Genomic DNA, 143434 nt, shown 5'->3' with positions numbered 1-143434 from the left:
GTGATCGCTTTCCTGATTTGCCACTTTAGTACTCTTGTTAATGAATTTTTAATCTTCTTAATGACATTAAACACGGAAAGTAATTAAGGAAAACAAGTTTGAAACTGCTGACTTCAACCCTTTATTCACAACTATTTAATGTAGAATTAATTTGATTTTGCCCATTATTCAAATGAACTCAGCTACCTTCTTCTGGGCCCCAGGCCTGTCCCCTTGGGCCCCCCCCTCACCTGCCGTGATCACCCAGGTATCACTGACCTGGGTGGGTGACGGCACCTGTGTGCCATGTCTGTGCTGGGGGCCTGGGTGTGATGGCCTGACCAAGCCAAACTCCTGGCAGATAAGGGGTGCAGAGTGGCCTCTCTGGGTGGGAGGAATGGAAGGGATTTGGAGGAAGGGAGGAAGGGAGGGAGGAAGATGGAGGGGCCTGATGAACTGACTGAAAAGGTGCAGGCTTGCCCCTCCATCTCAGCCTTCCGACTGTAGGCACTCACTAGCCCCAGGTGTTTCGTGACGAATGCAGTCAAATGTGTGGCTATCAGGGGACTTTCCGTTTCACAGGTATTTGGTAGTAGGATATTTAAATCTCTAGACCTCACTTAGTTTGGTGCTTGGAGGCTCAGATGCTCCGATACTCGGGCCATTTTTCAGAATTTCATTTTCAGGATTTCAGAGAAAGAACCCTGGGCCTCAGGCCACTGTTTGGATCAGGCTAAACTGGGTAAGTCTTAGCTGTTTGAAACTGGTCTTACAAAGGACCCAGGTCCCTGGAGAGGACACCAGGCCCCAGGGCAGAGCCAGGCCGTTCTAAGTCTGAGCACAGCTGGCCTTCACCTTCCAGCCCGGGTCTTTCCCGGCCTCTGAGTCCTGGGTGAGTGGGAAGACAGGGTGCCAGGGAGCCCCAGGAGCATAGGTCTGGGCCTCAAATAGCTGTGGAAACAGCCGCAAGAGGCCACCCCCACCCACTCCGCCTCTTGACTGCTGTCCCCAACGGCCTCTCCACTTTGGCCTTGGGTCCTGGATCTTGTTTTTGTGCATGTACTGTACCTGTGTGGTAGAAGGAGGGAGCGGCAGGGCATGGCTCCGAGAGCAGCAGAGGGGCGCCGGGACCTCTCAGCACATGGCCTCCGGACGATGGGCCGGAGGCCTGGCTCTGCTCTTTCCCATGACTGTGGGCGAGCCCGGCCGCTCCTTTCCTCCCTCTGAAGTGGGAGACCAGTTTGTGCTCTGGGGAGTCATTGCGAAGACAAAGTGGAATCTCAAGTGCGATCCCAGCACAGGGCCTGAGAGGAAAAGCTGAGGGCTGCTGGGACTGGGGACCAGAAGACGGGCTCAGGAAGGCATGGGTTTGCCCAGATGCGCTGAGATCCGGGAGCGGCTGCCCTGGAGAGCTTCCTTCCTCTTTCCCCTTGAACTTCCCCAGAAATGTTCCTGGAATCATCCCCCTGCAATATGTCCCCAGAGGGCCTTTCTCTCTTCCTCTCTCCCCCTCACCCCTTCCTCTTGCCCCTTCTCTCCACAAGCCTCCCCCAAGTCACTTCACTCATCTCAGCTCCTGGAGGAAAACCAGCCCTAACCCTGTGTACCCTCCCCCCTCCCCCCCATCCTCTGCACTGAGCCATGACTGGGCCCGAGCTGATGCCAGAGACTCTCTCGCCCCTTCCTCCCATTCCAGAGGCTTTATGGGCTGAGACGCCGTGGCTTGCTCACGGCTTCCTCACGTCTCTCTCCTGCTCCTCTTCGCCGTCATTCTCTGTGTCTCTTCCCTGCCCCCCCTTTCTTTCTTCCCCTGTCATGGCCTGCCTTGCCTCCTCTGTCTGTCTGTCAGTACCTCTGTGTCTTTCTCCACTTCTCTCGCCTCTCTCTTTCTTGAGAGACCATGGATTCTAGAATATTTTCTTTCTTTAATATATATATATATATATATATATATATATATATATATATATATTGATTTTTTACAGAGAGGAAGGGAGAGGGATATAAAGTTAGAAATATTGATGAGAGAGAAACATTGACCAGCTGCCTCCTGCACACCCTCTACTGGGGGTGTGCCTGCAACCAAGGTACATGCCCTTGACCGGAATCAAACTTGGGACCTTTCAGTCCGCAGACCAACGCTCTATCCACTGAGCCAAACCGGTTTCAGCTCTAGAATATTTTCAACTACAACTGTCCAGGGCATTCTCTCAGGAAAAAAACTGGCAGGGACAATGGAAGGACCCTCCTTGAGAGTATCAGGGGGAGTCCTTGAACCCAGCTGTCTAGTTGGAGGAAACCCAGAGCTGCTGTGACCCAGGCCTCCCATCTCCCAAACACCCCCCACCCCCACTTTGCCTCCTGTTGACATTCAGGGAAGAAGACCAGATCAGTCTACACTCACACACCCTCCCACTCCTCCTCACCACCCCCAACTCTTTCACACTCAGAAAGCCCTCTCACAAACACACACACCCTCACACACACCCTCACACACCAAGCGTGCCCCTCGCACACGGGCACCGGCACGCTTGGGCACAGACACGCGCGGACGCAGATGCACACTCAGAGATCCACACAGCGCCCCCTCCCCACAGACGCGTACCACACACACGCGCGCGCGCACACACACACACACACACACACATACACATGCCGAGATCCCACAGGCGCCCAAAAGCACAGGGCAATGATTAATGTCCCCTCAGAAAAAGAAATTATATCGAATAAATTAAACTACTGTGGCAGCAAATTGAAAAATAAGGATGTAAATGAGGTTTGAATACTTAATATCGAAGACAAGGGGGGAACAAAAAGGGATCGCTGGGTCCCCCGAGAAGGGAAAGTGCGGCCCCTCTGCTCCCACGATGTGAGTCTGGCTCCTGTCCGGAGACCTCGGAGCTGGGGCCGGGTAGCACAAGGGCCTCAGCCAGCAGCGGGGACCGGCTCCCAAGGGGACGCTGCAGAGAAGGCCTCAGAGCCTCTAGAAAGACGCAGGGAGGGGGTGGAGGGGAGGAGGCTGGACCAGCTGGTAGCACCTCAAAACCCACCCCTGATGGGACCCAACACACAAACGGGCACTTGCTTTCAGATCCAACCCATACTCCGTGGAAGGCCCATTCAGCTTACCTGAGCCCACTCCTCACCTCCCCCCAGGCCCCTCCCACCCCCAAGACACGCACATGCATCGCACATGGTCGCACATGGCTTGCTCAGTCCTCCCCAGTTCAATCCCTAACCTCTGCACACACCCTGACCACGCACAGACCTTCTGCCCGCATGCCCACCCCATACTCACCTGGCACAGTCCTACCCACACCAACCCCCCTCACACACACACACCTGCACCTGCATCTGTGTGCACACCCACACACATAAACTCTTCCCTTGGAGCATGTGGTGACACACTAGTCACACCCCACACACACATACAAATAGTCACATGTGCATCTGCACACACTATCTTCTCAAGGCTTAAGCCAGCTCTCCCAGCATACACACACACACACACACACACACACACACACACACACACCTGCACCCACATCTGTGTGCACACCCACACACATACTCTTCCCTTGTGTTGACACACCAGTCACATCCCACTCACATATGCAAATAGTCACGTGGGCATCTGCACACACTATCTCCTCAAGGTTTAAGCCAGCTCTCCCTGCGTGTTCTCTCTCTCTCTCTCTCTCTCTCTCTCTCTCTCTCTCTCTCTCTCTCTCACACACACACACACACACACACACACACACACACACACACGCACACCAGGTTCTGTGTGCAGCCAGCCCTTCCACCCAGCCTCCATCTTGCTGTTTCCGGCCTCCATCTCTGTGTGATCTCAGTTTCCCTCGCTCTTTCTGTCACGGCTGCTTCCCTGTGGCCTTTGTCTCGGACACCCCCACGTGTCCCTGCCCCTCCTCCTCCGCCTCGGTGGCCGGCGCTGGGCTGCCACCCCCACCCCCCCGCCCCGCGGCACCCCCCTCCCCGTCTCTCGCTGTCGTCTCTGTTCATATATATTTAGTATTTATTTACAAGGCTGGGTTTTTTCCCTGGGCGGGAAGCCAGCCGTGCACAGAAATCCTTAAGATGCTATAAAGCTGGTGAGGTATAAAATGGAAAGTGGTTAGTGCGCTGTTTGGAGATATCTCACCGGCGGCCGGCCCGCGCGCCCAGCCGCCCGCTGTAAATCTCCCGGAGTTTAGCGTTCTTGTTTGTATCTGGCCAGGCCCCGGGGACTCGCCTGAGGGGGCAGGGGCGGGAGGGGTGAGGAGCAGCCCCCAGCATGGGCACCTGCAGAGGCTGCTACGCCCTCCTCAGATGGAAGAGGGGTGAAGGGAAGCTGGGAAGGCCCCCTTTTGGGAAGCAGAGGATCCCTGGCTGTGCCTTTTCTGAACCCTGCCTTGTCCCCAAGGAGAACAGAAAGAAAAAGCGTCACAGCCAGAGCCCAAAGGTCCCCCTCAGTGCAGGGGAAGGGGCAGGGACCTTACCATCCTCCTCACCCCCTTTGTGAACCTCCTCCCCAGAACCCCACTTAATCTATCTCCATTACCCCCCCCAAAGTGCTGGTGGTGTGTGTGTGTGGGGGGGGGAGATGACCCTGGCCAGGAGGTCACCAAGGATGGTGATGAGTTCGGGGCAGGGAACCAAGGTTCTGGCGCTGATGACCTGGGTGCTCTCGCTGTTTCACTCCCTGAGTGAAGCTTCCTCTTCCTCAGTGGGGTCAGAGTAGTTCCCACGGCCGTTCAGGTGAAGGATTTAGCGTAGTTCCTGGCGCTTAGTAGATGCTCAGTAAATGCTGACTAGTGTGATTTGTGCCCATCTGCCAGACTTTGTTCATCATGTGTTCATTTAGTTGCTCATTTACTCTTTATTTTGCCAACTATTCACGACACCCATCTACCCAGCCAATCAGCAGCTTTGAGCCAGGTGGTCCTGGTTTCTGGTGGAGAATTCTGCAGAAGTCCACAGTCCTCCCAGGGGGGCTCCAGTCCGGATGGTGTGGTGAGGTCTACACCAAAAGTTGCACTACTTCCGCACTTCGTAACATTCAGGGCAGCTTGGAGGAAGGGGCTGGCCCCACCCAGTAGGGCCATCACTGACTACAGTCCCTGGTGAGTTGCTGTGGTCTGAGAGTCACAGGAGGAGTGAAGGGGCAACTAGACTGTGAACCCCCAGAGGGCAACTCTCCTCCCCCAGCTGTAGCCCCAACCCCAGCAGAGCCCAGAGCCAGCACTCAGGACCTGTCAGCAAGTGCCCTTTGATTGATGAGTTGGGAAGGCTGGACTCTGTGCCACACTCCCCTCTTGCTCTAGAGGGATGACACACCTGTCATACAGCCTGCACACGTGTGTCCCAGCTCACCTGGACACATGTCAGGAGGGCCAGGAGTAATGACAGGGAACTGCTAGGTGGTCACTACTCAGACAGGAGGCTCAGAAGAGCCAAATCTGTGTGACAAAGCCATGTCCTAGCCAGTTTTACTGCACTGGTTCATTTGTTCACGCATTTATTCATTCATTTATTCAACAAGTGTTTATTGAGTCTCCTGGGCTAGGGGCTGAGGGGGACACAAATGCACATTACTTAGTTCTGGCTCTCAAGAAGTCCAGGACAGTGTTAGAGCAAATATTCAGTAATATCAGCATCAGGAAAGCTATGACAGAAGCCAGGAAAGCTAAAGAAAAGACTAGAAGGTTCACAGGAGAGAGAAATCACGTCTGGTGGTGGTGATTTCTCTTCTAACAGCCAGCAGGCACTTTGCTACACATTTTCACAGGGAAGAGTCAGAATCTGGCTTTGCTTGAATCAGGCCTTGCAGAGGATTGGGATGGTGACGGGTAGAGATGAAGTGGGATGTGGGAGGGTGGTGCCATTCCAGAAAGAAGAAGAGCATGAACCAGCGCACAGAGGTAGGAAATCGCTAGGTGGGGAGTGTGCAGGGGAGACACTCAGAGTCCAATGTGGCTGGCAAGTTTGAGTGAAGGAGAGAAGCGGGAAGACTTGAGAGAGGGGTAGGTAAGGGCCAGACCACAAAGGGCCGTGCACATCAGAGTAAGGCATTTGTACTTTATTTAGTAGGCAGTGGGGAGCCATTGAGGGTGTTTGAGCAGCAGAGTGGCGTGATTAGAGCTGTGCTTTAGGAACATCAATCTGGCAGCAGTGCACAGACCCAGTGGAGATGTGGAAATTAAAGGCAGAGAGCCCCGCGTGGAGGAAGACGCTTCACCTGGAGAGCCGTGTGTGGTGGTCACTCAATCATGGTTTGTTGAGTGAGTCGACGAGATCCAGGAAAGCTGAGATTAGGGCATTCCTGGGGTGAGTGGAGATGCTGAGGGAAAAGTGGGTGCCAAAGACATAGGAAGTATCTCTGAATTTGTCGGCTGATGGAAGACAGAGATGAGCTGGGTGAAGAGCTAGAGGGCCCAACGTGTTTGTGAGGGTACGTGGGTGGGCGACGGGCTGTTTGCCAAATCGGGACTCACACATTGTTTCTGGCGTTGAGAGAGACATATGACTTTGCTTTTCAACGCATTAGTCTTGTGAGGTGTGGGTTGTGGGCTTGGATCTGAACAGAGGCTCGGAATCCGAGGCCAGCGTTCCCATCCCCTGCAGGATGGCGTTAGCCGAAGATGCCGAGCGGGTGAGTCTCCTGAGAAGAGGCAGGGGAGAAGGGGCCAGCTGAAGTCTGAGTTTTGCGATGTAGCCACGTCTCAGGGAGCCGCAGGAAAGTGAGAGAGACAAAGGAGCATTAGAGATGTGGGCAACGCAGGAGAGTGTAATGGGCAAGAGAGACAAGCGACCAGGGGGATGTCCAGAGTGACCGTTATTCCAAGGGATGGAGCCTGGCACCAGCCGTGGAGTCTGCTGGCCAGGAGGTTGGGCAGGAGGTCATGGGCAAACTTGTCTGGATAAGTGCTGGTGGAGTGGAGGCTGGGAGCAGGGGACACCCCAGGGCACATGTTCAGGAACACTGTCACCTACTCACTGCTCGGGCCAAGCCCCCAGACTCAAGGTTTCCCAGAGGCTCTCTCTGTCCCTCTCCTGGGTGGGGTGACTGCCAGTTTGGCCAGGGAGGAAAGTGGGGAACAATGAGACTGACTGCTCCCTGACTTGGCACCCTGAGGTCCCAGAGTACTTGGAGGCTCATGGGGTTCACACTATTCGTTTGGCTTTGAGCCACACCACGGAGTTCTTCTCTCCGATGTCGCTGACACCTTGTCCGGTCCTCCCGTGGACAGGCTAGTCATCCTCCTCCATGGCGTTGGTGCTCACGCTGGCTCACAGCCTGCTGCCTCTGCCTTGGGCCATCCCCTAAGCATCTGAGCTGGTGGTGCCCAGTCCCCCGGGACCCCGGGACCGTGGGCTACAGGAAGTGGCTGGGTCTTGGGAGACTAGAGGGAGCAGGACCCAGAACTATGCTTCCCGTTTAGGAGGAACAAGGAACGGGAGGTGGTGTGGGCCCGCACCCTCCCGGAGGGGACCCGCAGTCCTAAATGCCCCCGCGCCTTCTCCATATTGTGGGAAAAGCTGCCGCATCCATCACTGTCAGGCGCCGAGTTTGAATAAATTTGAATGCACTGAGCCGTGGGCTGCAGTTTCTATAATATCACTTTCCAGTTTGAATATTTCACTTACTTTTTTTTTTTTTTTTAAATTTCTTTTTATCCAACAGTTTCTCCTCCTTTTCATCTACCCCGCTGCAGCCAAGCTCAGGATGTAGAGAGGACAGTGCCTCCAGGGTGTCTGAGATGAGAAGAGGCCAGGCCTTTACCAGCTTTGGCATCTCTGTCCTCCCCTCTCCGCCCCCACCCCCGCCCCCACCCAGCACATGTGCTCCCTGGGCTGGGAGCCCGAGCCTCCTCCAGCCCCCACTCCTCTGTAGACGGGAGAACAGCAGCTGGAGAAGGAGCCACCCTCGCTCACTCGCAATCCCACCCTTCAGCATGGGCAGATCAAGTGTGCCAGGGTCCTGCTTCCTCTGGACGGGGACCTGAGACTCTCACCTACTGAACCCCATCATACACACACACACACACACACACACACACACACACACACACACACACAGTTAAAGAAAAAGAGGGGTGGCCATTGGAAGCTATTCAAAGGCAGGAGGAAGATAAATGGGCCAGGAATCTGTTTGGAGTGAGTGCCTACAGCTGGCATGGCCGCCACAGGAGAGGACTGTATTGTACCTGTCCAGCACTCAGGGGGCTCACTCACTGTGGGCTCAGGCAATCAGGGAAGGCTTTCTGGAGGAGGTGGAACCAGTTTGGGGACTTGACAGATGGCAGGAGTCCTAAACAGGAAGAACAAATAGGAACAGCATTCCAGCGGCCAGACTGGAGTGAAGCAAATCAGAGAAATCGAGCTGAGTGGGTGGCAAATGAGGGCCGGGGAAGGGCTGGCAATGGGAGCGAAGAGTTTGAGGTACAGTTAGCAGGTAGGAGAGACCATTGGTCTGGGGGATATAAAAAAAAAAAAAGAGAGAGAGTCCCTGTGGCTATTGACAGAGAGGCGGTGGGGTGGTCCAAGTGCTGGGAGCACTCAGGAGATGCCCCAGACTAGCTTGGCATCACCCCAAAATCCCCCAATTCTACTATAGTCCCCTCAGCACCCTTTTCCTGCAGCTCCCGTCCTCCTAGGAGTTCACCTCAGCATCCCAGCAAAGGGGGGCCTTTCCAGGGAGGGTGGGCCATACAGGACAGCACCCCCAGGAGGAGGCACCCCCTCACCCCCGCAGTGTGCCCAGGCCGGGTCTGCGGCGGGAGGGAGGGTGGTGTGGAGGGAGCGGCTCTCCTGCCGCACATGACAGATGATTGACTCGAAACAATATCTAAGGCGATCAGGATAAAGTGCTGGCCATTTCAAGGCTCAGCAGAATTCAGATTCTAATTAGACTTCTCACCACATTCCAAATAAAAATGGTTCCCCTGGTATCCTCTTTGCCTATCAGGTGTCTCTCCCTGATCGCTGGAACAAAACGCATAAAGAAAGTGATTAAAGCCATAACAAAGGCATAAAATTGGAATTATCGCTGCCACCACATCTGGGAGTGTGGAGTGTCACCACACCGCCCCCTCCCTCCAAACCCGCACCCGCCGAGTGCCGTCCCACCGTGGCTCCTGCCTGGGCACCCACAATGGAGGGTGAGGAGGCGGGGTGTGGGGGTTTGAGGGGGAGGGGAGGAGAGGGTGGAATTGGGGGGTCCAAGGAGCCAGAGATTGGGGATCAAGAGGTGAATAAAATGAGTGGATGAGCGGTTCCAGACCTGGGGAACAAGGGGATGAGTGGATGAGGAGTGAGGGCTGGCCAGAGAATGGTCACTGTCTTTAGTGTCTAGATATTTACCGGCAGGAAGGGGCCTTGGGGCTCTTGCCTTGATGGCCTCACCATTCCCAGGACATACATGTGTGTGCATGAACACATGCTATCCATCCTCTCAAGCTCTCCGTGTGTGTCCACCCTTGTTAGGGGCTGGCCACCCCGCCCAATAGACCCATTGACCAGGCCACTGGACTGATCCTGAGCTGGTTTTCAGACATCTTTCCCAGCCTACCTTCAATAGGGGCACCTACCTATAGAGACAAAGTCCCCATTGGTCCCCGACATGTGTATGTACAGCCAGCACACACCTCAGCCCCCTGCCCTGCATATCTGCATGCACGCACACTCACATGTACACCGTGCCTATGCCACCACCCTCACACAGCCTACCCTCTCTGGGAATACAGCGAGGGCCCCCATCTCCGCGGGTGTCTCTGGCCTCTCCAGCTCTTCCGCCTCCCCCCCTGCAGCCCCGCCTGCCCCCGCGCAGCCAGCCTGGCCCCTGGTACCAGGGCGGCCGTGCTCTGAGTGCGGGTGGGCTGGTGGGAGGGAGGTCCAGAGGAGGGTGAAGGAGTGGGAGCAGGGCTCTGAGCGGGGACGATATAAAATTAAAAGGTAAAAAGCAGGAACGCAAATGGAGGGTGCTTTCAGCTTTCACATTATTAATGACTCTTCAAAAAATCGGCGAGTTTTCCAATCTTCTCTGAGAAGCGCTTGAAGGAGCTCACAGATGAAACTGACCTTCAAAATGTTCTTTGGTCTTTAGTTAAGAAATTCGCTCGCCATTATGGCATCATTAGGGAAACAAGGATAAAATTACTCCATGGTTAATGACCTATAGTATCTCCCCACCAAAATTTGTTTCAGATCTAATAAAACTGTGCTTAACACACTCGGATGAGTTATGAGGACTGTTCTGCAGGGTATTAAAATGTGGAAAATAGATTTTCCGAAGCTGGGGGGACTGGACTTTTTGAATCAGATAGCAGAATGGAATTTTCTGGGCAATAAATTCTTCCATGTCTCAATTTCATCTCGCGCTCTCTCTCTCCTGCCTGCCTCTGCCCCTCTCTCTCTCTCCCTCGCTCTCTCTCTCCAGCCCTCCCCCCCCCCGTCACTCTCTCTCTGTCTCCATCTCTCTGTCTCTCATCTTTTCCTAAAATACTGAAGCAACACAGAAACCTATAGAATTTGAAGCCTACATAAACTTTGAGAAAAGCAGTGACAAAGGCCATGTGTGTGTGACAATGGGAGGCTGCGCGTGTGTGCACATGTATGTGTGTGGGTCATGTCTGACTTATAAGAGTGGAGGCAACTCCCTCTGTCCCCTCATCTGAGGGCTTCTATACACATCAAGGTGGGAGGGACACCCTGCATCGGTCCATCGCTGGCCATTTAGCGGCCTTCACCCTCTATGCCAAAATCACAGGGCACACCCACACTAACCACCCTTCCCAGCACCCTCCCCGCCCAGGATCTGGACATCCAACAGTAAAAGACGTAAACCTGAAAGAGAACACACCTGTCCCTGTTCGCCCCAAACTTCACGGTGATGGGAGGGGGCTGCCCTGGCCTTGGGAAGGGTCACAGGCGCCTTATTTTGCACACGTGTGTGCACATCAGCACATGTTAGTACTTTCCACGGGGCACACCCGGATGCCCCAGCCAGCCAGGCTGGAGGCTGAGCCCCGAGCCCCGGCCCAAGCCCTGGCCGAAGGTTTTCGGGGGCTGGATGCTGCCGCGGAGAGAGGTGGCTGGCGAGGTAATGGCATTTTGCTCTCTTTAAACTTTAATCTTTCCTATTAATTCCCTGCAACTGGAGAATGTGTGAGAGTTAATGTTCCGTGAACGTGTTTCGCACTCGGCAGTCTCTTCGAGCTAATTACCTTCAGGTGCTAAATGGAGGGAAATTGCAATCCATTTGGATGTGAAAAAATTTCGCCTTCCCGTCCCCTGTGAGACATCCTTTTTCCTGAGTGCTGCAGAAAGAATGCTCTCTGGGTGGGAGTTTTTCTCCTAATGTTTTTTTTCTTCGGCCCTCTTCCCCCCCCCCTCACCCCCCACCCCTTCTCTCCAAGAGTCTGGGTTTCACAGGACCAGGACTAGGACTACCACGGTGGTTGGAGACTGGAGGAGGCCTGGGCCTCTACGCAAGGCCCAAGTCTGGGGAGGAGGCCAGGTGGGCAGGGGAGACCACAGGGCTGAGAATCCGGCCCCCGCCCCTTGGAGGCCCTGGAGTGGATGTGTATTTACACGCTTAATAACACGCCTATTACCAATGTTTCTCAGCTGCTAGGTTTTGAATACAGATATAATAGAATTTTACAGGCCACATAAAAGCTGTCCTTCTCTTGGACCCTGAACCGGGGTGTCTGATAGGGTGGGGACAGGGAATGGAGGGAAGGAGAGAGCTCCAGGAGGAAGGGTACATGCGGACCAGAGGGAAAGAAGGATCTGGAGATGGGCTGCACGAGTTCCAGAGTGGGGAGGGATGGGTCAGGACCTCCGTCTCCACCCAGGGGAACTGAAGCACCAGGATGAAGGCCGGGAGAGGCTGCTCTAGAAGCTCACCAGGTCTCCACAGAACACCCCTTCGTGATGCGCTCATCCCTCCAGCCCCCCCTTGCCCTCTGATCTCCGACCTCAACCCTAACACAGCCTCACGAAAAAGAGACATCTAATTTCACCTCCTCCCTCCACCTTGGGGCCAGCCCACTCGTCTTTGCAAAACCCATTCCTTAGCCTAGATCGAGGTAGCGAGCTGCCCAGGAATAATATTTTGTTTTTCCTACTCAACAGAGTGGTTTAAAAACAAAACAAAAGACAGAGCCTCCCAGAGGGAGCAGTACTCCACTGGAGACAGAATTAGCACCACGTTGCCCTGGAGTCCACCTCCCCAGGAGTCCTCTCCCTGACCTCACCTGTGTGACTTGTGAGGGGACAGCCATTCCTTCCAGCCCCGAGGAGCCTCCAGGAGAACATGTCGGGGAAATATTGGAGTGGCTTGCGTTTACTTATTTGTTACAACTTTGTTCTGGTTCAAACATATACATATTTTCCATCCATGTCCATATCACCCATTTTCAATCACTATCAACAAAGAGCTGATCTTTATTTCATCTGTACCCCCTGCTCCCTCCCCTAGGATTACCTGGAAGCAAATCATAGACATCGAGTCAGTTCACCCATAAATATTTCAATATGCATTTCTAAGAGTTAAAGACCCTTTCGACATAACCACAATCCCATTATCTCACCTAAATAAAAATTAACGGTAATTTCTTATCTCATCAAATAGCCATTCGGTATTCAAATTTCCCTGAATCAGTTTCCGATCCAGGTCCACGCACTGTCTTGTGGCCATTGTGGCGCTTAAGTTTCTTTTATTTCACAGGCTACACTTTCTCTTCTTTTTTTCTTGAAATTTAATTATTTGAGAAACTGTGGGTGGCTTGCCCTACAGAAGTTCCTTCCATTCTGGATCTTGCTGATAGCATTCCTGTGCTATCAGTAAACATGTCTTTCTGTCCCTTTAAGTTGGTAGATTCTAGAGTTCTTGGCTTTTTTTTTTTTTTGGCTTGGTGTTTGGGGGTAATCATATTTTATAGATGCTGTGAACTTCCTCCTGCATCATATCAGGACCACACAATTTCTTGTCACTTTTCCTTTTTATAATATATTTTTTTTATTGATTTTTTACAGAGCGGAAGGGAGAGAGATAGAGAGCTAGAAACGTCGATGAGAGAGAAACATCGACCAGCTGCCTCTTGCACACCCCCTACAGGGGATGTGCCCGCAACCAATGTACATGCCCTTGACCGGAATCGAACCCGGGACCTTTCAGTCTGCAGGCCGAAGCTCTACCACTGAGCCAAACCGGTTTCGGCTCCTTTTTATAATATTAAGATTAATCAGCGGGTTCAGTAGCTGCCAGCCAGATATATCCATTATAAAGTTCCCTTTCGGTTTTTTTCCCTTCATCAGCTTTTCACTTAATGGTTTTAACAGCCATTACTACCATTGACTAGATCCATTACGTACTTCATTAGGAGTATTTAAAATGGTTTCTTTTCTCCAAATGTTTTTTTTTGAGAAAAATGTGAAACTTCCAGAAAAGTTCATTGTTGTAACAAACTCTCATGTACCTTAACACAGATTAGCAATTTGTAATTTGATTTCTCTCTCCTTCTCTTTCTGAAGTGTTAGTTGCTGGCACAAATGACACTTAACCCCTAAATACGTCAGTATTTATCTCTTAAGAACAAGGACATTCATCTGGATTTCAGGAAAGTAAATATTTACCTAGTCTCAGAGTTCATGTTAAAAAACCCTCAATTGTCCCAATAGTGTCCTTTTTATCCCCCCATCCAAGACCTTCCATTTGCATTTTACTTTTTTGATCTCCTTTATTCTAGGATTAGAGGCCTGGTGCACAAATCCATGCATGGGAGGGGATCCTCTCAGCTTAGCATGCACCCTCTCCAATTCAGGACCCCTCGGGATGTTCCTCTCACAATCTAGGACCGCTGGCTCCTAACCACTCACCTGCCTGCCTGCCTGATTGCCCCTAATGGCCTCTGCCTGCCTGTCTGATTGCTCCTAACTGTCTCTCCATCCCCCCCACCCCGCCGCCCCCACCACCAGTCTGATCACACCTAACTGCCTCTGCCTGCTGGTCTGATCACCTGCAACTGCCCCCCCCCTCCCGCCAGCCTGGTTGCCCCTCACAGCCTCCCCTTCTGGCCTGGTTGCCCATAACTGCCCCCCCTCCTAGCCTAGTTGGCCCCAACTGCTCCCCCTTCCAGCCTGATCACCCCTAACTGACCCCTTGTCAGCCTGGTCACCCCCAACTGCCCCTTACTGCTGGCCTGGTCACCCTTAACTGCCCTCCCCACCAGCCTGGTTCCCCATTCCTGTCCCCCATGCCAGCCAGGTTGCCCCCAACTCTACCCCCCCCCCCGCCTGCCTGTTTACCCCCAACTGCCCTCCCCCCCCATCCCCCCCGCCTGCCTGGTTGCCCCATGCAGCCTACTGTTTGGTCATTGGGTAAGGGTGTCCCAATCAATTTGGATATTACCCTTTTATTATTATAGATAGTGCTCCAACATTTTGTTTTCTCTTTTTCATGATTTTGGTAGTTTTGGAAAGTCCAGGCAGCAGAATGTCCCTCAATTGAGATTTGTCTGATTGTTTCCTCACGATCACGTTGAGGCCAAACATTTTGGGCAGGGATACCCCATAGGTGACATTTCCTTCTTAGTGCATCATATTAGGAGTCATCATATTCGGTCTCTCCAGTTACTGGTGATGATAATTTTAAGGTGACATCATCCAAATTTCTCGATTGTAAAGATACCTTTTGCCCTTGATGATTAACACATTGTCTGGAGTGGGGGCAGGATCTGAGATGGTGAGAATATCCTATTTTCTAAGGCTTAGAGTCTAAGCAGCTTGTATCTAGTGGTTTTAGCACTCATTGTCAGAATCAATTATGACTACGGTGGTTATAAAGTGGGGACTTTTATAATTCTACAATCCCTTTTACCTTTAGTTAGCACTCTTCCTTAGTGCATTTATTTTTAATAAGGGAGGCTGTTCCCATATATCCTTGATCAGAATGGGGAAGCTGTATTTGTCAGGACGAGGTATGACTATGGTCTCCAGTAACACCATGCGCACAGAAGCAGTGCCACTAACCAGCAGCCTCGGTATACCTGTGGTCCCGGGCACACCTTGCTACACAACCAGGTATCGTTGTGGTCTTTAAGGGACCCCACTTCATATAACAAGATTCATCCCTGGGTTCCTAGGAAAATATCTGCAAGATCAGATATATCCATGGTCTCTGAGAATACAACTCGCAGGAAGAGGTAAGCCATGTACGTGGAGAATACAGATAGAAGGCAGGATCATGTACACCCGCAGTCTACAAGGAATACCGCTCCACAGAATCAAGAAGAGCCAGTGTCTTCAGAGAAACCTGACTTCCGAGGCAGCTCCAGGATGCACAATGTAAGACATTATTTCTTCTTGCCCTGATTCCCTGCTTAGTTCTTTCAACACATTTTAGGTCTTAGAGTAGTTTACTGATTGTCTGGCGCTGTTAATGGAACACTTTGGCGCACCTGATGCCTCCGGTGTAAGTGGAAGGATGAGCTGCCTGCTGGGCAGGGAAAAGCCCTCTCAGAGCCTTCCAGCTACTGCTCCTGGGATGAGACAAGACCATCCTCCTCAATGGATGCCAGGCAGACACAGCACCTGTTCTGGAATGGACTGACCTGCACCACAATGAACTAGAGCTTCTAAGCTGGAACTTGTATGAATAGCTAGGAGAAGACTCTTCCTACTGAAAAGGAGATCCCTTCTTTCACCAAGCCATGCTAATAATGCTGCAAATGGCAGAAAGTAACCTGAGCTAGCTGATGCGCAGAGATGTTCTCCGAGAACACCCAGAAGTTTCTCACATCCAGGACTGGAAAGGGCAAAGGCCGAGGCAGCTCTGTGTCCCTAGAAGCTGAAGCCCTTTGGCCTTCTCTTTCGTTCTGCCATCAGTGTGTCTCTACTTGCATCCCAGTCTCTGGCTCTCTCCGTTCAAATTCCCAACTCCCGAGAGCAGGCATCTGAATGGATCACTCTATGAGCCCCCACTGGTCACTTTGGCTTTTTTTTAAAAAAAAAAATTAATAGAATTTATTGGGGTGACATTGGTTAATAAAATTATATAGGTTCCAAGTGTACAATTCTATACTACATCATGTGTATATTGTATTGTGTGTTCATCGCCCAGAGTCCCGTCTCCTTCCATCACCATTTATAAAAATATGGAATGCTTCACGAATTTGCCTGACGTTCTAGTGCAGGGGCCATGCTAATGTTCTCTGTATCATTCCAATTTTAGTATGTGTGCCACCAAAGTGAGCACGCACTGGGCATTTTGAATCCGAGTTTTATTTTCATTCCCGGCAGTTAGGGACTTCCATTGATTGCTTTAGAATATAGTTATATACTTTTCAATAGTTAAATTTATATAATTTAAGTGTATCATATATAATTATAAAGTTCATATTTCTAGAAGGGGACATCTTCCTACACCTCCTCAGTCTGCCACATTGACCTGAAATACCCTCATAGTCTGCGTTTATGATCCCACTCACCTCTCCCATTAGGTTGTGAACTCTTTTAAGGACAAGGAGTATTGACTATTTGTATTTTTAATCCCACTCAAGTACCTAGCCCAGTTCTCAGCACTCAGTAGGTCCTCAGTAAATGCTGTTGTTGTTTTTCTTATTTTTATTGTTTTTACTACCCCCAGCCTCTATATTTAGGGGTGACACGAAACTAGATTCTAGATTTGCTCTGAGCATTTGAAGTAGACAGTCTGTGCAGCCTTTTGCATTGCTCATCTGAATTTCATTATTCATGAACAACATCTACCTCAATCACCTTCAAAAACAAGTCATCATCTATTAGACCAATGTTCCTAAAGGTGCAGGTGGCAATCCATTAGCAGGTCATGAAATCAATTTATGAAATAGAGTAAAATAGAAAATAAAGTACCAAGATGCATCACATATGTAAGTGTAGGTATTGTACTTATAAGAACTCTGTGTGTGTGTGTGTGTGTGTGTGTGTGTGTGTGTACACGCGTGCTGCGTGCTGCATGCTGGGTCACTATGCAAAATTATTTCAGGCTGTAAATCAGGGTAAAAACAGTTGAGAGTCACTGATTAAACCTTTCGCTGAGACCACACTTAACCGACCAGCTCTTTTTAGAAGACCCATCTTCAAGAGCAAAGCTAGAAAAACTCAAGGCCAGTCCTTTCCATATTAAGTTCTTAGAATAGGACATCATGCCCCAGGGAGGAGGGCAGGTCCCCCAAAGATCCACCGTGCCCTGGATTTAAAGCCCCAAAGTGGTCGGGGATACCCAGTGAGTCCCATGCATCACAGATATTCCCTGTGCTCCAAGCCCCTGTCTTTTACCCAAAAGCCCCCACTAACTCTCTGGGAAAGTCTTTCAACTGGTGTTTCTCAGGCCTCTGAAACTACGAAATGCTGCTTCTCCAGGGTCTTTACCCCAACAGCTCCTTGAATGTGTTTCTCAAGGCCACCGCATACTATCCACCTGGGAGAACACCTGGACAATCACTCCCCTGCGTGCAGCTCCCAGGGAATTATCATCTGCAGAACTCGGATTTGAGCTTCATTTAACTTTCACCTTCAGTATATTCCAAAATTCCAAAATAAAAGAAAGAGCTAGTTATCTCTCTAAAAAAAAAAAAATCAAACTGATATTTGTTAGGTTCCTACTACTGTGTGTCAGATACTTCCATCTGAATTGCCTCATTTGATCTTTATAGCAATCCTATGAGGTTAATACAACTATCCCTATTTTACAAATTAGAATTGTGACAGTTAGAGAGGTTAAATAACTAGCTAGAGATCATCTAGCTAGTAAGCGGTTGCTGAGCTGGGACCTGAACTAAGTCTGAGCACTTCACTACTATTCCACACTGTCCTTCAGTGAAGGGTCTCTCTGACAGTAAGGACACAGACTCTAGGATCGACTCATGCAGAGCCAGTGCTTTCTCTGCAGGACTGGCCCAAGAAGTGAGATGACCAGGATGCGGATGCCTGCTCTCCAGGTAGGTCCCTGTGTATCCTTGGGCAAATCACTTACCTCTCTGAGCCTCAGATTCTCCCTATGTTCTAATACTTGAACTAGTTCCCTCAGAGAGTTGCTACAAGGAAGACATAGGATAATGACATGAAAGCATTTTGCAGAGCATAGAGTGCCATTCCAATTAAATATCTTATTATAAAAAGCCATATAATTAATTAGCTGACTGTGTCTGCTTTTTCCATGCTGGATTGGAAGCTCTCCACCCATTGGTTCTCACTGCTCTTCCAATAAAACTCAAAATGACAACTTGACCCCTGAGGCCTGCATAATATGGTCCTTTGTTCACTGCCCCCTTTTCAATGTATTCCAACTTTACTGACCCCTCTGTTCCTGCCTCAGGGCCTTAGCACATGCTGTTTTCTCTGCTTGGTACACTTTCTGTCTCTACCTACAACCATTACTCTCCATCCCCACTTTGCCTGACGAACTGTTCATCTTGCAAATAGCAGATTGACTTCTTCAGGACAGTCTGACATGACTAGGTAAGGTCACCCTCTTATGCACTCTCATAGCCTTTCTTCCTAGCACTTTAGAATATATTTACTTTGTGTGCACAGTGCTGTTTTTGGTTTAGTCTGTCTTCTCCATTGGAAGGGAAGCTTGATGACAGCAAAGAACATACACTGAGTGGCCAGATTATTATGATCTCTGAATGCATAATAATCTGGCCACTCAGTGTATATCCTGTATAATCCTATGTAATAAAGGCTATTACGCAAATTGTCCCCTCGACCAGGAGTTTGACCAACCGCCCATGTCCCCTCCACCTGGCCAGGCTGTCCGGACCCCACCCATGCACAAATGTATGCACTGGGCTTCTAATATATATATATATACTGAGTGGCCAGATTATTATGCATTCAGAGAGCATAATAATCTGGCCACTCAGTGTGTATATTTCAGCAAGTCCTGTACCTGGGTGAGCACTTGGCACAAAGTAAGAACTCCACAGATACTTGTTGAACTCATTTTAAAAAATGACAAATGTGAGCAGAGACTGCTTTACTCATATTTTATTGACTATAATATGTGCCACAAAGGTTTGTTATGCTATCACCACTTTAGATTGGTATTTTTTTAAAAATATATTTTATTGATTTTGTACAGAGAGGAAGGGAGAGAGATAGAGAGTTAGAAACATCGATGAGAGAGAGTCATCGATCAGTTGCCTCTTGCACACCCCCCACTGGGGATATGCCCGCAACCAAGGTACATGCCCTTGACCGGAATCGAACCCGGGTCTCCTCAGTCCCCAAGCCGACGCTCTATCCATTGAGCTAAACCAGTCCCGGCTAGATTGGTATTTTTTTGAACATGAGGCCCATAAAGATAGAAATAGGTGTTATATAAGAAAAAGGGTTGTGTGGGTAAATAATTTGGGAAATGGAAGGTTAAACAAATGTCAACAGATTTTAACTTTTTTTTTTTTTACAACAGGACTTAGAACCATGTTTGGGTCCCTGAGAGATGGCAATGCAAAGCAGAATCCTCAGCTCAACCATATGTATGCATGGTGTGAGAAATACATCTTCCTTGCCTTAAACCACCGAGACTGGGGGTTGCTACACCCAAATAAGCCAGTCTGTTGTGATTAAAGCATTGTCCATCTACAGTATTTTTTAATATTGAAAAATCTTATAGGAATAGAAAGCCAGAAGATTTTTGGGAATTCATGAAGAATGAGTCCATTGAAGGGTAGGTGGCTGGTTGACCTTTACTTACTCATTCACTAGGGTCAGGGGATAAGAGTCATTCTGCCCCACACATGACCAGGGAGACAGAACCATCCTTCTACAGCAGTTGAAATTTGATGGGTAGTAGGTAAGACTTTCAAACCATAAGAGATTTAATCATAGACTGATTAATACATTCAATAAACACTCACTGAGCACCTACTACATGACAAACACTGTTAGGCGCTTAGACAAACCAGTGAATAAGACATAGGTTCTTAGAGCTCAGAACCCAGAGGGGGAAACACATAAGTAAAGAGTCAATTTCAGCACAGTGCTTTAAGAGCTAAAAAGTCGCCCAACACAGATATGGGATTGGAGGAGCTTCTTGGAGAAGGTGACATCTGAGCTGGGATTCAGAGGACAATTAAAAAAGAAGCTCAGTAAGAGAAGGAAGGGATGCATTCCAGGAAGAAGAAACAACTGGACGGAGATGGGGAATCCACTTCAGGCTATAGGAGGACCAAGCAGGAGACAGAGAGGTGCCAGGGAGCACAGCACCTTCTCTAAGGGAATCCGAGTGAGGAAGAAACCTGAGCTTAAACCTCAGCCAATAGGTGTGCTTCAGGTAAGGAATTTAAGAGGGCAAGGAGAAAGGGGCTAAGGATTAGAGCAGGAATCTCTTCTTCTAAGGTCCCAGAAAGCAAGAGAAATTGCCTGTGGTTCAGCTAGTAGGATGTTGGAGTCATGAGTCAAGGCACTGAGAGTGTAGCTTTGTTGTTTTCTCCTTAGCCTAATATGCTAAGTGTCCAGTCATCCAGTCATCCATCCAACCAATCAAAGCATGATATGCTAATGATTTGCTAAGGCCACTCAACCACTCGCTATGTCGGGCACTGACCACCAGGGGGCAGACGCTCTGATAGATAGGTTTGCTTGCTGCTGGGGTCTGGCCAATCAGGACTGAGTGAGACATGCCGAACAAGCCCTGGAGCCCTCCCGTGGTCCCTCCCTGACTGACCAACCTCCTGTGTCCCTTCCAGCCCCAGTCGTGTACTGGTGAGGTCCCTCAGCCTGGCCTGAGCCCTCTCGCAATCCAGGCTGAGGGACCCCCCCTCCTCCCCAAGTGCATGAAGTTTGTGTACCGGGCCTCTAGTTTTGTTATAAAGATTTAAAAATTTCAGCCAGATTCAGTTGGACTAAAAGAAGACAGAACTGAACTAAAGTGGTGGTGGCTGCCAGAAATCTGGAGTAGATACAGGAGACAGGGCTGACATGTTCCAGCACCAGGTGTAGGCTTCCTCCATGATTCTCAGTGGAACTCCCCCCACTCCCAACCCCTCTAAGAACATCTGGCCCTCTCCTTGGGAGCTCTTCTTACCTCAGGAAACTGCCAAGAACGAGTCAGCTAGTCTTTAAAGGGGCACTTTCCTGACTTCCAGCCTTTCCCTGTCCTCTACACAATTACCTGCATCCATTTATTCATCCAGAAGACAAATACATGAGATAATATTATATACCATAGTGATAAAGCATGGATTTTAGAACTGGACAGAAACTCAGTCCTACCACCTGGTAGCTATGAGGATTTGAGTTACTGAACTTCACTGAACTTCAGTTTTCTTATCTATAAAATGGGAATGATAATGCTTTCTTTGGATCATAATTAATTGAGATATAAATAGAAGCACATAGGGTGAGGCCTGGCAAAAAGTAGGCACTCGATAAGCATTCATTATTATTATTGGTATTATTAAAATAAAACTTTGAAAAACCCACACTTACCTGGCTCACTGGTTTAAGTGACACCATCAGTGCTTTTGTAAGACATACTGAATGCCACTCATGGCTCATCAAGCCTTCATGGCTAGGACGCCATCACTTGTGCTCCCCCATTTGGTTGAATTGCACGCTTACCAGGAGTCATTTGTTTTTAACTCAGCCTGTTTATGCCAGCTGTGCATATTATTCTTATTATAGAATTTAACTAAATGTTACATAAACCAATAAACTATGAGTGCAAAACTAATGTTGCTGTTTGGAAAGATTCCATAACAGCAAGTAGCTAAAAAGTTTCGTTCTCGAATTATATATCGGTGAGACGGCTAAAAAGGAAGGGGGAAAATCATTTAAAAAAAATCTAGGACCCTACCTTCAGATTGTTTCTCAGATACCTTTCCGTTCCCAATCTCTGTTAAAGAAAAGAAAACGGAAAGTGGCAGTCAGTGCATTCTGAGTGTAGCTCATGCAAGAAAGATGGTAGTGAAATGCCAATCAAATATGTAATTTCAGGTCAATACTTAGACCTGAAATTAAAGGAACTATAGGGAAAAGCTGGAGGGCAAATTGGGTTTTTATATTGGAGGAAGATTTGAAAGGAGTTGAGAGACAGAGGTAAGGGAGAACAGAGGGAGGAAGTCAGTATGTTTTACAACATGTCTCCAGCATGTTAGAGGGGCCATAGCTGCCCTCCTGGCATTAAGGAGGAGCCCCAAAGAACACAAACTGCCCTGGGGACCTATCATAGATGCCTTTATTTAGACTTTCTGTGATTCTTTACATATTTTAAGTTGGGCCCTATCACCTAGGGTGAAGTCTATGAAGGGCTGTGCAAAGCAATACTAACTTCATTTGTTTTGTTTTTTAAAAAGTAATCATTTTATTTTGAGGTAATTCACATACAGTTGTAAGAAGTAATATGGTATTCTTTACCCACTTTCACCCAATGGTGTATCTCACAAAACTATTGCACAATATCAAAACCAGGATCTGCCACTGACATAAGCAACGTAAGAACATTCCCGTGTCCACAGGATCTCTCATGCTGCCCTTGTGTAGCCACACCCACTTCCCTGCAGCCCTCACTCTTCCTTAAACCCTGGCAACCGTTCGTCTGTTCTCCAATTTTATAATTTTGTCATTTCAAGAATATTTTATAAATTGATTCAAACAGTATATAATCTTTGGGGATTTAAAATAAAACTCAGCATAATTCTCTAGAAAGGCACCCACGTTGTGGTGTGTATCAATAGCTGATTCCTTCTTTACTACTGAGTGATACCCTGGGATGGGGATGTGCCAGTTTATTTCCCCTTTAAGAACATTTGCCCACGCTGATGGTCTAATTGTTCTATCAGTTATTTAAAGGGGGTGTTCAAGTCTTCTACTCTAATTGTGTATTTGTCTAGTTCTTTCAGTGCTATCAGGTTTGGGTTCACATATTTTGCCTCTCTGTTGCTTTTTTTTTTTTTTTTTAAACACACTTAAGATTGTATATCTTATTTATGGATTGACTCTTTTATTATATAGTATTCCTCTCTGTCTCTTGTAATTTTATTTGCTCTGAAGTGTACTTTACCTGATATTGATGTGGCATATAAACTAATATGTATGGATTCCTATTTTTTTTAATTAGTGTTTTCATGATATCTTTTCCCATCCTTTTGCTTTCAACCTGCATAGATACCACATTGGAAGTGAGTTTCTTGTGGACAGCCTACAGTTAGGTCATAATTTTAAATCATTCTGCCTACCTGTCTTTTAATTCACACACTTATACTTTTTACATTTAATGTGATTATTGATATATTAGAGCCCAAGTTTGCCCTTTCATTTTTTTTCCCAGTTGTTCTGTTTTCCATTTTTGTTGTCTTTTCCCTACCTTTCTATGGGTTACTTGAACATTTTTTAGAATGCTGACATTATTTTTATGGTGTTTTGAGTATATGGGTTTTTTTAGTGGTTTCTTTAGGTATCGCATTATAAATGCATAACTTACACAGCCCACTGACATCATCGTTTTACCAGTTCAAGTGAGGTGCAGAAACCTCACCTCCTTTTACATCCCCTTATTCTCACCATTTATATCATTGTCTTAAATATTTCTTTACATATCATCAGACAGTGTTGTAATTAGTTGCTTCAATACTCAAACATAATTTAGAAAACCCAAGAGGAGAAAGAAATTCTGCTGTATTAACCCGTGTTTTTGTTTACCATGTTTTTTCTTCTTTCCTGATGTTCCAAGGTTCCTTCTTGGATAAATTTCTTTCTATTTTGAGGATTTCCTTTAGCCATCCTTTCAGGCTAGTGACACATTCTCTTAGTTTCCCTTCATGAGACCGTCTTGATTTCCCCTTCATTTCTGAAGGATATTTTCACTTCATATTCTGAGTTCACAGTTCTTTTCTTCCAGCATTTGAAAAATGTTATGCCACTTTTTTTCTCTCACCTGTGTAGTTTCTGATGAGAAATCCACTGCATTTGAATTGATTTCCCCCTCTCATTCTCTCTCACTACTTCAAGAATTTTCTGTCTTCAGTGTTTAGAAGTTTGACTGTGATGTGTTTTGGTGTGGATTCCTTTGGGCTTATTAGTTTGGAATTCACTCAACTTCTTGAGTCTGTAGGCTTATATCTTTTGCCAAGTTTGTGGGAATTTCTGCCATTTTAAAATACTTCTTCAGCCCTGCTCTCTGTATTTCCTCTTTCTGGGACTCTAATGACAAAAGTTTTAGTTATTTTGTTATAGTTTTGCAGTATATTTTCAGTGTGTTTTCCCCCCCCTCTGTTGTTCAGCTTGAGTCATTTTACTGTTTTATCGTCTAGCTCACTGATTCTTTTCTCTGTTTTCTCCTTTCTGCTGTTGAGCCCATCATTTGAGATCCTTAGTTCTATTGTTATATTTTTGAATTCTAAGGCTTTTATATTTGTGCTGGGACTTTCTCTTTTTGTATTTGTTTCAAGTGTGTTCGTAATTGTTTGTTGAAGCATTTTTGTGATGGTTACTTTAATTCTTTTTCAAATAATTCTAAAACTTTTGTCATCTCAGTATTGTCTTTTTTTCATTTAGTTTGAGATCTTCCTGGTTCTCACTGTGATGAGTGAATTTTTAAAATTGAAACGTGGATATTTTGGGGATTGTTGTAAGAGACTTGATTATATTTAAACCTTTTTTAAAACTGGCTTCTGCTGACACTGCTCTAGCAGAGGAAGGGGGAGAGCACTGCTTTGCAACTGCAAGAAGGTGTGGCAGAAGTCCAAGCTCTCCACTTGGCTCTTCTCATTACTGCTGGATGGAGGTGACAATAACAGCTCTCCACAGGCCTCTGATACCTCCCTGGCTATAAAGGGGTAGGTGTGCTTTGTTACTGCTACCCACATAGCTCCATTGACACTATGGGGTATGAAAGCCCTCAATCTCTACTAGGCCTCATACAACACCACCCCAATGTGCAGAGGGAGGGTCACCTCATTACTGCTGGGTGGGGGTGGGAGGCTTGTTACCCCTGGCAAGTACTAACTTCAGGCTTCCTACTTGGTGGGGGTGGGAGGCAAGTACCAACTTCAGGCTTCCTACTTGCCCTTCTCTGACACCATCCTGGAGGGGGTTGGAATGACCCAGTACAGCCTGGTGAGGGTAGAAGTCTAGCTTAGCACTCAACTTTGCTGACATGGGTGGAAGTGTGGCCACAGATTTTCTGTGGTATTTGGTTGGAGTAGAGTGGGTGGGTATTGTCTAAAAGCTATTTTGGTAGGCTGTCCTTTTTCAGTCCTTTGACTAGAGAGAGCAGACCTTTATTGGCACTCTTTTGGAGTCTATGCTTATTGGTATTTCTGGTTGCTGGCTTTTTCATCTCCAGGTCTGATATATATGAGGTAAGACAAAAGAAAAACAGGGAACTCACCACAATGTTGTTCCTTGGATTCCAAGGTCACTAGCTGGTCTGCTGCCTTCTCTTCACCTTTCAGAGTCTTCTTAAATTTGCTTTATTTTTGATGTTCAGGGTTTTTATTTGTTCTTAATGAAAGCAATAGGAAAAGTATGTCTACTCTACCTTCCTACCCTGTTTCCCCAAAAATAAGACAGTGTCTTATATTATTTTTTTCCTCCCAAAGTTGCGCTAGGTCTTATTTTCAGGGGATGTCTTATCTTTCCATGCGCTAGGTCTTATTTTCAGAGGATGTCTTATTTTCAGGGAAACACGGTAGTATAGAAACTGATTTTTTATACCAATCAACTGTGGGAACCTTTTCTGGTTTGGCCAGAACATAGTATATTTGTAGTAGGGGGGTGAGGCAGGGCAGGGGGGGCGGAGAATCAGAGGTTACTAAAAAGTGTTTTGGGGCTAATATTTGGATAGCTTTGAGTTTCATGTGTATCAGTCAGGAATAGGTCTGACTGCAAGTAGTCAAATTATGGTAGCTTAAACAATAGGATTTCTTTTTCTCTAATAACTTCTAAGAATGGCAGTTCTACTGTCACCAGGTGTTTTTTATCCTTAGCAAGTGCTTCCATCTTTAAAGTTGCCTCATGGCCCAAGATGGCTGCTAATGCTCCAGCATTCCAGACACGGAGGAAAAAGGAAGGGAAGACAGGCAATCTGTTCATCTACCTGCCTTCTTTATGTAACCTTTATGGAGCTTTCCAGAAATAACTTATATTTACATCTTATTGGCCAGAACTTAGTCACATGGCTATTTATCTGCAAGGGATACTGAGAAATTCAATTCTTAAAATTCGGGCATATTGCTTTCCTGAAAAAGATATGAGTTCTATTTCTAGAGATGAAAGGAGGATGGATACCAATAAGCAACTGGAAGTCTCTGCAATATCAGAGTGAGGGGTTTAGACTTAATTCATCCGGCAGGGCGAGCCCAGTGGAGATTGGTTAGCAGGAGACTGGCATAAGCCAAGAGGCTGACCAGAGTAATTAGTCTGGGAGCATGGAGAACAGATTGTAATAAAAAAGAGACTGGAGGCAGAGAGATCAGTTAGGAGGTGATTTCATTGGTCCAGGGGGTAGTGATGAAGATAGGAGATGGAAAGTGAAGGGAACAGAGGGGAGACATATTTCAGCAGTATCTTATTAGAGTGGCAGCTCCTTGGATGTGACTGTGTTAAAATAAACCACAGATTGATTTTGCAATGGGAAATTCCGACAGCTAACCACTGCACATGGAATTCAATTGTGGGGCCGTTTCTGGAACAGGAAAAATCAGAGGAGCTTAATAGGGGCCAGGTGATGAGCTTGGTTTGGAACCAGAGGTTCAGGCAGAACACTTACATCAACGGCTTTCAAAGTGTGGTTCTTAGATAAACAGCATCAGCATCGATTGGGAACTTATTAGAAATGCAAATTCTGGGACCACCTGTCAGACCTGCTGAATCAGAAATGGTGGAGTTGGGGCCCAATAATCTGTTATAACAAATACATATTGTATATCTATATACTCAACAATAAACAATAGGAATAGAAAGTTTAAAATTTGCCATTGACAATAGCTTTTAAAATATTAAATACTTAGGGATTAATTTGACTGAAGATATGCAAGACCTGTACTCTGAAAACTATAAAACATTGCTCAGATAAATTAAAGAAAGCCCAAGTTAATGGAGAAACATTATGTCCATGCATTGGAAGACTCAATATTGTTAAGATGATCTATAACCCAAATTGATCTATAGATTCAATACAACCTCAAAATCCCATCAGGCTTTTTATTTGTAGACATTGACAAATGGATTCTAAAATGCACATGGAAATTCAGAGATCCTAGAATAGCCAAAGCAACTGTGAAAAAGAACAGTTACAGAAGGCTTACACTACCTGATTTCAAGACTTATAAAGGAACAGCAACACAGTGTGGTCCTGGTATAAAGATAGACAAATGGATCAATGGAGCAGAATACCAGTCCAGATATAAACCCACACATAAATAGTAAATTGATTTTTTTTTACAAAAGTATAGCCATATTTTAAAAAAACCTACCTCAAACTATATATAAAAATTAACTTAAAAAGGATTATAGACCTGATATAAGAGCTAAAACTATCAAACTTCTATTAGGAAGCATAGGAGAATGTCTTAGTGATCTTGAATTTGGCAAAGATTTCTTAAATAGGACCCCAAAACTCAAACTAGAAAAAAAAATCAATAAACTGGATTTCATCAAATTAAAAATGTTTGCTCTTCAAAAGATATTGTTTTTAAAAATGGAAAAGTAAGCCATCTACGAGGAGAAATTATTTGCAAAACATATACCCAACAAAGCATGTGTAGTCTAGAATATATAAAGAACACTTACAGCTCAACAGTAAGAAGACAACAATCCAGTTTTTAAAATAAGCAAAAGATCTGAACAGACCCTTAACCCAAATATATATATATAGATATCAAATAAGCATCTGAAAAGGAGCTCAACATCATTAGGTATTAAGGAAATGCCACTAACATTCCACTGGAATGGCTTAGATTAAAAAGACTGATCCCATCAGATATTGGCAAAGATGTGGAGCAATTGAAATTCTCAATGGCTGTGTAAAGTGGCACAACTAACTTGAAAAGAGTCTGGTAATTCCTTAAAAAGTTAAACACTCACTTACCATATGACCCAGCCATCACACACACACACACACACACACACACACACACACACACACAATTATTTATATATATATATGATTTATTGATGAGAGAGAGAGAGAAAGAGAGAGAGAGAGAGAGAGAGAGAGAGAGAGAGAGAGAGAGAGAGAGAGAGAGAGAGAGTGAGAGAGGGAGAAAGAAAGAAAGAAAGAAAGAAAGAAAGAAAGAAAGAAAGAAAGGGAGAAGGAGAAAGAGAGAGAGAAAAACACCAATATGAGAGAGAAACATTGATCAGTTGCCTTCCATATGCACCCTGACCAGGGACCAAACCTGCAAGCTGGGCATGTGCCCTGACCGGGAATTGAACCAGCGACTTTTTGGTGCACGGGCCAATGCTCAACCGAGTCAAACCAGCCAGGGCCATTCCACTTCTAAGAGAAATAAAAGCACAAAGATTTTTACATGAGTGTTCTTGGCAGCTTATTTGGAATAGCCCCAAATTAGAAACCCAAATATCTATCAACTAGTTATTGGAGAAACGAAAGGGATAAACTACAGATATATGCAACAACATGGATGAATCTCAAAATAATTATGCTGCATGAAAAAGCCAGAAACGATAAAGAGTGTAGAATTTATGATTTCTCTTACATAGTACTCTAGAAAATGCAAACACTATAATCTACAGTGACACAAACAGGCTAAAGGTTGTCTTGGGATGGGAGTGGAGGTTGAGGGGGAGGGGAGAGGGATTATAAAGGGAAACAAATTTGGGGGGGGGGTAAAGGTATGTTCATTATCTTTATTGTGGTGCGGTCTCATGACTAATTCCTATGTCAAAACTTATTAATTTGTTCACTTTCAATGTGTGCAGTTATACTTTGCATAACACGGTCAAACATATTATTTGGCCCCACCCCAATCATCCTGAATCAAAAGCGGTGGGAGTGGTGCCCTGGAATCCGTTTTGACAAACTCTCTAGGGGATTCTGATGCCCAGCAAAGTCTGAGGCCTCTGGTGTGGGTGATAAACTCCCAGTTGGTGGTTGAAATAAGGCTCTGGACTGGAGTATAGATTTGAGAGTCACCTGCTTGGAGGTCAAAGCTGAAGTTGTAGGGTGAAATAATTTAGAGAGTAAAGAACAGAAAAGCAAGAGGTGGGGGCTAGAGAAACCCTACCCTCAGGAGACAGGTGGAAAAGGAGCAGGTGACAGAAGCAATGAATAAGCGGCCTGAGGTTGGGAGGAAGGAACGTAACAGATGCCAAGGAAGGGATTTTAAGATACGGGTGACCAATAATGATGATACCAATGTGGTGCCTTATATTTGCATAAGTGCTGTCCAGTTTCCAAATTGTTTTCATGGACATTAGTGCATTCACCATGCCAGGGGTGGGCGGACAGGCATCGGTAATGTTATACACGGTAGGCAGCACAGTTTACAGGAGAGAGGCCAGGATTTTGGAGTCAGACAGACCTGGGTAGAATCTAGCTCTTTCACTTACTTGTGTGTGCATTTGGTCAAGTTTCTCGAACTGTGTCTTCATTTTGTTTTTCCAAAGTCGGAACAATTCTACCCACTAACAGGGTGAAATGTTAGTGGTATGTACAATACCTGACTTACAACGTCAGATTACAGGTAGAGAATTGAGGCCCAGAGGGAGTAAGTGATGGGCGAGGTCAGTATCTACCAGGTCACAGGACTGGTAGATACTCCATTTGGCTTGGAACCCACGGATCACTGGGCAGGTCTGGAGATGGGCCTCGGGGTCTGTGAAACTCCTGCATCATATGCAGAATGGATATGAGTGTGATGTGCTTTTTCTCAAGCATGTGTTTATTATTTACATGGACAGCTCTAAGGGGTCCAGGATCTAAAAAGGTTGCTTTCTGCTCAAAGGTCAGTTGGACTTCTTTTGCCCTAAGTGCCTGGATTCACACCTCTCCGTATTCTCAGCCATCCCTCTTCCCATCACACATCTTCTACCCTGGACATCTTTTCATTCTTTGTCTGCAAACCAGGAAACTTGCCCCGTGGTCTCACCACAGGTCATTCATTCACTCCATAAGCAGCTGCTGATGACTTGCAGGTCCAGTGGGCACCATCTCTAGCACAGGGAAGGACCCAAGCGTGGATGAAAATGCCACCTTGAAGGAGCTTATGGTCTGGGAGAGGAAGAGGGCAGACAACTGTGATCGACACAGGCAGTCTGTGACGGGAAACATGAGAGAAGGGGTCATGTGGAAAGACTGCATTCGGACTGGCCCAGCATTGACCCCGGATAATCTATCTACATGTCCGTCCACTCAGAAATGTATAACCCTCAGCTTCCCCTTTATTCTTCAAACCATCACAATGTGCCTTCCAACCACCACTTTGATGACATGCTCTCCTCAAGGTCAACCACCAGGAACCCCTTTCCCTCTCCAGTAGACTCTGCCACTTTACCTTTGTTGTCCTTTCTATGGCACTTAGCTGTGTTGTCTGGTACCCTTTGGGTCTCATCCCCCACATCTTTTATTTTTTTCATTTTATTTTTTTAATATATTTTATTGATTTTTACAGAGAGGAAGGGAGAGAGACAGAGAGCTATTGTAGAAACGTCGATGAGAGAGAAACATCAACCAGCTGCCTCTTGCACACCCCCAACTGGGGATGTGCCTGTAACCAATGTACATGCCCCTCAACGGAATCCAACCTGGGACCTTTCAGTCCGCAGGCCGACGCTCTACCACTGAGCCAAACCAGCTTCGGCCCCACATCTTTTATGACAACAGCATCTCCTTGCTGCCTCCTGCTTCTCTGGAATCTCTTCTATCTCTCTCTCCAGCTCCCTTTAAGGATGGTGTCCACCACAGTTCCACAGCTCACCACAGTTCACCACTGTCAGCCCACAGCTCTTTTCTTTCCACACACTCATTAGGCCCATGGATCCTCTGTCCACTTTCACACAATCACCCACACAGTCTCCTGCCCTCCCTCCTCCACCCAGCCTTTCGCAGAGCTAAACTCTGATACCGCAGAGTTCAGCTCTGACTAACTGGCAGTCATAGAACCCAGGCACTCCAGCTGGATTCCTCAAGAATCTCAACTTCAACTCAACCACAATGAACTTACCCCCACCCTCTTCTGAATCCATTTGTATGCTCCCAGAATTAGTCCCCCAAACCAGAACCCTGGGAGTCATCGTGGATGCCATCTTTTTCATCAACATGCGGTTATAAAAGCTGAGCCCTCTGGGCCACCTTGGGAAAAGGGGCCAGTCCAGCTCCAGAATGCCTCAAGGGGTCAGCTTCTGCCCAGTCCTGATTCCTCCCTCTCCCTCCAAGGTTTTGATCCCAGGAGCTTCCTGATACTGCCCCGCACATTAATCTCCATCTCATAATCTGCTTCCTGGGGAAGCCACCAGGGCTTGTGTCTCCCCAGCTCAGCTCCGAGCACCCTAAGGACGCAGTGAGCCAGGGCAAGGGCACTACTGGGGAAAGGCAGCAGTCCCCATGGCCCCAGCCCCAGGGCTACAGCTCTCTTTAAATGAGGGGTAGTAAGTGATAAAACCTTCTGTCTCCATTGATCCACCTGGTCATGGTTTCTTAACCAGATAATTCATCCCCACGTGGACTTCCTGACCCCAGGTGGGTCATTAATTTGGCTATTTTTGCTGTCCTCCAGTTTTTACCTGACTCCCACCCTCCAGCAGGCCCCAATTCATACTGTGAGGCCAGAGCATTGATTTCAGAGTGAGGGTGTTTGGCAATGAGGTTGTCACACAGTGACCATTCTGAAAACAAGTTACTCATACTCAAACCATTTCCATTTATATGTCTGTACAACATGTTGTCTATATTTCTATTTTCTTCCTTCTTCCCACCCTATATCCCTGCCAACATAGTATGGACCCCCAAAGTACCATCACTCACATCCTTGAATTAAAAACTCTAAACCCTATACTCCAGATCCTAAAATTAAAAAAATAGCAGTGTCTTGGGAAAGGCCCAGATTTGGAATCACGTATATCTGAGTTCAACAATAACAACAGGTTTGAGAACCTGTCAGTCATTGTCACCTACTCATTTATTTGTTTTTTAAAAATATATATATTTTATTGATTTTTTACAGAGAGGAAGAGCGAGGGATAGAGAGTTAGAAACATCGATGAGAGAGAAACATCGATCAGCTGCCTCTTGCACACCTCCCACTGGAGATGTGCCCACAACCAGGGTATATGCCCTTGACCAGAATCGAACCCAGGACTCTTCAGTCAGCAGGCCGATGCTCTATCCACTGAGCCAAAGCGGTTTCGGCTCATTTATTTGTTTTTCTATCTGCTTTTGAGCTATCTAACCATTTGGCTGACCATCCATTTATTCCTCCATCTATTGTATAATATATCTGCCTGCCTGTTCATGATCTTTTTTCACCAGTATTCATTCATATTCTCTCTCATTCTCTCTCTCATCCATTTGTCTATTTACTGATTATGCTGTTTCTCTGTTCATCTGTCTGCTGTTGGTATATACATGCACATACTATCTATCTGCCTCCCTTATGGCCTGTCAACCTGCTTGCCAAGTTGTCCGTCCATTTCCATTTATATGTCTGTACAACATTTTGTCTATATTTCTATTTTCTTCCTTCCTCTCTCCTTATATTTCTCCTTACCTTCCTTCCTTTCTCCCATCACCCATCTATAGCTGTTCATTTGATAAATATTTACCCAGAACTTACTGTGTGCTCAGTTTTGTGCTAATCTGGGGATAAGATGTGATTCCTATCCTCAAGGAGCATGTGACCTGGAACTCACCATGAAAAAGAGTAACAACAAAACAATTTTCACCACACAGCGGGGAAGGGCTGATATGGTGTTGTGTAGAGGTGGCTGAGGGAACACTGAGAAGGCTAATTTTTAAGTTGATAATTTTGTATGGCCCGTGAATGATGTTTATAAATATCCAAATGGCCCTTGGCAGAAAAAAGGTTCCCCACCCCTGGCCCAACTCACCTCTGTCCATCTGCCTACTTACCTAGTACCCATGTACAAACCATCTGCTTATCTCTTTGTCAGTTGAAGAGTCTTTTTACTAGTGTTGTCTAGCTGTTGGTCTACTGGTTATCTGTCTGTATGTCTTTCTGTCTTCTGGTTGGTCTTTCCATTCATATATCTCCCCAATTCTCCATTATTTGTCTGCCAATTTGTCCGTTGATTTGTATAGTAATTGGGATGCTTTTAGCTGCGAGTAACAGATAACCCTACCAAAAGTGGCTAAGATGATAAGAAAAATATTACCTCACATAGCAAGAAGGTTGGGAGGGAGATTCCCAAATTGGTCAATGTGGCCCAGTGGTATCATTCAGCACTAGAATCTTCTCATCTCTCTTCTGCCATCCTTGGCACGTCAGCTTTTGATTCAGAAGAAACCCCAAGGTTTCAGAAAAGGCTGCAGCACCTCAGCACTTTATCTTCACATAGAAAAACCCGAACTCCAGAAGGAGAGGAAGGAGCACATCTCCCCCCTGTGTAAGTGCGAGGTGAAATTTCCCCCAAGAAAGTCTCCTTTGCAGACGCCTTCCCCCATTAAAATGATCAGAATGTATCATCTGTCCATTCCGAAATGAATCCGCAGCCAGGGGAATGGAAATTACCATGATTTTCCCGGATCAACGAAGAGTACCCTCTAAGCCTTAGAGTCTAAGACAAGAGAGGGGCACAACCCTCCCCGAAGGAGTTGGTCTGCAAATGCCAAACAAAAGAGTGGGTTCCACCAGCAAGGAAGGAGGCTACGAAGTGGGGTCTGGCTACTGGGAGGCCTATTCTGCATGCTGACTATACATCCATCTTTTCTGTGCAATCAACTGCCCATCTAGCTGGCTATCGATTGGTTGGCCCGTCTGTTGGTCTGTCAGTCACTCCTGGAGATTGTCTGCCTGCCTGACTATTCATGTCAGTCTGTGTGTCTATCTATACATTTATTTATCTGTGTCTCTATTTGTCTTTTGGTCTGTCTATAAATAAACCTATTCATCAGTTTGTGTTTAGTCAGTATGTCTATCTGTCTCTGTCCATCCATCTATCTTCAGTTTCTGTCCACTGCTGCCTTTCTCTCCCTTACTTGCCCCACAGTTAACAAAGTGGCTAGTTCATTTCCTTGTTTCCACCACAGAATAGTCTGAAATAACTCTTGAAACGCATCACTTTGAACAAAGCACAAAGCCCACATTCCCGTCCAGAGAGAAGGCAGCAGGAAAAGGTCAGCAGAGTTCCCACCCAACTACCCCCTGGTGCAGTGTCTCCCCTCTTTCCAGTTCCTGCCCAGAGTCTGGGCTGCTCATGGTCTCTACCAGCGGTGGTCAGGCTCTCCTAAGCTACCTGAGTTCCCAGAGTGATTTTGTTTATTCATTCATTCTTGAATGAATATTTATGTGCCAACCCGTTTCTTAGGTGACAGGGATACAGAATGAATACAGAATTCCTGTCCCTATGCATTGGGGCTTATAGTGTATGCATAGATACAGCCATACTTAGGCTTATCCACCATGATGGATGCTCCCATATGTGGGCACACATAAGTTCTCCAATATATATTTATAGACATGGCCGAAACCGGTTTGGCTCAGAGCTTCGGTCTGCAGACTGAAAGGTCCCAGGTTCGATTCCGGTCAAGGGCATGTACCTTGGTTGTGGGCACATCCCCAGTAAGGAGTATGCAAGAGGCAGCTGATCGATGATTCTCTCTCATTGATGTTTCTAACTCTATCCCTCTCTCTTCCTCTCTGTAAAAAAATCAATACGTAAAATATATTTTTTAAAAAGTACTATATATTTATAGACATGCACAGCCACACTCAGACCCTGCCAGCCTCTGTTGAGTCTAATATGTGTATGGCCCTTAAGTTAGTACCCTTCAAAAGCACATCTTTAAGAAAAAAGCACATCTTATACACATATGTGCACACATTTACACAGTCGCCTGCAACAGCAGAGCACAGGAAACTGGTAAAGAACTATTTCTGCCCCCACATCTAGTCTTATTTATTAATTATTTTTTTAATCCTCACCCCAGGATATTTTTTTTCCATTGCTTTTAGATAAAGTGGAAGGGAGGGGGGTGAGAGAGAGGGAGAGAAAAACATCAATGTGAGAGAGACATATCGACTGAGATTAAAGATCAAGCCTGCAACCAAGATACATGCCCTTGATCCAGAATTGAACCAGTGACCCTTTGTTAAGTGGGCTCTAACCACTGAACAACCAGCCAGGGCCACATCTAGTCTTGGCTCCCTGCATAACCTTGAGCAATCACTTCTTGACCATGCCATGCACAAAGGGTCAATGCCTGGCCCGGAGATGACCAACCCCCTCATTCCCTTGAACTACTCTACTCCTGTTCCTTTATGTGTGCAAGCTGCTTCTGACCTGTCTCTCACCGGGAGCCTGTCTCTCCGTCCTCCCCGCTCTGCCTGCCTCGTTCCCTTGTTTGACTTCATGTCTGAGTATACGTTTGAACTGCAGTGTATGCCCATGTGTGTCTGCTGTAGCTCTCTGAGTATTTTTACCCAAGTTTGAGACATACACACACACACACACACACACACACACACACGGATGCGCGCTCGGCTCCCCTAATATGCTGAACGGGCCATTACGCCTCTTGCATGTGGGGCCGGGGGTAGGTGGGGAGGGGGGACACAGGGAGGCAGCAGGATTCTATAAGAACATTAAATCCCAAATAAAGTAGAAATATTTTTTAAAATTACCGACTTCCCGTTTTCTCCGAAATGGAGTGAAACGAGGCCGGTCCCGAGGCGGGGGCTCCGCGGGGCCAGCCACTGGAAAGGGGCAGCGCTTTATTTTTTATTTTTGTAATAAGAGGAACTGAATTAGAAAAAACCGGGAAGGAAGAGCAGAGTCAGATTGTTAAAGGATTCAATGAGCTGTGGCCAATGTATTCGAAAGGTGCTTAAGGCAGCAGAGCCGCTCACCAAACACACACTCGCACGCAAACGCGCGCGCGCGCACACACACACTGTCACACACACACTGTCACACACGCAGTCACACACAGCCACACCGAGGCACCCCATACCCCCATTGCACTCACACCACCGAGACAAAGGCACTTCAACCACACTGGCTCTGGGGCACCCCCCTCCCCCCAGGAGACACACAAAACCCACCCCACACTCGGCCAGCACGCTCCCCGAGATGCACACGTCCATCGTTGGTGCCAGAGAAACTCACACGCACCTCACAAAGCCATCTCCTGCACACAGATACACACAGGAGGCCAACCCCCAAAGACAAACACACACACACACAGCCACGGTCACACAAAGACTCTCACACTCACCACTCTTGGATCCACACAGATGTTTTTGTGTCTTTTACTACAACTTACCAGATACACAGCGAACCCCTGTACACTCGCTTGCACAACGCACTCATTGCAAACAGCTCACACTTACTCAGAAACACGTCCTCTCACCTGGGCACCCGCTATGACCCATACACAAAGACACCGAGTCCCCCCAGACACACACCCACACGCCGCACTGTCTGTCACCCACCAGGCCCCGCGTGCAGCTATTAACCAGGAAACCGCACTCTCGGAGAGAGATGTGCAATCGAACATTTATTTCCGTCTATTTAAGCCCCATGATCATCCTGTGACACAGACGCCACCCTCATCTCCCCTGAGAGGTACCGCCCCGCAGCGCAGGGGTTAAGCGACCTGCCTGCAGCCGCACTCCTGAGCAGGCCCAGCCAGGGTGCATGCTCCTGGTTTTAAAATGTAAATTCCCACACGCAGAGAGCTGAGCTAACAAAATACGGTCTCCTGAGCCCAGACTCGCGCCCATTTATTCACGCCCCCGACAATAGCCAGTGTGTGGCTCCGCACACAATGTCACAACCTCAGCACAGTCCCCGCCTCCACCCCCTTCCTGTGTGTCTGGGTGCCCCCTGCGCCGCCGCCCCTCCCCGGGCAGCCTGAGCCGAGGTGATGTTTTAGGGGCACAGAGGGGGCATGAGCCGGGCTCTTCCTCTCAGTTACACCTCGGGCCACATTCCTCCCACTCCCCCAAGGAAAGCCGCCCAGTGGCGGCCCCAGCCGCCTCCTCCGGGGCCTGGGAAAGGTGAGCTCCGGCTCCCCTCGCCCCACCTCCCACACATTCTAACCGGGGACATTAAAAAGTGCTGACAGGGCTGGGGAGAGGCCACCTGCCTGCCTGCCGGTAGGGCCGCTTTCATCTCTGCCGCCTCCGACCCGGGCCTTCCCTCCCCCGAGACCCTCGTTATTAATCTGGCCCTGTCTAGCCAACCCGGCCCACCCGGGTGCCCCCGTCACCCTTCTCCCCTCCAGTGCCAGAGGGGGAGGCTCCTGCTCCCCAACATCCCCGGCTGGCCAGGCAGAGGCGCCACTCCCCACATCAATCATCCCAGCGGCCATGGTGAATGCGGCCATGCTCATTCTCCTGCGGGTTTACAGCAGGACCTGGGGCCACGCCAGCCCCCCAGACACAGAGACACTCACACCGGCCGAGCCTCCCCAAGTCAGGGCACAAGTGCCACCCCGACGGTCCTACGTTCACACTGCACAGTGGCCCCCAACCTCCCACCCAGTCACCACACCCACTGTTGTCACATAGAGTTTGCACAACACCCACAACACAATGGCACCTCGAGGAGAATTACACCCGTAGCCGTACGTCACAGTGATGACGCCCACAGTGGACATCATTCATAGCATCACAGTCAACACATTCACATACAGGCACTAGAATGTATTCTCTCCCATCAGGCGGGTGGCCCATAATGATAATCAAACAGATACTGGGCTCATGGTGTCACTCAATAATTTAATATTTATTGAATGAATAAGTGATGGAGTAACAACACGTTCACACACTACACTGCACACATATACCTTAGAGCCAAAATGCATATGCCACAAAAAGTGGAGACGAGCCCTGCTGAGAATGCCCCAAGCAGCATGTGACCGATGTCAGCAAAATGGACAGAAGGAAGAGGTGGAATGAAAGGAACTCAGCTTGGACAGGGTTGGAGACAGGGCATTCGGTTACCTTTTGCAACTGGAGACATTATTTTTTTTAAATCCTCACCTGGGAATATTTTTTCCATTGATTTTTAGAGAGTGGAAGGGAGGGAGGAGGGGGACATGGGAAGAAGAGAGAAATAGAGAGGAAGAGAGAAAGAGAGATGACATAAGAGAGACACATCAATTGGTTGACTCCCGCACACACCCCAAAGGGGCTGGGACTCAAACCTGAGGTAACATGCCCTGCCCTTGTCTGGGAATCAAACTCATGACCATTCAGAGCACAGGCTGACACTCTAACCACTGAGCCAAACTGGGCAGGACAGGAGACACAAATCTAATCCTAGAATAAAGCTCTTATACTTCTAAAATATTTATATATTTTATTGATTTTAGAGAGGAAGGAAGAGGGAGTAGGCAGCCAATCAATGATACTCTCTCACCATTGATGTTTCTATCTCTCTCTCCCTCTCCCTTCCTCTCTGAAATCAATCCTATATAATAAAAGGCTAATTTGCAAATTGTCCCTTCGGGAATTTGACTGACTAGTTCAACCACTCACTACAATGTGTGCTGACCACCAGGGGGAAGTGTGGAATGAAGGAAGGCCCCAGATAGCAGCTGGCAGCTAAGGAAAGGAAGGCCCCGATCGGCCCTGATTGCTGGTCAGGACTCGGGACCCTACCCATGCACAAATTTCATGCACCGGGCCTCAAGGAAAAACAAAAAAGTGTGTGTGTGTGTGTGTGTGTGTGTGTGTGTTTTAAGAGACTCCAGACCCCCTCCCAGGAGGTGAGGATTCAGTGAGAATACAGTCATCTATGAACCAAAATAGGCCCTCACCAAACCAAATCTACTAGTGTCTTGATCTTGGACTCTCTAGCCTCCAGAACTGTGAGAAATCAACTTCTGTTGTTTAGAAGTCACCCAATCTGTTTTTTTGTTGTTTTTTTGGTTTGTTTGTTTTTTTTTGTTCTAGCAACTGGGTCAAACTGACACCGCACTCACAAGCCCGCCTTGTCACACTGCTGATCTCTCCTTTATGGCCCTTTTCACAGTCATTTTCTGGTCCCTCTGCTAGACTGGAGCCCTATGAGGGAAGACAGTGTCAGTTTTTACTTCCATTGACTCCCATAACTGGTACCTGCTGGTCCTGATGGCCTACTGTGTACCCAGTGCATAGTAGGTACTCAATGAACATTTGTGAAGGCGTGAATGATAGTCACAAAGTATATAAAGGAACACTAGAGGAACAGCCCAGCTAGAAGTTAGTAAGTCCTAGAATGCTATAACTGAGAGGAATTTGGGACAACCCTGAGTTTTTGTGAACTTGTGCAAGTCCCTTCATCTCTCTGGACCTCAGTAAGTGTTCTCATCTGTAATAAAGACATCAGACTTTCGGGATGTGCTCTGCGGAGCTCTAGGGGTTACCCGGAGCATCCAGAGCTGCTCTGGGCAAGAGCTGGAGGAAAGGTAAGCAAGCTGCCGCCACAGCACTTCTGCTTTTATCTCTGTGAGTGCACGGATGTGTTTTCAGAGCTGAATAGAGGTTCTAAGGTTTAAAATTTTATTTGAAATCCCTGGGCTAGGTGATCTCTAGTTCCCTTCCAGGATATGAAGCAAAATGGTTCTGAAACAGTAAGACACCAGAGCACCTGCTGCTTCTTATCTGCACCATTATCTAAGCGGACCCCCCATCTGCAGAATCGACAGAGGAAAGGAGCAATAAGAATTGAATGAGCCCAATTGGAGGAGGAGTCCTAGAGGAGAGGAGTTTTCAACATCTTCTGCTGATTCCTGGCTCTGGTGACAGACTCAAAGGGACCCGGGAGCTGGGGGGAGGGACGGGCCATTGCTTCCCAGAGGGGCTGTGATCAAAGCAACAGCCAAAAAGGCAAGTGTGGCCTGAGTAGGAGCAGAAGGCGTGGGGGGAGGGGGAGAGGGCACAGGGGGGTCCACACGCTTTCTAAAAGGCCCAGGTGCACAGAGGATGGCCAACATGACAACTCCAGTCACACCACCTTCCAGAGGTGAACTCCCCTGGGAAGGGAAAGCTAAGGGCACAGGAGTTGGAATTGCGGAGTCTGGAGGGCAGAGTAGGAAAGTCAGAAAAGCCAGGATAGTTACAGAACAGGGCTGTTTTTCTGTGTTCCCTGAGGCTGGGACAGGGGGATTAGCCTAAACTGGGGACTTGGGGGCTGGGGGCTGGGGGCGTGGAGCACAGGAAGGCCAGAGAATTTAATTGAAGAAATCCACTCCTTTGTACCTTAGTTGGGGAAGATGGGGGTGGTACCTTGGGAGCCCCTTAGCTCAGAGAACACCCTCTCCTACTCCTCTCCCTCTACCAGCTCCAATGTCCCCTCTCTCATACACATCCTCTTCCACCAGCCTTCAGAACCACACTCCCTCCTTCTTTCCTTGAACTCCAGCCATCTTCACCAACCGCCTCCTTCCATCTGTGGCTCCGTGTCTGTCTCTGCCTCCACCTTTCTCTTGCCTGGAAGTCACTTGTTTTGGAAGCGCCAGCCCCTCGGCCTCCTCTCTGCTGGAATGTCCTTCCGAAAGCTCTCTGCCCCCTCCTAGTCCTCTGGCCTCACTGATTCTCTCCCAGCAACTCTTCCTTTCTCCTCTGCATAAAGGGCCCGGCTCAGTCTGAAGGTTTTCAGTGCTTCCCGCTCCACACTCTCTTCCCATGACCAACTTATCTACAAGCAGGGCTTCAAATTCAACGAGCAACCAATAGGAATGACGTTCAAAGGGCCCTATTTTACTTTATTAATATTTTTTGGATTTTATTTTATTTTTTTACAAAATATATTTTATTGATTTTTTTTTTTACAGAGAGAAAGAGAAAGGGATTGAGAGTTAGAAACATTGATGAGAGAGAAATATCAATCAGCTGCCTCCCCACCGGGGATGTGCCCACAACCAAGGTATATGCCCTTGACCGAAATCGAACCCGGGACCTTTCAGTCCACAAGCCAATGCTCTATCCACTGAGCCAAACCCGTTAGGGCAGATTTTATTTTATTTTAAATCTTTATTGTTGAAAGTATTACATATATCTTCCCCTTCCCCCCTCATTAACCCCTTCTAACCACCCCCACCCCAGGCCTTCACCACTGTATTGTCTGTGTCCGTGAGTCATGCATATATTGATTGCTGCACACCCACCTATCCTCCCCCACCTTCCCTCAGAGATTCCCAACTCTGTTCCATGCTTCCATGACTCTAGATCCACTCCATTCATCAGCTTATTTTGTTAATTAGATTCCACATATGAGTGAGATCATGTGATACTTACCTTTCTCTGACCGACTTATTTCATTTAGTATGATACTCTCCAGGTCCCTCCATGCTGTGTCAAAGGGTAAGAGATCCTTCTTTGTTACTGCTGCATAGTATTCCATGGTATAAATGTACCTCAGCTTTTTAAAAATTTTTTTATAAAGGGCCATATTTTATATGTATATTGAGCATGATGGGTCCTCAATGGATGTGGATTAATGACTCCCAAATTGGCACTTCAGTCCTGACTTCCAACTGGCATCTCCAGCTCCTCACCAGACCTCCCCTCACCAGACATCTCCCAGACTCCCCATCATCACCGCAAACTCACTGTGGTCACTTCAGTCATTAACAAGCCCACCTCTCCCAGAATTCCCTCCCAGGTCAGGCACCTACCAGATTCAGCCCAGCCCACTCTCCAGCCATGCATCTTTACACCGGGCTTTCTTTCAAGCGACCCACAGTATTGCTACTTACCTGCACACTCCAACCCCACACCCAGCCCAAGTGCCTTTCCTGCCAGGCTTGGCCCCACTCTCCTAGTTGGTCCCTGGATTCTCCCCTCCCACCCAACCTCTTCCCTGACTCCTTGAGTGATCTTCCTAAATATGTCATGCCCCTCGTCCAGAACCACACGGTTCTCTACCTGGAACACTTTTCTCTCTTCTAGTCTCCTACTTTACCTTTAGCTCCTGGTTCTAGGTCGCTTTCTAACTAAATGCTACAGACTCAATGGTGTGTCCCCCCAAATTCATATTGAATTCTGCTCCCTGTCCAGACCCCTCAGCCTGGCCTTCTGGGGTTTGGTTCCAGCTTACTTTTGCAGCCTTCCCCCCGCCCTCCCCTCCAGGAAACTTTTCTTCCAATGGGGTCTGACTCTTCCCAGCCCTTTATAGACCTTCATACTCATTTCAAATGCCCAACACTTGCTCAAGCTGCTCTAATCTCTGAAACTGCTACTCTTCTGAGGAGTTAAATCCCGAGCATCCTTTCCTGTTGAGTTTCTCCGGCACATTCTCAATGGGGACATGACTGACCACTGGCTCCTGGCTCCTGCCCACTGAACACCAGGCCATTGTGACAACAAAAACGTCCCTGTTTGAGAATGGATGCTATTCTCTCACCTTTCCCTCACTAAATCAACATGAAGATATTGAAACTACTGGAAAGGGCAGATACGGAGAATAGTCAGGTTCTAGAAAGGAAAGGAAGGACAGGGAACCTCTCAAAAATTACCAATATGCACCAGAACCTTCTTTCACTTTCCTCAGAGTCCTTAGCTTCTGGCTGGAGTAATGATAATAATAAAATAACAACAGTTAAAATGATAGTAATAATAATAATACATAGCATCCCCTTAAGTAGCACTTTCAGTAGATACTGTTTTAAGTCATATATATTGATTTAATCTTTACAAAAATCTATGTAATAGTATTACTATTAGTCTCACTTTACAGATAAGGAAAGTGTGGGAGAAAATTAAGTACTTGCCCAAGGCCTACCTACCTAGAAAGTAGTTGATAAAAAAAATAAATAAATAAAATAAATAAATAAATAAAAATAATTTTAAAAAAGCATATCAGCCCGGCCAGTGTGGTTCAGTGGTTGAGCATTGACCTGTGAACTAGGAGGTCATGGTTCCATTCCTGGTCAGGGTACATGCCCAGGTTACGGGCTTGATCCCCAGTAGGGGGCGAGCAGGAGGCAGCCAATCAATGGTGCTCTTTCATCATTGATGTTTTTATCTCTCCCTCTCCCTTCCTCTCCATAATCAATAGAAATAAAAATAATAATAAAAAGAATAATTTTTAAAGGCATATCAGAAAGCACATGCTTTGGAGTCAGAAAAACCTTTGAAATGCCACCAACTGGCTGTGTGACCTTGGCCAACTTACTCCTCCTCTCTGAACCTCAATTTCCTCATTTGCAAAATGGTAATAACACCACCTAATTCGAGCACTGTTTATGCCTGGTGTTCTCCAAAGTGAGGTGGCCACCCAGCACCTCCTCACTGAAGGGTGTAGCATTGCTATTAATCACGTGGCATCTTATGAGCAGCACATCAGTGATGTTTATTTACCTGTGGCCTGTTATTACACTGAGGGCCCAAAAGAACCTCGTTTTGACACATTCTTTGAAGACCAAGCTAAGGTGAAGAGGGAACATGGAAAGCAATTCATAAGACATCTAAGAGGACGTGCCAGTAAAATCTGCCTTCGGTTGATGAAGAGGCCTGAGATAGATGAACCGGCATACAAACTAGAGTCTGCTCTGGAACTGGAGTACAAGTTTCCCAAGCTCCTGCTGGGCCTGGTGACCACAGCTTCTGCCAGCAATGAATCTGATCTCTTACACTTCATAGCAAAGCACCTGGATAAACAGAAGAGGAACACAAACTATCCGGAACGCCAGCTTGTACAGCCAAACTTCAATTCTCGAACGTCTCCCATCTTGAACAATTCGTTTCTCAACCTGACAATCCTTTTATGCTGATACCTGTACGACCAGTTACATGTCTCAGGCAGCAAACAGAGGAGAGAACGCAGAAGTATGAATCAGTTTACCACTGTTAAGATCTTGGGATATTGTGCTGCACATGTCTTCATGTTGTTTTGCTTTTGTTGCTGCTTATAATTATTATTAAGTTTTCATTTTTTTACTGTACATTTTCTTTCCTTTTTGTTAAATTTTCATTTATATTCCATGTCCTTTTTGTTCTTAAAAATATTATTTATAGATTAAACTTACGTTAGACATGAACTGTATATAAGAAAGGATAAAACAGGGAATCATGTGGGAATCTGGAATGGGTTAAGTCAATTTATATTATTTCAAATGGGAAAAAAAAAAACTTATTTTGTTTTTGGACAGCCTTCCGGAATGATTTAAGTTCGGGAAATGAGGTTCCACTGTGTATCATAAGGAATTAGAAAAGCAGGCCCAGAAGGAGGAAGATCCATTAAAAAACCCTGCAGAAGCATCAGGTGGCTAGACCTAACATCCGAAGGCAGCTAAGCAAGTCTTCCCATTGCCGTAGGCCCCAAATCAGCTCCTTAAGAATCTTATTCTTCTCTGACAGAGACTGCTTTCCTTCATCGGTGTGTGTACAAATGAATCTGGTTTGCATTGTAAAAAACCCAATACCTAATTCATGGGGGGAGGAGGGTCCTTGTGAGGATGAAGTTAGTTAATATAGAACGATGTTGGGCACAAAGCAATGCTCCCTTCCTGCATCTCTTCATGTTCTTCTCTCCTCTCAGAGCCCACCTCAGATACTTAAAAATAGTAATGGTGCCAAAACCGGTTTGGCTCAGTGGATAGAGCGTCAGCCTGCGGACTGAAAGGTCCCAGGTTTGATTCTGGTCAAGGGCATGTACCTTGGTTGCGGGCATATCCCCAGTAGGGGGTGTGCAGGAGGCAGTTGATCGATGTTTCTCTCCCATCAACGTTTCTAACTCTCTATCCCTATCTCTTCCTCTCTGTAAAAAATCAATAAAAAATGTATTTTAAAAAAAATAGTAATGCTAATGCCTCACATTTGAACACAAATTCTTGACCCCCCACACTGCATGGCCACCCACATTGTTCCATGGCTGGGCTCTGGCAGCTGCCCCTCCTTTCTCCGGGGGGGGGGGGGGTGTATATGAGGGGCGCTCACTGCTCTCCTGGTGTCCTGGCCTCTGGGCTTCTGAGACTGTTGTAATTTGGTTGTACCGTGGCTTCCTTCCAGCCCAGCCCTACCCTGGCCACCCTACGTGAAGGACAGACCTCAACCTTGACTCCTATTTTAGACCAAAGCCTTCGTTCAACCGGAGCCCCAGGACTTCACCCCTTTCTTCCCACCCGAAGCACTGCCCTCCTCCAGGCCCTGGCTCCCTATTCTTCCTCTTCCTTCTACAACTCGGCTATTGTCCGTGTCTGCTCTTTCTAGCAGTTTCAATATCTTCCTTTCCAATGGCTCCTTCTCCCCTGTCCTCTGTCCACACATTTGCTCCTCTCCTGTTGACTAACAAAGCTTTGCTGCAACTTCTTTTTCAAAATAGGAGCCTGTCTCCAGTCCGCTGTGTGTTTCTCAAAGGATAACTTATAGTTGTCTACACTAGCTGCCCGCATTTCTTCTCCACCAACTCCCTCTTTAACCTCTACCATTCTGTTGACCTCTTAATCGCCAACTCTAACAACCTTCACTGGGTCTTCAGCCCCACCCTCCTATACCAAACTCCTCTTCAGAGTTTGAGCCTGTGACCATCCTCCTGTGCCCCCTCCATTTCAATGATCTCCAAGTCATTGGTTCTACTCCTACTTACCTGGGAAGTGCTTCTCTAGCATGTACATACCTACCCCTGAAATCCTATTCTCTCTCCATCTCTGTGGGTGCTCTCACCTGATCCTCTAGTTCCAATCCTCACTGCCCATACTATGAGCCCAACCCTGAGTTTCTTTCCTCTTGCTTCCAGCCTGTTCCTCCTGCTCTAGTCAGATCTCTCTGCCCTCTTTCTCACTCTGCTCTAACAGTGATCCTAGCCCCCTACCCTAGCTGATCTCTTTACTGTCCTCCAAACCTCTGATGAATTTGGGCTCTATAGCTTTCCTCCCCTGTAGACAGACCAACATGCCCCATTTTTTCTCCCCAATATATTTTTCCTTCATTTTCCATAAAATCATGGGGGAGGGGGGAACACTAAAAAGAAATCCTACCCATTTTAAGGTGCAATTCCAGTTGCCCTTGCTCTATGGGGTCTTCCTATCTAGGTGCTCACCACCTCTGACCTCCTAGGTGTTTACTGGCAGAGCCCACAACCTACTACTATTTCTACTGAGTCTCCCTTTTCCATAGGTAATGTGTGAGCCTTGTCTCTCAGGCCCTGGAATCCCAAGAGGCTTAGAATGTGGGGTATTCACACAAGGTGTCTATTCCCCAGCACCAAGCTGAGGGAGACTGCATCAGATGGTATCTAAGTTCGCTTCCAGCTCCATACTCAAGGATTTGGAATCTGAGGATTCTTTCTAGAATGTTCCTTTGGGAAGGTTTTCAGCATTTCTGGAAGGAGTTTTCAGTGAGCAGACATCCACATGTTTATGAGCTGCTGACAAGAATGCTCCCTTTTGGGGAGTTGAGACCCAAGAGAAACCAAGCAGACCAAACATTATTCTTATATGGAGGGAGGTAGAGGAGAGAGGAATGTCCTAGAGACTGAGTCCCTCTCCTCAAGCCAGTCAGGAAATCCAGAAAGGGTCTTTTAAAATCTCATTGCAGCCGTGACCGGTTTGGCTCAATGAATAGAGCGTCGGCTTGGGGACTGAAGGGTCCCGGGTTCGATTCCGGTACCAAGGGCATGTACCTTGGCTGCGGACATATCCCCAGTAGGGGGTGTGCAAGAGGCAGCTGATTGATGACTCTCTCTCATCGATGTTTCTAACTCTCTCTCTCCCTTCCTCTCTGTACAAAATCAATAAAATATATTTTAAAATCTCATTACATAAGTTAGCGTTCACCTACACACACACACACACACACACACACACACTTCACCTATATCCCCAGGGAGTAGGAAAGCTCCCCTAGAAGCTCTTAAGAACCAGTCTCCCCTCCTACCCCAAAAAATAACAGTCACAGGCCTGGGCTCAAGTCTTCACCAGGAATCACAAGGCAGGGCTGCCCCCATGGGGCTTCTTTGAGCATCGCATTCTCCATCACTGTCTTCTTGGCTACATCTTGATACAACAACCCTCCATCTCTAGCCCCCCAAGAAAATGCCAATGTCCTCTCCCCTGTCCTGTCAGCTCCTTTCTCTCCCTGTACAGTCTGACCTCATATCCTTCAACAACCCATTTAACTCAACACTCCAGTAGACCAACACAACCCCATTGCTCCACCACTGCGTGTCCCCCATCCCTGATACCAGCACCCCAACTCCTCTATGGACTTCAGCACATTCAACCTTTCCATTTTGTCTTGAACATCCATGTGAAGTTAAATATTGTGTCCCATTTCCAGAACCTCTTTCCACCATCTTGGCTACAGTTCCCTGGAGAGCAATCCTGTGGACTCTTGTCAGCTCACCACCATGGTCGCCATCCCATCCCTCCCGTGGGCTCCAAGAAAGAGAATTAAAGCATGCTAAGTAGCTTTGTGTGTCCTAGGTCAGTTTCTCAATATGTGGTCAGAGGACCATGGACATTAGAACCATCTGGAAAAACTGTTTTCAATGACAAACTTTAGAGCTCCATCCAGAACTACTTTCATGAGCGATGGCCAGGCCAGAAATCTGCAATTTCAAAAAGCTCTTCGGGTGATTCCTGTAAGAGTCATTGCCCTCGATGCCTTATTCATTCCGTCCTCACAACTCCACGGACTTGGCAGGGTGGTTCCACTTCAGACAGTTAAGGAATGCAGGGAATTCAGGCTTGTGCATGACCCCATAGAGAGATGCCAGGGGAACCCTCCTGCCATAGGAGCAGCCCTCTGTGTTGGGGCAGACAAGAGGCCACGTGCAGAGTAGCTCAGGCAGAATGCATGGCCCTAACAGTAGCCACATCTGGATTCCATGTGTCTGTGCTGCAGGCAAGCTTTTCCACGCCCAGGCATCTTGCCACACAAGAGGTGCCCCACCCCCACCGCACCAGGGCACCTAAGCAGAGAGGCCCCACGGACGCCCCGCAGTGGGGAGTGCGGGAAGTACAGCTGCGGCCTAGTGGCCCAATCCTTTCCTGCCACAGGCTCAAGATCCCCGCATGGAGCGAGGGCGCCACACTGTGACCAAAGTGAGAACTGCGCGAGCCGGGGGAGAGTGCTGGAAAGGTAGTACTTGAGGTCCAATTCGCAGGTTCCTTCTCACTTCATGCTCCCTTTTCAGCTCACTCCCACACCCATCCCCATCCTTAGTCACTCCTCATCTCCTGACTTCAGGAAGGCCTGGGGTGAGATTCACAGACCAATGCCTTTGGGTACCCACAGGAAGTGAAGAAAAAGTTCCCATAACTTCTCCCAAATCCCAGAAAATTGCTTCAGATACAACTGTATTCCCCACCCCCCACCCCACTGAGGTGTGGGGGGCTCAGATTACACAACACTGCCCTTCATTCCAGAACCTCAGCACTACAGAATTTCTGGAAAATTTCTGGTTAGTGTTCAGGACTATTGCCATGCTGGCTGCTTGTCCAAAATATTCTCTCATTTGTCACTGAGAGACTATTTATAAAAAGGACCTCCACATTGGACCCAGTATTCCAGAGGTAGTCAGACAATCTCAGAAAGCGCGTCCCTTGATCTGGCTGCTCCTTTTTGGTTAATGCAGTTCCTGACTGTATTAGAGGTTTTAGCAGTCACATCACACCATTGACTCATATTGAGCTTGCAGTCAACTAAACCCCCCAGGTCTTTTCATCATGAACTGCTGTGGAGCTGGGCCCACCCCCCATCCAGTACTTATGCCATTGATTTTGTTTTAACCTAAGTGCAGGACTCTACATTTATCCCTGTTAAATTTAATCTTGTTGGTTCCAGCCTGTTGAAATCGTTTTGAATCCTGGCTCTTTCATGCAAAGTATTAGCTGCCCCTCCTAGCTCTATCACCTGCAAACTTGATGAGCCTGCTGCCTCAGTCAGTTGTCAATAAAAATGTCAGACAGGACACAGGCCCAGACTGAGCCCTAAGGCATACTGCTGGAGACTTCTCTCTCGTCTAGGCTGACATGGCTCCATTAATCAGCTCTCACTGGGTCTGGCTCTTTACCAAGCTACATCATCATTTGATTCAGATGTTTCTGCTACATCTACAGATATTTTGAGAGGCTGTTGGCTGCCTTGCTGGAAATTTCTCCTGCCCCAGGTGGTGGCCCCAACATCATGGACATGTCCTCTTTCTATTCTCCAAATCTTTATCATCATTTATTTAACCAAACCTTCAGGGGATTATAGATTTCCAATGGTGCCTCCTCTGGCATCTCTTGAGTTGTTAAGATGTTTCTGAGCTTCAGGATCTCCCTGGTTATAAACAACTGTTGCTATTTCCTACCGGTTGGCAAACTCATTAGGCAACAGAGCCAAATATCAACAGTACAATGATAGAAATTTCTTTTGAGAACCAAATTTTTAAAACTTAAACTTCTTCTAATGCCACTTCTTCAAAATAGACTCACCCAGGCCGTGGTGTTTTGTGGAAGAGCCACACTCCAGGGGTCAAAGAGCCGCATGTGGCTCGAGAGTCGCAGTTTGCCGACCATGGCCCTATCCCATCAACGTGGTGCCTCCTCCCTCCGAGGCCTTATTCGCACGGGCAAAGGTGCTCTCCTGCCGCCTTCTCCTCTGCCTACAAATAGGTGTGGTGGCCTCTCTTACCTAAACAGCCTTCTGCTAGCTGCCCTCTTAAACTGTCTTGGCTTCAGTCTCCCAATCCAGTAACTTCCAACCTCATCTCCCATGTCTCGTGAACCTTCAGCAATCTTCCAAGCCTCAGCTGAGTAACCACATTGCCCAGACAGTGAGCAGTGATGGTGAAGATGGGGTCGGGGCTTGAGAGTCAGTCAGAAGATTCACAACCAAACTGGAGAGATCAGGTATAATCCGGTAGGGGAGCTTCATAAAGCAGAGGGCCTGGAATCCCTCACACACCAAAGCGAGGCTGTGGTCAAATTAGGAGGTGATCAAGAAGGTCACAGGAATTGAGACATGGGGTTGGAGCCAAGGCAAATTGTCTGGGCACAGACAAGTGCAGCAAATATGTAGAAAGAAGTCCAAGCCTGGAAACTTTTTTTTTCCTCTTTCCCTTTTTTCAATCATTATTGTGGAAAGTATTACATATCTACCCTTCTTTCCCCCTCACCCCCACATTTCCCCTCTCCCGTAGGAACGTCTTACATATTTCTTATAGGGTTGACACCAGTCCTGGGCCCATGTCAGATGGGAAAAGACAGCCCAGCTGCAGTAGGGAAAATAAAAATATAGAGGAAGGCAGAGCCTGGCACTCTTCCCAAGCCCTTATCCCAGGCTATAAATCAGCTGTTAGGAACCTCAGAGAACTTCTAGAACAGGGGTCACACTTCAAAAATCTATGTGGGACAGACAGGTCACAAAAGTCAGACAAACCAGGTATAAAGTACCAAAATGAGGAGTGGTGACAGTGGTAAGCTGGAAGGAACATGCCCAAAGGAGGAGTAGCTAATCAGCTCCAGCCAACTGTAGTTGCATAGGAAATGGGATTTTATTGTTGCAGATCTTCTGATTTTTCAGAGAAGCCAAAAATCTAATTTTTTAGATGAAAAGTTCATCTTAAATGTTGCCAAGGACTTGAACAAGATTAGTGACAGGTTTGTGGTAATAGTGCACTTGAATTTCCATGTGAGAAATAACTCTTGACATCATGAGAGTTATTTTTGTGCATAAAAATAATTATCCAGAAATTACTTGGTTTTAAAAGTTATATTCAATTTTCAAAGTTACATATTCAAAATCCTAGTTCTTGTCTAAGCTTTTAAGTTCACCTTTTACAAACTTTGTTTATTAAAAAAAAAGCAGTTTAAAATTAATATATTTTATTTCCTTAAGTACTTCATTTATCAGACTAAAACAAACCTTTGCAAATTAATTACTATATCGCCAATAAATTGAGTTTATAAGTGTAGCAAATCTTTAATCATTTTAAATGTTCCCAAAGTATATAGAAACTTAGCAAGACTTCAACTTAAAATTCAAGTCAAAATAAATTACTCACCACTCTTTCGTTGGTATTACAAGGTAAACCTATTAAACTTAAGAGGCAAATTCTCTTCCACATGTCAAGGATATAAAATACAAGCAGTATATATTCCTTAAAGCAAAGAGTAATTCTGTGGCTTAGATGTTCTTAAACATGTCTATCCATCATTCTAAGTCCTCCAGCATTAAAAGATGCTTATTGACCAAGGAAACAATTGATGGAGATCTTTTGGACGTTGCCTTCTCAGATGGCTGAGGCTGTAAAGCAATCAGAAACATGGCTCAGGCCACTGACTGGATTCTCAGAAGGGACCCAGAAAATCATCGTTGTGGCCTATAACAGGGCCTCCATTACTTAGTGAGGTGGTCACCCAAATCATACTCCTGTGTTTGATGCAATTCAATATCTAATTGCATTTTCTCACAGAAGCCCAGAATCCCACCTCGGCTTCCATATTCCTTGATTGGAGATGCATTTCCTTGGCTCTGAAAACACAAACTTTTTCATCTTGATTTCTGCTTTATTTTTATATTCTTCCTTTAGAGGAAGGCCACGCTTCCTGGTATTAAGATGATGGCGGTTGAATGCAGCACTTCTCTCACAACTGACTTGTAGTCACAGATCCTAAGGTTCTCCCACAGATCTGCCCTGTCCTCTAGGCCACACTGCCCGTTGATTGGCTTTTCCCTCTTGCACTCAGCACCTACCTTCTTTCTGAGAACTCTTGTCTCTCAACAACCTCCTTCCTTCACCCACCCCCATGCCACCTAGATGACCATAAGACCCCTACTCTATCTCCAATATTGTAGAGTCCTGTCCCCTTCTCCATGATTCTTCCCCATTCACACTCCTGTTCCTTTAGGGCAGCAAATTTCAACCTTTTTCATCTCACCGCTAATTATTAAAGTTCTGTGGCACACCGATCTGACAAAAAAAAAAGGGGGGGGGGTATAATTTTGATTCAGTCACACTGGACAGCTATTGTTGTGTTTACTGTTTTCATGTTTAATTTGACAATATAAGGAAAAAGAGGTCAGTGCCCCCAAGTAGTCAGGTATTGCATGTTTTAAAAATTCTTGTGACACACTGGTTGAAAATCACTGCTTTAGGGCAACTGATCTCACTTTAAAAAAGATCAGTTGCCCTAAAGCAGTGGCTCAGTGGATAGAATGTCAACCTGTGGACTGAAGGGTCCCGGGTTCAATTCCAGACAAGGGCACATGCCTGGGTTGCATGCTCAATCCCCAGTGTGGGGTGTGCAAGAGGTAGCCAACCAATGATTCTGTCTCATCATTGATGTGTCTATCTCTCCCACCCTCCCTGAAGTCAGTAAAATTTTTTATTATTAAGGAAAATTTGGTATTACTTGTTTACACCAAGGCATGGGCAATGAAGCCCCTTTTATTCTGGGTCAATTGGATGCATCCCAAGGAGAAATGAAAGAAATGGAGCTAACTTTACTGGACACTTCCTAGGTCGGCTCTAGGGACTGGGTTATTTCACTTAAGGTGTATCATTCATTCCCAAGTCACATGAGACCTGTTGAGAAATCAAAGCTCAGAGATGGTAAGTAATCAGACTATCAATTTTGGAACAATGAACACAAGATTCAAATCTAGGCCATGTAATTTCAAAACTTATGCTCTGACCACACTGCTTTTTCTTCTTAAAAACCAAATCCTTGCTAGTCAAATGCTGGTGGAGTGGAAAGACAATGTTGTGGTGGGAGATGCCACTTGACTATTTCCTACCAAAAGTGTGGGAGGCTTGAATCTGTGAACTCCTGCAATTCTGTGGCCACCCACTCTGGAAAGAGCTCTCCTAAACCCTCCACTAACATATAGTGCTCAGTTAGTGTTTTCACATATATTGTCTCAACCTTGTAAGGAAGGTAGCAGTGTTAGTAACCAATTCTAAAGATGAGGGGACTGAAGCACAAACAAGCCCCAAGTTACCAGCCTGTGTAAAGTACTTCTAAGGTTCACTGTCCCAAATCTTTTATTATTGTTTAAAGTATTACATATAGTAGTATATATATCTCCTTTTGTGCCCCCATTGACCTTTCCCCAGCCTCCCCTACCCCGTCGAATGCCCTCATCCCAGCCCCCCAGTGTCTTGTGTCCATTGGTTGTGCTTATACGCATGCATACAAGTCCTTTGGTTGATCTCTTCCCCCCTCCCCAACATTCCTCAGCCTTCCTGCTGTAATTTGACAGTCTGTTCAGTGCTTTACTGCCTCTATATCTGTTCATCAGGTTATAATATTATTTTCCATAAATGAGATCATGTGCTATTTTTCTTTCATTGCCTGGCTTATTTCACTTAACATAATGCTCTCCAGGTCCATCCAAATGGCAAGAGATCCTTCTTTTTTTGTAGCAGCATAGTACTCTATTGTGTGGATGTACCATAGTTTTCTAATCCACTCACCTGATGGGCATTTAGGCTGTTTCTAAATCTTAGCTATGGTGAATTGTGCTGCTATGAACATAAGGGTGCATATATCTTTTCTTATTGGTGTTTCTAGTTTCTTGGGATATATTCCTAGAAGTGGGATTACTGGTCAAATGGGAGTTCCATTTTTAGTTTTTTGAGGAAACTCCATACTGTTCTCCACAGTGGCCGCACCCGTCTGCATTCCCACCAGCAGTGCATGAAGGTTCCTTTTTCTCCGCATCCTCCAAACCTTGTGTCCTTTCCACTCAGCCTTAGCGACTTCCTCAGACCCCCTCCTGCCCGTGTCTTTGTTCTTCTGGAGACGAGGTGGCAACCTAGAGCCTAGGTCTCTGCTTCTGCTAAGACCTAGACACTTTAACTTACCTAGGATCAGTCAGGGGAGAGGCAAATAGATTCCATCTCAGGAGTCATATCTAAGGCCTCATTCTTCTCATGACATCACACCAACCCTTGTGGGACAATGACCACAGATTGTAAAGAGATTGGGGTTTTGCTCAAACAATATAGTCAGAGGCTCACTATTCAAAAACTTGAAGGGGGGCATTTGAAATCTTGCTTCCTAGCATGTCATCATTTTGACTCAAACTCATATACAAAACTTAAAGGGAACCTCTTCAAGCCGTACTGTGGTACACCTCTAGACCTCTGCACCAACCTCCACTCCTGTGTCTCCACCTGTGTGCCAGCTTGCACACACCTTCAGTGCCTCTTATCCAGTGGTGGCAGCAAGTCTGATGCCTTCTATTTTCAATGGCAGAATGGTTCACATACTTTTTTAAAATTTCAATGTTATTGTTAATCCTCTCACCCAAGGGCATTTTTTTAGATGGATTTTTAGAGTGTGAGAGGGAGAGACAGAAAAACATTGAGGTGAGACATCAATTGGTTGCCTCCCCCATGCGCACTGACCAGGGCTGTGGATCGAGCCTGCAACAGAGGTACATGCCCTTGACTGGAATTGAACCCCAGACCCTTCAGTCCAAGAGCTGACACTCTATCCACTGAGCCAAACTGACTAGGGCTGTCTCACATATTCTTAATATTAAAAATTTCTTGGGAGAACATTCCCTAAATGTTCACTAAGAAGGGATAGGGACTGATAACATAAGCAGGAGAGTTAAAACCACATCCCTCTGCTTTGCTGATAAGCTGACAACTACGCTTGCCCTGATACTAGAAGCAGGACCTTAAGTCAGGACGCCAGATAAGAAAGGTAAAGGCTTTGAGAGAGAGAGAGGACTGATGCCACTAGAAGCCATTGATGACTGGGCCTTTGCTATGGAAGTCACTCTGTTAAGTCCTTCACACACTTCATGTAACCCTGTCAAGGTGGGTAATGTTACCCCATACATATGAAGGTGAGCTTCGGCAGTTTGTCATTTGCCCAAGGTCACATAGCAAACAGATCTAGGATTCAAAGACAGGTATGTACAGCTCATTCTCAACCAATACCCTATATTGCTATATACTTGAGGTAATAAAAACCTGATGTAGCTTAGATTTGGGGTTAAAGAGCAGAGCTTCCTTGAAGGGCAGGACTGACCTCAATGACTACATGAATGTCTTCTGGGGCCAAAGAATTCTAGAAGTAAAGTAAACAGGTGAATTCAAAGTGACTACAGAAGAGCCTGTAGTCCTTTGCACCTATGGCTCGGGACCAGGGTCAGAGGCAGGAGGATGTGAGTAGCCACAGAGGGAAACTGTAGAGAGGCTTAGTCTGGAGTGGGGAGGGGAGAGTGGCTGGTGGTGGGAACAGAACCTAAGAGATCAGTGGGGTACGTGTGGAAGAGGCAGAGAAACTCAGGCAGCCAGAATATATCTCAGGTTGAGTTCTGAATTCACTGAGTCCAGCAGCTCTTCCAAGCAGGATGGCAGGGCAGCTCCAGAGGCCAGACTTCTGAGGAAGAGGGGCTGCAAATGACGAAGTCCAATCCACCTGTACCCCAGGATGAACCTGGGCCAAAAACCAAAATGACTTTCAAAGATTTCTTTGGCTAACCAAAAGGCATTCTTTTTGAGGTCCATTGCCTGGCTGACGGTCCCTTCCCAGGAGTGATTAACAAAACCCTTAAACATGGAGGGACAGCGTTTGTTTTGGAACTGGGAGAGAAGTCAGAGGAGAAATTCATGCCTTTTACTACTCCCCAACCCCTGGTTATCTTTCAAGCAGATCAGCTTAAATGTATTACTTCCTGCAGGAAGCCTACTGAGCTTGTCAGGTGTTTCTCCTCTGTGCACCTGTAATGCTAATTGCCTGCTTGTTGCCCCCACTGAACTGCAAGCACAGGGTCTGAAATAAAAATGCTCCAGGGCGCTCCACAAATGGTAGCTATTAAGACCCCTGTCTTATGTTTTTTCTGAATTCTCTTCTGAATGCCCCTCTGTCCTAGAACAATCCAACTTAAATACATCGAGGGGCATGGGATAAAAATGAACCAAGGGGACCGGATTTGACTGCCAAGGTGTCTCACAGGAAGGTTGGCAACAGCTTCCCCAGGTGTAAGGGGAACTCACTCAGTGTAAAGAGCACTCTTACCTGACAGCTTCCCACCCTGTCCCAGGCTGATGCCGAGAGCAGTAAAGCCTGGCTGACAAGGCAGGAGAAATCAGACAAGTTCCTTTTTGCTCTCCCTCTGGGACAGGTTTAGGGAACAAGGCTCTTCCGTCTGACCCCAGCTCAACTTGGGTTTCTCCAGGGTATTTTCCTTATTCTTCCCTACTCTTTAATTAAGGAAGAAATCACTGAAATCAAGTTCCTGAATAAGTCACACCACCACCACCATCACCACACATGCCATTATAGTGGGGAAACAGGCTCAGAGGGGTTAAGTCAAACCCAGCTGGCAAGTTAGCAAAGCTAGACATCTGAATGAAAGACATCGGATTCCAAAATCCATGGTTTTACACACTGTGTTAGAATGTTTCTCACTGAAGTTAAAGGACACATTCTGCTTCCCAAAATGTTTCTCGAAGACCAGATTTTAGGTGGGGAAGAAGGAGAGGCCCATAGTCAGCTATTGTAAACACTTGGAGGAGTGGAGACGGTGTGGGTATAAGCTGACCACTGGGTCCCTGTTGCCAGCTGCCCAGCTTCCAGGCCTTTTCCCCCCAAGATCTCCACTCCTGACACAGGACTACCCCAGGAAACACTGCAATGAAAGGTAAGCTAAACTTGGTGACATGGGGCATCGCCAAAAACACCCAAGAGCCCTGGCCGGTAAGAGTCATGGGTTCAATTCCCAGTCAAGGCCACATACCTGGGTTGCAGGTTTTGATTCCCAGCTTATTGGGGTGCAGGAGATAACCAATCGATGTCTCTCTCTCAAATTGATGGATGTCTTATCTGTCTCTCCCCTCCCTCCCTTCATCCCTCCTACTCTATCTAAAAATCAATAGAAAAAAAAAAAATATCCTTGGGTGAGGATTAATGACAAAAATATTTTTTAAAAACTGAGAAATGACCCCATCCCTGAAATGCTTGACCTTAAGGCACAGATGCATTTAAATGGAAAAACAAACTTGTTCTTCCTCTCACCCTGACGTGCCAGGCCTCACTACTGGGAAGTCTCCTACCCCAAACCCTCTCATTGGTTCTCCACTGCTCACAACTCTTTCAGCACCCTCCCTCACCCATCTCTGGAGGCCTCACTGACCATCAGCCCCTGGACTTCAAGGCTGCAACATCTGAGGCTTCATCCCCCAGAAATGCACCACATGTTTTCAGCAGGACTCTGCTGAGGATCTCAACGCCTGTGAGGATTAAACAGCCGGCTGAAGACTAGCAGAAGGAACCACCAGAGTTAGAAAAGCTAAACCGGGAGATACAGAATGGACAAAACGACAAGAGGACAGAGCACACAGAGAACACAGGGACTAACCTTGGGTAAATAAACAGAACTGTCACAGGACAGAAAAGTAAGAAGATCCAAACTGCACTCTGCACTCCAAATCTGAGCCTTTCAGTAATCTTATTACCTCTCACACATGTGGCAGGGGCCTCGGTGCCTTCCCGGTAACTAAGCTGTACTGCGGGGAATCAATGTTGCTGGGGAGTCCAGGTGCTCGGAGAAGCCTGGAGGAAGAGCTCTGCTTTCTGCTGTCTCCCCCTTTCCTCAACAGCCTCTAATATTGTCCTTACCGGGTGCACAACCCATGCTCTCGTAACTTCTGGTGGTTTCTTCTCCAACTAGGCAGAAGCTCCTAGAGGATAAAGACCAGGTTTCCTCCGCTCTGCAGGGTTGGAATGTAATAATTACTTGCCACGGGTTGGGCACGTAGTGTTTTACAAAAACATTTTTCACGAATAGCACATATCGAAAGTACTCCATTGTTATTCTTTGCCCTATGGTGCACTTGACACCCATCTCTCCGTGCTGGCTCGTGCCTGTACGTGTTCCTGTGTCCACCTTAGGCTGGGGACTGGGCCCATCTCATCTGTCAAGAAATGCCACCTCAGCCTGCGGGTGGGAACAATAGAAGGGTGTATCTCTGGGGGGCAGGAGGGTCTCCCCACTCTGGCTGGCCCACTGATAAGGATCCTTCCCCTCTCTGTCTCCTAACAGATTCAGATTAATGATGGCTCATCCCTAATTGTCAGATTCCTTTTCCTGCATCCTGTGTCTAATCACCAGTGACAGAAACCATTACGCAAATGAGCGCAGCCAACGTCCCCCAACTGTTCGGTTGGTGAGAACCTTGTAATTTAGAGCTCTGATTTGTGGGGGAAGCTGGTCTCCCCCAGGCATCCTGGGCATCTGCTCAACTGATGCCCACAGCAGCCCCTCCTCCACCCCCCAACAAGTATCTGACTTCACAAGAGTAGTTTCCTCTGTACCCACTGGTGTAAAAATGGGAGCCTGCAACACGCTGACCTCCACGCAGGCATAAACCCCACCTTCCCATGGTGTCTGCCTCCACAATAGGGGCAACACAGCACAAAAGATTCCTCTGTCCCAAGTAGAATCTGAGCCCAAATGGCCCTAACCTAGGCAAGGATGGGCAAGAGACTCTACCTCCTCCTCGGGGGATGAGACGACAGCGGAACATGAACCAAGGTTCTTAATGAGCACCTACAACTAGGTCTTCAATTCTACCAATGCAGAAGCAAGCTGGGAGAAGTTACGGAACCTCCTCAAGGACACATTAGGAACACACCGGGATCTAGGACTGTCTCCCATAGCTCCTTGCAGCACTCTGAACTCGTTATATGGTTTCCTGGCAGTTTTTCCCAGATGTCTTTAGCTGGAGCCCACTGCTTTACCTTCTGCACTCTCTTGGGCTAAACTTGCCAGCACCAGTGTCCAGTGGAATGAGATCTGAGGTACCACAAGGGAGGAGGTAAGAGAATCAACATTCGTGGAAAAGGAGCAGCAGGGGGTTTGTAGCCAAACGGCACAGGTTGGAATCCTGATTGCCACAAATCACTTAACCTCCCTAAGCCATTTCTTTAGCTGTAAAATGGGAACATCTATCTTGCAGGATAGTGAGTTACGTGGATAAAAGCATTAGGCACACGTGAGGTTTCTGATAATCAGGGGTGACTATTATATTACCCAAGGATCACAACCAATCCTGTGCAGGTCCCACAGTGTAAAGCCCCCCATTCCCTGTAGGTCAGCACAGCACCCAGCAAGGACCAGCTTGAGGGGCACACACCACCCTGCAGCACACCACCCACATCTTTGAAGGCTGATCCAGGAATGCAGCAGACCCGTTAAGGAGAACAAAACCAATCTGCTATCTTCCAAAGTGTGGCTGTGATCAAGTTTATCCTCCGTTTGCCTTGGCTTCTTTGTGTGCTCCTCTTTCCCAAAAAGACGGAGATAGAGATCACGGCAGTCACATTTTCCAGCATTGGCTATATTTGAAAGTACTACACTTGAGAAGGTACCGTGTTTGCACGCACACACGTTGCATCAGAGAACCCAGAATCGGGTACTAAAAACAAACACCCCTCCCTAAAATACACACACAGATGCACACGTACAAACACACGCATCCTCAGTCCATCAGTGCACTGGAACTGTAAACTGAGCTTTGGGGGTAAGAGCTCAGACACTGGAAGTAAACCTTTGGTAGGAAAAAAGAAAAAAATACATAAACCCAAATACTCCAACTCTTCTTTCCTTCCAGAGAGAAGGGACTGAGATGGAAGTGAAGGTGACAAGACACAGGGCCACCACACAGCCCAAGTCCACTGAACAGATGTGAATGATGGCCCTTCGAGTTGTGCGGTGCACAGCTGCCCAGTTGTAAGCTGCAGCCCTGAGGGGTTCCCCTAAGTAGCTGTGAAAAGGAAATTATACTTCGGTGCTCCAGCAGTTGCCCTGACTTTTGAGGGTGTTCGTGGAACATTACAGTGGGGTCTGGCAGAGGTGCTGGCTTTAAGAGACAAGGCTACATTTTTGTCCTTGCCATGAGGTGGATGACAGGTGTTGAGTTAGCTGCTAAAGCTTGACCCCATTTTGTCTACTGAGCCAGGAAGCTCCACAGACGCACAGCATGTAACCTGCCTAGGCAGAAAAGGTTTAGCCAGTCAGCCTCAGGCAGGTTGCAGTGAGAACTGACCAACATCCAATGGCTGAAACTGAGTTTAAAATCTTTAGGTTAAAACCCTGGGGTTCCCACTGCAGTAGAGTTAAGCAGCAGGGAGACTTGGTAAGCAGAGAGGCAGGCCAGTGTGAAAATGTGTGCACACACACACATGCACACACCACACTGCACAGAGGTGTGCACCCAAAGAACCTAGAGAAGCCAATGCTAGGAGGACTCCCTTGGTGCTCAGCACAGGGAGTAAGAGCTGGTGCTGGAAGAGAGGAGCTGTATGTATCTGCAATTTGAAACTTATGCACAATCCTTGGTTCTCGAGTCCCAAGGCTCTTTTCTATGTATGGCTTGAGCATGAAGGTCCAAGTTGGAACCTAATTCTCACTCATAGGAAGCTCTCCAGGCTCTCAAAGCAAGCCTCCTTCTCACTCTCCCCTGTAGAGTCCCAGTAGCCAACCATTCCCACCTAGAACCTGATTCTGTGAAACCTGAAGGAAGCCGACCAACCTGAACATCAGGATAGCTCTGGCCCTGTAGCCCTGATGTAGCGGGCATCCAAGAGCATCTCCTCTGTCTCAGGCTGAGGCACGGAGGTTGCAGGAGATAGGTCTGAGCCAGAGTGGGGTCCTGATCCAGAAGGGCACAAGGAACAGAGACTCACGTGGGTGTGCATTCACACACACGCATACACACATCCCAAGGTTGACGGACTGACACACACAGACATGATGAAAACCAGAAGCTGGAACTCCACACACTGAATGCAGAACTTTAGGGGGGCAGGGAGAGAAGGTGCTGGGGCACAGAGGCAAGGGCACGAAGTCCCTCCAAATGGGAGTGGCTTTGCCAACCACCCTGCCTTGTCCCAAACACCTGCCTCCAGGGCCATGGCAAGAGTCCAGTCCATTAAGTGCTTCGTGCAATACTAGTGCTTGGAGTCTCCTGTCCTCATCAATGAAGCGGTGTGGATGAGCTAGCAGTCACCTGGCAGGAGGCCTCAACTCCTGGCAGGCTAGTTGTATCGGCCCTTGATCATTGTGTTCAACAAGGGCCCCACCTGCAAAAAGACATGAGGAGCCAGTTAGAACTGCCTGTTCCCAGACCCCGGAGCGGACAGTGGTGTGTCTAGAAATATTCAATGTCTAGCCAAGGGCAAGGAGAAGGCTTTCATTCAATCTTGTAAACCCTCTAACCAACTCTTCCTAAAGGTCAACCCAGTGTTCTCTTCTTTGTGATCACTGTGTATTAGCTTCCCTCTCACAATACCCTGTAAGCAGCACCAAACTGACAGACTAACAATCCTCAAATACCTAAGAGTGTTTGCATGTTTCTTAAACGTGTCTTAATTATGTTACATGCCTTTATATACTGACAAGATCACCTGCAATTGAGGGTAATGCCATCTCGAAACCCCACAGTCCTTTGGATGCTGAGGATATCCGCAGGAAGGAGGCAAGAGTGTTAGAATACAAACCTCCCCCATTGGCTCGATGAGCCCCTGGCACACCTATATGGGAAGCAGGTCTCAACCTAGAAGAGCCTTGGCACAGCTAGGAGAGTGTGAGGAGATGCTTTACTGCTCGCTTCCTGTTCCAGAAGAATCCCCAGAGGGGTCCCCAGCTGGCACACTAGCCTCATGGGGAACATTACTACTAGCATGGAACAGGTTATAATTGATCCGCCAGTCAAGCCCAGCTCTCTGCAGAAAACAAGGCTTTTCTGAACATAACCATAACCTCTATGGAAAGGATACCAGATATGAAACGGAGGAGCTATGGGTATGTGACACCAATCCTGACTTCCCCTGCCCACTGCCCACTGCCCCATAGGAGTGCCACCGTGAGGCAGCCACATACCTCCTGCGGGTTCCCCAAGGCCTCTCCAAGCATCTTCTCAATGTTTCTCATTATGGCCACTTTCTGATGGGCTTTGAGAGGATATTCAATTCTCTTAGGGGTGGGGGCCCCCTGCAAAGGAAGCAGCAGCTCAGGAAATGTCTTTAGCAGGAACCTTCAATGTCACCCACTATTTGTAGGCTCCATCCTCCCTTCTAAGAACTACAGTTCAAGCCAATTCCGCGTCGTCTCCCCAAAGACCTGGGATCACTCCAGAAATAGCCAACCGCCCCACCCTGCCCCCAAATAATGTATTACACCTACTCACCCCAGCCCCATCTAGGGAAAAACCCATATTCACCTTATACCAGAAGTTCACAGTGATGGTGATCCCCCCATTTAGTAATGATTCTATGTGATGCCACCTGCAAGAAAATACACAGGCTCCTGTTTGCCACCAATACTTTTCAGAGGGAGGGATGGAAAACTAGGTGGAATCCAGCTAAGAGAATAAAGACAGTCTCTTTATGCTCATCCCCTCAAACACACCATGGGGCCAGAGACAAGGCTGTGATTTCCCCCATGTTCAGTATGCTCACATCTGGATATGCCAACCTTCCTGTAGATCACATAAGACCAAATTCTGTCACAACTCAAGGGACACAGAGAAGGCTTTTCAGGGAATGGGAAAGAAAGCTCCCAAGAAGTCCTCAGTCTTAGCCCCCTTCCTCACCAGTACATTGGGATGTAAAGAACATCACCAGGACCAACCACTGTTTCGTAACCAACCACGTTCTGGAAATTGGGGAACCTCTCGTAGTCAGGATTGTCAAAGTCCACCTGAGAGGTTCAAGAGAAAGAAAAAAAAAAAATCAGTCGATCACCAAACTTTTATCAGTAAGGACTATGTGAAAGTTACTCTGATAGTCTACAAAGATGCCTTAAAAAAAAAAAAGACTTAAAATTTATATCCAGCAGAGAACACAACATACATTAAAAATACAGAGTCTCTCAGAGGACGATGTAAGACAGGCCATACTCAATACCGAGTGGTAAAGAATCCTAGGCTTCAGGGCTCCTGAGGTCAGAAAGCCTACTCATGGCCTGCAGATGTGAAGAATGAGGACTCATCCTTCACTCAAACCTTCAGGAACTTTCTCCCAGACACTCATTCTAACCAGTCAAAACTCCTACAGGAAGTAACTAGGCAGCTTTCAATTTAAGAGGTAAAGGACCTCTTTGTTTGGCCACAAAGTCAACCATATACTTCACTTGGGTCCAGAAAAGGCATTAAGAGACATATCTCAATTCTATTCATCCTACTTTTTATCAAAAAGTGATAGCATCCATGACAAAAAATAAAATTATTAAATTCAATAGGAACATAAACACATTTTGTTCCATGAACTTGACTCCATCTGTATCAAAGATAGGGTCTGCCCTCCAGAATTAGCTCTCCAGGGCTGTTTATATTTATAAGCATGTGGGGACTGCCAGAGGCCTGAAATATACAGGGTGGGACAAAAATAGGTTTAGAGTTGTATGTCAAACAGTTTATTCTTGTATTATTATTTATTAATTACTTTATTATTTTCCATATGAACAACTGTAAACCTATTTCTGCCCCACCCTGTATGAGCTTCCCTGTGAAATTATCCTCTGAGTTTGTCCAAACCTAGCGTAGCACCACAAGGAAAGGGAAAGTCATGCCAACCTTGGATCCCCAAGGAGTTCTATACCTCCCTGAGATCAGGAGCTCACCTGGCTCTGTCTGTCACACGGATGATGAACAGGATATGGGTAGAGGCACTCAAACTGATCCGGAGGGAATAAAATGCATCGCTTGTAGCCCTTTATCTGAGCAAAGAAGTTCTGTTGTTCATCATAGTGAGCAGGTGTCACATTTCCTGGAAGAAGAGAGACATTTCCTTATTCAGAGCAGTGCCTCTACTGCACAGGCTGAACACAGGGCCCCGTGCTGGAGAGAAACCAGCCTGCCCACTCAGCCAAGGCTTCCTAATAAAAAACCAGGCAGAATCAGGGAGATGGCAAGTAAACTCGCAGCGAATTAGGTGTTACACTTTTTAAAAAATACATATATTTGAGGAAGTATTTTTTTTATATATATATTTTCATTGATTTTTGAAGAGGAAGGGATAAGAGGTGAAAGAGAAACATAGGTGTGAGAACAAATCATCGATCGAAACCTTCCAGGGATGGAGCAGGCAATCCAGGAAATCAGTCCTGACTGAGAATCAAACCACGGGGAATCAAACCAATAATTTTGCGGTGCATGGGACCATGCTCAAACAACTGAGCCACACTGGCCAGGGTGGACTTACACTTTTAATCATAAATAAGTCCAACAATAAGGATTCAACATTAATTAGCAAAGTGGACTTTCTTAAATGATGGCTGTTGCCCTTACCAGAAGCAATAGCACATTAAAGTCATACAATTCTAACAAAGTATTATATATATTTATACTCTTCTTGACCATGGCAAGAATTCAAGGGCAATGAAACAAGAGTTAGAAACAACTGAAATGACTGGTCTCGACAATGCATATATGATCTTCCTTGATGGAGTTAACTAGTAGTCATTTTAAGTTGCATGAATATGTACTTGCTTTGGGTAGCTCGTTTATTTTATTCTGAGAATACATTTATTAAAGCTAGGGACAGTGAAACAAAGAAGGGCCTACAAGAGAATAAGCAGTAGGAGAGAGACTAGGCAGGGATGCTTTGGCTCTCTAGAAATGTTAAGAGAAAGAAATGAGCCAAGGCACAGCTGTCAGCTCACTGGGAAGTCAGAGAAAAGGAGACAGGTTCTGGGGGTTAGCCCAGGACGAGCTGCAGCTGCCCACTGCTCCCGGGCTGCAAGTCTCATGGGAACCTTTAGAGTTTGGGAGACAGACACCTGTGGGGGAAAAAGAGAGGGGAACACAAAGGCCCGAACATACTCCCAGGAGAGCGCGCCTGAGGAGCCCTTTGGAGGGCAAAGCTTCTCAACCTTCCCTCCCACTTCAACACACCTGTGAGGTGCAGCACTTCTTAGAGCAACACTGGAGATGTACAAGTCAAATTCCTAAGAGAGAGCTATACAACTTGAATAAGGAAAATTATTTTAAATAATTAGTTTTGCCCTAGTCTGTGCTCTATCTACTTATTATAACTGGGGCCACGTATGTTGTTTATCCTTCACACAATCCTTAAAAACTTAAGGGCTCCTGCAGGGCATGGAGTGTAGAAGACATTCTCTAGGTCTACCTGGGTGGGTCAAGATAGCTCCTTCTTAAATGCTGAGAGTCCCTGGCATCCCCAATGGGAGTCTACTCTCTCAACTCTACCTGACAAATCCACTTGCCTACACTCCACTAGAGGATAAGGCAACAGAAAAATGCAGAGTCAAAACAACAAACAAAACAAAAACCCCCAGCTGATGCAGCCCAGTGGTTGAGCGTTGACCCATGTACCAAGAGATCTCAGTTCGAATCCTGGTCAGGGCACACATGCCCAGATTGTGGGCTCGATCCCCAGTGTAGGGCATGCAGAAGGCGGCTGATCAATAATTCTCTATCATCACTAATGTTCTATCCTTTTCTCCTCTCCCTGAAATTAACAAAAATATATTTAAAAGCCCTGACCGGTTTGGTTCAGTGACTGAAGAGTCCCAGGTTCAATTCTGGTCAAGGGCATGAACCTTGGTTGTGGGTACATCCCCAGTGTGGAGGTGTGCAGGAGGAAACTGATTGGTATTTCTCTCTCATCAATGTTTCTAACTCTCTATCCCTCTCCCTTCCTCTTTGTAAAAAAAAAAAATCAATAAAAATGTATATTTAAAAACACACACACACACACACACACACACACACACACACACACTGAGTGGCCAGATTATTATGTGTTCAGAGATCATAATAATCTGGCCACTCAGTGTTATTTAAAAAAAAAAAAAATGCAGACTCAAGTAAACTAGAACTTGACAGGTCAACCAAGAGTTGGTTTCCAAGGGACAGGTTAAGAGTCAATCCATAAACTGCGCCTAAATCTGAAGAAAGGATAATCAAAGGGTGGAGAGATCTGAGTCTAGCAGTGAACAACAATGAATAATTACTGCTTCCTTGTTCAACCCAATTTATTCACCATTTATTTAGTATGAGCCTGACACCAAGCTAGTGCTGGAAATAATAAGAATGAGATAAGTAGTAGCTCTCCTTTTTCTGGCTGGAATTTAAAGGCTTCTCATTTTATTCAAAAGAAAAAAAACACACACACACACAAAAGAACACATTCACATATTTGCTTGTGTGTGCATAAAATTCTCTAGCAGGAAACACAGTCGATTAATAACGTGGTGCTTCCAAGGAGAAAAACTGGGAGTGGAGGAGAGATTTATCATTACATACCATTTATACCTTTTGAATTTAACCCCATGAATGTATTATTTGTTCAGAAGTTAAGGTTCAGCTTATATTGGAAAAATATATTCCCTCTTCTCCTGGATAAAAATCTCTTGAATACAAACAGATCCAACAGAGAAGAGCAATACTGCAGAGATCCCTAATATCCGAGTATACACATTCATATAATAACTAAGGAAGGGAAAAGAAAACTATTTAGAGGACATGAAACTAGCTTGTAAACAACATAAATTATCTTATTTCACCTTCACAGCTACTTTAAAATACTCTCATGGTCCTTTTGCAGATGAGGTGGCTGAGGCTTGAGAAGTTAAGTAACTTGCTCAAAGTCAAGGAGGGAATATAGTGGACACAGGATTAGGAACCGGGCTCGTATGACTTCAAGCTATGCTGCTTTCTGAAAGATTTCTTACCTTCCATGCCAATGAGCAGCAGATTGGACGTCAGCTGCCCCCAGCCACGCTTTCCCTGTTGCTTATTAATCCAGTTCCAGTTAAAACCCAAGAAGTCCATGACAATCTTCCTGCCCACAGTGTCATTGAGTGTTTGCTGCAGATACAACCTATGTTCCCCAAGAAGAAGATCCCATTAGTGCATGTACACACAGTCCCTTGGCATGGCCTCCCCACATATGGAAATCTAAGCTAAACCTATATTAGCATCGCCCACAGAGAACAACCACTATCATGCGAATCTTAACCAACATGGATTCTCTCAGAACTGAATCCTTAACTATCCCTCTTTGGACACCAAACTTATTACTTTTCTTTCTTAGATTCCTCAGAATCTAAACACAGACCCTACAATGATGAATCACCCTTGTTCCAGAGAGTCTCAGGACCCAAGGCATCCCCTTTGGCCCTCAATGGCCATTGTAACAAATCATATTTCTATTCACCAAGAGCCAGTTCCTTCCCTGTGGGAGAGTTATTCTTCTGAACCCCCTTGAAGCCATTTAACTTGCTTTGATCATTTAATTTGCTTTGGCCAACGAAATGTCCACAGCAGTGACTTGTGTTGCTTCCAAACTGTAACTTTAGGAACCAGTATGACCACCACAGCAACTCTGCCACAGCAACCGCAGCCTCAGACAGTAGCTACTGGGCCAACAGGGGCCCCAAAGAGAAAACGATGATGTGAGAGCAGAGCTTCCTCGTATGTTCGCTCAGGCAGCTCATGTACTAAAACTGGAACAATACTGAGATTAGCATGCCCCTGCACAAGGATGATACACACATTTGTTTCATATTTTTTAGAAAAGAGCACAGCCTATCCCAGGTGACCCGTGATGAACATGTAGTGTGAGTGAGAAATAGGGTTGCGGAGCTCTGGCTTGAAGCCTAGTGTATCTTAACTGATTCAGCCACCTCTCTGTAGCAGCTTTCTACAGCTGACGGAAGATGCCTCACCAGGCTTTCTGCAGGCCCCAGGCTCCTCACACACCTAAGGATGATCAGAAGTTACTTACAGTAGATGAAAACCCAGATACACTTAAGCCCACAAGACACATTAATAAGGGGACAAGCTGGAAGTTAAGATACAGAGGCAGTCCTTTCCTGGTCCTGAGAATATTACTTCAAAAGGCTCAAAGGTATCAGTGCCTAGAAGCTTGATGTTTAAGGCCAGTTTAATTAGAAATCTCAGTAAGCTTGAAACATTAGCTACCTTTTTGGGGACAAGGACCCCCCCATGACTCAAATGCAACCTTTGGACTCTTCCCAGAGACTGTAATACACATACACATACAAAAATTTTGCAAATAACTTTAAAAGAGGCATGACCATTCATGAAACATTATACTTAAACAATAAATATCAAAAGAGCTCAAAGAGGATGTTAATAGCCTTCATCCCAGAATCACAACAACCTTTACAATAATGAGTTGGTTGATGCTCAAGTCAGCAGATAAGGTAAAACTTAACACAGAGGAACATTTTCCTTGAATCACCCATAAAGAATAGACTACACTCATAGGTCATACTTAGTGAGGGGAAATGCTCTCACTATAGGATAAAAAATTCAAAGTGAATGAGGAACCAGGGATTCGTGTGTTTTATCTCATGCTTATTTATTAAATGGAATTACACTCCACCAACACTATTTAAATAGCTCTCAATCTGAACGTTGGACGTGTCCATGTGTATGCACACACGTACATGCGTTAATTTTGAGGAAATTAACGCATGAGACAATTCAACTAAATCAGGCTTTATAAGACAAAAATAACAACTCAATCATAGTTCAGACCCTGGAAACTCTCTTAGTCAAAGTCCCATCATTGTGTAACTGCTAAGTTTCAGGAAGATGGAAAAAAGATATTTCAAATTCATTCACTCAGCCACATACTGCTAACGGGGAGTAAGAAAGAGAACCGAGGCCGGAAGGTTAAGACTGGGCACCAAATGTGAGAGAGAGAGGGTCGTTCACCATGAACTACTTAGTGAAAGCAATTAGTCCGGGACCTACCTAAGAGGCTGTCTTCATACATGGCATAAAAGCAAAAGAAAGAAACACTTCTGCGTGTTGCATTTGCTATTGCCAGTATAACCTGCAACATCAATATATGCCCCTCCCCCAATCTAATCTGACCTTCCCTAAACTAGAGGATCCTAATATCCTTCACCCCAGAATCACATTTATATAACTCTTCAGTCTTAACTATCCCCAGCAGTGAGGCTGCAAACTGATCATCTCAAGGCTAAATCCAACAACAAACATTTCCATTTGACTCCTCGAAGCATTTTTAAAGATTTTAATTACCTGTGCACATTTAAGTAAAAAGATCTTAAATAAAAATCCTCGATTTCTGGCTTCTCTTGAAAAATCTGAATATCTGGCAATCCTAAAACTGAACCTCCAATGAGTACAAGTTAAGTAATGACTTCTGACTTTGAATGGGGTGTATACATTTAGCCTCATGGTAGTTTTTATCCAAACAACTTCATTTTGTTCACCTACCTGACCCTTGTAGGTAACTGTGACTCTCACTTTGTAAAGATGACAAAGAGCTAGAGAATCATGTTCACGTGTCATCAATTCTCTCATCCCTCAACTTTGAGAACTCACCCAACTCCTCCATATCCTCAAACAAGTACAGGCAAAAGAAAATATATGCCTTAGAGCCAACAGAAAAACCATCATCTGAGAGCTTACCTCTCTCCTCCTCCTCGCTGCTGTATATCCTGCAGTTTCTCAACAAACTCGTGGAATTTCATCTCCTCCCTGTTGGACCTTGGCTTAAAGTTCTGGAAATTAGCCATCTTCTTCTCATCATAGTACAAGAACTTGTGAGTACTGGCACTGTACACAGAGAAGTCTCCATGGCCAATATTCTCTTGCAAGTATTCAAGGTCCCATTTCAGGGCAGGATACACAAGATTAGTGTCGGTCAGCACCACAGGCTCCTACGGGAAAACATCAGGTGAAAAAAAAAAAAACAAAACATAAAATGAAGCCATCTCGGGGGCTGGTGGGTTCTGGTTCCATAATCCCAACTATTTCCCAACTTAAGAATCATTTCATCAGTTAACCAACATGAACCCCTCAAGTCCCATTTCTCCTCGCCTCCCTCTCCAGCTCTCCTCCAGCCCTCGCCCACCGCCCAGCCAGGTCCCAACTCCATCAACGCTCGCCTTTGACCTCTCCTCCCAACCAGCTCCCTCCCTCCCTCCCTCCCTCCCCCGCTCCCGCCGGGGACACGGCCCCGCCCCCTACCTCATTCTCGATGAACTCCTCCGCCCGCGGGTCGCTCTGACTCAGACGCGGGATGGGCCGCGTCGGGAAGCTGTAACTTCGCAGTTGGGACTCATTCCAGGCGGGGCGGGGGGCTTCAGCCTCTTCCCGGGGTCCTGCAGAGCCTGAGGCCGCGGCCTCCGCCGCCGTAGCCGCCATTTCCGCCGCTAGGGACGGCCCCGCCGGAACCGGAAGCTCCGCCTCGTCCAGATAAAACACAACGGCAACCATAGAGATGGGCTGCGAGAAAGAGCGGCCGAGAAGCACAAAAACAAAAACAAAAACCTCGGAGCCAAGATGTGGGGGAGCTCCCCCTAAGGGTGACCAAACAGCTCTACACCCTAGGCTCCGCCCCTGAAGGCCTGGGCTAGGTGTTAAGTCACACGGGTTAGAGTTGCTGACCTGGTTAACCAATTCACAAAATAGTATTGCTGCCTCCGTGTGCCCAGGCCTACACAAAAGGCAAAGAAGGAGGCAAGTGTAGTGAGGAGAGAAGCAAATTATTGACCTACCTAAGGAAGTCAGAAGGACAAGCAGTTGTCAGATTGATAGATGCTGTGGAGAGGGGAGGCTGTGGTGGTGGTGGGGGCAGCTTGTGGGCAAAGGTTGCTTTGAAGGCCTTTGTAAAAGATAATATGGCAAGTTGAATTCTTTTAAAAGGAACGACAGGGTTGCTTGTTAGCATCATCTGATTTTTCTACCTGTATTACCATCTCTCCTACTTGAAGGTATTTTTGCTATGGGACCAATGTTATAGTCAAGCATGAGCATCCTGATAGATTAAATAGAGAAGGGGACCGGATACGGGGATGGCAGGACACACACAGGCTTTATTGGAGGGAAGAGTACCCCTGCCGGCTGCTTCCAGAGAAAGGGGCGGAAGAGAGCGAGGGCTGGCGTTCAAGCACCTTTAAGGATAGGGGACGGGGCTTAGGGCACTCAGCACACGCTGATTGGTGATTAGGGACCTAGGGATTTAGGAATCGGGGTCTTAGGGTATTTGGCAGGTGCTGATTGGTGGTTCAAAGCTCAAGAATGTCTGGCCGCAGGTGGGGTTTACGTCTGTTCATCAACTGGAGGAAGGGAGGATCTATCACATCCCACATATTCAAACAATTTAGATTGGTTATTAAAGGCCCCATCAATTACCTCTATTGCTTACTTAGTTCTTATGGCTGGCTGTTGAAGGTCAAATTCTAAGATAGATCCAAAGACTTCCATTCCATGGCTTACATGCCCTATATAATAAGTCTCTCTCCTTGAAGAAGAGCAGGACTTATGACTATAATAGGTTATCACTCTGGCAATGAGGTTATATAGCAAAAATATAATCAATGTCCCCAATCAGTTAACTTTGAGTTGAACTGACTTGTTTGGTGTGTGCAACAGGAAATATTTTGCTTTTGGAGAAAAAGAAAAATAGGTTTATTTGTGTTATGTTTATTAATTTGTGCAGTTATTCAGTGTCTGGTAAGTTAATGTTCAAGAAAAATGTTAATTTTTATTAAAATGATCTATTATTTTTATGTTAATGATTACTCATTTATTTCACCCCTTGGATTCAGCATGTCATTATGGAAATAAACCTACGTTTCTGTGAAAATTGAAGGTGGGTTTACATAAACTTAAACCTTGTTTTATTTGGCCCGGATTAGCCTATGAGTTTGACATGCTTGGTGTAAACTATGCAAATTCTACTTCTTTAAATAAAATTAAAACATATTCATATGCAGACATAATAATGTTCCCTTCTTCTAATGTTTGTCAATTGTGTTAGTAATGTAATTATCTGAATCCTGGCAAATCTGAGCCTTTATGCGAGCTCCTAAAAGCTGCCCCTGGTGATCGCATCGGCTTCACATTTGTTGGGCAGAGGGGACTGGGACATTCGGAAGCTAACAGGGACTGAAAATGAGGAACCCATTCGAGGCCTATTTACCTGTAGCACCACCGCGCATCAGGTGAAAGATATCAACCAATTTGGAAAACAACAAAACACAAGCAGGACCAAGGGCTGAATTTTTGAAGAATGATCACGTTTGGGGGTGAATGGAGCAGGTGCCAGTAAAGGAGAGGAAAAGGCAAGCAGTCAGAGATGAGCACAGGCTCCCTCTCTTGTACTGCTCTTGCTGGAGGTGGGTCAGCTGTCCACATGCGATGCTCAGGTTCTGAGCCCTCATTATTCTTGGATGCGTCTAAAAGTTCACTTAGGGAGAAAAAGGGATAACAACCATCTGAAATACCAAAGCGAAGACCTGCTTGGTTTTCTCCCCTTCAAGTTTTCCCTCTCCGACCCTGTCCCTCTGCACATCCCCCCCATGGCTTCTCCACACCCTGTAAGCCCCACCCTTGCCGAGCCCTAAGACTTGTCTTCTCCACCTGCCGTCTCCTTCGCGTTTGGCCCCGCTCGGCCGCCGTGACGGGCCTGTGCGCATGTGCAGCGCGAAACCTCAAGAAGGTCAAGATGGCGGCGGCCAGGGCGGGGGTCCTGGGACTCCGATGGCTGCAAAGGGCAGGGCGGAACGTGGCGCCGCTGGGTGCACGGACAGGTCCGCGAGAAAAAGCGAGGCCTCCGTGTGGGGAGGGGGTGTCTGAGGGTTGGTGTGTCGCGGGGGAGGTGGGTGTCGTGGATCACCGCGGCGGCCGTGTCGGGGCTGCGGGGCAGGGGCGGAGGTGGAGTTCGTGTATCCAGAAAAGCGGGTGGAGCGTCTCGCCGGTCCCTGGGAGACCCGGGCTCCGGCCTCCGCTGCCACTGCAGCGTGAAATCTTCGGGGGAGGCAGGCGGGACGGGGTGCCCTCTCTGACCTGCCCTCGTCTGCCCTGTAGCCTCCCACATCACCAAGGACATGCTCCCGGGGCCCTATCCCAGGACCCCAGAAGAGCGGGCCGCCGCCGCCAAGAAGTATAATATGCGGGTGGAAGACTACGAGCCGTACCCAGATGATGGCATGGGGTGAGACGGAGAGGGTCTGCGCGTAGTGATGGGAGAAGGCGACTGGGTTAGGTGGCTCGACTTTGACCCTTTCCACCTCCTTCCTCCCCCCAACCTTCCCATGACCCCTCAGAGTCAATGGTGTGGGTGCTTTTCTCGGTGGAGGGAGGTTGGAGGGGGTGGGAGAGCACAGCTGCAGCCGAGAGGACTTCAATTTTCTCCTTGGCTCGGGTTATTTCCTCAAATGAGGAAGCGAGGTTTTAATAGCTCCCCGAGGACCCGTGAATAGCAGGAATCTTCCTTGGCTCCATCCAGAGCGCAAGGTTTCATTTGGATTGAGCATCTGCTGGGCTCAGGTGCTGTCATCCGGGCACGTGACCGGGCTGGAACTGGACTCCTGTCTTGAGAACCTTATTGTAGATGGAATAGTCTACATTTGTGTATATCTCTCTTTAAAAAAAATAAATAAATAAATAAAAAATCCGCTATCATTGCCGTTGGGGCCGTGGAAATCCTAGCAACTGTGGAGCAGATTAAACGGCAGATTAAATTCCCTTGCTCCAATTAATGTTACTCCCTCCTCCCCTCCTGTCCCCATAGCTACCGCACATCTAACATCTCTCGGGTTAATTATTGGAAGTGATTGCCAGCACCCTCATTTTCTATACTAGCATTGCTCTTTCAGGGTGATTTCAGCAGCTCCTATTCGTCTTGTTGCTTTCCAATCACTTTTTGTAGTGTATGTCTAGTTGTCATCATTTCCTATGGCTTCTATTGTGTTATGGACAAGAGCAGCCTTAACAGCCATCTGTATAAGTTGAACCTGGATTGGTTGGAGGAAAACCCAGCTTGGCAAGATGTCCCATGAGGTGTTTGGAACGTGAAGATGTATGCCAACTCGGTTGAAGAACATAGATGCTATGAAAATAATACTTTCCTAATCTATGCCCTTTTTTGTTTTTATTTCGATTAATCATGGGTTTAGACCCCATACTTCGTTTCATTTTCTGCTCATGAAGAAATCAGAGTGACTGATAACGCCTTCCAGGCCTAGCATTATAACATTATGTGACTTTTTTCTTTTTGTTGAAAGAATGTGAGAAAAGCTTATGATGTTATAATATTTCAGAGTTTGATGTGAACCTTTTTTTAAAAAAAAAAAATGTTTTTATTTCAGAGAGGAAGGAAAGGGAGAGGGAGAGAGAAACATCAGTGATGAAAGAGAACCACTGATCGGCTGCCTCCCGCATGCTCACACTGGGGATAGAGACCAAAACCCAGGCATATGCCCTGACTGGGAATCAAACCATGATCTCCTGGTTCATAGGTCAACACAATCACTGACCGTACTGGTTGGGCTGGTGAACTTTTAATTACAATTTGGGCTTCTGTGGTTGGTTCTTTGCTTAACGACTAAAAATTGAGATCTTGATTTGAAAGTCAGTACCTCTGTCCTTCGGTGAGGCAGTTATTTCTGTCAGTTGGTTTCTTATTTTTGAGATGAGGATACTCTGAATTATCTGAGAGACACTGCTCAGAGCCCTTTCCAGAATTCTTGCTATCTCTCAGGTATGGCGACTACCCAAAGCTCCCTGACCGCTCACAGCATGAGAGGGATCCATGGTATGACTGGGACCACTCAGACCTGAGATTGAACTGGGGTGAACCGGTGAGAGAACTATATCCCATTTAACCTTTCTTCCTTCTCCCTATTTATTCCTGGGGATTTTTTTTTTTTTTTTAAGCTCAAATAGCACTTTTCTGTCCAAATAACACTAAGGTTTTCTGCCAAAGGAAGCCAAATCTATTCATCTGAGGTCTGATGTTCCATGTGTGGCATATGGAATGGGACCTCTGGAAATTAACAAGCTTTGTAAATATCCAATGATTGAAACTAACCGTAAACCAGCATCTAATCCTGTGGGCCAGAGTATCTCAAACTTGGCTCTCAGAATATTGTTCAGGGCAGTAGAATGCCTTTGTCCAGCCCTGTATCAGGCTCTGACCACTCTGGACTGGCTGCTTTTGTAGGAAGAGCAGCATGTGACATTTATCTGTCTTTCCGCCTTAGTATCACTGGGACCTCGATATGTATATCAGGAACCGTGTGGACACGTCCCCCACACCTGTTTCTTGGGATGTCATGTGTAAGCACTTACTCGGCTTCGTGGCCTTCATGATGTTCATGTTTTGGGTTGGCGAGACGTATCCCTCCTACCAGCCAGTGGTGAGTATCTGAAAAGTGCTTTCTTGTGGGCCCTGTTTACTTAGCCCTGTTTCCTGAGGGAAGGGAATGGGGACAGCCTATGGAGGGCCTTACACATGGGCCTGGCACAAGTACCAGGCACTGCTCCATGCCTAGCATCTTGGATCAGTCTGAGTGAGAAACCGTTTAGGACTCTGTAAGGAAGGAGAATATGGAAACCAGCTAGCCTCTAGAGTTGCCATTTGGGGACTGTACTTACCAATTACATTTCCTCAAGTGATTCACTCTAAGGTAGAGCCATGGAATGTGGAGTTGAAGCCTTATCCTTTTTGAAGGTGTGAAGGACACCTCCTATGAGGTATTGGAAGCAATTAAATGTTTACTATAAGCATAGACAGTTATATTCTGGAGAACGTGAAAGAAAAAGCACTGTCTAGCTTTAATGAAGTTCAGTTTGAATAATAAGAAAATTCAAATGAGCAACGTTTCAACAAATACAGGAATTTGGCAGATTTTGTGTATAGTGTGTGTGTGTGTGTGTGTGTGTGTGTGTGTGTAGTGAATGTTTGCACTAATGGATATGAGGTGCTGTTAAGGAGAAGGGTTACCTAGTAAACTAGATGCTACAAATACTTAAACACTTCGGGTGGTAGGGAGAATTTGGAGAGAACATGTGGGGCAAGAGAAAACAGAAGGAAGGAAGGACAAGGAAAGAGTTAGCTGGAGTGGAGCAGGCATATAAAATAATTCCTAGATAACTGGCTGCATTGGTTACCTGGAGAGCTGATAAAAATCCAGATTCCTGGGCTCCACTTCCTGAAAAGCCTAATTCAATAGCTCCACAGTGGGATTCTAGAATCAATATTTAACAAGTCCCCAGGTAATTCTGATGTCCTAGGAAATCATATATGGAAATTGCTCCCTTAAAAATTATTGTAAGGTGAGCTGATCAATTTAAGTTGGACAGCTTTTACTGCATTGCTAAGGGATTTGGACTTGATGGTATAGTAACACATTAATTCAACAAATATTTATGAAACCCCTGTTGTGTACCATCCAGACCATGCTAGGGGTTGGGGATACAGTGATAACTTACTTGGTCTGCTCTAGGCAACCGGAAGCCATATTGAGTTTTTGAATAGAATAATGACATAATGAAAGCTAAATTTTTAGGAAGATTAATCTGGGAGTAGCCTGCAGCAGCGGTCACCAACCTTTCAGACCTCATGGACCACCAGTGCTCCACGGACCACCAGTGCTCCGCAGACCACTGGTTGGCGACCACTGATCTACAAGATAGATTGTAAGGAAAGGAACGGAAAGCAGGGAAGCTGCTGTGTTTGCAGTTGGCTGCTCAGTGCTACCTCTGCAGAGATAATCAATGTCCTGATGGTAGCTGGTATGTCTGTGTGCACTGACACGAGCCTTCCTGCCAAGCCCCAGGGGCCCCAGGCTGGAGAGTGCACGTAGGGCTGGTGTGAGCACTAACTTCACTTCAGGAGAGCAAGGAACACAGTGTGGCTCTGCCATTTTTCAGTTCTGTAAGCATATCACCCTTTTCTCCTCCCCTTGAGCTGTGTTCTCTGACAGCTGTTTGTTGGTAAAGCCAGCAGCCCCTAAAGCACGTCCCAGCCGTGTCTCCTCTGTGCTTTCCCTCACTGCTGCTCCTGCACGCCTCATTTGCTAGGCCACTTTAGTGGTGGAACCATTAGAGGCTGAGTGACTTAAAGGAGATTGAGTCTGTCTCAACCCCGAGAGAGTGGGATGGATGGATGCATCGTCTCATTTAGAAAGCTCTCCCTGGTGCTCTCCCTCATATATTCTCTCTCTCTCTCTCTCTCTCTCTCTCTCTCTCTCTCTCTCTCTCTCTCTCTCTCTCTCCACACACACACACACGCACACACACACACACACACACACACACACACAGAGTGTAGGCACCATTTCTCTCATAGTCCAGGCTTTCTCTCTGCCTTGGGCTGAGCAGGGAAGAGGAGTGCTCTTCCTGCCATTCTAGCCCAGCTGGGTCTGACCAGAGGCTACCACAAACCCATTTACTGTGCATGGCTGTTAAACCCAGAGCGGGACGTAGCCAGGTATTGGCTGGATGTATGTTGTTCTTGATGGCCTGTGTTTTTTCCTCAGGGGCCGAAGCAGTATCCTTATAATAACCTGTACCTGGAACGAGGCGGCGATCCCACCAAGGAGCCCGAGCCTGTGGTTCACTATGAAATCTGAGGAAGCTTCCTGGGCTTTGTGCCCACTGACTGACAGTCCCTCGTTCCTGGAGATTTAACCTTAATGAAATCCCTGATTAAACAGTGCTGTGGTACCTGTGCCTCGTTTCTCCAGGATTAGCCACTGCCTGAGGAGCCTCTCCTCTGTCCGCTGTCACCCCTCCTCTCCCCCAGAGAGTGGAAGAAGGGGGGGGGGAGGGTAAGCACAAGAAGATGTTAATTTGTCATCGCTGGGATTGTGAAAGTAGTTGAGGGTTTCATTTGTACAGCAGGTGCTAAGGGTAGCTTCTTGTTTATAGGGTTGAGGAAGCAGGAAGATATGTTCCTGACTTCCCAAGTTGGAACAAGAATTATATCCCATTAAAAAAAACCTTTTTAATAATGGTGGTTAGCTAACAAAAAAAAAAATGTACTCTAACATGTTGTAAGTATATTACAGGACAAATAGGTAGTGTTTTTGGACTGGACTAGGGCTGTGACTGCTTCTTAATTTTACTTGTTATATAAACATGTATTTCTCAATCCAATGCAATTTCTGAGTCCTAGCTCCTTATAAGCTAGCATTACCTATATTTATGATTTAGAGGACAGTTCAGTGAGTTACTACTGAACCTATGGCTTTTGTTGCTTTAGTTATTCATCCAAGCTCCTATATAGCCTCAGAGGAAAACCATGTTTTTGAAGGTTTATCTTAATGTATCTGTTTTTAAGGGAACCAACTTATGTTCTTTTCTTCCTTTGGAGACATTTTCTTAAATTACAATAATATTGCCAGAAATCTGATCCATTGAAAAGCATACATTCAACAGACCTATAGAAGCAAATCTACTCAAGTTAGATAAGGGGTCCTTTAATGGTTGTCCAGGCAACGAAAGACTTATGAGATCAGGGAGTGAGTACTTCTCATGAAGTGCCTTTCTTTGAAAATCTCCAGTCTTTTTCTGTCTTCATTCTCTGTCCTTTAGAGCAGTGGTCGCCGACCGGACCTCACAGACCACCAGTGGTCCTCGGGTGACGGCTGCTTTAGAGCATTGCTAATCATTTAACATCTGTGATAGGCCCTGGGGATATAAAGTCAAAACAATACAAAATAATTTTAAGTAGTTACCAAGAAGAGGGAACACCATTAAAAAAAAAAAAAAAAAAGGTGAAAAGAATTAAGGAAGAGTATACTTAAAAAAAAAAAATCCTGCTTGAAACTGACCTTATGCCTTTGGTTTAAATTTCTTTCAGAAAACTCAATCAGTAACATTTCTGCCTTATTCCCCAATTTGTGGTGTTGCCTGAGGTTCAGTTATCCATCCTGTTTACTTTTCCTCGGGGCTCATCTACCATTGTGGTGCTAAATTCAAGAAATAGTACAAGGAATGGGCGGGCACAGCAATGCCCTAAATTGTCTTCTGTCCTGAATTGGAAACTCCCAAGTCCACAGCAAAGGCATTGTAGGGCTATGTCACATGACTTGGGGGCTGTCCTAAGATGACCCGGTCACCACCTTCGGAGGCTATCAAGCAGGAATACAGAGGGATTTATGCATTAGATGGAAGTTTTGAATCAAAGAATTTAGATCTAAAATGTTCAGCTGCCTACGGGACATTTTTATTTGGAAATGCCATAATTCCCTCAGTGAGCATAAGAGATGCACGATCTTTTCACCTCCAATTCCTTTGTCAGTCACAAAAGCCTGTCCAATTTTGCTTTACAAACATTGCCACTGTATTAATCCAGGCTTTCATCACCTGATACCTAGTTTCTATTAGTTTCCTAATTTGCCTCCAGCCCTCTCTTTTACCTCCCAGAGTGGATCCATATTGCTAGTCTCAAAATACAATCTATATCTTACTGCATCCCTACCCATAATTTTCAATAACTCCATATTATCTGAGTTGAATTGGTATTTCTCAGCCTACTGTAACCAGCCTACTCCCCCAACTTCTAGACTCTTCCATGTTATGAGAGATGGCAGGGTGGCTATTCGCCTGTTGAGCCCCTTGCTCCTTGCTGAGACATTACCTATGAGGCAACTCCAAGGTATACCGCCCGTCTCAGGTCTCTAAAACCTTCCAGCCCCTGGTGTGCAGTACCTTGCTCTCTGTACATATAGCCTTTATCAACCAATAGTTTTGGGCACTGGTTTGCTGGGCTGTGTGTGTGTCACAGGTAATTATGGCCTCGATTGTTTTTTTTAGCTTTTCAGTTAGGTTCTAATGAGGCCCAGTCTTACCTACTTAAGTAGGTAATGAATTAGTGTTTTCCCTTTTTAGAGGCTGGCTCCAGGTCTAGCTTAAATTGAGTAAATCAGAATTTCCTGGTGGTCGGATCTGACCCCCTGTGGCAGAACTGGGCAGTCAGGACAGGGGAGGGAGGCCCATTAAAAGCTATCGTCCTGTTACATCCTCTCGGCGGGTGGGCTCGGCCCGGTCTAGCTTTTTGCCCCCTGCTTGGCCGCGCGCGTGGGCTGCGGCGCCCGCCGCCCGGGACTACTTTGGCCCTCCCCAGCCGCCGTCCGCTGCGCCGCGGGGCCCCGGAGCCCTTCGGAGACCGCCCGGCTCGCCGCTGACCCCTGACCTGGGCTCCCGGCAGGTTGGTTTCCTCGCCAGTCGGGGGCCCTGATAGTGGACAAAAGCCCGAGACTCGGCCGCTGCTCGCGGCCGCGGGGGGAGCGCGACCTCCGCGGAGACCCTGGCCCGCCGGCTCCAGCCCTCGCCGTGGGCCCGGCTCCCCGCCACCTGCCGCCGGGTCCCCCCCCAGCGCGGCCCCGCACTGCCCCGGCCCGGGCCGCCGAGTCCGCCCCGCCGGGCAGAGACCGGCCGCACCGGGGAGGGAGGGCGGGAGAGCCGCGCTGACCGCCCCCCGTCCCTGCAGGTCTCAGCCCCCGCTCGAAGGGTCATAGCTCTCCCACCTTCAACGCCCCGTCCCCCAGCCGTTCTGACCCCATCGAGGCCCCTATTTGTGAGCAGACGTCTCTGAACAAAGTAGATTAAAAGCCCATTTCCCCGATTTCTAGACTGTCAGGATTTAAACACCTGACGGAGTTTCGTTTAGTTTAGACCAGTGGAATGGTTAAAAGTCCTGGGCTATGGAGGCTGATAGGGGTTCACATCTTGACCTGCCCTGTTCTCTTCTTTGTAAAATGAGGGTGATAATAGTATTAATCGCAAAAAAAAAAGATATATAGTGAGAATTAAATTAGTTATACATGTCAAGTGCACAGCGCTAATAGCAGCTCCTACTTTTGTTACGGGATCTTTTCCCAGAAACATGAGGATGGCTTTGGCCAGCAGGTGGCGCTGGTGACTGTACTGTGATGGGTAGCGAGCTGATGAGAAGTTCCTGGTGCAGCCTCAGGTGTTCACAGGCCTCCTGGAAAGTTGGTTCTTAGGTTGTGGGTTATTGTTAGGATGATTAACAAAGGCTTCCTGGAAAGGTCAGCTAAACTTCAAGCTGGAAAGTACATTAGAAATTAAGTAAGACTGCTCCCTGGTTTGGTAAGTTAGAGTAACCTGTGTGACTTGCTAAAGCGGGTTGCAGTAGGTCCCAAGTTTCTTCCCACAAGTTCAGTGTCACTTTTTTCCCTTTAAAAAAAACTCAAAAACAACACCTTTTCTGCCTCGTTGTGAGCTCATTGGGATGGTACCTTGAATGTGTGCTAGAATGGCTTGGAAGCCACAGAGTAAAATGTCTGCATTCATTCAGCAAATATTATGAAGCACTTACTATGTGGCACGTTGCTCTGGCACTACATGATGAACAAAGCAGACATAGTGCTAGCTTTCATGATGTTTACTTAGCGGATGAGACCACTGTAAATGTAGATAAATACATAATTATAAATTGCTACAAAGAAAAATATTGAGGCTGTTTTTGATTGGGTGGTTTACCTCTGTCATGAAATGAGAAGCTGAGCCCAGAAAGAGGGGATAAAGAGCTAGTCAGGCAAAGATGGAAGGGAAGAGTATTCAAAGTATAAGGAACAGATTCAAGAAGACTCTAAGGTGAGAAAAAGCCAGGAAATGCACAACGGCTAATGCAGCTGGAGCACAACGAATAAGGGGGAAAGGAGCGAGAGATAATGTTGAAGTAGGCTGGAGCTTTTGAGGAGGGCCATACTAAGGGGTTTGAATTTTATTCTGAATGTGGTAGAAGCCATTGAAAGATTTTAAGTATGGAATGCCAAAATCTCATTTTTTTTATTTTAAAAGCTCACTCCTGATGCTCTGTAGAGAATGAATTGGGTGATGGTATGAGTAACAGGGAGATGACCAATTGGAAAATTATTGACGCAATCCAGGTGAGAGATGATAATCTTCAAATAGAGTGGTGGTGGTAGAGAGGAAGAAAAGCCGACATCCTTTGAAGGTAAAGTCTGGAAGACTAGAAGGAAATAAGGGAGGAGGGAATCAGGTGATTTTCTGGTTTCTGGATTGAGCAATTAAGTGAATAGTGGTGGTACCATTTACTGAGCTAAAGAAGACAAGATAAGAACAGATATTGGGAGGAGAAGATGTGTAATAGAGAATTCCATTTAGATAAACTAACGTGGTCTGCTATATCCAAGTGGAAATATTTGACTAGCTGTTGTATGTAATTCAAATCTCTCCTTTGAGCTCCTTAAACTTGGAGCTCAAAGGAGAGGTTTGTATTGATCATATAAATTTTGGAGTCATCAACCTATGGTTGCTATTTAAAGCCAAGGAAATTGATAAAGTCACTGAGAGATTATCTGGTTTGTTGCTTATCATCACCATGGGGCCTGTGGCAACCGTGCCTTTTAGATTTAAAGCATTAGATTTTAGTGATTGAACTGTCCTTACAGACATGCAGATGGTCATGTGTTTGTCACTCCGTGTTGCCCTGAGATGCCCCATCCCGTGATGTTGAGAGTGAAACAAGATCTTGTGTTCGCAGATGCTCCCTGGATCGGGCCCTTCAGCTTGCCGGTTTCTATTTTCAGTGAGCTGAGGGCCATGTCAGATTTCTGCCACCTACAGGTCAGACCATGAAGTTGAAGGAAATCGAGAGGCCAGCTGTCCAAGTGTGGAGCCCAGCCAGCCAGTACCCTGTGTATCTGGCCACAGGTACGGTGGGTGATACTGTGGACTAGGAGCCAGGGGGAGTACATAGGTCCGGGGAAGTTTAATATGCAGAATTCTTTATTGAACATCAGAGAAAGCTTTAGAGTCATGGGGTTGGCTCACAGCAAAGCAAGGGGCTATCAGCTGTTTTTGGTACCCAAGGGTAGCCTTGGACTATGGCTCAAGGCTAGGCACCTCATGCTTTTCTGCAGTTACCATTTGAAAAAGGACCTTTCTTTGCAGTTGCCATTTGAAAAAGGGTTATACTCAGTCTTTTCTTGTTTCTCCTCCTCTCCACTCCCTAGTATAAATATACCCCAAATCCATGCTTATTTTGTTGCTCATACGCTGCCTCTCCCTAATTTTTCTTGTGCCTAGGAACATCTGCCCAGCAGCTAGATGCCTCCTTTAGCACAAATGGCACATTGGAAATCTTTGAGGTTGATTTCAGGGACCTTTCTTTGGACTTGAAACGCAAGGGCATCCTTTCTGCCTCAAGCAGGTACTATGTCTGAAGTGCTGATGGGTATGCAGGGCAGATCCTGACGTAGACCCCGATGGGGAATCCTGGGAGTAGTGTGAGCTTCTCAGGGTTCATGAGGAGACAAGTGAGGGGAGAAGGATCCTCACCAAGTTGGAGAGAAGTTAACTCTGGGTTTATTCTGCAAAACTCTTTTAAAAACACCCACTCCTTTCTGGTCAGGAGCAGCAGTGTTACGCAGAATCATGTGAAACAGATGCCTCCCACAGGCCTGGACTCATAAGTATCTGATCTCTATGAATCCAAAGCTGTTGACTCCTTCCTCCCTTGGCTCTTATGAAGATAAATACCTTACACAATATCCCCGTCTTCTGCCCAGGGGAGGAGAACGAATGAAGCTCTCCTCGCTGCTGTCAGGGACCCACTGGGACTCATAGATTTCATGGCTCTGGTAAGCTTAGAGGGCTGGCACTCACTTAACTAGCATTCAGTGAGCACATGCATACATGCCAGGCACCATGCAAGGGCCTCTGTATATCTTATTCATTCCTCAAAATGAACCTGAGCAATAAATAACATAATTCCCATTTCACCTAGGAGGGAACCAAAAATCTGAGAAGCTAGGGTTTAAGTGTCCACCTGTTTAATTCCACAGCCTACCTTCTTTCCATTATTAAATTGCTCTTTTACTATAGGTTTTGTAAAGATGAAGCTTACAGTATGAAGCTGTGGTCTCCACATTTTTGTACCATTGGAAAAATGTGAATTACTATATTCAAGTCATTCAATATAAAATTATACATTTAATATAAATAATATACACTTACTATTGTACTATTACTAAAGTGTAATTTTTAAAAGGGTAATTTATATCATTTCTTATATTAAAAATATAAATCTTTTTCTTACAGCCCAGAGAATTACCTTGCCCATCCATCCCAGTTTAGAATACAGTGTTCCATCCTCTTGTGAATTTTTGGGTCCATCTGAGAGATTAGTTAAGATGTTTAGAAAGGGGTGCCCTCTTCTTTATTTTCATGGTTTAATCTAATAATGAAGATTAGTTATTGTTTCCTTTTTCTTGAATCCCTGTATCACTTTATGACAGTATCTGTATTTTGCAGTTTTTTATATATCTTTGTATTGCCAGTATTTGTATCTTTTGAAGAGCAGGCACTAGAGGGTTTACCAATAATGATGAGATATTCTTAGCCTGTAAGCAAGCATTTCAGAAAGGGCCCCTGGTAGGGGTGAGCTAATTCAATAATGTTTATATTCCTGGAGGTAAGAAAAGGTGCAGTGGGTAAGGGGTCTTATTCTTGACAGGCCAAGCAGCAGTTTAAGCACAGTTGTGGCTCCTTAAATCTAGAGTTCCTAAAAGAGGGGCAGTATAATTGCTTAGGAAACCTTGAAATTGAATCCAAAGATCCATGTGGGCAGAGATTTTTGTATGTTTTATTCACTGCTGTATCTCTAGCACCTAGAACAATGCTTGGCATTAGGTGCTTAATAAATATTTGTTGAATGAATGAGTGAAATAAGCAATTCCTGGGTTATCAAACTGAGCATTCTATCTACCACTTCAGTTATATTAGTCTTCAGTTAGTGTAAGAGCTTTTCAAGGGTGATGGTCTGTTTGTTTTGCAGCAAACTAGGTTGAAGGGACCCTTTTTGAAATGTTGGTACTGAACGTGGGCATTATGAACTTTACCTCATGTCCTGCTCCACCCTGCAGGGATCTGTGGGCTATAACCAACATAAATAGTACAGTCAATTGCACTATAATTGTTTCCAAAGATTGGTTCTCATTCCCAAAGACCTAAGGGATTACCTTTGACACAGTCCTGTTAGGACCTTTCTGAAGAAGTCATGTTAGACAACATAAACCTAAGACACCCTCTTCTTTCTGTTCCAGCCTGGGTTAGGTCACTTACTCAAAAGTCAGTCTCACAAACTATTGACCAAGATGATTAGGGTAGATAGAGAGCTACACATCCTTTGCTTTATGCTTTCTTCTTTCTTTTCCTTTGTGTCATCTGCCTGGTTTAGTGCAGCAGTCGCCAATCCCTCGGACCTCACAGACCACCGGTTGGTGCCCTCTGGTTTAGTGGAAAGCACAGTTGTGTTGGGTTGCAGCCTTAATAAAGAGCTGTGTGTGTTTGGGCAAATAGAGCTGTCAGTGGTCTCAGGTTTCCTCACTTATGTATAAAGGCTTCACAAGATGACCTGCTGAGCTCAAAATTCAGGTCTTGTGTTTTGTTTTGTTTTTTGACTTAGTCTCCTTCCTCCCTCCAACCTTTTTAAAAACTCCTCCTTATGTCTATTCATTATTAACTAAACACATACTTTTCAAAATCTTCTCCTTTCCTTTGCCTGCCCTGTTTACCAGGCCCATGCCTCAACCACATTTGAATCCTGAAAATCCCCTTCTCCTCAATCCATGATGCATCAGAGAAATATCCATTTAGAAACATCTGACTGAAGAGAAGTGTTCTGAAATACTGCTATTGATGTAGATAAGGGACAACCTCAAGCTATAAATAGACTGATAAATGTCACTGGATGCAATCAGAATCAATGTGGATTAGCATGTGCACTGAAGCAAGCGATGTTTGGTTAGATGAATCTCACTCAAGAGGAAAGGTTTCTGGGAGAATAATACATTTTTTATGTATTGATTTTTGAACTGAAGACATAGCTGCTTTGGCTGAATGATGTCAGAGGCCAGTGTGCGATCTGCTTTCTACCTCTGTCTGCTCTGAGGTTCTAGATCTCTTGAGAGGCCTCCGTAATCTGTGTATGACCCAGCCTCTTCAATGGAGAAAGCAGGTGATCTATCTCCCAGTGCTTCCACCTCAGTTCTCTCTTCTTTGGGAGCATTTTGATCTCTCTTTCGGCGCCTGTGTAAGGGACAACACAAAGCAGAAAAGACCACTTTGTGTACTTCTCTTAGTTTTCCAGTTTCTAAGACTTGCCTTCTCTCTTGAAGATACAAGATCACAGAATAGAGAGAGCATATGCTTTGCTGTTGGACATACCTGGGTTCAAATCCCAGTTTTGCCATCTACTATCCTCTTGAATATGTTATTTAAGTTCGCTGGCCCTGTTTTCTCCGCTGTAAATCTAGGATGTATAGTACCCTGTTTCCCCGAAAATAAGACAGTGTCTTATATTAATTTTTTCTCCTACAGTTGCAATAGGTCTTATTTTCAGGGAATGTCTTATCTTTCCATGCGCTAGGTCTTATTTTCGGAGGATGTCTTATTTTCGGGTAAACACGGTAGGCACGTAATAGGCTGTCACAATCAATGCATTCAGAAAAGTAGTTATTTTTCTCAGACAGCCATTGCTCCACTCCACTGTCTTCCTTCTCTAGTTTGGAGCACTGCCTTTAACACTCAGATTGACTTTTTAAGGAAACTTGGAGTTCTTCAGCTATTTTGGACTGGATGTGGACAAACTCATTTTCACTCTAGTTCACTTGCACAAAGCTGAGATTTTATTTTTTTATTTAAAAAAATATTTTTTTATTGATTTAAAAAATATATATATTTTATTGATTTTTTACAGAGAGGAAGAGAGAAGGATAGAGAGTTAGAAATATCGATGAGAGACATCGATTAGCTGCCTCTTGCACACCCCCTACTGGGGATGTGCCCGCAACCAAGCTACATGCCCTCGACCCAAATCGAACCTGGGACCCAAATCGAACCTGGGACCCCTCAGTCCGCAGGCCGACGCTCTATCCACTGAGCCAAACCGATTTTTGCAAGGCTGAGATTTTTCAAAAGAAACATTTCTAAGCAAATAAAATGCAAACTCCAAAACAAAAATAAAGTACATAAATCATAGCAATAATTTATACAGCACATATTCTTAATCACTAAAACTTGGCCTCAGAGGAGCTTATCTGGTGTGACGTTCTGCTTTCACATGCTTCAGTTTATCCTCTTCAGCCCTGTGTTTTGCTTTTCACTAGAAGCATAGCAATGAGCTGGTTGTTAGGGCTGGCTCTATCTTTATGAAGTTCATTGTCTTCCCTGATTGTTCTAGGCTGGTGTGCATCTGGTACAGTCGTTCTCAACCTCAACCCCGGCCGCTGGTTAAAATTATCTGGAGGGTCTTACTGAAAACGTAGGTTCGAAGTCCTATCTCTGAAAATTCTGCTTCATAAGGTCTGAATAAGAATCAAAGAATCTATGTTTAGGTGCCACTTATTATTCTGTGATGTCCTAATGTCTCCATTGTTGCCATCATTTTCCTGGGAACCACTTTAGCAGAGAATTACACTTCTATTCTTATGTTTTCCTACCTTCCCATGCACACTTTTCTTCCTAAACCTTCCCTTTAAATCTTTTAGTTTCTATTTTCAGGCCAAGCCCATCTTTTTATTTTACCTTTTTTAAAAGAAATATTCTAACATAGACAAGTTGCAGATTAATACAGTAAACACTTGTGTACCTTCACTTAGTTCATCGGTTGTTAACATTTTGTCACATTTGCTCACATGCTCGCATGTGCTCTCTTTCTACACACACACACACAGCTGTCTCTTGTACTCTGTCCATTTGTAGAGAAGAGCTAAGATACACTCCTTGAGCTTATTGATCAATCCCTGTCCTTGCTTGAATCATCCCAAGTGTTCTCCATCACGTCCCATTCAGTCTCCAGCTTCACCCTCGCTCATTAAGAGGCTAACAAAATAGAATGTACCATCTGTCCATCTGTCTGCATGCTTACAGAAAGAAAATCATTTTGTCTGCATTTCGGCCACTGTAGAGGAACTGGGTCCTCTTCTCAAACCCTTTGGTGACCCCCCACACCTTGAGGTCTCTGGTACCTTCTACTTGTCACTGTACCTCTTCTACCATCCCATGTGAGTTTTTCACTACCACACCCCCCTCTGGTTCCTGTGTGACCTGTTATGGGCTTCTCTAGTCACTCTGTTGACTTGCCCACTGCTACACTGATCTCTAGCCCCAGAATGCCTCTAGCCCCAGCATACTAGTAAAGCACACTCTTCTGCCCTATTAAGATCAGACAACCTTAGAAAGTATAGCCTTTCTGACAGTAGCTTTAGACCACCATTTGTGCCACCTCTGATTTTTGTTTGTTTGTTTGCTTTCCAATCTGTTGGGGTGACATATATTAATAATATATCATCTGTATATTGCACTGTGTGCTCACCACCCAGTCTAGTCTCCTGTCACCATATAATTTGATCCTTTACCCTCTTTATCTTCTCCCCATTCCCTTCCCCTCTGGTAACCACTCTACTGTTATCATAGCTCTGTTTTGCTTCAGGTGCTCAGCTCTTCACTTCTGGCAGGTTGGCTATGCTCTTATGACTGGCCAAACAGGTTCCTGCCTGGTCATCCCACTCACTTTCTTTGCTGACTGTTCCTAAGGTGAGGGAGCATTCAGTGAGGGATCTTAGGACACCATTCAGTGTGAAATCTGATTTCTCAGAAGGGCTGTGGAAATATCCTTGGCTAGCAGCTGGGAAATGGACAGGCCACTTAGGAAGCTTTGAGGGGTTTCACATGCCTGCGTTAGGGGCTTTGCAGAAGATCTGCACCTGTCTGCAAGGTATCCAGGGTCCATCCCCCCCCCCCCTTTTTTTTTTGGTAAGTCACTGGCAGTATCTTGTTAGAAGCATCCTCAGGAAACCAGAAAAGTGCTTCCCAGAAGTTGTGTTTATTCTCCATGCTTCTGTGTCTCTAAGGCTGGCCCATGGCAGCCATACAATGCTTCAGTGAGCTAGCCGCACGGGAAAGGCATGAAATCCTTGGTTTTTTTCTCACATCCAGTTTGAAAGGGAAGCGGTGAATCAATTCTTAGTCTAGGGCAGTGGTCTGTGAGCTATGGTTTGCCGCTCTGTTGACTAATGAGTTTGCCGACCACTGGAGGGAATTTGCTTCTAGTCAGGGACAGAAAAGTTTGGTCTTCCTCCAAACAAGAGACAGTATAGATCTCAGGCATTAAAATAAAATGGGCTTGACTTTGAACCTTGGTTCTGCTACTTTCTAGGTGTAAAATGGGGATAAAATACTAGCTGTACATGCAGAAGTTTCATAACTTCTCTGGCCTCAGTTTACGCAATTGAAAGTAGAATCAATAATAACACCTTATGGAGTTGTTGAATATTCAATCAGTTAATACATATAAAGCACTTAAGACAGTGCCTGGTACATAGGAAGTACTCAATAAATATTAGTTGTTATTTGAGTTGTGAGGATAAGGTGAAATGATCTATTTGAAGTATTTATCATTAGGCCTATTTAATATTAACTATTTAATATATATAATAAAAAATATATATATCCCCACAGAACTCTGAGGCAGTGGCTTCCTGGCTTCTAGTGTAACGTAGAGGGAATATTTTCCAGAGAAAGGGCAGGACCCGCCAGAGGAGGCATTCCTTCTGGGTCTGGGATATGAGGAAGACAGGCAGGCCCCAGCCAGGGGTGGGAACGCCTGCATAATGGCAGAGTCTGGCAGAGCTGCTTGCTGATATGGACCTGAACTGGTGCTGATGCTTGTTCCTCCTCTCTGTAGGTTTCACAAGCTGGTCTGGGGGAGCTCTGGCAATGGGAACCTGGAAGGCCCCGGGGTTATCGCAGGCGGCGGGGACAACGGCATGCTCACACTGTACAATGTGACCCACATCCTATCCTCAGGAAAGGAGCCTGTGATTGCCCAGACACAGAAGCACTCGGGGGCTGTCAGAGCCCTAGACTTTAACCCTTTTCAGGTACTACATTCCATTTGGTCAGACATGGCCAAGCCCTCAAGCAGTAGCTCTGAATGGAAGCATTCACTTAAGACTTCCAGTCTGTAACTCTGAACCCTTCCCAGGCTGTTTTGGGGGAGGTTTTAGAAGCCTCATATATGGGTCTCTTTCCCCCTCTCCTCCTCCCATCTCTTCAAAGACCTGTTCTTTGTATAGGGCAACATCCTGGCCTCGGGGGCGAGTGACTCTGAAATCTTCATTTGGGATTTGAATAACCTGAGTGTGCCCATGACCCCAGGATCCAAGTCACAGGTGAGGAGGCTCTGGGGCTGCTGCGTACAGTGTGCAGCTGACTTTCCCCGGGAAGAGTCTTGGATTCTTGGAGGCAGCCAGAGCATAGGAGATTTTAGGCTTTACCACTGGAGGGCAATAAAGCTCCACAGTGTGCTACCAGCCATATTTAACAGGGCTGGAGGGAGGGGAGTGTATGTGTGCGTTTGGTTTGTGATCATTAACTGTCTTGGGGTTGGAGTAAGACATTGAGAGAAGACATTGTATAGCTTAGGCAAGGTTAAGCAGGCTTGGTGCAAGGGGACTTCCAGATATACCCTGGTCCTTTTGTGGGTAGGGTCAGCCTTGTCTCTGTATCTGGTTTTCCCATGCAGTTGGGGATCTCATGTATTCTGTCTCTCAGTGCACTTATCTGTCAGTCTATGGCTGGGCCTGTCTTTTTGCTTCTTGGCTTATGCTTACAGTTGCGTGAGGTAAGTTAAGGATGAATTTGATAGCACCTGTGCCCTAAAAGTAGCAATGGCTTTTTTTTTTTCTTGCCTTGCTATCTCTGGGAATCTTGGGTGTTTATGTTCCCCTTCCTTGCTCACTTCCTCCTTCTATCCCTAAGAGTTATTTTAAAATCTTGACTCTATCCTCTCAGGAGCACCTTGGGATAGGAGTGAAACCCAAGTGTGCCCACCATTGTCTCACTCTGGAAAATTCAATCCAGCTCCCTGAGACGGTCTTGGTTTGCGTAGCCCCATATCTACCATTAATTAGGCTTTCTGTGGGTGGTTGGGAGCAGTGGAACAGCAATTGCCTTTTGGTTGGGCGGATAGCAAGTTGTCCTTTACCTGCTACCCCCCTCCTGCCTCAGCAGCCCCCAGAAGACATCAAGGCACTCTCTTGGAACCGGCAAGTTCAACACATTTTGTCTTCTGCTCACCCCAGCGGCAAGGCAGTGGTGTGGGATCTGAGGAAGAATGAACCTATCATCAAAGTCAGTGATCACAGCAGCAGGGTGAGTCATGAAACAAAATGTAGGCTTGGGCTGTGGCTTCTCTCTCAGATGTGGTCATTGCAGCTGTTTGCAACTGTTACACATGTGGATTTCCTATTGACAGTGAAAGCTTAGGGACCTAAACAGACCTGATAATGGGCTCTTCTAAGGGTCCTTACTTATTCATGGTCATCACTTATTTCCTGATGGCTGTGGAGTTCTCAGTCACCTAGAAGGGACACAAAACCTGTCCTCGGAGTGGTCCCATCCCAATTGGCCGGAAAAGGTTCACACTAGAATGGGCAGGTTATGCTACCCATTGGAGTCTGCTTTGTTCGCAGATGAACTGCTCAGGCCTGGCCTGGCACCCAGACATAGCCACTCAGTTGGTGCTCTGCTCAGAAGACGATCGTCTCCCAGTAATTCAGTTGTGGGACTTGCGCTTCGCCTCCTCGCCCCTGAAGGTGCTGGAGAGCCATAGCAGGTAGTATCTCAAACTTCATCTGCATCCTTGGTGGAGAGCTGGGGCATAATGACCTGAGTAAGAGGTAGCTTTAGCTACCAAACATCCTCCCTGTCTTCAGAGCCATCCCAGTGAACACACAGTCACCCAGTCCTAGCTCCAGCCCCAACCAAGAAGAGTTCCTTTAGACCCAGAGGTCATGGAAAAGAGCCTGAGATGCCATCTGACTTCTAGAGATGGGAGTGGAGATAGGGAAATGAGAAATATTGGAGCCAGTGTTTAGCCCCCTAGGAGAGTCCCCAGGCTCCCATCTGGTAATGTTCATTTCTTTAGTGACGAGGTTGCCTTCTCCTGCACACAGGCCTGCCTCTGAAGCTGATTTCTAGGGCCCAGAGCAGAGATGGCAGCCCCACAGTCTGTTCTTTGTAACTAGTGTAAAAGGCCATGTTGCCTTTATACCTCCTTGGGAACTCTTGAGGGTTAGGCCTCACTGCCCTCCTGAGCTAAAAAGCACCTATAGGATGGGTGCTTCTCCGATTCATGCTGGTTCATAGCCCCTGCTCTACAGTCAGGGAAAAGAAGAAAGCCATCCTGCATGATCTGTGGAAGGCAGAGTGATACTGTGCACAGAGCATAGGCTCTTAGAATTGACTTGGATTCTGGCTGCTTGGCTGCTGAAAATTCCTTAATTAAAAACAAAAAACAAAAAAACCCTGTTTTTTTTTTCTTCTCTCATTTGTAAAATAAAATCAGGCTGCTCATTTTGTAGGGATGAGATTTATCAGAGATACATAAAGTACCCTATTCATAGTAGGATTTCGGCCAATGCTTGTTCCTCCTTCCTTTTTAGGGGCATCTTGTCAGTGTCATGGAGCCAGGCTGATGCTGAGCTGCTGCTCAGTAGTGCCAAGGACAACCAGGTCTTGTGCTGGAACCTCGTGAGCAGCGAGGTAGGCTGGTCCTTCTGTGGGCGTTCTGGGATTGGGAGGTGAGATGGGGAGACGCATTCTGGGCTGCCTTATCTATGTCAGGGTTTCCCTGATGCTGTGTTCCCTCATATTAGGTGGCATATAAGCTACCCACACAGAGCAGCTGGTGCTTTGATGTGCAGTGGTGCCCTCGGAACCCTCCAGTATTCTCTGCTGCCTCCTTTGACGGCTGGATCCGTTTGTACTCTGTGATGGGTAGGAGCTGGGAAGTCCAGCAGATGAGACAGGTTGACAAGGTTTGAAGGGCTTAGTGGACAATGCTGGAGGGAAGGGGTTGTCTCTCTCTGTGGGGAGAGAGCAGGACATATGGCCTGGGGAGAAGTGGGGATGTTGAAGAGAAGGAGGGCAGGGCCCTGGGTTTGGGAGGGCTGTACTTTTGCTCCAGTGTCCATCTTCCCGGGAGGAAGTCAGTCCTGCCACAATACAAAAGAGACCTTCACCTTCACTTTTGTTCTTGGACGTTCCCGGTGGTATTTCAGGGACATTGGACCTCATGCTGGGACATCATTTTGGAACTATGAACTGTCTTACCTCCCTGGCTCCTACATATCCATTTTGTGTCACATTCCTCTGTATACCTTACAACCAGTAGGCTTCCCAAAAGCCTACTTCATGGGAATCCCACAATCACTATTATTATAGAATACGGAAGTCTCGTCTTTGCGGGCTAGATTAAGTATCTCAAGGATTTCTCCCAAAATGGAGTTTGTAGGTGGAGTTCCTGGTAGGCCCTTTCAGGCTGGTGATGCGGGTGTCCTTTTGCCCCCAGATCTCTTCCTCCTTCAGCAAAGGCCAGACTCTCCCGCCATTGCAGATGCCAGAGCAAGTGACTCATGCATCATTGATACCTCCTCTGAAAAAAGCCCCCAAGTGGATGAGAAGGCCAGCAGGCGTTTCATTTGCTGTAAGCGTAGTGTGTGTCTGTGCGAGGTTGTGTGTGTGAGGGCTTGTGAAGCCTACCGTGTGGCCAGCATGGAGATACTTTTTCCATCAACCTGTGTCTCAGAGTAGGTCCCGCTACTGCTCAAGCTCCCCTTTCTGCCCCTTCACCTGCTTGCTGTCAGTCCTGTATAAAAGGAATTGATTGCTTTAGACCTCCTGGTTGTGGAGAACTGCCTGAGATGCCATTTTATCTGATCTTTATGTGTCTGTACTGGTAGTGAGTCCAGCTATGCAAGGGCTAACATACAAAGCAGGAAAGAAGAAGAAAAAAATTCATCCTGTCACTCCTCTGCTCAAAACCCTTGACCTTTGACCCCCATTACCTTATTGGCTCAAAGCCAAGTGTACACAGAGCCCCATTTACCCTTCCAGTTTTTATTCCCATCTCTTATTCTTTTTTTTTAATTTAATATATGTTATTGATTTTTCACAGAGAGGAAGGGAGAGAGATAGAGAGCCAGAAACGTCGATGAGAGAGAAACATCGATCAGCTGCCTCTTGCACACCCCCTACTGGGGATGTGCCTGCAACCAACGTACATGCCCTTGACCGGAATCGAACCTGGGACCCTTCAGTCCGCAGACCAACGCTCTACCGCTGAGCCAAACCGGTTTCGGCCCCATCTCTTATTCTTATGTGTTCTCTATGGTCCAAATAAATATGACTCTCTTATGTCCCACGAATAATTCCCCAACTCTGCTGCCTCTACCTGTACCCCATTCTTCAGCTTCTCTCTCAGGCTACTGAATCCTGGTACAGCCTTTCAAGGTCCCTCACTTAAATACCACCCCCTTTGGGAGGCCCATCTTTAACCCTCGTCAAACTTAACCCCACTTCTGTAATCTCACAGATTTATAGTCCTGTAATGATACATTCTAACTGTACTAAACTTACGTAGATGCATGTCTTAGGACCCTACTAATAGACCCCTAATGGATAGGAACCACATCTTCTTCATTTTTATTCCTAAAGCAGTGCTTCTCAAACTTTAATGTGCATATAAATCATCTGGGGCTCTTATTAAAATTCTAATTCTGATTCATTCAGTCTGGGGTTGGGGCAAAGATTCTGATTTTCCAACAGTTTCCCAAGGTGATGCCCTTGCTGCTGGTCTGAGGAGTAGCAAGGCCCTAAAACAGCTGGCCCAATGCTTTAAATACTAGGCTTGAATTAAAAACAGGGGGATAAGAGTAGAAGCTCTTGTTTTCAGAGCCAACAGTTTTGTTAGGGAGGTAAGACCAACACACTCAAGAGGCAGTGAAGTGAAGGATTCTTAGGTCATGAGACCTGAATTATTATCGATCTGTTGCTTATCAGCTGTGTAACCTTGGGCAGGTCACTTCACTCAGGACTTCAGTGTTCTTATCTGTAACACAGGGATAGTGATGAAGCTCAAATAAAAATATATGTAAGCACTTTGTAAACTCTTCAGTACTATACCAGTCCAAATTCAGATGGTTTTGTTTAGCACTAATCAAAGTATAGATTTTGTGTTGTAGGAGTCAAGAGAGGAATCTGCCTGGGAATGTTCATTAAGGAGGGGATCGGAGGAAGGGAAGTAGTGAATGGTTAGGGAATAAAGTAGTTGTCAGCCTTGACTGTAATTGGAATAACCCGAAGAATTTAAAAATACTGATGCCTGGTCCCACCCCCAGAGATTCTGATTTTATTGTTTGGGGGAGAGCCTGGCAACTCTGAACAGCTCCCCAGGTCATTTTAATATGGAACCAAGTAGGAGAACTGTTAGAGTAAAGGGCCTTTACTAGGCTTTGTATTTATGCCAAGTGCTTTATATAAAGTACCTAATTTGGTGAGAAGGATGTTCAGGTTGAGGTGTTGTGGCGAGTGAGGGCACAGAGCAGGAAGGGGACTTGGGGGATGTGGCGCAGTCACATGTAAAGGAGCAGGGAGAGAGCTGCTGCAGAGGCAGGTCTGGCCATGGTTTTGAAGGATTTTGTGTACAATGAGCAGAGCAGCTTCAGGTCTCTCCTGTGGCTGTATGAAACCGTTACAAACCCATGAATAGCAACAGATACAGGGTTGTAGGCTAATGCTTGGATCGGAGGAAGGAAAAGCCTAGAGGCTAGTAACCTATTCTGGTGTGCTAGCACTGGGAATGGGACAGAGGGACCTTTACAAGAGACACTGAACAAGAAGAGGTAAGGCTTTGTTGTTGCTGGGCTGTTGTTACATAAAGACTGATGATGCCGAGGTGTTTGGTCCAGGTGACTGGGAGAAGCGTGGTGCCAGGACAGCTGAGGAGAAGATGAGTACCATGTGCTGAAGTTTTAAGCTGATGGTACTAAAAATGCAGAGCTGGTTTTGATATGGGGGCACATTTGCCATTAAATCCTGATTCTATTCCATCCCCAAGAGTTTCCTTATCATTGATTTCCTATCCTAGGGATGACCAGAATAGGCCTGTCGTGTGATCCTGACTTGGTGTTAATTTTTAGCTCAAAGGCATGACCATTACCTTTCTTGCTTTTCCTCACAGTTTGGGGGGAAGCTGGTCACTTTTGGCCTTCCCAGCACCCCTGCCCATCAGGTGCCACAGCCTTGCCTTCGCCTAGTCTTCATCAGTCAAGTCACCACAGAATCCGAATTCCTGATGCGATCAGCTGAGCTGCAGGAGGCCCTGAGATCAGGAAATCTCCTCAATTATTGTCAGAACAAGATCCAGCGAGAGTCAGTGCAAAGCGAAAAGATGCTCTGGCAGTTCCTGAAGGTAGGAAGCCTGAAGGCTGGATGCTCAGCGGTGCTTCCCCAAAGCTGGGTACTGCAACACCAGGAGATGCATAACCACACTGTGACCCAGATTTCAGAGGCCCTGACTCCTAATAGGTTTTTTTCCTACATGACACCCACCCTCCGGACACAAAATCTTCACCCTTTACCAGGGAGAGGCTCAAAAATGATTTGCACTAGGAAAGGTGAGGGGTACAAGTGACATTTGCCCTTTTTACTGCCATTGCTCCTGTCCTGGATACTTTACTGGAGCTGAGGTGAAGACTTCCACAGGGCCATGCCAAAGGGCAGATAAGATGATATGAAGGGAAAAGATGGGAAGGGAAAAGAAGGAAAGATTAGCTGAAAGGATATATCATTATAAGAAGGCTTTGAGTTTGTTTCAAGTAACCCAAGGCAAATCATTGTGGTTGGACTCAGAGCTCAAGTCCTGGTCTACTCTGGAGGCATGGCTTCAATTACAGTACTGCTTTAACTTCAAGTTGTTTATGGCACCAGGAGGAGTACTATAGATTGAAGGAAGTGAGCAAGTGAGAGGAGAGGGCTAACGAAAGAAAGATAAATACCTGGCCAGACCGTGAGAGGGTTATTCAGATGTTTGGGACTGTAGAGAAGAATGCAGTAAGGACAGGGCTTTGTCCCAGGGGATCTGAGGAGGATGTGGGATCTGTGCTTCAGACATAGAACTTAATTAAGGTAGATACCCAGAATCTGGGAGGGAGAACGGGATTTGAGAAAGATCATCAACTATAGAGTGAAGCTAGAAAACATGTGGAAAGAAAAGAGAAAGGGAGCTTTGTTATAAGCAGGATACAGATAATAGCTCCTGGAATGGTGGGATGGGAAAGAGAATAGAGGGAGTGATCAGTTCAGCCTCTATTTACTCAGGCAGCGGTGTCCATAGGACAGAGGGGAGACTGGTTGAAAAGCTACCCAAGAGCTATCCAACAGAATGGTCCTGAAGCTGAGTGCAGATGAGCATTTCCAAGGGAAGAGCATGGAAGAAGGAGGGGCCTTGAGAGGCTATGAAAAAAATGGTAGTCAGAATTCATGATTCAGTATAGGATCAATGAAGGAACCCAGGTTAGTGTATGGCTTCAGGAAGGCTTGGCCCTCAGTGTCTGGAACACTGAGTGGGGAAACTGACTATATCCATCACCTTTACTATATCCATGCACCTTCGAGCAGGAGTCTTCTCAGCCTGACATTTAGACCCAGAAGAATCACTTGGTATCATCTCCTCATAAAGATTAAGATAGAAACCACAGCCTGACAGCTGGGCAGCATCAGGTGTTCCCTCCTGGATCCGTTCTTGCAGCATCCATGCAGCAGTGCAGAGTTCTCTTCAGCTCCCCAGAAGGTAGCACAGGTGCAAGGACTTAAGATGTACACCAGGCAGGTATGTAAGTTGTCCTTGCTTAGAAGTCTCAAGCCCTCAAGAGCCTATATCTCTTGTACGAACTCCAAAAGTATGGCTTCTAGAATCTCTGCAAGGGATCTATTCAGTTACAAGAGTCCTTGAAATCGCTGAAGCCTAGAACATGGTACCCACAATGATTATTTATAGTCTATATAATTCCAGTCCAAATGCAATTTACCAATTACAAGCAATGTTGCCTAGAAATATAGCTCTTATTTTACTATTATCAGGTTACCAAAGTAACAAATGTAGGAAGTTAACTGAAGGTTCAGTTTTCTGGAAAAAGGAAAAAGGAAAGAGGAAAAAGGTTCTGTTAACACTATGCCTTCAGCCCAGCAGAAATCAAAACCGAGGAGACAAAAAGGGAGAGATGGTGTTGGCCTTAGCGGCACTGCTGCTAGTACAAAGAACTATATTTGAGGATACACTGGCACAGATGTCCAATTTTAGCAGGAGAGGGTTATTTACATTTATATAATGGAAACTTCTGTGTCCTGTGGTTCCTTAGGTGACCTTGGGGCAAGACTCCAGAATGCAATTTCTAAAGCTATTAGGATACAGTAAAGATGAGCTTCAGAAGAAGGTAAGCTGCTTTCACATCAGAATCATGTACTTTATATGCAGAGAATCCTATCAGTGGAAACTATCTCAGAATACCTCTTCCTGAGCTTCACTAAAGCTTGTGCAAACTTAGCCTCCTGGAGTTAGGCTGTTTCCCAGGAAAATAGCTCAAGGATCTTACTCTAGTTGGTGGGGTTTGGAGGTGGAAAGAAAGCATGAGGCTTGTTTGACCTTGTGCTGGGGAGAGTGGTACTCACAAGTCTCTCCTCGCAGGTGGCCGTGTGGTTGAAGCGAGACTCAGGGCTGGGTAAGAGCCCTCAGCCGAAGGGAGATAACCTCAGCAGTACCAGGCAACAGGCCTTCTGCAGCCAGGTGTGGTAGGAGCCCAGCCAGCCAGCCCTACAGTAGCACCGGAGACCTGCTTTTAGGGCATTTCCCCCTTCCTGGCCCTCTGCTTTGCTCTCATGACATGCTCAGCTTCTGTAGAAGTCCTCAGACTCCTTCCCCTGTGTTAGTGACACACAGAGCTCATAAGCTTTGGGGCTGGGAGTGAGCTATTTTAATCACGAACTTGAGCCCTTCCCAAAGCTTATCTGCTGCTGCTTTTAGCTTTACCCATTGAAGGTCAGGTATATTAGTGTTCCCAGAGAGAGCTATAAGCCAGCTCTCTGTCTTTGGGGTTCATTTCCTAAGTCACCACCTCTGTCCTTCCTTGTTCAGGCCTCCAAACACACCACAGAAGTCTCTGCCTCCTCTGCTTTCTTTGATGAGCTGGTCCCTCAGAACATGACTCCATGGGAGATCCCCATCACAGAAGGTACCATGACCCTGAGGGAGAGAAACCCTTTGCATGGGAGTAGGTGGACTCAGAGTTCTCAGACTTGATGACGTTGCTTTCTTGTCCCTTGCCTCCTGGCCTCCTCCCACCATCACAAATGCCGAGTGGTTCTGTTACAGGTTAGAGCTCTCTTCGGCTGTTGATTTTCATGGAGGGGTCCTTCCTATGGAAAGCTTTCTACTAAGATATTTTCTCAATCCTTCTGTGTTTTTGCTTTAAGGACTGTGACCCTGTCCTTGCTGAGCCATCAGACATCACCTGTGATACTGCCACATGAGTTACTTCCTCATCTTGGGTTCTCTCCTCAGAGAGTGACCAGGACACCCCGCTATATTCTGTTGTTGAGGAATGAAACTTGGGAGTTTGTTTGGGGCTAAGGAAACTGAATATACAGACATAGGAGGCGTGCCGTGGGCTCTGCAGGTGATGGGGAGCTATGGTTCATGGGCAGGTTAACATGGAGGGGATGCCTCTGCCCTCAGACACAGATGGACTCCTGAGCCAGGCTCTCCTGCTCGGTGAACTGGGCCCTGCTGTGGAGCTGTGTCTGAAGGAAGAGCGCTTTGCTGATGCCATTATCCTGGCCCAGGCTGGGGGCGCAGATCTGCTGAAGCAAACACAGGAACGCTACTTGGCCAAGAAGAAAACCAGAATCTCCTTGGTAACTGCCCACTGTGCAGGAGAGGAGAGGAGGGCATTTCTTGGACTTTGTGAGGTGGATGTCCACACTTTGGGACTGGTGTTCAGAGGACCTACCAAACTCTTTTCCCCACTCTAACCCCGAGCCCCTAGTACGTGGTCTAACAGGAAGCCTGCTCTTGATGGATGAGTGGTGGGTGACCTCCTTCCCTCCCTGCCCATTACAGCTGCTAGCCTGCATTGTGCGGAAGAACTGGAAGGATATGGTGTGCTCCTGTAGCATGCAGAACTGGAGAGAGGCACTGGCTTTGCTGCTGACATACTCAGGGCCAGAGACATTCCCTGCGCTCTGTGGTAGGTGGCCCTAGGCTTTAGAATGGAGTGGTGTGACTTGAGTGTGGAGTCAGTGGACATGCTGATGGAGGAGGCAGAAGAGCAGCCCGAGCTCATGGCCAGGCCATGTTATCGGAGCCAAGGTCTCGTTCAGCTGGGAGGCAAGGACTATAGTGCATGCCCCTACTTTCACTTGTCCTGTTTTTCTTGTCACATCTTAAAGCAAGAGCTTTGCCCTTCATTGTAGAGCAGGGTGAGCCTCAGTGTTATCCAAAGCCACTGTAGCTACTTGTCCCATAGCTCATGATCGGCCACCCATTTCCAAATAGGGAAAGGAGGAGGAGCAAAGGAAAGCTGTGCCGTTAAAGAAGTTTCCATTTCTCTGCAGACATGCTGGGTAGTCGAATGGAGCAGGAGAGCAACAGGGCACTCACCTCCGAAGCCAGACTCTGTTATGTGTGCTCAGGGAATGTGGAGAGGCTGGTGGAGTGCTGGGCAAAATGCCACCAGGCTTCATCCCCCATGGCTCTGCAGGTACCCTTTTCTGTAGGGCACGGTCCCTTCATTATAGGCGCTAAGGAGAGGCTAGTGGCAGGGATATGCAGGGACATCAGAGCGAGTCCTCTGGGTACCCAGGCTGGAGTCAGGGTATAGGGGAAAATAGAAGGACCCTTCATCTCTGGGACCTTCTCCCAAGGATGAGTTGTCCTTCCCTCCCTCCTCAGGGAGACTGAGCAGAAGCTACTTAGGTATTAATCTCCATAATGTTTTCCTACTTCAGATTTGGTTATACAAGTTTATTCTGTATTTGAGTAATCGTGAGCCTGGGCCTCCCATTAACTACTATGAAAAATTCTGTGGACCTAAATTGTACCAGACACCCCGCAGGCAACCAGAGAAGATGGGGGTCACAGACTCACAGGGAGACAAAGTCACACATAAAACAATACTATAACTGAGTCTGAAATTGCTGATGGCCTAGCAGAAAGGGTCAAGAAAGCAAAGAAAATAGGCAGAGATGTACGAGAATCTAAGATCCCGATGGCCTCACTTGAGCCCAGTGCTAAGAGCTTGAGAGATGAGGCCAAGTGGCCCTTCTTTAACTGTCATGTCTCTGTATCAGCACCTTCTGTCTCCATCTGACTATGGCCAGATCCCTCCTTCCCATAGTGAGAAGTCCCTGGGTGAGCTGCCTGGGCTTAGAGAGCAGGATGTGCTTTGAAGAGGGCTGACTGCCCTCATTCTTGTTCCTCTAGGACCTGATGGAGAAGGTAATTGTTCTGAACAGGAGCTTGGAACGACTGCGGGGTCCTGATGGGGTGAGCCCAGGCCCTGCCACAACCTACAGGGTCACTCAGTATGCCAACCTCCTGGCAGCCCAGGGCAACCTGTCCGCTGCCATGAGCTACCTACCCAATGACTGTGCTCAGGTGAGTGGGGTCATGGGGAAAGAGCAAACCATTTAATTCGGTCATCTAGCACTGGCTGAGCAGTTCCGTGTTCTAGGCACTATGCTAAATGCTGAAGCTCCCAGGATAAATAAGATTTAGTCCCTCAGGAAGCTCAAATCTCTGGGGCAGGGGGAGAAGAGGGAGATGGAGAATCAGATGTCACTAACTCAATAGTGCCACCTGGGAACACAGGTTCGGACCATAAGATCAAGCTTATAACCATAGCCTGTGGCTATAATTGTGTTGGGAGAGCTTTGCCCCTCCAAGCTGGACTTGCACGTGGCTTTGCCACGAGAGGACCATGCCCTTTCATTAGTCCAAGGCTTGAACCTGTCCAAACGCTGTAGCTGCTCTCCACACTGAGTGATTAATATTGTTGAGCTGGACCTTCAAAGAGAAGTAGATATAGGGTGATCTAGGCAAAAAGAAAGCAAGGAGGGAGGCTTGGCAGGGATTGGAGCTATCTTTGAGTCATCTAATGTGGCTAGAATGTCAAGAGTCAGCTGAAATTTGAATGCTATATGGGGCCAGGCTTGTAAGAGAGGATGTTTGCTTGTTTTAATTTTACTTAATTCAGTTCTTCATTATTATGACTTTATAGCCACCAATTCAGCAGCTGAGAGATCGGCTTTTTCATGCCCAGGGTGCTGATGTCTTGGGCCAGCAGTCTCCTCCTTTCCCCTTTCCCCGAGTCATTGTGGGAGCTACTCCCCGCTCTAAGGAGGCCTTATCTTGCAAATTGGGATTCCAGCCTTCTCCCCAGGTAACAGCTTGTTTGTTCATTCATTCAAAAATACCAGTTAATGTCTACCAAGTGCCAGGTATGGTTCTAGGCACTCGGAATATATTAGTGAACAGAAATGATGAAAATTCCTGACTTCATAAAGCACAGATTCAGTTATTTTTCTAATAACTGTTTATTGAACAATTGCTTGGCTCTTAGAAAGGTGCACAGGCCATGACCCTTGCCCTTAATTAGCTTATAGTCTAGTGCAGGGGTCCTCAAACTTTTTAAAGTGGGGGCCAGATCACGGTCCCTCAGAGAGCTGGAGGGCCGGACTATATGAACTACTAATTCCTACTGTAACACCTCGGCTGCGCTCACTGCCCAAAAAACCTGGCGGGCTGGATCAGACTCCTCTGCAGGCCGCATGTGGCCCGCGGGCCATAGTTTGAAGACCCCTGGTCTAGTGGAAAGATAGATATGTAAAAAATAAGTGAAATTTGTAAATGCCATAATTGGGGTATGGTAAGGTGCCATGAGATCACACGGAAGAAAGCAATTTACTCTGTGGGGAGTGGGAAGTTTAGGGAATATTTCAGAATGAGTATGATGTTTGATCTCAGTCTTTTTGTTGTTGTTAATCCTCATTTGAGTATGTTTTTCCCCATTAACTTTTCATTTTTTAAAATATATTTTTATTTATTTCAGAGAGGAAGGGAGAGGGAGAGATAGAAACATCAGTGATGAGAATCATTGATCAGCTGCGTCCTGCACACCCCACACTGGGGAGTGAGCTTGCAACCGAGGCATGTGCCCTTGACTGGAATTGAACCCGGGACCCTTCAGTCCACAGGCTGGTGCTATATCCACTGAACCAAACTAGCTAGGGATCCCCATTCGTTTTTAGAGAAAATCGAAGTGGGGGTAGAAACAGCGATGTGCGAGGGACATATTGGTTGGTTGACTCTCACACACACCTGACCTGGTCCAGGGATCGAACCTGCAACCCACTTATGTGCCTTTGACTGGGAATTGAACCCAGGACCCTTCAGTGAGTGAGCCAACACTATAACCATGGAGGTCAATGCTCTGACCACTTAGCACATCGGTCACAGCTATTTGATCTCAGTCTTGAAGATTAAAAGTTATGTTGGCAAAGGAAGAGTTAGGTGAAGGCTATTTTAGGCAGTGGGAACAGCGTGTACAAAAGCATTGAAAGGAGAGTGAGCAAAGCCCATATGAGGAATTGCTAATATTTTAATGACATTGCCAAACAGGTCTTTGTGGCAGTGGAGTAGGCTTATGGAGAAACAGGAGTTATACAGGAAGGACCTGGTAGTCTGAACTAAAGACTTAGACTTGACTCTGAAATTGATAGCAATCAGGAGCTATTGAATAGTCTTATGCAGGGCAATAACTAGCCCTGTGTTTAGGAAGGGCAGAGCTAGAGGCAGTTAGGAGGCTATATAGAAAGAAACTATGAAGACATGAAATAATCTAAAGCTAGAGAGTGAGGTTGGATTTGAGATATTAGGACATAGAATTAACAGAAACTAATGATAGTCAAGAGGAGTGTGTGAAGTGGGGAGACTGGCTCCTAGTTTCAGACTGGATGGATAGGGTGCTGTTAACTTATGATACCAGGAGCCTACTGGAGGGGCTGGAGAACAAAATGAGGTTGTAAATAGAGGTATTAGGCAGAAGTCACATAGGAAAGAACTGGGAAGTCTCATGTATCCCCACCCCATCCTACCCTACCCCATGCCAACATCCTTCAACAACCACAATGCAATAACAAAACCAAGAAATTGACATTAGGACAATTCATAGATACAGATTTGAGATACATATTTCACTAGTTTTATATGTACTTGTGTGTGTGTGTGTGTGTGTGTGTGTGTATGTGTATAACCAGTAAGAACTTGTCTTTCATCTTTTTAATAGGATCCTTCACAAAGCAAAAATTTTTAATTTTATAGAGTTCAATTTATTGTTTTTCTTCTATGGATCTTGCTTTTTGTGTCAAAACTAAGAACTCTGCCTAGTCCAAGGTCCCCAAAATTTTCTCCTATGTTCTTTCTAGAAGTTTTATAGTTTTATGTTTTACATTTAAGTCCATGTTACTTTGAGTTAATTTTTATTTAAGGTGTGAAATTTAGGTTAAGCTTCATTTTCTTGCCAGTGGATTTCCATTTATAGAAAAAGCTGTCCAGCCTCCACTGAATTTATTTTGCTCCTTTGTCAAAAATTCATTGGGCATACTCATATAGATTTATTTCTTAGTTTTCTATTCTGTTCCATTGATCTATGAGTTTATCCCACTAACAATACCACTCTCTTAATTACTACCTCTATGTAGTACGCCTTGGCATGAGAAAGAGTAACTCCCCCACTTTATTTTTCTTTTTCAAAATTTCTTGGGTATTCTAGAACCTTGCCCTTCCCACATAAATGTTAGGAAAAGCTTGTCTATGTAAAAAATTATTTGCCCATATAGATGTGTTTATTTCTTGGCTCTCAATTCTGCTTCATTGGTCTGTGTGTCTGTTTTATGACTAATACCATACTGTTTTTATTATTGTCACTTTGTAGTATAATTTGAAGCCATCAAGATCAGTCATTCCTGATCTTGGTGAATTGTATCTTATCTCTTTATTATTGTTTTATAGAGACTTGTCAGTTTTGTTGAATTTTTTTTTAAGAACTAGCTTTTTTTTTTTTTTTTAATTATTGATTTTTAACAGAGAGGAAGGGAGAGAGATAGAGAGCTAGAAAAGTCGATGAGAGAAACATCGACCAGCTGCCTCCTGCACACCCCCCACCGGGGATGTGCCCACAACCAATGTACATGCCCTTGACCGGAATCAAACCTGGGACCTTTCAGTCCGCAGACCGACGCTCTACCACTGAGCCAAACTGGCTTTGGCAGAACTAGCTTTTTGTTTCTTTTTTTTTTTTTTCTATAGTTTTTTGTTTTCCAGTTACTTACCTTTTCCCCCCTTTCCAAGTGTTAATCCTTTATTCTCTTCACAGGTTCCCACTCCATCTACAAGGCCAAGGATTTTCACACCCCAGTCATCACTAGTGATGCCCTTGGCACCTTCCCATTCTGGCCCTTATCAAGGCTCCAGAATGCAGAATATAAGAGACTACAGGGTACCTGAGCTCCAGGTTACCCAGCCTTTGCCCCTGGGCCCTGGAGTAACACCAGGTGAGTGAGTGATCCGTCTGGGTAGAACATAGAAGAAAACAATTGGCATGGTCAGCGTGGATTTAAGAAGTAGTGTGTCTATGTAATGAGAGGAGTTAGGAATTTGAAGTCAGAATTCCCAGAACTGTCACTTACTGGCTTTGTACCTGTGGGCAATATGCTTAGCAATATATTGTTTCTTTTGAAAAGTACGAGTATTTGTTATGTTGTTCATTTCAACCCCACAGGATTGTTTTGAGGGTCAAATAAGGAATACAGTCAAAAGTACTTTGTACATATTAGATATCCATATGCATGGGTATTAATCATTTTTATTATTATGTTTTTTAAAATTATTGCTGCCTAGACTTCCCTCATGTGCTCTGAGTCTCTCTCAAATGGAAATTCTGTTGCACTTCAGCTTTATCTCAGCCACAGCTGTTAAGAGGGCAAAGGGCGCAAGCTCCTAACCCCATGGGATTCCCTGGAACATGGCCTCTTCCTGGTGCCGCTCCACCGATGGCACCCTCGGGCATCACGCAGCCTGACTCTGCCCCCCTGCCTGAGGCTGCTCCCCTGCTTCCTTTCCTTCCGATGAGACCACCAGATCTCCGCCCTGTGAGTTCCCAGCCCCCAGGCCCTCCTGTCAGCTTCCCTGCGGCACACCCTCCAGGAGGACCAGGCGCTTCGTGCTCCAGCACCATTCAGACCACTGGCATCTTGATTCCTCACCCAGGTCAGTCTTCTTCCCGTGGCTTTCTTTTTCTCAGCCATTGCCTCCCTCTCCCATCTACCCCTCCCCGCTACCACCTTAGGGATCTCTCCCTCAAACCAATGAACCGGGGCTCCTTTGGTTCGAGCATGTCAACTGAGAGGATAAATGGTCTTCAGAGGGAGGTGAGATGGACTCCAAATAAAATAATTTAATGGTCTTCAGACAGAATTGCCAATGTTCCTGACCATGCCCCCAAGTACTTCTATCTCTGTATTATACAGGACCTCAAGATTCCTTAAAAAATGCTCCAGCTCCCGGGGCAAACCTCCAGAGGAGGCAGGTCAGTGCACCTCCTTCCCACCCCCTCTTACATTTACCGGTGACCCACATTTTAGTTCCTTACAGAATTCAGCCCAGTCCTTCCCGTTCTCAGGCATGCATTCTACTCTCTCCTTCCCCACTCATTCTTCTTCCCTCAGCCTCCTCCTCTTTCCTTCCTTCTTACATTGTACACCAGTCTTCCCACTTCCTGGTTTCCCACTCACTGTTCTGTCTGCTGTTCACTCATAATTTCTACAGCTCTCAAATTAAGGCCTGGGGAATCTCTCAGCTTAGACTTATGTGCCTCTCCTTCTCTATCTTCAGTCGCCAGAGACATTTATGTCCCCAGCTCCAATTACTGCTCCAGTTATGAGCCTCACCTCTGCGCCACGAGGGCTCCTTTCCTCACAGCCCCCTGTCCCTGGTGTGGGTCATGCTCCCCCTGGAGCACCAGGAGAACTCGGCCTGCAGGTGACAGTGTGTTCCCTTCCCTTCTTCCAGCCCTCCTTGGGAATAGAAAAGCAGGGAGTGCCCTGGCGGGTGTGGTTCAGTAGGTTGGGCTTCATCCCCTGCACCAAAACTTTGCCAGCTCGATTCCTGATCAGGGCACATGCCCAGGTTGTGGGCTCGATCCCCAGTAGGGAGCATGCAGGAAGCAGCGGATCAATGTTCCACTATCACATTGATGTTTCTTTACTTCTCCCGTCCTCTCTCTCTAAAAATTAATTTAAAAAACATTTTTTTTTTAAAAAAAGGAAAAGGAAAGCAGGGGCTTGGTAGATGGGCCTCATTCCTAAAGGTAGAGTCGGACTATGAGCTGGGGAATGGGGAGGGGCAGGCAGCAAATGTCCTTACTGTAGAGGGTGCCCCCTACCCAACTCTGCAGTGCTCCGGGGAGAACAGTGTGTTGCTGAGTCACTGAGGACTAGTTCTTAGGGAAGCTACGAGAAAGACAGCTTGCCCATCTGTCCTCTCTCCGCTTCTTCCTCAGCAATGGCCACCAGAGAAGACGTACAGGAAGGAGCTGCCCCTAGAGCATCAGTGCTTGAAAACCAGCTTTGAGGCACTTCTACAGCGTTGCTCCCAGTGTGCCACTGACTTAGTAAGTCTGAACCTCCCCACGCTGCCCTCCTCATGCCCTTGCCTGGTCCCGGGATCCCTGAGCTCAGAGCAGCTCTTGTGTGATCAGCTCTCTTCTCACTGCCTTGACATCTTATGCTTATTTGACCTCCATGCAGGGGGGTGGGGGCAGGGGGAGGGACACTTGTCTGTTCTGAAGTCCAGCTCCTTGGCAGCAGGACCCAGCAGCATTGGGACCAAACTCTTAGGCAGCAGGGAGTACTCGAGTGAGTGAAACCAGGAGTAAGGAAACTTGCCATGCATTCGCTGGCTGTGTCGGCTTGAGCAAGTCACTTACCCTCTTTGGGCTGCCATTTCCTCCTTTAAAAGGGAAGAAGTAGCCTTTAGCCATTTGGCTCTACTCTACTGTGATTCTTTATAGTGCTGTGTAGGGTGAGGTTTAGGGGCTAGAATGAGAACCCGTTTTCCTCCCTGTAGAAGACAAAACGGAAGCTGGACGAGGCAGCCCAACGCCTAGAATGTCTCTATGAGAAGCTCTGTGAGGGGACAGTAAGTACACTCAGTGGCGCCTCTGCCTCCCGCCCTTCCACCATCACCCGTGGCCAAAGGGAGCTCAGGTGTCCTCTGTCCTCTCCCCTTAGGTCTCACTGACCTGGGTCCCCACAAAACACACCCACCTCTCTCATCCTTTCCCTGCCACAGGGCAGGGGCTGGTGTGGGCTCACTAACCGAAGGGCCAATCCCTCCACAGCTCTCGCCTCCAGTCCTGGCTGGGCTCCACGAGATTGCCCGATGTGCGGACACAGGAAGCTTTGAGCACGGCCTTGCAGTGCATGCCCAGGTGGTGGGCTGCAGCCGCTTCAGCGAGGTCTCCAGCTTCATGCCCATCCTGAAGGCTGTCCTCACCATTGCTCATAAGCTGCACGTCTAAGCCAGACAGCCTCTCTTACCAGGAGGGCACTTCTGCTGTGACTTCGCTGTTCTCCCTGCGGAGAAGGCAGTTTCAGAATAGATTGTTTGTGTTTCCCAGCCTTCATTCTTGTTGCCAGGTATATGATGCTGTAGGCTTGGCTCCAAACTGGCAGAGTGCCTGCTTTCTATCCTGTGTGCCTGGCCCTCGATCTGTCCAAGGCTCGCTCGGCCTCTGAGGCAGAGCACAGGGCCAGTTCTGTACTTCACCTGATACTGTTCTCTGGCCCAGGACCTGGGGCAGGACGCGGGCACGGTGTCTTCTCCCCAGGGAGACTCTGTTTAAGTGGCTTCTAAGAGGATGAGGAGGATCCAAGTCTACCTCTGCTGGACCCATTTTTGGGTCTTTGGTTTTCCTCCTCCTGAGGGCCATAGGCCTAATCTTACCTTCTCCTGGCCTCTGACCCATATTTCCAGTTCTGTGTTTCTCTGAGTCCCACTGGCTGGAGTAGAGATGACTGTTCATCCTCTGAACAAGTCACAGACATGAGGGCGGGGTGCTGAGCAGAACCAAGAGAAGGGACGTTGGTCCTTGTCTAAAGGAACACCTGCCGGCACTATTCAGGGTGGGTGAGGTTGGGTGGGAGGGGTGCACTGCCTTTTGCTGGGAGCTATCTTGGCCTTGAGATAGAAGCAGAGGGACCACTGCCTCTGGGAAATGGCCCCTCGTTGATCTGTGTGAACCCTGGTCCAAGGAGGGCTAGACCATTCATCCTGTGAGTATGGGCCCAGCTCTGGGACAGGAGCCACGGTAACAAAAGCCTCTCTTTTTAGCACTGCTCCTCCAGGGCGGGAGGCCCTCTCTCCCTCAGCCTCCACATGTCTCAGGGCTGCCTTCTCTGGCTGCACTGCCATGGTTGGATGCTGCATTGGAAGCACTGATGTACCTAACGTGCAATAAAGCTGCTTTGATTTGGTTTCCTCAGTCATCTCCCAATAATTGTCTCCTGGGTCCTATTTTACTCTTACCTCTCTTCATAGTCCTCTGTTCCTGCACCTCAATAAATCAGGGGAGAGGCTTTGGGTCAGCTGGGGAATCAAGAGAGTTGAAAGGAGGGTATCACCGAAATATTCTCTCCCTGCAGCATTTGTGGCCATTCTGCTGTGTGTGTATGCGCACATGTGTGTATCTCCATCCGTGCCTGACGGTCAGCTCCAGGGTTTTCCCCACACCACTCCAGGGCTGAGCTAAGCACAAAGGGACCGGGTGTGAAGCCAGGGGGTACTATCTCTAATCCCGTTGTAGATCCCATCATGTCTGCGGGCTAGATGTGTGTGTTTGGGAGGGAGGGATTGTTAGGCAGTATTTGTTTGTAAAGCCACTTGCTCTTCAGATAATACTAGCACTAACTTCTATTGATGAAGCAGTGTGAGCCCCGGCAGAGTTCTTTCCCAAAGTGTCTTTGAAGCCAAGAGCCCATTGAAAGGAAGAAAAGCCGGGCGAGGGGGATTAGTTTGTTCAGCAGCTGTGAGTTTCAGTGGGAGGTTGATGAACTCCGAGGTCTTTGTTTAAATTAAAGGGGTGGGGGGAGCCACCGTTGGAGCGAGAGCCCCACTTGGGGCCCTGAACTAACACAAGGAGTCTGAGCTGCAGGGAGCTGTGTACTGACTGCGGGGACTTTTCCCAAACACTGTCGGAAGAGGTGTGGTGAGAAGAGCAGGGGGCGGAGTGGGGGATTAGCATGTGAAATGAAGTTTTCATTGACTCCAGTGGGGGTAGAAGGCTATTTTAATGGCATTTTGTTCTCTTATTTTCTCTCCTTGAGCTCTTTAGAGGCATTGTTTTGCTAAGACAGGCTTTCTTCCCCCTTCTTTCCAGTCTGCGGATTGCCTCTATGGGAGCCAACATAAATATTTCTCCTCCAGGAATGCGGGTTAATTAAAAGGAAATGAATGAGTGGAAGCATCCAATCCAGACCCACAATAGGCGAGTGCCCTGTCCTGCCCTCCCCTCCCACCACCACCAGCACCACCAGCGCTGAGCGTGACCCTGTCTCTGTCTCTGCCCTAACCTGCTGCTAAGGCCAATTGAGGCTCAGATTCTTTTCAAGAAAAGAAAGCCCTGCCTGTGTGTAGGCTTTGGGGCTAGGGACAGGAAGGAGACAGCGTTTTACACCACCTCTACCCCCCACTCCCAGAGTCCTTGTCACTTCTCAGGACCTCCCTCTGTTTCTGTCCCAAAGAGCACACAAGAGAGAAGGGGCCTGGGTTTCACTACCCACCCCACGGTCACTTACTAGCTGGTGGAACCAGCCAGACATCGTTCTCAGCATCATTTAAATCTATAAAACAAAAGGTTTGACTGGCCGACCGACGGGAAGGTGTTTTCCCAGGCAGCCATTCTGGAGTTGCCCACATTTGTAAGGGCAACACAGCCCTGGTGACTGAGTCTGAGAATCTAAACTCCATGAATGCAGGAGGGCAGTGTCGTGTTTACCACTCTGTTTCCACTCTGGTGTTTGTTGAATGAATGAATGGATAATGCAAGAAGTGTATGGGGGAGTTGTGTGGGGGGAAGAGAAGCAATACAAATGTAAGGTAACTCAGCAATGTTTTCTTTATAGAACTTGAATGTATCTGGTATCAAATATATCCATTTGGGAATACAAAACAACCTGTGAAAGAACTTTCTGGCAGTATGACATGTTTTGAGTATTGACCTGAAGTTATCAAACATGAAGTACAAAACTGAGAGACTCCCCTGGAGAATGCAGCTTTCCTTTACCACACCGTGCTTCTTTATATCTTCTAGTCGCCTTGCCAGGTTTCTTACTGTACACTGTCAAATAACTCTGCCACGTGGGGTAGCCAGGTTGGTATCTGTTGCTGCTTGATGAAGGAAGAAGGGCAAGTTGGGAGACTCAAGAGATCCAGATCACAGCTGAGGGAAGAAGCAAAGGCGTTTTGCTGATGCAGCTGGGAATGGAGCACTAGAGAGCCCTGAAGGGAAGTGTGTCCCCTGGAAGGAAGGGAGGAAAGAAGGAAGGAAGGAAGGAAGGAAGGAAGGAAGGAAGGAAGGAAGGAAGGAAGGAAGGAAGGAGAGCCTCTCTTCTCATAAGTGTAGGTAGGACCAGAAGAGGTATAGGAATGAGGCCAGGGCCTTGGGGTCTGATCTGGCCAGTCTCAGTTTGGAATATGGGAGCCCTCACACTCACCGGTTGGCCCCTAGAGCCTTGGCCCCTGTTACCTACTTGGGGCCACATCGTGTCTCTGCTTTCGCCTGCTCTGGGTTGTTTAGCATCTGACCAGTTCTCCTGAAGAGCAGCCCCTGGCCGGCCTAAAGGAAGAGAGTTGGCTGGGAAGCTCCTGGGCTGCAGAGTCTGTTGGGGATTGGCTCTTCCCGTCCCATCGCCCTCTTTCCTAAGCAAGTCCCTGCTGGACTGCTTCTGGGACAAGAACCAGGACACTCAAGCATCACAGCAGCAAGCTCTCACTCCTAAGTGAACGTATTCGTTGGAGATTTATGTGGCTGATTGACTAATCCCTGCAGATTAGCCTCGGTCAGGCCAGAATGACTATTTGGGCCCTGAGGAAGGTGAGGCTCCACAGAGGATGGTATTCTGGCAAGGTGGGACCAGTGGGCCCTCCCCTTGGCCTTCCTCTATATCCCCAAGAATAAGTTCAGTCCCTGGAAAAAAGGGCAATATCACAGCGACTGCAATACATAAAAAATCCAAGACACTGAACTTTCTATTAGTACTAGTTTCATTGCAGAAAGTTTACTTATTAAAGGAAAGAATTCAAAGCCTTGAATCCTGCCTGTTTGAGAACCAGGTTAGTGAAAAGGAAGGGTCCCAGCTCCTCCTCTCTCATACCTGCCCTCAGAGGTGCACACCTTAACGGGGAACTGCTGTTACTGAGCTCAGAATTGGCTCAGAGGAACAAGGGTCCTGTGGGGAAGGAGAAGAGGTAGAGATGGTTGCTAGGGGCAGTGCGTTAGGGGCAGGGAGGGTACTTTAAAGGGTGGGAAATGACCGGCCATCTGGCCTTACAGAGTTCCTAGACATTGTGGGAATGTGTCTGGAGCGCCTTGGTGATTTCAGGAAGGTCACTGTCCCCCCTGGTAAGTCCATTAGACACGGTGTCACAGGGTGAGAAGGCAGCACTCTAGGTTACCCCTCTCCCCATCTTCAACCCTTCCCTCAAGAACCAGTCCTCTCACACGTGCTTTTTCCTGGGCCAGTTTTCTCACAGTTTCTCCTTAGGGAAAGAGGATAGGGAGAAGGGGAGAGAAAGCATTAGAGATTCCCGGGGAGTGGCTCTGCAGAAGGAAAATGCAGCCGTGATAGAGACCTGGCAGCGAAAATGGGGGGAGGGGGTTTTTGAGCAAAATGGACAAAAGAGAGAAGCCATGGCTCCCCCCACCCCCCACCCCTTGTGGACCCTGTGTATTTGAGCAGGGGTCTTCCTGTTACTAAGGCTCCATAGGCTGGGTCCAACGTTAGGGCCACTAGGGAGGGGAGGAGGACCACCTGTTCTCATCCTCATCCAAAGAAGATCAATAGCTCAAACCTCAGGGAGTTCTCGGAGTAAGTGTGGGCCGTGAGGACCCTTCAGACAGCTCCCAGAGAGCGCCCCGGGACTGGGGGGACAGGTTGGAAAGTGACATCTCCGGAGACTGCAGCGTCTCTCCCGGGATCCCTGGGCTTGTGAGTGAGGGATCCGCATCTCTAGGTTCCTCTATTACTGGGGTCTCTAAAAGAAGCCGAGGACGAATGGGGAAAGGAGCGGGAGGGGGGACCCTTAGGGTTTTCTCGCGGGTTTGTGCGCAGCGCCCCCCCGCGGCCGCTCGGCGCGGCTGCAGAAGTACTTGGTGACGCGGCGGCGGCACTGCTCGCAGCGCACGGCGCAGCACCAGTGGAACTTGCAGTTGCAGCTGGACACGGTCTCGGCGCGCCGCTCCTCCACCGCCAGCCCGCAGTCCCCGCAGAGCCGGCGGCAGCTGCGGCGCTCCCAGCGGCCGAGGGCCCGCCCGCGCCGCAGGCACTCGCGGCCCTCCGTGCCCAGCAGGCCCAGCGTCTTGTTCTCCAGGCAGTAGTCCGGGGAGTCCTCCAGGTGCACCAGCTCCCGCGTGGAGATGGAGCGAAAGGTGTCGGCGATGGCGCCGCGTCCCGCCGCGCTGTTGCCGGCCCCTTGCAGCAGGTCCACCTTGAGGGCCGCGTGGTACTTCTCCTTCAGGTGCGCGCCCACCTCGCGGAACTCCGGCAGCTGCAGCCAGCAGGTCTGCGTGGTGCAGCTGCCGGACACGCCGTGGCACTTACACGTGCGCTTCATGGTGCCCTTCACCGCCTGGGGGGAGAGGGGGGAGTGGGCCCCGGATTTAGCGCGTGGGGAGTCTCTGCCGGGGGCGGGGGGGGGGGGGGTTGAGAGGCGTCTAGTACCTCCTACGCCTCAGTACCTCGTTTTTCCAAACTTAAATAAAGTGAAGAGTTATCCTCACTTAGGGGTGGTAATGGGTGGGGCCAGCTGCCAACCCCAGGGGCTGCAAGACTCACCTTGCGGCCGGCCTCGTTGTTGTGCAAGTTCATGGCTGCCCGGGCATCCTGTCCTGTCTCCAGGGCATCCACGAACTGCTTGGATATTGCCTCTCCGAAGCCCACGTTGTCACTGCAGCCCCCCCACAGCCAGCCTTGACCTCCTGGAAAAGAGCAGGGGAGAGGGAAGGTCGTTGAGCAGCTATTTCTCATTGGGAATCTGAGATAAAGAGAGATTAAGGTTGGGTGAGAGTGCCTTGTCTCCAGATTAGTTTCAGCCTAGGCTTGTTTTTGCCGCTTTTGAGCGCCCACGTTCAGCCTATCATCTGCTCAGGACTCCATGACGTAAGTAGTTGCCGAGTGGATTCTCTGCAAGGTGCCTGCGCGCCCATCTTCACACAGTTTCTGGCCTTTTGGGCAGAGTGTGCATGTGCCCGCCAGCGACTGACTTCCAGAAAGGGCAAAATGGCTGTTAGAAAGGTGAGGAACGCGCAAGCCTTGAGAGGGAGAGAGGAGCAATTGAAATAATACGGAACAACTAAGTTGGAAGTTGAGCCGCAGGGCAGGGAGGGTTGGGACAGTGGAGGAAGAGTGGAAAGGAGACAGAGACAGTGACAGGAAGGATGTCCCCACTATGTTTGAGAGAGTGACCGATTGACTGCCCGGGCGATGTTGTGCCTTTATCATTGTTTGTTAAATTAAGGAAACTTAGTAGAAGACGGAGAGTCCATGAGGCATTTAATCTGGTTTGACACATTAGGGTTTGGGCTTAAACTGATTTTCCTCAGAGTTAGAAGAACACAATTCCTCTTCCCCCCACCCAGCTACCCACCAAGCTTTTCATTCTTTAAGTGGACCCTACTGGCCTGCCCTACCCACCCCAATGTCAGTACTCACCCAGCTGCCCATTGCGGGAGTCGTCACAGCCACAGTTGTCAAAATCCCCCAGGCTGCAGTTTCGAGTCAGAGTGTACATGACGCCAGCAGAACTGATGGCATGAACGAATGCTGTCTCCCGGTTAGCTGGCAGGAACCAGAAATTGGGTGAGTTTAGAGGGAGGAGTCGCAATCCAAAGAAATGCCAGCCATGCCACCTCCCTTTAATACAATCATCGTCCTCCTGTCCCAGCTCTACCCTAGTTCCCCACCTTTGTAATGTTCCTCTCTCCAGGGCATACTCCAGCCCTAGTCTCAGCCCTTCCTATTAGGTGGCCAGATTTTTGTTGACATCCGTGGTTGTAAAGGATTTCGGTGGGCAAGAGCCTGAGGAAGAGACGAATCTGAAGGCCAGGCTATCAAGAACCCATCCCACTTCCTCCTGGAACATTGAAGTCTAAGAGGCAGGCGCCACTTAGTTCTGAAAGAATCTCTGACTGCCAGCTCTTTTATTTACTGGCATGGCCACTCTCTCTTCTCCAGGGAAACCTGGTCCCCAAGTCTGTTCCCACTTGTCTTGTACCTCTCTTGTCTGCTGAGCCTGCTGCAGGAAGGGGCCGAGGGGAATGAGGGATTATGACCCTACCTTCCTCCTGATGTTATTTATATTGTGAGGGAGCCATTAGCCAATTGACAAGGTCCGTTTGGTGAGCAGTGAGCGTTTGGGGGAAGGAAGAGAAAAGCTCTTTGGCAGGAAAAAGGAGCTGGAGGTGGAACAGAGAAGGTCCCAGAGAGGGAGATCACCTGCGGGTAAAGAGCAGGTGAGGAATTGGGGTATAGAGGAGGCAGGGGCATCCCCGGAGAGTGGGGCTCTAACCTGCGGCCAGGGGGTCCGGGGAGCCACGGCTGAGGCTTTCCTTACCACTGCGCAGGCCGCCATGGCTGGACAGCTGCAGGGCTCTCTCCGGGCAGTTCCAGCGGTCCCAGGCAAACTGGTATTTGCATTCTTCGATACCGCTCTGGGCACCAGCTGCCACGCTGCTGGAGTAGATCAAGTAAGCCTTCGGGGACACAGGGTCAGAATTCAGACTTACAGAAGCCGGACTTGGAGACACTTGCCCTAAAGCGGCCAAGCCCCTCTCTTCCCGCCCACTCTCCCATCCCTCCAAAATAGTGGCACTTTAAGTGTGCTGTCTCATTTAACATCACCAATAACCTTGTCAAAGAGGAACCATTTTCTAGATTAGGAATCTGAGGCACAGAGAGGTGAAGTAAAGCAATTTGCCCAAGATCCCACAGCTAGCAAGTTTTAGAAGTAGGAATAAAATTCATTTTACAGACACTAGCCCTGACTTTATTCACTCTACTATTCTGCCTCTCCAGAGGGATCCCAAATCACATAATTCACGAATTTTCACTTGTTCTCATCCCATCTTACAAAATAATATTTTGGAACTGGAAATGTCCTTAGAGATAATGCAGTATAACAGCAACATGGTACAAACTGCACTCTCCACCGCCTCAGAAGGTTGTGTGGCTGCAGCCTGACACCGTGAAGGGCTGTCGGCTTTTCTGGCGTTAGAAATTCAGCTGTACATTTAGAATCCATACTCGTGAGCCTTGCCTTGGCTCTGACACTAGATGCTATGTGGTTTGGGTTGTCCCTAATCCCCTTTGTGGTACAGCACGCTAAAAAGTGTGGATATAATGAAAAGAAATTACGTGTATAGTCTTCAGTTAAGGAGCCAGGATTAGTGACATAATCCTAGCTGTTCCTAGATAAATTCCTAATAAATCAAAGGAATATTCCTAAACAAATCAAAGGAATATTTTTCTTACCTTTGGACCAGTCATCAGAAAATTGTTCACTGACCTGGAAGAGAACAAGACCACAGAGTGTAATGGAGATGCACCAACGCATTGCTGCTGCCAAGAGCTGTAAGGATCACTTTAGGAAATAGGTCTGATGGGAAGAAAAGGAAAATGGCTTGCGAAGGAAAGATTATGCATCAGGAATCTACTAAAGACAACTTATTTAGTAAAAACAACATGTATTATGCTCCTTTCCAAATACCAAAAGTGCTGGAGTAACGTGTGATCATTATTTTGCCATGAGCGGGAATAGAGCTAGCATGAACTCATTACTGTGTAACAGATGCTCCACTCTCAGTATTTCACATGTTGATTTTGTGAAGTCCTTACTATTGTAGGCATTACTACCCCAATTTTACAAATCGGGAATCTGGGACTCAAAAAAGTACTTAAGGTCACCCAGATAATAAATGACTAAGTCAGGATTAGAATCCAGGACTATCGGGATCCCGAGGAAGATAGTTCTCTCATCAGAAAGATGTAAATAGTGGGATATCTTTCTAGGGATTGAACTATAATTAAAGTTCAAAAATAAATAATCTGGTTCTAGAAAATAGCGAGGCTGTTCCTTTCAAAACTAAAAATAGACTTGTCATATGACTTAGCAGTTCCACTCTTAGGCATTTATCCTTGAGAAATGAGGACTTATTTTTACTCAGGATCTTATGCTTGGGTGCTCATAGCACTTTATTTATAATAACTCAAACTAGGAAAGTGTTTAAATGTTTTTCAAATAGTGAGTGGTTATAATAACTGTGGTACAAGGCCTGGCTGGTGTGGCTCAGTTGGTTGGTGCTCAGAGCATCATCCCATGCACCAAAAGGTTGTTGATTTGATTCTCCAGTCAGGGCACATGCCCAGATTGTGGGCTCCATCCATAGTAGGGGACATGCAGGAGGCAGTATGTATCCTGTTGAGATTGGCTTTGATCAGTCAGTATAATTTCCTTGAGAGTCATTCAAGTTGTCGAATATATTAGTTGTTTATTCCTTTTCATTCCTGAGTAGTAATCCATTGTATGGATATACCACCGTGATTTTAATACTTTTATTTATTTTCTTTTAGAGGAAGGGAGAGAGGGGGGAGGTGAACATTAATGAGATAAACGAAACATTGATCAGCTGCCTCCTAGTTTGCCAGGTGTTCCTGGGTATGTTTAAATACCAGTGGTTGGTGTAGCTTAAATTCCAGTTAGGATTCCCCTTTTCTCTTCCATGCACATATTTTTTTAAAAGCAAAGATTCTGCATATGAATATCCAGAATTTGCTATTTTCCTCTCAATGCCCAGGACTTTCATCTCAGTGCCTGCTGACCCCCTCCCCCCACTTGGTTCTCCCTCTCTCCACTTTCCTCACAAGTCTTTGAATAATAGGGTTGGCTTTTCTCTACCCTTTAATCTCATTTCTTGAGGTCCATAAAAAGTCTTGGGGTCATGAAGCTCTAGTTGGCCTACTTCAGGAGAGACCGTGTAATTATAATTTGGGGTGATGGCCCAAGGGAAAGGAGAAGTGGTAGTGAATGAATGTAGATGGACATTTCTCTCTGGAGATTTAGCAGAGAGAGAGACAGGGAGAAGGTGGTGGTGGGGTAGTGGGGGGGAAGAGAGATTAAGGAGAGTGACCATAGTCGGGAGCTGCCTGGAGCTGTAGCCAGAAGGTGTTCCAGTGAAGCAAGTTTTTCTTAGAATGAATGTCTGACAGCCAGCTTTTTACCTAATTGAGCACACAGGATGCCTTGGGCCTGCGGAACTATGCATGTTTGCATAGCTCTTTCTGGGCAAGCTTCCTTGTGATTCCCTCTATCTGCTATAGCATATGACCCACAGAACACACATGCACACACACAAATACACACACACACACACACACACACACACCCCAATATGTACACACACACCAAATCACCCAGGAGGCAGGCCTTACTAAGTAAGCATTGTGAAATAATATCCTATGGGTTCCAAATTTTTTACTACTCTCTCTGGCAATACTCAAGGATATTTAAGCTAGTTATAATTCACCGTATAATTAGAGTTAAGTTTAAAAATGTTTTTCAAGGGTGAACAACAGCGTGACTAATTCTTCTCCGTTGTAAAGTATAAGTAATTGAAATCGGGCGCTTTCCTATTTAGCTAGGGGAAGGATTAGGAAGTAGAAGCCACAAGATAATCTGAAGTCTTGTAGGGAAGAGAAGGGTTCGGAATTTCAAAGACAAGTTTCTTCCTACTTAAAAATTTGTCCAGAGGGAACAAAGGTAATATTATAGGGAAGCTCTATTTCAGTAGAGCAACAGAACAGAAGCCAGATTACAATGCCCGAACAGTTATGAACCTAAAGCAACTAGTATAGACTCATTGAAGGAGGATGGATGGCATTGAAAGGAAAGAGAAATCAATGGAGATTCAGGCCAAGTAGAAGTATTTTTCCAGAAGAGTATAAAAGGAAAATGAAGAAATATACAGGTTTAGGTCATATCCCCATAGCTATTTCACTTATTTAAACTCCATCTGTTTCTTCAAAGGGAATTCAGCCCTATAAATAATTCTCAACATTTGTTTTATAAGTGTGAATTTTCTAAGTCACAAGGCAGTGCCCTCAAACTTATTTTTTTAAAGTCTTATAAACTAGTTAAGAAAAGTTAAACAGATGTGTCAGATTTGGTAGTTGTCTTATGTTAAATTTTATTTTCACATCCTACATTATCTCAAATCCAGTCCTTGACAAATAATTACTGGCAAAGACCACATAATAGCCCTCAGGACAACTGTGTTCCATGGGTTCCTGCCAAAGAACCTCAGGCAGATTCTTTCTCAGGCAAATCACAAATTTTCAAGGGGTAATCTTATTCCCTGAAAGGCAAATGCCATTTGTATTCCGGGATATTTTATAGGGAGATAGGCCGTCTTCCCTTGTCCTCATTTCCTTCCTCCTTTATGTATTGTAGCAACCTCTGCTGAGAAACACTGAGCAACAAAAAAGCACTTCAGCGCTTAGCATTTAAATGAGGAATAAGCTGTGCTCATTCTCTGTCCCGAGGTCTCTCAGTGAAAGCTGCTAAGGAACAGCTCAGAGCCACGGTTCCCAGAAAGCCTGGGATCGCAGGAACCCTGTCCAGGACCATTATGGAGGCAGAGCCTCTGGTTTTGTTTTCTGACCTCGTTACCTCGGTCCCTGTAGTGGAGACTTGAGAAAATATTCACGTTTTCAATTGCACTGGTGGATGCAATGCCAGTGTATGTCAGGAGCAAGAAGGTAGGTGTGCGTGACTTGCCCTAGAAAACGGCCAGGGAACAGTTCAAGGTAGGAAAACTGGCAGGCTTTGGCACTTTGGTACCATTTTCACCATTTTCACTACTTAATGGAACTAAATCCAAGGATGGTGAAAATGTCCTCACCTCAATCTGAGTAGCTACAGCTCAAAGAGAAACAAACTCAGATTCTCCTGTTACTAACTTGTGTTCTTGACTTTTCACCCCAATGGGGGTCATATCTGTATGATGTTCCCCAATGTCTCTAATTACTGGCACTAGATCTCTTGAACATGGGATAGGAGGATCCTTTTCCTGTCCCTCTTCATACTATTTTGAGCCACAACAGTTTTTGGAAGATTTACACTAAGAGAATACATGAAGTTGAAAATGCTATAGAAAGTATACATGAAGCAAGGTTAGCCAAGGGTTGATAACTGTTGAAGCTGAATTGTTGGGGGTTGTTATAGGTACTGTTCTAAGTTTGTTTGTTTTTTTAAAGAAAATTTCAATAATATAAAATTAAACAACAGAATACTCCTGAAGCAATAATCTATGCAATATGAGCTTCACCAGACACCTTGGATTAATATGAAGAAATGCCAGACAGTATAATATGGCCCATCTATTGGTTTACTATTTATTATCCTGGATATTGGTCCGGAATGGAAACTTCAGAGTCTGATATGGTGACCCTAAAAAGCCTGAGTAAATGAAAAGGAGAGTAGCAAAAGAGAGTTACAGTTTTTAATTAAAATATTTATTTAAAAATATAACTGCTATCTCTATCTAGTTGCATATATGGGAGAATTACAGAAGTACAGTCTTGAATGAAGGAGAAATTTGTTCTTATGCAGGATGGTTTAAGCTTGGCCTAAAAAACACAAGAATTTAATCTATGGAGCTGCATAGAAATACTGAACTATTGGCCTATTTACAGGGTCTCCTGAGACTACTGAAGCACAGCCTCAGTCTGTGCTGCTGCCGGGGCATGCTGACGTTGGGAAAACAACCCATTAAGAAAAGTGAGTTTGGACTGGAAAATAACAGTGAATTTAAATAATCCCATATGGTCTGATTTCTCTTGGTCTGGAGAAATCTCTGACCTAAGAAGGATATAGAGAGATGATATGATCAATAACAAGGACCTACGATAAAGATTGAGAAAAGCAAACCATACAAATTTGGCTTATAATGAAACAAGAGAATCTTCCCAGAGTGGATGGTAGTTTGTTGTTTTTCTAAGAGGCCCTCGGAGTGTAGGTACATGTCAGATGGGAGGCAAGGGGCATTGCGGGGACTGTTATTTCCAGAACCAAGCTCAAAGTTTCCCCCAACTGTTAACCCGGGAAGAACAATCTGCTTTCTGGGGAAATAAAAGAGAGTTTACCCTAAATAAAAATGTACTGACCTCTCTTTCTAAGCCCTCTGAGTTCTCCTCTCCCTCTAATAGAAATAGAAAGGAGAAATGGGGATTTTATTAACAGTTCCAAGAGAGACTAGCATTACCCAATACAGTGCAGCACTAACCAACCGTCCCAGCTGGTAAAAGTGGGGGGAAGGAAAGGAGGGGGGAGTAAACTCCTTCATGGAAGAGAGAGGGTTGGTTTGGAATTCCTTTTCTTCTGATTATGTATATTCCATTTACCTCTATACAATGTCACAAAAAGGAGATCCTTCTTTGTGTCATATTATCTCTCTCTCACACACACACACACACAAATAATAATAATAATAAATAAAGATGCACTGTAGAGCATCCTCATCACTTATGCAAACTGGTTTCATAAGAAAAGCTTTAACAAAGTGTCTCCTCTCAGGACCACATAGCCTTTATAAATAGTAATAATAACAATTATAGTAGTTTGTTATTATTATTTATAGTAGGAGAAATAGAAACTCGGAAAGGAAAAACTCAGGTCTCAAGGTGTTGAGGAAATCAATGACAAAACTGGGAACTGAGCTTCCCTGATCATGTCTCAAGCCCTTAGAACCTCCTACACCACAGCTACCAGCCTAACCCTGCTCAGAATTACTCCCACGATCCCTGCCTTTTGTAGTGGACTATGAACTTCTCTTTATTGATTAGGGAAACTATTAGGTATGTGAATCTTCTATTGGCATATTATTTTCCATATTCCAAAGCAGTTTCTCACACCTGACTGTATTCCCCTAACTTTCCTTTCTAGTGTGACAAAGCTTAGTGGGTCCTCACTTGATTGTCCATGTTCTTTTTGTATCTGTTAGAGGGGAAATTCGACAAAAATGTAATAGGACAACGCATTACCATGAATTCAATGATTTTGAATGAGCTGTGTATTTTACTGGTCATAATATATATTTGAAAAAGTGTTGCACATAAAATGCAGATAATAGCTAATGATGATGCTTCATGAAAATATGGATTCAAAGATACCCCACCACCACCACCACCACACTTAATAACTGAAAACTTTGCTAATCAGGAGTTTTGCATGTTGTCATCAGTTGAAATTTCAAGAGCCATAGACAGGTTACTCTAAAAACATAAATGTAGAGAAACAAGGGATGATGTATTTCAAAAAGTGCTTTAAAACACAAGATTTCAGGGAATCTTGCTCTTCTGCAGAAAAGAAACTGATTAAATCGTCTGGAAAAAGCTAAGGGTAGTGATCTCTGTTGAAAAAATTGACCAGAGACATAGTTAACCTCTGTGTCCCAGTACATCTTTCTGATTTGGCTATTGCGTTGAGGGGAGAGAAGAGAGAGAGAGAGAGAGAGAGAGAGAGAGAGAGAGAGAGAGAGAGAGAGAGAGAGGAAGAACTGGAAAGACCCAGTATCATTATGAGACATCATTTGGAGTCAAATGAAGTCAACAGTTAAGGAAAAACATGTTCTAGGTCGATTTATTCCAATGAGTAAATGTATTGGAAGTGGACAGTAACATTAATTCATCTCTGGCCACCATTATAAGCATCACAATTTGCTTGGCTGTATTATGCTTTCCCTTACTAATTTCTTTCTTTATTTCCTTGTTTCTTTAATTCTTTCATATTTTTTTAGCCATTAATAATTAAGAAAAAACAAATTAAAAAATATTTTTTCTTAACTCACTAAAGGATAATTCTTTCCAAAAGGTCCAGACAAGAGAAAACTATGGAGAATGCTCTTGCCCCCAATTATGTTGCACTGAGACACCTAGTAAAACCGCACATTGTAGGCACATGTCATTTTTATCCTTTCCCTTTCAAACCCAGGAATTTCTGTTGATGAACTCTTTTAGGCAGTAATTTCAGGCCAGCCTACAATTGAACAGCCAAGCAGAAATTGTGATTCTCTATTTGTTAAATGCTTTTGAGGTCCCCACATAAAAGGTTGATAATGAAGTACTAAGAGAAACATCTGAAAGGCTGCGGTTGGTCAAATTTCTCTGCATGGCACAAAGGGAAAGATGACCTTATACAAAACCCTGATAGTCCCATTATAAGAATAATCGAGGTTGGATGTTAAATTTAAAAAAATCACATTTCAAATGCTACCAAAACCAGACTCAGCAAAGTATAAATATTCAAAATGAGGCTTCTGGGATGCAATTAAAAAAGTGACTTGCATTATCCAGATTTGTATATTTTCTCCTCAAAGTCAAGGAAAGTGAGAAGAGGTTCTTAAACCCTGTTTTTAAATAAGAATTTTCTTTCACATCTCTTTTTTTCTTCTTTCTTTTTGAATCCAGACACTTGAATTTGGACAGACAAGCAACCCAGCCACCTTTCAGTGTGGCAGTGTCAATATCGGAATGAAGTGAACATGACCCCCTCCAGCAGGGAAGGAACACACAGTAAAGGTATTTCTTATAGAACAATTCTTCACCCTGCCCTGGTGACTGGGGGAAGGAATCTCGTGTTTCTCTTTTGCTGATACTGAATCAGCTGAAGAATACCATGAACATCAGTAGAAATCCTCTGAACTGGTCTCCTCTCCCTTTTGTCTTTTTGTTCTCATGACAGGGAGAGAAGGAAGATTTTTTTTTTTTTGGACATGAAATATTTAATTAAAATACCAATTAAAAGTGGACCAATTACTTGGCGGTTCAGTTTATAATCAGAAATGTTGCAAATTATTGCATTAACCGGCAAATTGTATTACTTTGGCATACTTGTTATCAGCTCTTTAATAGTGATGGCTATACTCATTTATGATAAGAATACACTCTCAATTAGCACGGGAAGCTGATTTCAGCAAAGAAACCCCTATTCTTGCTTCCTCGACAGATTATGTAGCAATTGGATGTGTAACTTAGTTAAATAGATGGTTGAAATGAGAACTGATGGAGAGAGACTGAGCTCACATCTTAATTGAGGAGGAACTCCAAACACCCTAGCAACATGCATTTCCTAGATCTTACAGTCTGCATGTTATTTTGTGCTTGCTTATTAACTTTTCCACGTATAGATACGTGACGTATTTCCCAAGAGCTAAGTGCAAATGATGATCATATCATCTATCATTTGTGTGGTGGTTTATAGTTTACAAAACGCTATCACACATGCCATCTTATTTTCTGAGCAAGTTAGAAATATTTGTAAATGGAATCAATTAAACAAACTTGTAGAAAAGTTTAGATTCCTAAAATATTTAATGTCAAACATGTTGGTTAACCCAGTACCAACTCGGTAGTTAATTTTTAATCTCTAGGAAGTGATGAGCTATTATTTAGAATATCCCGAAAACATTCAAGTCAGACAGTGCAAAATAAGATCCCATTGAATTTCTGTCTTCACCTCAAAGATCCGATTCTGCATACAGTAGACCTTGCTTTGAACCACCTTCTTCTTCTCCACAATGCCGAAATCAGGATTTGATTTAAAAAAAAAGGGGGGGGGGCCTACTGTCTTTCCCAAAAAACATGTAGAATATTTGTGGTACAGCAATTTAGAAAAATAGGAACCCCCATCGCTTAATTCTTTTATTGGTAGGGGTCTAAGGATTTACTGAAATCACAGATTTGGAAGAGCCCCGCTTCCTGACTTTTTCATAGGAGAGATCCCAATGCGTCCTACATTCCTGGAAATGAAAATGAGCTCTCTCCCATATATGACATGCATTTACCTAATCCCAAGTTCCAGGTTACTTACCAGGTATGGCTGAGTTGGAGGACACAGGTGAAAAGAAAGACACGCACAGAAGGCTTCATACGTAACATAATCCTCTGGAGTGACAGAGATAGAAAATTCTAAACACTGGGGAAGCGGAGTGCTAAGATGAGAAGTATTCTCCTCCTGGTAGTGGGATGGAATTCTCCTCGAACCCCAACTTCCTTGGTGTGTAAGCGATCCCAAACAGAGTTAAGGGGAGGTGAAATGGAGCTGCCAAACCTCCAAAGAAGAGATTATCTACTTAATTAAAGTTTTTCCCCCCCTCTAAGTCCTTCAGCCAATCAGAACTCAAGTGCCAGAGAAAGATTGAGTCGATCAAAGGAACACTCCAGGATCCTCCCAGACAAATGCAGAAGAAGGGGACGAGGAAAAGGGGACAAAGAGAGGAACACGGAGAAAAAGCACAAAGAAAGAGGGGTGAGGGGAGGAAAGAGACATAGCAAATCCCCTCCACATAATCACTGCGTGGAGTCTCTCTCCTCCCTCTTGCCAGTGCCCTCCCACCCCACCTCAACCTCCCCCACTTCGCACACTCCCGTGCAGACTCGGGCACAGAGAGGAGAGCCTGGTCCCCAAGGGGATTTACTAGGGACTGTGCTTTCCCGGTTGTCCTTTGTAGGGCTTTGAGACGTCATTTGCATTTAGGATAGCCCTCTTCAGAGGAAAAGGTACCAGTGCACCTTAGCCTTCTGATTTGAGGATATGGGAATGGGACCCAACCATCTAGGACTATTCACCTAAATATTTGACCAGGTAACTTGGTTACCCACTTGGTTTCTTCCTTTCAACTTTACCATCAGACACTTACTTGTTGAACACCTATTACATCCTCAACCCTACCCTGGGCATTTTTTAAAAGCCTAAAACATGATTTCTGGCCTGAAGACGTATATAAGCTAGTGAGGTGATAATGTACGGATGCAATTTAATAAGGTATTACATTACTGCAAATTGACTGTAAAGCATATAGGCTGAAGGTTTTCTGAAGAAGACAGAATTTGAAATTCAAAGAAGGGATGAGATTTCAATAGACAGCCATAGTCCTGTCCTCTTAAACGCAGGTGGTGAAGCCAGTGGGGGTCCAAGCTCACACATCTCTGAGTTGCTGTCCCTTCTGTCTCAGTAGAGAGGATGGGTCACCTCAGCCCCAGGGCAGGGTCCTCAGAGGGCCCCCAGCTGACTTCCTCTCAGCGACATTTCCTACCTTAGCATCCACATTGCCTTTCCTCTGGGCTCCCCAGAGACAATGGTCTGTCTCTGTATTTCCCACTTTATCCTTATTTTTCTTGCTTCACAAACTGAACTGGAAAATAAAGAATGATTATATTAATTAATTATCTAGATTATTTAGGGCAGATGATTTAGGGGTATGTACTTAAATATTTGACCAGGTAACTTTGTTACCGACTTGGAATCTTCTAGACCAAACTTTATTTTGGATTCTTTTTGTTGTTGTTTTGTTTTAAATATATTTTTATTGATTTCAGAGAGGAAGGGAGAGAAAGACAGAAATATCAATGATGAGAGAGAATCACTGGTTGGCTGCCTCCCGCATGCCCCACACTGGGGATTGAGCCTGCAGCCCAGGCTCTGACCGGGAATTGCACTGTGATCTTCTGGTGCATAGGTTGAAGCTCAACCACTGAGCCACTCTGACAGGACTATTCTGGATTCTTTATTGCAAGGTGAGCTTGGGCAGTTTTGACTCCCACACAAAAACTTTAGGTCCTTCTCCCTCCTCCCCCCACCCCGACTTTACTGAGGTATAATTGACAACTAAAAATTGTATATACTTAAGGTGTATAACTTTGAAGTTTATCTAATGTTCTTAAGCTTCCATCTTTTCTAAAATCTACCTCTGCAGTTGCCTCTCGGTTTCCTCAAATCAAGGGTTCCATGTAAAAAGGAATGACTTTGCATTATTCCTCTAAAAATGAATTACATTACATTATTTATTAACTTTTAATATTTCTATATTTAAAAAGAAGATGTTCTTAGGTCTCATGGAGTTTTGTACCAACAACTGATATATTGAAACATTTATAAGCAAGTTTCTTTCTACTCTAGTTTATCTTCTGAAGGTGTTCACTTGGTATTATTATGTGAGACCTAAAAATGTGGAAATTAAGGCTCAGGGCAGAAAAGCAAGTACTGAATACTCTAAGTAATACTACTCTTTGAATTATTATTTATCTCCTCTGCTATTTTCTTTATTCCTTATTTAAAACTTTGATGGTGGTATATTAACTTTTTTCTGAGAAAACAAGGAAATGTTCATTTGTCTGTGTATTTAACTGGCAAAAACGTAATGGCCTCTGATGTGTCAGACCCTGTGTAGGACCTTGAATTACGGGGATAGAGGAGGCTGTCACCACATTTATCGTCTTTTGGAAGACACAAACTAGTAAATGCTCAAAAATGCTAAAAGAGAGAAATGCCAGAAGCACTATGAAAGCAGAAAGGCCATATACCTAAAGGAACAAAAGTCCCTTCTGCTCTCCACACCTCCTACAAGTATCAGTGTGCTTTCTTCTTTACTTCTCTAGTTATAGGACTTCCATTCAGCCAGCTTTCCAGAGGTTCTGGATGTTGGTGGTTCTGTATTTTAGTTGTAATTTTGATGTAGTTGTGGGAGGCAGCGAGTACAGTCATTTACCTATGCCACCATCTTGGTTCCCCTAAGATGATGTTTCGTGATGTTTCTATCTCTTTCTTCCTCTTCCTTCATCTCTCTAAAAAAAAAAAAAAAAAATTTAATATTCAGCTTTACTGATTATAAGAAAAAGGGCAGGCCCTAACTGGTTTGGCTCAGTGGATAGAGTGTCGGCTTGCAGACTCAAGGGTCCCAGGTTCGATTCTGGTCAAGGGCATGTACCTTGGTTGCAGGCACATCCCCAGTAGGGAGTATGCAGGAGGCAGCTGATCAATGTTTCTCTCTCATCCATGTTTCTCTCTCTTTCTCTTCCTTCCTCTCTATAAAAAATCAATAAAATATATTTTTTTTTAAAAAAGAAAAAGGGCAGGTTTAAATAATAAGATACCACCTTTATTCATTAAATGGGCAAAGGTGTAAAATAATGAGATCCAATATTAATAAATGTGTTGTTTTGTCAAATGGTCATTTTATATATGCTGGTAGGAATGCAAAATAACTCAACCTTTGGGGAGCAATTTGATAACATGAATTTAAAACTTTAATCATATTAATAATATATTTTGACCCAATAACTCCACCTTTAGGAATTTATCCTAAGGAATTAATCAGATGTTTATTAGAATGTATATACAAGGATCTTTATTAAATTGGTATAAATAATAGCATTAGCAGAACACTTGGACTTTTATGGACTCTCTTACCTCCAATGGGAACCCTCCAGCAGATTTTGACCCAAAGAGCAGCATTCCATCCTATTGAGCCCTAGGAATTTGGATGAGAGGGATGAGAGAGAAAACACTATCTCTGACAAGTTAAGCTTCTTAGTGTATACTGAATATTCCTCCCCCCCAAACAAACAAACAAACAAACAAACAAAAACAGATATAGCATGGGATAGCACAATGCTTTCTAAAATAAATGATTTGGAGAACCTAGAAGTTCTATAAAGTGGGTGGAAGGGGCAAAAGTCTTTGTACAACCACAAAGGACTACATCACTTTAAAAAAATGATACGTGGCTGTTTAATGTTGATGAACGTCTTGTGGCTATGATCCTCTTTCACGGTAAACGACCTCTACTCAGAATTCTCTCTCTTTGTAGAGAAAGTCTAGACAGGAAGTAAATCGTATCCCAGGGGTTTGGTTTAACCCTCTCCATTTTACTTTACTCTTTCATTTCCATTGGTTTTCCAAGGATGCTTAAGAGTGGAAGAAATGTGCCAAGGCTGAGAAAGAAAAATTGATATAGAAAACTAATGTGTACTCATTTCTTGAGGCTGCTATAACAAAGTACCATAAACTGGGAGGCTTACAACAGAAATGTATCCTCTCACAGTTCAGGAAACAGAAGTCCAAAATGAAGGTGTCAGCTGGATTGGTTCTTTGTTGAGGGTTCATAGGGAGAATCTGTTCCAAGCCTTTTTGTTTGTTTCTGGGGATGTCAGAAATCCCTGGCGTTCCTTAACTTGTAGACACATCACTCCTGTCTCTGCTTCTGTGCTCCGTGGTGCACTCCCTCTGTGTGTGTGTGTCTTCTCTTCTTTTAACGACGCCAATCACATTGGGTTAAGAGCCCACCCTACTCCAGTATGTCTTCATCTTAACTAGTTACATTTGCAGTAACCCTATTTCCAAAAAAGGTCGCATTTTAAGGTACAGGGGGTTAGGATTTTAATATATCTTTTTGGGGTCACAATAGAACCGATAACACATGGTATATATAGCTTTAAACAGGTAACTCCAACAAATCTTGTACTCTTATTCAGATGTTGTATAATCTCAGATTTTAACACTTTTTAAAATATTTTAAAACATCAATGATGAGGAAAAGTCATTGATCTGCTACCTCTTGTATGCCCCACACTAGGGATTGAGCCCACAACCCAGGCATGTACCCTGATCAAGGAATTGATCCATAGGTCAACACTCAACCACTAAGCAACACTGGCTGGGCAGATTTTAACATTTTTTTAAAAAATATATTTTATTAATTTTTCACAGAGAGTAAGAGAGAGGGATAGAGAGTTAGAAACATCGATGAGAGAGAATCATCGATCAGCTGCCTCTTGTACACCCCCTACTAGGGATGTGCCCGCAACCAAGGTACATGCCCTCAACCGGAATCGAACCCGGGACCTTTCAGTCCGCAGGCCAACGCTCTATCTACTGAGCCAAACCAGTCCTGGCAGATTTTAACACTTTTGATCCTTTTATTTCAGTGATCAAATCCCACACATCAGATGTTGAAAAAAGTTATATGATTCTAGAGCCTACATTTTTATACTGGATGCTTTCACATCAAGCCATTTGATTTATTTTGTAGGTGGAATCATTGAAGGTCTTTTTTGAACCAAGGAATAAAATGATCAAACACTTTCACCAAAAAATATTAATTTGGTAAGGAATGAATCAAAGGGGAGAGATTCTGGAGATAAGAAAACCACTTATAAAATTCAACATTACCAGGCGAGAAATAATATGGATTTAGAGTAGGGTAGAGAAAAGGGAGTGGAATAGAAGGGGCTGATGAGATGAGAAACAATTTGGGAGCAGACTCAATTAACAGAATTTACAAGTGGAACTGATTGCAATTAGTAAGTGGAGTCGAAGAAGTGGTCAAAGGTTATTTCTGAGATTTTGAATCTGGAAGCGAGGATGCTGTTAAAGGGATATGGAGTACAGAAAATGAGATAATTTGGGGCAAGAGGAAGTAGGATAGATTAATAGATTTATTTTACAACAAGGTGAATTATATTTAACACATCTGAATCATACACTTAAAAAATGATTGAGATGGTAAATTTTATGTTATGTGTGTGTTTTTTAACCATAGTTTTAAAAAAAGAGGAAATAGAATAAAGGAAAGTAATAAAGGCAAGGTATTCTGTGTCAGCAACAGCAATCTGCTAACGGACAGGATGGAAAGAAAGAAGAATGCCTTAGTTTGGTGAATTGTAGGACAAGTCAGGGAGACAAATGGCAGCCACTCAGCCCAACTCCTACAAGAGTGAAACATGATGTCTGGAAACCACACGAGCCTGTCCACAGGCGGGCCCTCCAGCAAACTCGGGGATCTCATTTTCCTCTGGACTCTTGAAGATATATGGTTTATGTTTTTAAAAAAATGAGCACCAAGTACTACACAAAGTGTCTCTACCCAACTGCTCAGACCTTCGCTACTGTGCGAGGGGAGGAATGACTAAATCACGCCTCACCCCGCTTTAAAAATGGCTGCTTGTCAGACCATTGTCTTTATTGTGTTGCCACCTGGGTTTTCTGAGCACCATCCTGGATGGATCCCTTGAAAGTGTTTTATTGGTGTGCTTCCCACCATTGTGGCTATCTGGTCCTCATCACTCATTCCCTAGTCTTTTTTTTTTTTCTTCCTCACCTTATTTGAATTACAGTTGACAGATATAATTGTAAGGTATTTTACATATAAATTCTGTTGATTTGATAATATGTATGCTTGTGAAAGTCTTTCTCCCATCTAGTTAATTAACACATCCATCACCCCACATATTTACCTTTTGGGGTAATGAGAACAGTTAAGTTCTACTCTCTTAGCAAATTTGAATTATACGTCACAGTGTTATCAACTTCTGCTCCTCTTCAGTTTCCCATCCTATTTTTCCAAACAGCTACTGATTTGCTTTCTATCACTGTAGTTTGCATTTTCTAGAATGTTGTGTAAATGGATTGTACAGTGTGTACTCTTTTTGTGTGCGTTATTTCACTCAGCTTACCACGTTAAGCACCCAGTAATAACCAGTGACTAACACTATACTTTCTATCCTGAAGACAAAACAGGTTGGGCACTTAATGTGTTAATGTTTTTGAGATTCTTCCATGTTGCTCATTTATCAACAGCCCAACTCTTTTTTTTTTTAAAGCATATTTATTTATTTCAGAGAGGAAGAAAGAGGGAGAGATAGAGATGATAGAGAATCATTGATCAGCTGCCTCCTACACAGGGAATCGAGCCTGCAACCCGGGTATGTGCCCTCAACAGGAATTGAAGCATGACCTCCTGGTTCATAGGTTGAAGCACAACCACTGATCCACGCCAGCTGCAGCCCAACTCTTTTTATTGCTGAGCAATATTCCATTGTATGAATATACCACATTTTGTTTACACATTCACCTGTTGATGGTCAGATGTATTATTCCCAGGTTTTAGCTATTACAAAGAAAGCTGCTATGAACATTAGGTATAAGGCATGCATTTTCATTTATTTTAGGTAAATACTTAGGGATGGGATGGCAGTTCATGTGGAAGATGTATTCTTAATATTTTAAGAAACTGCCAAACTTTTCCAAAGTGGTTTTAGCATTTTTACATTTCTACCAGCTATCTGGGACACTGACAACACCAAATGCTGGTGCTGGCGGAGCTGCAAAATGGTACAGCCTCTTTGGAAGACAGTGTGGCAGTTCCTCACAAAACTAAACATACCCTTACCACACAGCCCAGCAATCCTGCTTCTTAACATTTAACCAAAGGCATTAAAAACTCGTATTCATACAAAACCTGCACCTGAATGTTGATAGCAGCTTTCTGCATCATTGCCAACATTTGGAAGCAACCAAGATGTCCTTCAAGAGGTGAATAGATAAACTTCAGAGCCTGCAGACAGTGGAATATTATTCAGCTATAAAAAGACATGAGTTATCAAGTCATTAAAGGACACGAAGGAAACTTAAATGCATATTCCATACTGAAAATGGGATATGATTCAAACTATAGGACACTCTTCAAAAGGCAAAAAAACTGTGGAGACTAAGATCAGTGGTCTCCATGGGCTGGGTGAATAGGTAGAACACAGGATTTTTAGGACATGGACACTACTCTAGATGGTTCTGTAATGATGAATAATGTCATTATACATGTGTCTAAACGCATAGAATGTTCAACCCCAAGAGTGAACCCTAATGTGAACTATGGATTTGGGGTGATTACCATGTGCCAATGTAAGTTCATCAGTTGTAACAAATGCACCCCTGAGGTGGGGAATGTTGATCATGGAAGAGGCTATGCATGTGTTGAGACATACTGTGTGTGGGAAATCTCTGTACCTTTCTTGTAATTTTGTTGTAAATCTGTTTTTAAACAATAGTCTTTTAAAAAATATATTTTATTGATTTTTTACAGACAGGAAGGGAGAGGGATAGTTAGAAACATCAATGAGAAAGAAACATTGATCAGCTGCCTCCCGCACACCCCCTACTGGGGATGTGCCCGCCACCAAGGTACATGCCCTTGACCGGAATCGAACCTGGGACCCTTGAGTCTGCAGGCTGACGCTCTATCCACTGAGCCAAACCGGTTTTGGCTAAAACAATAGTCTTTTAAAACAAATCATCAACATTAAAAATACTAGAAGATAGCCCATCCTGGTATTAGAAGACATGAGTAGAAATGGATTTTTTTATTTTTTTTTATTTTTTATTTTTTTTTTTTTTAATGAGGGCTTCCCAAATTCTGTAAGCTTTAGGATCCATAAAAATCTGGATCAGACCAAGATAAGGGGATCTCGACGACCCAAAATATGCTGGTCCACATGACTTTTTAGCAGAGTGTTCCTTTTTGTACCGAGCCAGGATGCCTTCCCTAGGAAAGGGAGATTAGTGAAACAACTACAATAGAATTGAATGACCTTTTTATCTTTTTCGATTTTAATTAAACTAAAAAGTTAAAAACTATTTTAAAATGTATGTTCCCAACATAGTTGGGATCTCTCCCAACAAGGAGAGTATAGACATCTCATTATCCATAATCTGGGTGTTCTTCTTTTAAGTTTAATATTTGACAGTTTTTGTTTAATCTGTTTGATTTCTTTGGGGTTTTTACATTTTCTTTTTTACCCACCTTCTATTTCTCATAAGGTGTTATCAGTTGTATTTATTGGACTTAACCTGGATTCTTTCCTATTGTTTATTGTGATGTGCTATTGAATTTCCTAAAGTTTTAGGATACATGAGTGTGGTGTTTTAAAAGATGGTGGCTTGCTTTTTGCAACTTCCTGCCATTGTTTCTTTCCCCCACTTAATCCAGACTTTCTTTTTCCTTGTCTCTGTTGTCCTAATCCTGCATAGTTATGATTCTACACCCAGAAGTTTCTCATGGGTATTTGGTCATGCTCTGGAGTGGATCCCTGGTTGGTCAGTTTCAAGAGTTTATAGAAAAAAGAAGAAAAAAAAAAACCACCAAAAAAACAAAACAAAAAAAAGTTTATAGGAGCTACATTGCCCTAGCCACTTCAGATTTTAGCATGGGCCTGTGCATTCATCCACTAATAGGATTAAGCCAAACTCCTCCAGTTTAATCTCTTGTACTTAAATTGACTCACCTCACTTTCCTATTGGCTATTTGGGGGTTTTCCAGTTTGGGGGTCTGTCTGATATCCTGTGGCTTCCTCTGCTTTCTCCCACACAGATGCTGACATTATACAGATGTGGCTATTGGTGATTTGGTCTCACCTTGTGTATAGGGTTCGCCGAGGTACCTTCCGTCACCTGGTTTTTGCAAAATGTGGTCCACAGATGTTGGTTTTGCTATTTGCTGCTCTCTTGGTTTTTATGTGGGGATTCAAAGAGGTTAAATAACTATACTATCATCACTGCCAGCTATCTGATATCTGTATGTTATTTTTTGGGGGGAAAGTACAAAAATTATCCACTCTAGTTGTTAAAAAAAAATTAGAGATATATAAAATGAGAATATTTTCTTCTTCCCAGTTCCATTCTTCAGCAGTATTTACTGTTAAGAGGTATACACCTGCCAGACTGGTGTGGCTCTGTGACTGAGCATTGACCCATGAACCAGGATGTCATGGTTCAATTTCTGATTGTGGGTTCAATCCCCAGTAAAGAGTGTGAAGGAGGTAGCCAATAAATGATTCTCTCTAATCATTGATGTTTCTATCTCTATTTCTCTGTACCTTCCTCTCTCTGAAATCTATAAAAACATATTTTTAAAAAGAGGTATATATCTTTCCTATATATATATATATATATATATATATATATATATATATATATATATATACACACACACACACACACACACACACACATACTGAGAGGCCAGATTATTATGATCTCTGAACGCATAATAATCTGATAATCTGGCCACTTGGTGTATATCCTATATAATAAAAGGCTAATATGCAAATTGTTCCCTCGACTAGGAGTTCGACCAGCAGGCAGGCCAGCCAACTGCCCATGTCCCCTCCCCTTGGCCAGGCTGGCCGGACCCCACCCATGCATGAATTCGTGAAATGGGCTTCTAATATATATATATTTTCCCTAACTGGGTTGTTGATAAGTACATAGAAGGGAGACAGTGAGGTCTGGACTAGGGAATTATGAATTTATGGAGTCATAAGTTCTTTGCCCAAATGAATGGGAGAAAATACTGAACATAGGTGTGATTAGTAAGTTCCTTAGATGGAACTTACTCAATAAATTGTGCTTTTATTTCCTAGAGAACTCCCTGACAAAGAATAAATTCTCACTACATTTGTTGTTATTGAATTGAGAAATGGAGACTGAGTTTGCTGAATCCTGCTAGGACTCAGTCCCTTTAAAACATTTTTCCCCTTCCAATAATCTATAAAAGATTCACCAGTGGTCTTCGGGAGAGCTTTCAAAACAAAAGAGTTTTGCTGAAACTGGTTTGGCTCAGTGGATAGAGCGTCAGTCTGCGGAATGAAGGGTCCCAGGTTCCATTCCAGTCAGGGGCATGTACCTTGGTTGCAGGCACGTCCCCAGTGGGAGGTGTGCAAGAGGCAGCTGATCGATGATTCTCTCTCGTCAATGTTTCTAAGTCTCTATTCCTCTCTCTTCCTTTCTGTAAAAAATCAATAAAATATATAAAAACAAACAAACAAAAAAGAGTTTTTTGTTTTTTTTAAAATTGATTTCAGCGAGAGGAAGGCAGAGATAGAAACACCAATGATGAGAGAGAATCGTTGATTTGGCTGTTCGCTGCACTCCTCCTAACTGGGGATTGAGTCTGCAACCCAGGCATATGCTCATGTGTCCCAGCCCAGAATCCAGGGGTGAGAGTTGACACACAACCACTGAGCACCGGCCAGGCACAGGAGAGGTTTTGAAAAAAGACAAATGATTAGGCCCCTTTCAAATTTTTGAATTAGTTTCTTGGGATAGACTCTATATACATCTGTATCTTTAAAACAGTTTCCTTGGTGATTTTGTAGGTAACCAGGTTTGGGAACTATTGAATTAAATGATCCCAAATGAAACGCTTGGGGTGGGATAACTTTCCTAATTGCAATGGGTCTGGTTTGGGTTGGTAAGGAAGCCCAATCTGGCCAAAAGAGCCTGCTTTCTTCTTTAACCTCTCCTTGCTCCTAATTCTTTTGTGCCCCTACCCTGCATATCTCTGCTTGCTGTCACGTTGCCTTTTTCATGCTCAACTGGCTGTTCTAGTAAACGACACTTAGAACAGCTGCGCCACATTGTGGAGAGAAACAATATAGTGCTAGAAAAAGTACAGGACACTGTCCCAATACATCACGGGCGCTGCAGTTTCCACTTTGTCCTGCAGAGGGCACCATTTCCCTGCATTTTTAAAACAAGGACTTTTTTTTTTTCTTTTTTCTTTTCTACCTGTATGATCTCAGTAAACATCTCCTGGGAGAAGGCATGGGGTGGAACATCCTTGCCAGATCAGAAATCAAAAACCAACATGTTGTAAAACTAGAATAAACGGGGAAAGAGGCCAAGTGCATAGCAGGCACAAGCCTTCTGTGGAAGTTAAGTCAATCTCTGAGACAGTCTGGATCAGGGTAAAGAATATATAGGTGGTCCCCCAAGTCAAAGTGTGATTTTATAAAGACATGTTTATGTGGGGTAGTATCTGCTTCACTTATGTCTTGAAAAGTTTTATTTTATTCATATGGTACACATGAGTCAGGCATTAATTAATAGATCCGGCCTCTTGTCTGGTGATATTTCTACCCAATGGCACAGAGGCTTATGTTGGTGGAGCAGGTTGGGTCACTATAGTGTTGTTCTGATTATGCATACTTTTTTTTTAATTAGGGGAGAACATGAATACAGTCACCACCACCAAAATTATGCAGTTGATTTTCCCACATTTGAGGAAATTGCAGGAGTCAGCATACCTCTAGGGCAATGTGTACGCTTCACCCTGGGAAAATCACCTTCCTGATCATGGTATGTCTCCCCTGCCAAGTATAACCATGTATCTTTTGATTGAGTCCCACCTGGCTAAGCGTCACTGTTTCTCTCTCTCTCTCTCTCTCTCTCTCTCTCTCTCTCTCTCTCTCTCTCTCTCACACACACACACACACACACACACACACACCCTTTTTGTTATTTGTATCTGGACATTTTTTCAATGGTCTAATCATATTTAGGGATCCAGCTAAATTAGCACAGTTATAAAGAGAATATCTTAAAATTCACATAAATCCACTAGTCTGCTTGGTTGTATTCTCTTCTTGTTTTCCAGTAGTTGCATGCAGACTTCAAAATAGGCCTTCTAGGGACCACCTAGAAGGATGTACAACTCTGCAGATTTGCATTCAATTTCCTGGCAGATGATGGTATGGTTTTGTTTCTCTGCAAGCTACTTGGTTTTCCCCTGAAATGGGGTTATACTTGTTGCCAAGATCACATGGTTTAATGTCATGGTTTTGTTTGTTCAATTGTGTTTGCTCTCTCTCCCACTGGGCAGTAAGCCCTTTGACTGCAGGCTCCATCCCTGGATCTCTTACTTCCCTTGTAGACTCACCTCCCATGTGGTTGGGCATGCACTAGTTGCTCAGTACAAATGGTTAGGTGGACAGGTTGAATAACGAGGAAAGGTGTTTTAAAAGGAGAACTAGGAGAGAGAAAAACAGAAAGGGATTTTAAAAAAATGTTTCTCAAAGACTGACTTAACTGACCAATGAAAGGAAGAGATTGCAAAAGTGGAAATGGAAAAGAAAGTCTAATTGAAGGCAATGGGAATAGAGGAAATAAAATTCTAGTTTTTTTTTTTTTTCAAAACATGGAAATATTATTGAGGATAATAACTTCTGAAGAGATATTCGTCGTAAGTGTAGGAAGAACTAAAAATTTCTTGCTGATTGAAGACAAAAATAAATGCTACAAGGCTATCATGTGAAAGAAATTTGTAATTTTGCAATGAGTTCAGGTTGGTGAATGAGTCTACAGATTTAATACAATAGGCCAAGCTTAAAATCCTTCCTGGATGCTAGAATCAAAAATTGAATACCTAAAATTTAAAGTTTTAAATATTTTTTTTATTATTCTGTAGAGCTGAGCCAGTTTAAGTGTCCACAAAGATTTCAAAGAATTCTACTTTAGCTTCTTAGGGACCTTGGATAAAAGAGGATCGCCTAGCATTCCCGACACTCAGTCTCCTCAGGGGGGCACATTTTCCACAGGCCCTTATTTAGTATATTTTAATGCTTATGGATATAATCTAGAAAGGATTAAGACTTGCCCAAATGAGAGCTTATTTGGAAATAGATGTTTTAATTTCTTTTTTTTTCCAGTTGCTTTTAATTGCCCATATACTCAATAAAATACATCTGTAATATTTTAAAGCAAAATTCAGAATTGTATTATTTCACTTACATCTATTTTTAAAAATTTTTATAATGGGGTAGGCAGGAGTGCATGTTCTTCCTTTGAGGATGATCCTTTCAGGGTTTTCCTAACCAGACCATTGACAACTGACTCCTTTATCCCTGCCCCTTTAATAAAACTGTTCTCAAACTTCAGTTTATAACTCTTTAAATGTTTTCTAAGCTTAGCTGTCATCTCCTTAAAATGTCCTTTTCTCCTGAACACCTACCCCTTTAAAAGTCTTCAGTCTGGCCCTAGCTGGTTAGAATGTGGGCCCCATGCATGGAAGGGTGGTGGGTTTGATTCCTGGTTAAGGGCACATACTAGGTTGTAGGTTCAGTCTCTCTCTCCCTCTCTTTCTCTCTCTCCCACTCTTGCTTTCTTCATCCCTCCTTCCCTCCCTTCCATTTTCTCTTTCTCCCTTTGTCCTCCTTCCCTCCCTTTCATTCTCTCTCTTAAAAAAAAAAGAATGAAAAAAATATCCTCAGGTGAGGATTAAAAAACAAACAAAAGAAGTTTTCAATGTGCAAAGGTCCTCTCCTCAAGTGTCTGCTCTGTCTTGGATAGCTGCACTTTTAAATCTCTTTTCTTTGGGGTACCTTTCCCTTAAATGTCTACCTTCTCCTGGGCTTTAGACCCTTTATTTTTCAAATAAAACTCAAAATTTTTATCACTTTACTTGTATCTATTTCTTACTTAAATAATTGTTTTTCTGTCTCTGAAGTGAGGGTTTTGATGGAAGCATTTTATATTGTTTGAGGGATAGATAATGCATGGATTTTAGTAGTATAAACGTGAAATGGCTGGGATGTGGATCTGTGACTTGGTTGTAAAGAAGAATACATAAGCCTAAAAACAGTAAAATCTTAGAGTAGAGCTCACTGGTTAATTGGGTTTCTGATTAACTGTGGGTTAATGAGAAGACACTTTGTGTTTGAAATCTCTCTAAATCACCTCAGTGCATTTTCTTGCTTTAATAAGTACTCTAATGAACATAATTAGATCTTCTCTCACTGAGTCAGCATTCTGCAATGCCTTGGGATCATTAATCTGAACATAACATATAATTCTATACTATATTGTAGCTACAAAAAGTATAGGAGTTTAAGATGACTCCTGAACATTTCTATAGTTTTAAAAGTTAAATCTCTATATAAAATAGAGTGACCTGTGCATTCCACTCTATGTAAATTTGTCTTAATTAATTAATAAGTCAATGCATATTACGTATCATAACTCATAGACTGTTCAATTCAGAAGAGACTTTTGAGGTTACGAAATTCAATGCCATTATTTAACAGGAAAGAAAACTAAGGCCCAGAAAGTAACAAGCTCCACTACAGTGCCCCTTGATTGAAAACCCAATGGCCCTGGGGCTCCTCTGTGCTGCAACTTTCAAAAGATTTGGGATTCTTGTCTCTTGTCTCCCTTCTTCCATAAAAGTGGAGTCCATTCTCAAAACTGGTTATTTAGAATGTTTGATTAAATGAATGTAAGCTCCCTAGGGCAATACATTTTATTTGTGTGATTCACATCTAGAACTATGCCAGTCTCTTAAAAGGCTCTCAGTAAATGTTTGTTGAATGAAATTGAAATATTTATTATACATAAGATAACTTGATTTCAAGCTCATGGGCTACATATTGCTCTATGTTAATCTACTCAGTTTTCATCAAGTATCCAGATTACAGGTTAGAATTATTATGGTCAAAACTTTGAGTTCATAATTAGAAAATAAAAGTAAAAAGATAAATATTAAGTAACTGTTATGGTAAACCATTGTGAACTTTTGCCTTACTTTATGTACCTCAGTTTCAAATACCAATTGTTTGAAGTGAGGAACCCAGATATTAAGTTGTAAAATACTCTTTAGTCAAATGAACCAACAAAATAGAAAATGTCACAACTCAGCTTTGCAACGCTGTTTGTTAAACACAAATTCTATATAATATTTAATACACCTCTTCAAACAAGGCCAAAAAAAGCCATCAAAACTAGAGAGAATAAAAATGTCTGGGACCCTGTATTTATTAATCCTCACCTGAATATATTTTTCCATTGGTTTTTTTGTTGTTGTTGAGAGAGTGGAAGAGAGAGGGAGAGAAGAGAGACAGAAACAAAGATGTGAGAGAGACACCTTGATTGGTTGCCTCCTGCATGACGAGCCTGCAAAAAAAGTGCCCTTGACCAGAATTGAACCCATAACCCTTCAGTCTGTGGGGCTGATGCTCTATCCACTGAGCCAAACCAGCATGGGCTTATTATCAGATATGCCCTTTGACTCTCAAAATAGGGGGTGGGGGGGTTGCTTAAATCATCTGATGAGTGCTTTAGTATTAAGAAATACCTCGGAAACAAACCCAAGAAAGATGAATTGCAAAAGCCCTCCACTTAAGGACCAGTTTAAAATTTAGCAGCGTAAACATCTAAGGTTATGCATACACAGGTGTATTTGGACTTGGAGTCGTGGTTTCAATAAGGCGAAATGAGAAGATGGTACTTATCTATCAAAGTAGACCCAGTGCTTTATTGCTTTTTTATTCCAGGAAATGCTTTGTCACCAGAATTCTTTGAATTTCTCTTTTCTTGAAACACCACTAAACCTTGAAGTTGAGGATCAGGTCTAATTCACATTTGTATCTGCAGTGATTGGCATAATGGTGGAAAATGAAAGGGACTTTAGCAGTATTCGTTGAATGAATGAAAGTTAGGGATAGACTTCTGGGCCCTCTCCTCAATTATAATGATAGATGGAATACTTAACTAGAGTTGAAGAGATGGGCAAAGATGAAATGAAATAAAGACATCTTTTTGGAGCTTCAATCCTGAGTATTTCTGAGCTTGCCTTAGTCCCCATTATCTGGAATGTCCACTGGGAACAGAGCTTTGTAACACACACACACACACACACACACACACACACACACTCACACACACACACACACACACACACACACTCACACACACACACACACACTCACACACACACACACACACTCACACACACACACACACACACACTCACACACACACACACACTCACACACACACACACACACACACTCACATTTGATTTTGCCTAAATACATTGAAAGGACAGCATTCCTACTTCTTTATTTCCACTTCTACCTACTTCCTGAACTAGCCCTCCTATTAATAGGAGTTTATGTGCCATGAAATATTGCTTTCTGGGTAGAAATTTGACTTTCTACACTCAGATTTCTATTCAAATTAACTTTAACCTATTTTGAACAAGAGCGACCACACGGTTGTGAGAATGATTGGACATAGAGAATGCAGAGAAGAGGAGAGGCTTCCCTTCCCCTTCAGTTAGGAAGATAGCAGCCTGCGGGACTCAACGGGCTGAGCACTGAGCTCATCCGCCAACGTGGATGGAGCGTGCAGCCTCCTCGCTGAGTGCTATTAGAATCCAAGGTCCTCGAAGTCAGGGCTGCTCTGAGGATCTGCTTTTCTGTGCAACGGCGTGAAACGGCATTTCTCAGGCCAGTTTGTCCTGATCTCATAATTCTGGAAATTTCAAGATCAGGGATGGAACCTGTACTTGATCTTTCCGTTTTTCTAGGTAGCAAGTGGGCTGAATGTATAAACCTCCAGTAGTAAATGTCAGTTTAGGTTAACGTTTAACGTCTTAACCCTTAGGAAAGGAAGGGTCTTCTTGTATTTTTGTCGTTGATTTTAAGCATTTCACATAAATGGTTTTATTAGTTCTCTGGGCATCCCTATAATGCAGGGGTGATAAGGGGAAGAGTGATGATACGCAACAAATCAAATTCCTGAACAGCAACAACAAAAAGGTTAGTTCTCAGCTAAGAGAGGTTTAGTTGTTCTTATTTATTTTTTATTTTATTTGTGTGTGTGTGTGTGTGTGTGTGTGTGTGTGCACGTGCTCTTTACTGGATAACATCTTTGTAGAGCAGAGGTTGAAAGCTTAAAGAAATGCTCTAAAATTTCCCAAAAACGCTTTATCTTGATGCTGTTTGAATGAGGATCGTAAGGAAATCTGTGAAAGGTGTTCCATTGTTAACTAACTCGTGACTTTCTTTGACGCTGAGGACTAGTGTGGAAGCCAGGCAAAATGATGAAATAATCAGAGTTATCTACCTGAATCTCCTCTCATTTCTATTCACCCTAGAGACCGCCTCCTTAACCCTGGACCTCGGGGTTATTGCCTCAAGGGCTAGACTGCACTCCCACTCTGCTCCCTCTTTTAAAAAATATCCAAGCCCTTTGTTTTATCCTCTTTGGATCATCAGTTGTTTTTAAGAATGCAGTTCCCTAATTTGATAAATTAATTAATGCTCTGACTTTTGCTAAATCAATTTTCTTTTTCCACTTTCTCCTTAATTCACCTGGCTTTTGTCCATCACTGTGTTGAAACTAAATTGTGTAACCTCCATTGTTTGAGTTAGAAGCATGGGACACTATTGATTCCTTCCTTCTTAAACATTCTTCCCTTAAACCTCATTCCCTTTTCTTTTGGATTTCCTCCTACCCATGGCCTCTAGACATTCCTCCGTCTCCTTTGTTGGCTGCTGCTCCTCTGCACAACCCTTAAATGTTACCTCCTCCAAGTGCTCTCTGAGGTCTCTTTTTTATTCTAAACCTTCTAATTAGACCATCTCCTATAGGCTATGAGTCTGACTGCTTTTCTTATGCCCACCTCTCTCTCCCGAGGTTGAGACTTGCCCATAACCTGAATTTAGTCATGAGGAAATAGTAGAGGAACCCACATTGAGTGACAGGGCACATGCCTGGTTTTCAGGCTCGATTCCCAGTAGGGAGCATGCAGGAGATAGCCAATCAATGATTCTCTCTCATAATTGATGTTCTATCTCTCTCTCCCTCTCTCTCCCTCTCCCTCTCTGAAATCAATAAAAATATAAAGAAAGACTTCCTGAAAGCTGTGTTCCAGTCTTTTTTTTTTAATATCTTTATTGTTGAAAGTATTACAGATGCTCCCTATTTCCCCCATTGACCCCCTCCACCCCTTCCCCACCCAAGACATTTCACACACTATTGTCTGTGTGCATGAGTTTTCTTAACTTCCCCAAATGTGACAAAGCATGTGAATTTTAGGGTACATAGAAGGGGAGAGTGGAGTTATGACAGCTCAATGGGAAATGTGTTTTATAGCAGATA

General features: G+C 45.4%; 4 protein-coding genes across 18 annotated transcripts; 2 read left to right on the top strand and 2 right to left on the bottom strand.

Annotated features, from left to right (window-relative positions):
- Positions 1 to 59373: 59373 nt before the first annotated feature.
- HIF1AN (hypoxia inducible factor 1 subunit alpha inhibitor) lies at positions 59374 to 70269 on the bottom strand. The gene is made up of 8 exons (XM_084903650.1): positions 70054 to 70269; positions 69493 to 69743; positions 66753 to 66901; positions 63678 to 63823; positions 62650 to 62756; positions 62278 to 62341; positions 61938 to 62048; positions 59374 to 61138 (listed from the first exon to the last, which is right to left on the bottom strand). The coding sequence occupies exons 1-8, from the start codon at positions 70228 to 70230 to the stop codon at positions 61094 to 61096; spliced, it is 1050 nt and encodes a 349-aa protein (XP_084759776.1). The 5' UTR covers positions 70231 to 70269; the 3' UTR covers positions 59374 to 61093.
- A 2198-nt stretch (positions 70270 to 72467) lies between these two features.
- On the top strand, positions 72468 to 77541 carry NDUFB8 (NADH:ubiquinone oxidoreductase subunit B8). The gene is made up of 5 exons (XM_084903652.1): positions 72468 to 72620; positions 72898 to 73024; positions 74573 to 74672; positions 75075 to 75230; positions 77355 to 77541. The coding sequence occupies exons 1-5, from the start codon at positions 72536 to 72538 to the stop codon at positions 77445 to 77447; spliced, it is 561 nt and encodes a 186-aa protein (XP_084759778.1). The 5' UTR covers positions 72468 to 72535; the 3' UTR covers positions 77448 to 77541.
- Positions 77542 to 78646: 1105 nt separating this feature from the next.
- On the top strand, positions 78647 to 109326 carry SEC31B (SEC31 homolog B, COPII coat complex component). Of its 15 annotated transcripts, XM_084903644.1 has the most exons (27): positions 78647 to 80029; positions 81649 to 81805; positions 82438 to 82524; positions 82900 to 83023; positions 89561 to 89756; positions 89952 to 90047; positions 90886 to 91029; positions 91350 to 91492; positions 92322 to 92421; positions 92535 to 92696; positions 93230 to 93364; positions 95900 to 96130; positions 98079 to 98153; positions 98405 to 98503; positions 98852 to 98948; positions 99452 to 99630; positions 99836 to 99962; positions 100330 to 100475; positions 101198 to 101371; positions 101994 to 102155; positions 105150 to 105327; positions 105728 to 106042; positions 106303 to 106361; positions 106667 to 106813; positions 107334 to 107444; positions 107900 to 107971; positions 108174 to 109326. In XM_084903644.1, the coding sequence occupies exons 3-27, from the start codon at positions 82446 to 82448 to the stop codon at positions 108351 to 108353; spliced, it is 3531 nt and encodes a 1176-aa protein (XP_084759770.1). In that variant the 5' UTR covers positions 78647 to 80029; positions 81649 to 81805; positions 82438 to 82445; the 3' UTR covers positions 108354 to 109326. The 15 variants fall into 15 exon arrangements, 14 of the variants coding, with proteins under 14 accessions (XP_084759770.1, XP_084759772.1, XP_084759769.1 ...); XM_084903646.1 differs by lacking the exon at positions 81649 to 81805 and having other exon boundaries at positions 90889 to 91029; XM_084903643.1 differs by lacking the exon at positions 81649 to 81805.
- A 3808-nt stretch (positions 109327 to 113134) lies between these two features.
- Positions 113135 to 125040, bottom strand: WNT8B (Wnt family member 8B; the record flags this gene model as incomplete). The annotated part of the gene is made up of 6 exons (XM_084903651.1): positions 113135 to 113680; positions 113887 to 114029; positions 114763 to 114888; positions 115664 to 115802; positions 116581 to 116614; positions 124973 to 125040. 6 exons carry the CDS (start codon positions 125038 to 125040, stop codon positions 113135 to 113137), a joined length of 1056 nt encoding a protein of 351 aa, XP_084759777.1.
- Positions 125041 to 143434: the final 18394 nt, after the last annotated feature.

This window comes from Pipistrellus hanaki (genome assembly GCF_964339955.1).
Source record: "Pipistrellus hanaki genome assembly, chromosome: 14".
NCBI lineage: Eukaryota > Metazoa > Chordata > Mammalia > Chiroptera > Vespertilionidae > Pipistrellus > Pipistrellus hanaki.
The sequence above is the reverse complement of the archived record's forward strand: the minus strand, read 5'-3'. Positions and strand labels throughout refer to the sequence as shown.

Excerpts from the sequence above, each read along its gene's own strand:
- HIF1AN (XM_084903650.1), bottom strand. The coding sequence starts at position 70,230 with ATGGCGGCTACGGCGGCGGAGGCCGCGGCCTCAGGCTCTGCAGGACCC. Across the intron at positions 63,824-66,752 it reads GCTGCTCATTGGCATGGAAG|GAAATGTGACACCTGCTCAC; the intron begins GTAAGAAATCTT and ends CTCTTCTTCCAG. Across the intron at positions 62,049-62,277 it reads CTGTGAACTTCTGGTATAAG|GGGGCCCCCACCCCTAAGAG; the intron begins GTGAATATGGGT and ends CTTCCTTTGCAG.
- NDUFB8 (XM_084903652.1), top strand. The coding sequence starts at position 72,536 with ATGGCGGCGGCCAGGGCGGGGGTCCTGGGACTCCGATGGCTGCAAAGG. Across the intron at positions 72,621-72,897 it reads GCCGCTGGGTGCACGGACAG|CCTCCCACATCACCAAGGAC; the intron begins GTCCGCGAGAAA and ends TCTGCCCTGTAG. Across the intron at positions 73,025-74,572 it reads TACCCAGATGATGGCATGGG|GTATGGCGACTACCCAAAGC; the intron begins GTGAGACGGAGA and ends GCTATCTCTCAG.
- SEC31B (XM_084903643.1), top strand. The coding sequence starts at position 82,446 with ATGAAGTTGAAGGAAATCGAGAGGCCAGCTGTCCAAGTGTGGAGCCCA. Across the intron at positions 89,757-89,951 it reads TAGACTTTAACCCTTTTCAG|GGCAACATCCTGGCCTCGGG; the intron begins GTACTACATTCC and ends TTCTTTGTATAG. Across the intron at positions 100,476-101,197 it reads CATCCCCCATGGCTCTGCAG|GACCTGATGGAGAAGGTAAT; the intron begins GTACCCTTTTCT and ends TTGTTCCTCTAG.